Source organism: Hyla sarda, chromosome 9, assembly GCF_029499605.1.
Source record: "Hyla sarda isolate aHylSar1 chromosome 9, aHylSar1.hap1, whole genome shotgun sequence".
NCBI lineage: Eukaryota > Metazoa > Chordata > Amphibia > Anura > Hylidae > Hyla > Hyla sarda.
This window is the reverse complement of record NC_079197.1, coordinates 141,840,845-141,985,023: the sequence shown is the minus strand read 5'-3', so window position 1 is coordinate 141,985,023 and position 144,179 is coordinate 141,840,845. Positions and strand designations below refer to the sequence as shown.

Here is a 144,179-nt window from a genome sequence, read left to right as displayed (position 1 = left end):
ACATCTGGAGGGCCCCAGTTTGGAGACCATTGTATAATGGTCTCCAATCTGTGCTCTTCCAGCTGTTGCAAAACTACAACTCCCAGCATGCTCTGACTGTCCAGGCATGCTGGGAGTTTTAGTTCAGCAACATCTGGCCCTTCAGATGTTGCCGAACTATAACTCCCAGCATGCCCTTCAGCTGTCTGGGCATGCTGGGAGTTGTAGTTTTGCAACAACTGGAGACACACTGGTTGGGAAACATTGTCTGTTTCTAACTCAGTGTTTCCTAACCTGTGTGCCTCCAGCTGTTGCAAAACTATAACTCCCAGCATGCATGGTCTGCTAGTGCATGCTGGGAGTTGTGGTTTTGCAACAGCTGGTGCACCCCCCCTGTGAATGTACAGGGTACATTCACATGGGCGAGGGTTTTACAGTGGGTTTCTCACTGCAAGTTTGAGATGCAGCAAATTTTGCGCTGGGAAACTCGCTGTAATCCCCCGCCCATGTGACTGTACCCTAAAAATACTACACTACACTTACACAAAATAAAATAAAAAGTTAAAAACACTACATATACACATACACCTACACAGCCCCCCTCCGCCAACAAGAATGTCCGGTACACCACTATTTCCAAAGCAGAGCCTCCAGCTGTTGAAAAACAACAACTCCCAGTATTGCCGGACAGCCGTTGACTGTCCACGCATGCTGGGAGTTTTGCAACAGCTGGAGGCACCCTGTTTGGGAATCACTGGCGTAGAATACCCCTATGTCCACCCCTATGCAAATCCGTAATTTAGGCCTCAAATGCACATGGCGCTCTCACTTTGGAGCCCTGTCGTATTTCAGGGCAACAGTTTAGGGCCACATATGGGGTATCGCCGTACTCGGGAGAAATTGCGTTACAAGGTTTGGGGGGCTTTTTCCTCTTTAACCCTTCATGAAAAGGAAATGTTGGGGTCTACACCAGAATGTTAGTGTAAAAAAAAAATTTTTTTTACACTAACATGCTGATGTTGCCCTATACTTTACATTTTCACAAGAGGTAAAAGGGAAAAAAGCCCCCCAAAATTTGTAATGCAATTTCTCCCGAGTACAGAGATACCCCATATGTGGGCGCAAAGTGCTCTGGGTGCGCACAACAATGCCCAGAAGGGAGAATGCACCATGTACATTTGAGGTGATTTGCACAGGGGTGGCTGACTGTTACAGCGGTTTTGACAAACGCAAAAAAAACAAAACCCCACATGTGACCCCATTTCGGAAATGAAAATACGGAATGTAATGAGGGGTGCAGTGAGAATTTACCCCCCACAGGTGTCTGACGGATCTTTGGAACAGTGGTCCGTGAAAATGAAAACTTGTACAGCCCACTGTTCCAAAGATCTGTCAGACACCAGTGGGGGGCAAATGCTCACTGTACCCCTTGTTACGTTCCTCAAGGGGTCTAGTTTCCAAAATAGTATGCCATGTGTTTTTTTTTTTTTTGCTGTTCTGGCACCTTAGGGGCTTCCTAAATGCGACATGCCCCCCGAGCAAAATTTGCTCTCAAAAAGCCAAATATGACTCCTTCTCTTCTGAGCATTGTAGTTCGCCCATAGTGCACTTCAGGTCAACTTATGGGGTACCTCCATACTCAGAAGAGATGGGGTTACAAATTTTGGGGGGTATTTTCTGCTATTAACTCTTGCAAAAATGTGAAATTTGGAGGGAAGCACACATTTTAGTGAAATTTTTTTTTTTTTTTTTACATATGCAAAAGTCATGAAACACCTGTGGGGTATTAAGGCTCACTTTATTCCTTGTTACTTCCTCAAGGGGTCTAGTTTCCAAAATGGTATGCCATGTGAGGATTTTTTGCTGTTCTGGCACCATAGGGGCTTCTTAAATGCAACATGCCCCCCAAAAACCATTTCAGAAAAACGTACTCTACAAAATCCCCTTGTCGCTCTTTCCCTTCTGAGCCCTCTACTGCGCCCGTCAAACACTTTACATAGACATATGAGGTATGTGCTTACTCGAGAGAAATTGGGCTACAAATATAAGTATACATTTTCTCCTTTTACCCCTTGTAAACATTCAAAAATTGGGTCTACAAGAACATGCGAGTGTAAAAAATGAAGATTGTGAATTTTCTCCTTCACTTTGCTTCTATTCCTGTGAAACACCTAAAGGGTTAAAACACTTACTGAATGTCATTTTGAATACTTTGGCGGGTGCAGTTTTTATAATGGGGTCATTTATGGGGTATTTCTAATATGAAGACCCTTCAAATCCACTTCAAACCTGAACTGGTCCCTGAAAAATAGTGAGTTTGAAAATTTTGTGAAAAATTGGAAAATTGCTGCTGAACTTTGAAGCCCTCTGGTGTCTTCCAAAAGTAAAAACTCGTCACTTTTATGATGCAAACATAAAGTAGACATATTGTTTATGTGAATAAATTTTTTTTTATTTGTAATATACATTTTCCTAACAGAGCTTCAAAGTTAGAAAAATGCAAAATTTTCTAATTTTTCATAAAATTTTTGGATTTTTCACAAGGAAAGGATGCAAGTTACCACAAAAATTTACCACCATGTTAAAGTAGAATATGTCACGAAAAAACAATCTCGGAATCAGAATGATAACTAAAAGCATTCCAGAGTTATTAATGTTTAAAGTGACAGTGGTCAGATGTGCAAAAAACGCTCTGGTCCTTAAGGCCAAAATGGGCTTGGTCCTGAAGGGGTTAAATGGGTACTCCGCACCTAGACATGTTATCCCCTATCCCAAGGATAGGGGATAGCTTGTCTGATCGCGGGGGTCTGGACTCTAGTACACAGCAGTCACGACCCCTCCCATAGATATGAATGGAGGGGACATGGCGTGGCGTGACGTCTGGATCACGGAAGCCTCAAGCGATCATACATGATATCCCCTATTCTTTGGATTGGAGATAACATCTCTTGGGGCGCATACCCCTTTAATGCCTTTAATAGCCATTATATATGAAGCCATTGAATCAGGATTTATTACAAAAAAAACCTTGGTCACCTGTCCTGAGGGAGGAGTTGAGTCCCAGAATGAGAAACCAAGCTGCATGTTTACAATGTATTTTTACGTGCTGCCAGGATGTCCATTACAGAGCCAAGGGAGCATTCAGGAGTTTTCATAGTCCTGATTGCACACACACAAAAAAAAAGCGGGTGTTGCTGCGAGATCCTTTTCCGGTGGAATATTCCATTTGAATGTGTCAGCAGGAACATGTCTCTAAAGTCATAGTACCACCTAGTGCAGTCCTCCATTGACAAAAAGAATGTGCGCACCTTGGAGAGTACAAAGGACTACAGCACCACTTGACACCGTTGACAAAACCACCATTGACAGCTAAGTAGCACTAACGGTCCTCCTAGCACATACCCCCTACATCACCACAACTTGAATTAAAAAGCCTCACCCTGTGCCCATAAATCAAATACTGTGCTCAAGAATAAAAATACACATCATACTCTTCCCCTACACTGTGCCCCTAAATAGAAAATCTATCCTACAATGCAAACCCTGAATGAAAATTGTCCCACATTGTGCAGCCTGAAAAGCATGGCCAATCCCTGTGTTCTGAAAACAAATCTTCCCGGCAGTGTGCCGGTAGAATGAAAGTTGCCTAATGCTGAATACGTGGATAGACAACTTGCCACTCACTGTTCCCCTAATATATGGCAATAGGCTACACCATTTGTATCTGAATAGAAATATGCCCTGAAATGAGCCCTAAATTGAATTATGACTCACACTACGCCCCCTGAATAAAACATGCCCTGAAATGTGACCTGGAAATACAAATGTCCCTATACTGTAACCCTGAATCAAAATTGTATAACAATTACCCTACCATATGCCACCTAAATAAAAACGTGTACCTCTCACTGTTCCCCTGGATATAAACATGCCACATAATGTACTCTCCAAATTTAAACAGGACTTAAAATCCATCCCCTGTAAAGAATGTCTGCTATAAAGGGGCCAAGCCAACCATCTACCATGTGCCTAGGAAGATTTACATATGCTGAAAAAAACATTAGGGGTATATAAGGGGTAAGCTGGTGTTGTTAAATCATTTAGTTCCCCAGGCGCCGACATCTCCCACGGTAACTCATGCTGGGGTTTTCTCTGATATACCAATGCTCATTTCTTCTGCCTGCCTCCGAGACAAGGAGGTTGGAGCAGGACCTGTCTACTCAGCCACTTACTGGCCACAGCAGTGTAACATCTTGGCCAATGGGTGGCAGATCCTGCCCTGACCCTTTCGTCTTGGAAGCAGGAAAAACACAGGAACAGGAACAACAGGAGCTATAGAGGGAGACTTGTCGGAGCGTGGAATGGTAAGTATAATTTTTTTCATTTTTTTCACAAGCTACCATAAATTTACCAGAATTGCACCTTTACCGAAAAAGATGCATATTAAACAAAGACAAGTAATGAAGCTCGGTTACCAAAGGTACCAACCATATAAGCTTAATTAAAGGAAACAAAACTACAAGAAAAAAAATAAAAAATAAAAATAAAAAAACAACTGCAGAACATGTAACAAAGTGCAATCCAATATTTTTATTACATAAACTAATTAGAGATATTGACAATTATAATATGATGTGTAATATGTTGCACATGACCTATTCTATTTTTTTCATTGATTAAAGTTCTAGAACTTGTAGATTTCATTAAAGGGGTACTGTGGCACTAAGACATCTTATCCCCTATCCAAAGGTCTGATTACTAGTGATCACGGGGCCGGAGCATTGTGACATCACGGCTCCACCCCCGTGTGATGTCACGCTCCACCCCCTCAATGCAAGCCTATGGGAGGGGGCGTGGCAGCTTTCATGCCCCCCACCCATAGGCTTGCATTGAGGGGGCGGAGCGTGACGTCACATGGGGCGGTGCTGTGACGTCACAACGCTCCGGCCCCGTGATCACCAGTAATCAGACCCGGAGCGAACATGCTCCGGGGACTGATTGTAAAAGGGTGCTGCGTGAAAGATCACAGGGGTCCCCAGCGGTGGAACCCCCACGATCAGGCATCTTATCCCCTATCCTTTGGATAGGGGATAAGATGTCTTAGTGCCGGAGTACCCCTTTCATGTAGGAACTTTGTCCTTAACTCAGGAACGAGGGACAACATTCATCTGGTAGGATTGAGGTCTTGAAGCATTAGTGTTGGCCTCCGGTTCTATTCTCAGATTCTTTCTGTCTATGGTGGGCTCCAATGTAAACCTTTGCAGTATAGTGGTTAGAAAGAGGAAGAGCTCCATGCGGGCCAGGCCTTCTCCCATACACATACGTTTACCTGAGGAGACAGAATGAGCATACACAATAAGAATAAGTCAAGCCAGAGTGAAGAGCGACTGCAATGGGCCCCATGTAGTGTAGGCTATCCAAACATTTTTTGCTGGGTTACTAGAAGAGGAAGGCTCCATATTCAGTTCTCCCCATCTGTAAGCCAGAGTAAATAGCAAAAGCGTATTGGGCAATATGTAATGCTTCATTTCCCCCTGGATACAAATATTCCCCCTCAATGTGCCACTAGAAGGAAAATTGCCTAATGCTCTACCACGTAAATGAACAACTTGACCCTCACTGCTCTCCTGATAACAAACATGGGCCGTAATATATTCCTGAGTGGTTTTTATATAAGTCAAAGGGTGATCAGTTTATCTTGCTCATTTTCTGTATAATGTCATAGAGAAAACTGATATGTCAACCATTACCTTTATAAGGGCAACGGTCAAGTAGATATAGTACTTCCAAAATTGGCCTTGCAGCAGAGGTGAGTTTGTCACTTAGCCTGCTTTGTAATAATGCCTCAGTGTGCTACTGCTAGTTTCCTGTAAAGTTTACCTGTCGTTAGCAAAAACATTTTATATAATGTATATAATACCATGTGTATATTTTTGTCATTGCAGCTACGTGTGTCTCTATGAGGAGTCCAAAAACAGGAAGTGAGGGCAGGACAAGTATGGCTCTGTGCAGGCTCCTGGCTTGTCAATCATCCTCATGTGTGAGCTAATATGTCACAGAGCCTCACTGCACAGAGCCCTGCTTGTCCTCAGTGTACCAAGCCCTCATTGTCCTTAGTGTACAGATCCCTGCTTGTCCTCGGTATACAGAGCACTGCTTGTCCTCAGTGCACAGAGCCCTGCTTGTCCTCAGTGTACAGAGCCCTGCTTGTCCTCAGTATACAGAGCCCTGCTTGTCCTTAGTGTACAGACCCTGCTTGTCCTCAGTGTACAGAGCACTGCTTTCCTCAGTGTACAGAGCCCTGCTTGTCCTCAGTGTACAGACCCTGCTTGTCCTCAGTATACAGAGCACTGCTTGTCCTCAGTGTACAGACCCTGCTTGTCCTCAGTATACAGAGCACTGCTTGTCCTCAGTGCACAGAGCCCTGCTTGTCCTCAGTGTACAGAGCCCTACTTGTCCTCAGTGTACAGATCCCTGCTTGTCCTCAGTGCACAGAGTCCTGATTGTCCTCAGTGTACAGAGCCCTGCTTGTCCTCAGTGTATGGAGCCCTGCTTGTCCTCAGTGTACAGAGCCCTGCTTGTCCTGAGTGTACAGAGCCATGCTTGTCCTCAGTGCACAGAACCCTGCTTGTCCTCGGTGTACAGAGCCCTGCTTGTCCTTAGTGTACAGAGCCCTGCTTGTCCTCAGTGCACAGAGTCCTGATTGTCCTCAGTGTACAGAGCCATGCCTGTCCTCAGTGTATGGAGCCCTGCTTGTCCTCAGTGTACAGAGCCCTGCTTGTCCTCAGTGTACAGAGCCCCGCTTGTCCTCAGTGTACAGAACCCTGCTTGTCCTCAGTGTACAGAGCCCTGCTTGTCCTCAGTGTACAGAGTCCAGATTGTCCTCAGTGTACAGAGCCCTGCTTGTCCTCAGTGTATGGAGCCCTGCTTGTCCTCAGTGTACAGAGCCCTGCTTGTCCTCTTTGCACAGTACCTTTATGACACAGCAGCTTGTACATGGGTGCCAGAACACTACATTAAGGTGAATGTTACAATGCCTGAAAGTAGCTAAAGTGTCAGCCTATGTATCCCTACCTATTTTATTAAACGTGAGAAAAACTCGTCATTGTTTTTTATTGACTTTTTAATTCATATCAGAATAGTATAACCTTGAAATATATTAATTCCCCGTATCTGGATTTAGGGTATACACACACAAAGGGTATTCATTGCTGACTTGAGACTAGATCTAAAAGGTGCTTTAGGGTCTTGATACCACGATCACAATGTCGTGCGGCCATGATTGAATGGCATTATGTGCTGTATGAGTGCATGGGGTCACATTGCAACTCACAAGTGCTCCCATTCGCGACCTTGCAGTCATAAGTAATCCATGGCTAGCCTTATAATTTCTAATCAGCTCTTATCAAGTAATAATCTCTTACCTGCAGAGAATGGCATAAATGCATCACTTTTCTTAAAGGAACCTTTTTCATTAAGAAAGTGTCCAGGATCAAACTCATCTGGGTTCTTGAATTGTTTGGGGTCTTTCAGGACAGAAGTCAGGACTGGAAACACCATAGTTCCCTGAAAGGAAATATATGAAAGATCAGATTTAAAAAAACAGAAGCAATAAAAGTCAGATCTGGTTCGTACTAAATCGAGACAATGAGAAGATCAAAAACTGAAAATGTTAAATGTAATTCTAGATTTGTAAGTTTAAAACATGTAAATATGTCAGGAACCAAGGGGTCAAACTGTTCTGACAGCTCTCACTCTGTTTTGTTTTGTCTTGGGCTACGCCCAGCTGTCTGGACTGATTAGCTGACCTTGACGTGAGCACCTGGTCTGGGCCAATTTAAGCTGGCAGTCTACATCCAATCCCTGCCTGCTACAGAGCTAAGTTTGTACTCCTAGCTAGCTTTATACTGTATCTGTTATATCTGGCCTTTTGACCCTTTGGCTTCGCTCTCTGACTCCTCTCTGGTATTAGCGATTATGTACTTCGAAAACTCCCAGTTTTATAGTGGACATTGACTTATTGCGCCAGTGTGTTTGTTTTGCTTCTGTTATTCTCTCTGCTCCCTACTGTACCTCTTGACCTGTTTCTGTTTTTTTGTATTTTATTATTTTGACAGTGACTCCCATCACTTATCTAAGGAGGGACTGTCACCATGGTTACGGACCCATCGCCTAGGGTGGGTACGTAAGTAGGCAGGGATAGTGGAGTGGGCTAGAATAGTGTGCATTTCTTCCCTGCCCAGATGTGACGTTTTAGCAGGCCAATATACCTGCATTTGCCTTGTTCCTGCATTATGGAAGCAATGTCTGCTTTGGTGGAGCAAATGTAGGGCTTGACTCCATGATTTAGCTAAAAGACTTCTGCAATATGAGTCATCTCAGTTAGAGATGTTGCAAATTGTTCGCCAGCGAACAGTTCCCGGCGAACTTAGCATGTTTGTGTTCGCATCGCCGGGCGAACATATGTGAAGTTCGATCCGCCCCCATACTTTAACATTGCAGTAAACTTTGACCCTGTGAGTCAGAGTCAGCAGACACATTACAGCCAATCAGCAGCAGTCCCTTGCTTCAAGACCCTCCTACCTCCTGCATGGACGCCATTTTACCTTCATTCGGCATGCTGCAGGATTAGAAAGTGGAGGGACAGAGAAGCTGCTCCTGCTGTAATAGGGAAAGCGATAGCTAGGTTGCTGCTAGGTGGTGTATTCAGGGTCCACTTTACTCCTAAAGCACTAGTCTAACATCTGCTTTAAGGACAGCACCCAAAAAAGCCCTTTTTAGGGCTCAAATATCAGTCTGTGTGTCTTGCAACAGCTGGAGGCACCCTGGTTGGGAGGGAACCGCTGGTTAAAAGGGGTACTCCAGTGTAAAACTTAAGTTCCTTCAAGCAACTAACTACAGTATTAAAAGGGCTATAAGTTCAGTCCTTGTGTCTTGCAACTGCTGGAGGCACCTTGGTTGGGTCCTCTGCTTAAAAGGGGAACTCCGCTGGCAACCTTTTTTGCTCATTGTCACACTAGTAGTGCAAATCACATTTGGTGTGACAGTTGTTCAAATAGAAAAAAAATACCTTTTTTGGCTGTGAAATAAAACCAGTGCTGCCTAAAGGGGGGCTCTATGTGCTGCCTAATATGGGGGAATCTATGTGCTGCCTAAAGGGGGGATCTAAATATGTGCTGCCTAAAGGGGGCTCCATGTGCTGCCTAAAGGGAGGCTCTAACTATGTGCTGCCTAATATGGGGGAATCTATGTGCTGCCTAAAGGGGGGCTCTATGTGCTGCCTAAAGGGGGGCTCTAACTATGTGCTGCCTAACATGGGGGAATCTATGTGCTGCCTAAAGGGGGGATCTAACTATGTGATGCCTAAAGGGGGGATCTAACTATGTGCTGCCTAAAGGGGGCTCTATGTGCTGCCTAAAGGGAGGCTCTACCTATGTGCTGCCTAAAGGGGGGCTCTAACTATGTGCAGCCTAATATGGGGGAATCTATGTGCCCCCTAAAGGGGGGTCTAACTATGTTATGCCTAAAGGGGAGCTCTATGTGCTGCCTAAAGGGGGCTACAGCACGTTATTCCAAAGAATTTAGGAATAATAGGTGATTTATGCCCTTTATGGATTAAAATCAAACTCTGCATCAACAATGTAATTTTCCATGGGAGTTTTGCCATGGATCCCCCTCCAGCACGCCACAGTCCAGGTGTTTGTGCCTTTGAAACAACTTTTAAATCACTATCTATGGCCTGTGTTTTTACTATGGAGAAGACACTCATTTCATTGGATCCTGTGTCAAGCGTCCGCATCCATTCGGTAATCGGGGAGGACACTTGGGCACACAGAAATGTCATGTCCCTCAGAGAACTATGCCTTGGCAAAGTTCTTCTGGGGGCATTGTTTCATCTTCAGTGCAAACTGATGTTATACCTGAGACTGTCTTAGAACCAGTTTTGCAGCAGCATCTGACTGAATCAGTGCATTTTAACATCTTAAGCCTTAAGCAATAAATGTTTGGAGAATAATCATGTGGATTTGGATTCTGAAAAGAGTGAAGATGATTGTGAGGACACCAATGAGTGGGGTGACTTTGTGGATGAGGGCACTGATGAAGAAATTGATGATTTGTCTGAACCACTTTACTCTCAGGTTGTAAAGGGACCAGTGGCCCATCATAAAAGGGGGGGGGGGGGGGGTAATGTCAGGAACCATGAGGTAAAATGGTTCTCACAGCTCTCACTCTGTTTTGTTTTGCCTTGTGCTACTGTCTGGACTGATCAGCTGACCTTGATGTGAGTACCTGGTCTGGACCTATTTAAGCTGGCAGTCTACATCCAATCCCTGCCTGCTAAAGAGCTCAGTTTGTACTCCTAGCTAGCTTTATACTGTATCTGTAATATCTAGCATTTTGACCCTTTGGCTCCGCTCTCTGACCCTTCTCTGGTATTAGCGATTTTGTACTTTGACAACTCCTGGTTTTGACGGAGACAGTGGACATTGACTTATTGGCCCTCATTTATTAAAGTCCAACCGACACTTTTTCTCGGTTATTACGCCAATTTATATGACCAAATTTTAGTCGCATAACCTTCACTCTGAAATGAGCGTGTTTTATGCAAATATGGGCGTTTTACCGACAAAAAACTAAAAATACTCAGAGTACTTCCAAATTCACTCGAGAAAATGTGTGAGTTTGCCTCACAGAATAGCTGACAGCCAAGAGGCCGAGAGAAATTCCAAAAATGGAGTGATTTCTATCAAGGGACTGCTTACCATTGTGTTTTTTTTGTGTGAAAGTAACTTGTTTTATAACCTGAAAACATTTTGTACAGTTCAACACTTTTATGAATAAAAGATTGATAGTTACTGTTTATATATTCTTTTCTTTTTAACACATATGCAATATTAGGTTTAAATCAATTTAACACCCAAGCTGATAAACAAGGATAATTGTTGTAATGTTTTTTTATTTCTTTAGCTCAGAGTTTGTGCGACACAATTGACTAGTGCAACACAAAAAAACGTGCGACAGAAAAATAACCGACATGTGCGACAGAATAGTAAATAAACCTGAAAAAAAGTCGATTGATATTGAAATCACTCCAGAATAAACACTCCACTCTTAGTAAATCAGGGCCATTGTGTGAGTGTGTTAGTTTTGCTACTGTTAATCAGTCTGCTCCCTACTGTACCTTGACCTGTGTCTGTATTATTGTATTTTATTATTTTGACATTGACTCCCATAACTTTTCTAGGGAGGGACTGTCACCATGGTTACGGACCCATTGCCTAGGGCGGGTACGTAAGTAGGCAGGTATAGTGGAGTGGGCTAGAATAATGTGCACTCCTTCCCTGCCCAGAAGTGACAAATATATATAGAGCTATGAGGAAGAGAAAACAAACATTCAGTACCTTTGGAATGTGATATCCTCTGAAGGTTGTGTCCTTGCTGACAGCATGGGGTAGTCCTGAAGGGACAATATCAGCAAACCTCTGGATCTCATGAATTACAGCTTCTGTATAGGGCATTTTTGTCTTGTCTTCTATTGATGGACAGCGATCTTTACCTACTACATTATCAATCTCTTTGTGGATCTTCTCTGAAATTTAGAAAAAAACTGAACTATAGACAATCGTTCTGGTATAGAATTATAAATATATTCATAATATATTTCTAACTAAATGAATGACTGAAGAATGTTTGACAGTGTTGAAAAGAGTCTGCCCTTGCTTAAAAGAGGTGTGCAGGAGAGGTGTTGTGGTGTTTTCATATTTTAATCTTGGAATTTTTGTATTTATTAACAGAACTAGAAAGCAGTTACATTCAAGAATATAAAACTCAAATGAACTCAAATGTATGCACAACAGTATTAAAGGGGTATTCCACCCTCAGACAACTTATCCCCTATCCAAAGGCTAGGGGATAATGGCCCTCATTTACTAAGCCAAACCCAACATTTTAAATCGTGTTTTGCGGAATTAATTTAGGTGCACGCCTGTGTGACAATGTCTGCAACATTGTGCGCCTAAAAAAAAAACAACAATGTCAGAAACCACTCGGAGAGTTTAAGAAACCCTACTAAGGGTTGTGAACCGACATTTTCCCAAAATCCCTTGATTTTGTTGTCCAAAACCCGATGAAAAAGCGGAGAAGAGTAGATTGTGAAAACCGACTGCCAGAGGCTGGTGTAAAAATAGGTAAAATGGTCGTGACTTTCCAAAGCATGGTTATTATAGCTAATATGCAGAACTAAGGTAAAACCAAATTAAAAAGACTCATTCACTTAACTCGCCTTTCATCCAGACATATTTTCCTGAGTTAATACTTAATAGCATATATGGACAAAGTTGTGCAACCAAGTGTGAAGAGATTTTCACTAAATGTGTATTTTAAATGCTGTTGTCTTTGATGTTTGCATTGTTTCATGGTAGTACTTTCTAACATTATCTGTGGTTTATTAAATAGGTATTGCACAACTTTATTCGTAATATTGCCACCATAATCCACTTTCAGCCTTTTCTTCCACCTCATCTCTATAACGTCGCTATGGCTCACAGCCTCTGTGTAAAAAGGCATGCTCAAATGGTATTCCACAATTTTGTAAATGTTGTTGAAAATGTTGTCTCAGGAATTCGGCAAATGCTTTGGAAATGTCATGCTTTTGCATTGCTGGTTGTGGTGTCTCTTGCCTCAGATTCTCACATACCGGAAGAGAAACAGTTTTTTACCCTATTTTTTTTTTGTCCTTTCTGTTGAGGTTTAAAAAAACCTACATGTGCCAAAAAAAGGACATAATGCGACATCTTAGTAAATGACGCACAGAAAAAACAAAAGACAAAAAAAACCTGACCACCAAAAACCCTACACTCTTAGTAAATCAGGCCCAATATGTTTAATCGGAGGGGTCCCGTTATAATACTATTATGTTCATATTTGTCTGAAGTCTGGAACCCCTTTTGCACCCCTATAACCATGAAAGCAAGAGGTGCTATTTACATTTGCATATTCTTTAATAAAACAAATGATTACCTTGTATTTCTGGAAATTTCAGGAGTATAAGAAAACCGTATGTCAATGTCAAACTTGTAGTCTCTGTTCCAGCAAAGAATAAGTCTAATATTGCTCCCTCCAGGTTTTCTTCATGAAATTCTGTGTCCGGATTCTTTTTTTCCTGTAAAATTTGGATTGATTATTACTTAAGTAACAAAAAAATGCCCAGGCCCATATACACTGTAGACTTTGGGCCAGTGCACACTGAGAACTTCCACCCATTTATAATTGAGAATCCGCTTTGCAGTAACCTCCCATTTCTGTCAAGATGATTTGCCTCTGATTCTGCTTTTGAATTTCTGCTACAAAATTCCTGCCAAAAGAATGGACATTTTTTTTAGAGGAATTCTGCGTAGACTGCATTGCCATCAAAAAGGACGGCACATGTCTGCGTGGTGATAGCGCCAGAGGCGTCTGCTGCACTCTCTGCCAAGAATTTGTCTGTACAGAAATTCTCAGTGTAAACTGTCTCTTAATAGGAGTAAAAAGGAAGCAAATAAAACAAGCAACAAATAAAAGGACTACACTTTTCCTATACAGCTGCAAATCTAAGATGATCTACAGACCCACCTCTTCCATCTTGATCAGGAAGCAATCTATGTAGTCGCGAGGGCAATTCTCATCCAGGGTCACTTTGTGCTTCTTCACCATCTCTTTAATAAATTGTTTGAGGTTGTCAGTAATTTTAAAGATCCTTTGGTGTGGGCCGGGAAGGTAGGGCATTATTTTTGGGAAAATGTTAAGGAGCTATTCAAAAGAAAAAAAATATATATATATAATAATAATAATAATAATAATAATAATACAAAAAAAAAATTATATATATATATTTTATTAGTAATCAAATGTGTATATATTACATACCTTCATAGTTCAGACATTTTAAAGCATACAGTATATCAACCTTTACATAATCGGTAACAGGGACAACCAATGTATCATTTATAATACTGGTATCTTCTTACCATTCAAAGGCTATGTCTGCACCCCCTATAGCTAAGCCCCTGTCTGCCCAGTAGCTGTAGACAAAATGATAGGATATTTTCTATAAAGACTCCCTGCAAAGTTGCCTTATGTTAATGGGCTATCTTATAGCCATTCGGCTCCAATTTTGCGTGAAGGATGCAAACTTCTCTGATGCACATCAAGGTAATTGGGTCAATACTATTACTATATAACTTATACTGAAAGATGGCAAATATTGTCAAATCTATGTTAATTCCATGGCACCCATATACATTGTACACACTGTGTTTATTTACCTGCCCTGAACGGGAGTTGAACATCTGAAGAAGTTTTTGAATGTTTGACAAGAGAGTCAAGAAGTTTTGATCTTCATAGTCAAATCTTTCTCCAAACACAACGGAGCAAATAACATTGGAAACAGCACGTCGTAATATATATGCTGGGTTAATCGGAGCATCTGTTAAAAATGTAAAGAAGGGGCCAGGAATTATATAATATAACTGTATATACTGGTCAATATAATACAGACACTGGGAAAAGAACTAGGTGATGTGTACTACGAAGGACTGCAGAATGATGTATAGTCTAGTGTGTATGGCGAGCTTACTAATTCTGGTAATAAAGGGCAGGGAAGCAACGACTGCCACACCACCACTACACATCACAGGCAGTCTGACAGGTCAGGCACTTCCTGAGGGCCCAGGCCAGAGAGGGGGCCCGCCGCCCATGGGCATTGAAACTGGGGAGGAAACATCTTCCCCAGAAAATCATACATGGGGGATAGATAAAGGGGGAATCCTTCCCAATTGAGCCTGCAGTCACACTTTTTAAGGACTGCGGGCATAACTGAAGCCCTGATTTACTAAGAGTGTTGTGTAGGTTTCTTTGTGGGTTTTAATTCCCTACAATTATTTTTCCACGGTATTTACTAAGGTTTCCCTACATTTTTGCACTTTTCGCTAAATTTAGCTTTTTTTTTTACACATGCTCTGATCTGTAGGGTTTTCCTCAGCTCAAATCCACCACATTTTCTGTGGAAACCTTAGTAAATATGTTGTTTTTTTGTGAAAATGTCGGGAATATGCCCCTTTTCTGTGACCATGCCCCTTTTCCCGACAGACACGCCCCTTTTTCGGGTTATCTCAGTAAAAAATTTAGATTTGTACGGGTTTTTCCTTTCTGGCGGAGACAGAATTCTGGCGCAATGCACCAGAATCTGGTGCACAACCCGACAAAACATGTTGGGTTTACAATAGTAAATCAGGGCCATTGTATGGTGGTATAATTTGTTCTATGTATACTGGTATTATTGGTCACAGTGTACAGGATTTGGTCAGTACCAGTAAGAGGGTAATATGTATGGTGATAATATTTACTCCTGGTATACTGGGGTTATTGGTCATGGAAAATTAGGTAAGCTACATTAAATATATATATATACCTTTATTTATTTATTTATTTGTGTAGGGTTGGGCATTAGGAGGGATATAGGTGGAATATGGATGCGGTAGAGGTGTGGCCAGGGCAGAGTCTTGCTGGGAGCCCTGGTTCGGGAGTGTTGTCAGTCCACCCCCCGTCAACACACCAGATCTTTACTCAATTAAACATGATAATTTATTCCCCCATCTGTAGCAGGCATTAGTTTGGTTTATTCATAAATCCATTATCAAGCAATATCAATAAAAAAAAATTAAGAAAATGTGAACAAATCATACATGCAGCATGTGACTTTGTCAAAACAAATATCAATTGATATGTCAAAACAAATCTCTACATAAATAAATCAATCAATCTGGCCAAATATATCAAATCAATGTTGGCTGTATACTTTCATTTTAGAGGATCAACCCTTGATCTAATGTGGGTGAGGGCAGCCCGGTAGTCTCCCAATCACATATTTTGATGGAAACATGGAAGCAAGGATTGGACATGTTGGGTTTTAACAGGCCAAGCATGCACGTTTATGGGTAAATCTGGATAAATACTTGTTCATCAGCTAAAAGTTAAAAACAAATCGTTTTGAAACTCAACCGACTTTTGTCCTTCATCAATTTCTCTGTGAAACATTGGGCTTCTTCTTGGATTCGTTCTTCAATACTCCTCTTTCCCATTCCAAAATTTCTCAAAGTTGTCAGAGAAAATCTACGAAGAATTTTCCATCTTTCTCCACTGCTTGCAAGGACACCTGTAAATTCATGCATGGAAATGAAAATGGAGATGGAAAAAAAGAGAATTCAAAAATGAAGCTGGCTGTGCATTTAAAGAAAATGAGAGGCTTGCTCTGGACAGTTCCTGACATGGCCAGAGGTGTCAGAAGAGAGCACTGTGATCAGGCAGAAAAGAACTACACGACTTCCTCTAAAGAATACAGTAGCTAATAAGTGCTGGAAGGATTAATATTTTTAAATAGAAGTAATTTACAAATCTGTTTAACTTTTTGACACCAGATGATTTTAAAAAATTTCCACTGGAGTATCACTTTAAGGCCAAAATAGGCTGCATCCTTAAAGGGATCCTGCGGCCAAAGACATCTTATCCCCTATGCAAAGGATAGGGGATAAGATGTCTGATCAGGTCCCTCCCCCCCATCTCTGTGCAGCACCAGCATTCTATGTGGGGCTGCTGCTCCAGTCTCGGAAACCTGGAGACTGGAGACGTGATGTAACCCCACACCCCTTCCATTCATGTCTATGTGAGGGGGTGTGGCAGCCATCATGCCCCTCCCATAGACATGAATGGAAGGGGCGTGGCATGATGGCACAAGGGGGTGTGGCATGATGTCACATCTCCAGTCCCGGTAACACAGATCCTTTGGATAGGGGATAAGATGTCTTTTGGCTGGAATACCCCATTAGGGTAGGTTCACACGTACGCAGATTTGATGCACAGGATTTGATGCACAGGATTTTCTGCTGCAGATTTCAATGTAAACTAAATGACTGAGCGCAGCTTCTAATCTGCAGTTACAAATCCAGCGCATCAAATCTGCGCAGGATCCTGTATGTGTGAACGTACCATTAAGGGGTTAAGGATTTACCACTATATTTATTGATATACTGTGAATACCAGGAAAGCAGGTTCCAAATAACTGAGATTGCACAACATGAAAAACATTACGTAAGGACTAACTAAGAAAATCTAGAATGGCCATAAATCGTCTAAACTCGTGTTTGTGTTATATAAATTGTAAACATATTATGCTTTTCGCAGTATTATAGATAATGCCCCCATCTGTTAAATATGAGAGACATGGACACAAATGTATGACCTAGATACAGTTTTATAGAATAATAACGCAGAAACGGTATGAAATTACGTTAATGTTATCCGAGACATTTCCTTTATGAGCTTACCGAAATCCTTATTAAAAAACTCTCCTGCTCCTGTGTCTCCCCTATCACTAAACGCATCACTGCGGTCCACCAAGGCTTCCTTCACTGCATCGTACCCGATCAGTATTATCGTCCGAAGGTTTGCTATATAGAGGGTATAGACAGGTCCATATCTCTCACTTAGCTATAAATATACATAGAAAACATAAAAGTAAATTATATATATATATATATATATATATATATATATATATATACTATGTTCACATATTACAAACCTCAACAAGAGTTATATACATAAAAACAAGGATCCTGGCCATCAACAAAACATTACCCAGAACTCTTAGGAAAGGCTTTAAAGACATCATAAGATATAGATAAGATAAGATGCCTGCACATATCATTAAAATCACGGAATTCTCAATTATATAAAAGTGGGTTGGTTACTAGTGTTGCTCGCGAATATTCGCAATTCGAATTGTAATCTAACATTGTGAATATAGCACTATATATTCGCAATTACGAATATTCGCTTCTTTTTTTTTTTCTTTGTTCACAGTACACATCACAGTGATCACTGCATCCCTCTCTGCTCTTCGCATATGCGCATATTCGTGAATATTGAGCCCTCCCTTCTTTAATGGTATATCAGAGGCCATCGCATGTTGAAGGCAGCATCAACATACAATGCTTTTGTATGTCGAGGCCATCACATAAAAGGCTATCCGGCAGCGTAGACTGCTTCAGCTGCCGCCGAATAGCCATTTACGGTGCCCCGTGTGCTCCAATGATGGTCTCCTATCTGTCCTTGGGGCTCCGGAGTGGCCTCTTCAGGATCCCCTGCATCGCTGGTGCTCTCCATCGTCATCATCACGTCGCACACGCTGTCCCGTCATCCAATAGGAGCGGCGTGCGTAGTGACGTGAAGGCGGCGACGTGAGAGCAACAATCCCGGGGAAGCAGAGACATCCAGAGCGTCAGGGACACCACGGGGACGTGGCGACAACGATGGAGGGCGACATCCAGGGCAACAGTGACGAGCAGTGACGGTCCGAAGCGGCGGGGACAGGTGAGTACAACTTCCTATACTTTACATTGCACGGATCCCTCAACATACAATGGTTTCAACAAACGATGGTTTATTTGGAACGGATTACCATCGGATGTTGAGGGATCACTGTATGTGTGAACGGACCCCAAACACTTATTGATGGATTCCCCTTATTGATGGTTCTAGCAACGGGAGACATTGTGAACAGTTTATGGTCAAAGTACAATAGTGAAGAAGACAACAGCTATAATAAGCCTTCCTGATTCAGTTTCTGCGCCATCCTGGACCTTCTCTGGGTGCTACCAGCAACATCCCATGTCGTCCTGATGATTATTGCGGCTCTGCGTGGGACTATTTGACACTATAGGACATGGCCAGCTTAGCCAAATAGGAACTGAAAGATTTAAACAGGTATTTGCCTGCAACTATGGTTTCCTCCCGTCACTAATGTCCCTTCATACTACTAAGCATGGATCCTGATTCCTGACCATTTCCCTGTTGCCTGACCTCGTTTTGGACTTGACATACTCTCCTGGTTTTACCCTTGCCTTTTGTGGTTTCTGATATGTCTGTGAGTTGCTGACTTGGCCTTCCTGACATCCTGTGCACTTGCTGAGTATAGGGACCATCCCTCAGTTTGGAGGCTGCCGTTTAGGATAGATCATCACACTTGGTAGGGATAATGGTTTTGGGTGACTTCAAGTCTGCCCTCTTCCCTTCAAGAGCATTAGCAGATGTCATGGACCCATGATATGCTCCTCATTTAGCCAGTGTGGAGTATTTGTCTCCATAGTAAAGGATGCTATTAATAGCAGTCCATTTTTAGCCAATCGGGCACTCTCACAATATATCCTGTATCAGCAGTCAAGTCATGGGAAAAAAAGTGTGGGAACTCACCCAAGATTTCCACATTAGGGCTGGTCCTGCAGGATTCCTGCTAATGGGAACAGTGTTCCTGCTGTGGAAAAAGTGCAGGAACTCAGTTCCCATGCGTTCCTGCAGGACTTGAGGCCTGTCCTATATGCAGTATAGTGATGGACTCAGAGCAGATGCAGGGAATGTGAATTTCCCAAAGTTTACCTTATCTACTATTTGATCTACCACACTTTATGCAATAGATGAATAGTAAGATCTGTTATATAACCATTGTCCTAATAATAGTAATATTACCTATAAGTATACATACCTTAACTAAAGACTGCGGTAGTTCCGTGGTGCTGATCTGCAGTATATTCCCCAGGCCGGGTAGAGGTGTAGGTCCTGGGGGTAGCTTATTGTGTTTGACCCTTCCCCACCATTTCATGAGATATATTAGTAGAGTGACCCCGGTGGCCAGGAGAAGTGTTCCTGCAATGTTCAGAGCCATTCTTAAGTGATCCCAGCTCTGTCTGTACTATGTCCTTCTCTATTTATACATGACCAGGTACAGGGCAACAATCCAACATGAAATCGATAAGAACAGGCTGAAAGTGCTTTGGAGAGTAGCGTTACATATGTATTGCATAACATATTGCAAATACTAAAATAATGAGCAGTTAATGATTAAGGACATGACCCATATTGTCCTACAGGACATGGGGATATTTTTAATGTATACATCTCGCAGTCTTATAGGGGCTTATTGTTTTGCAGGTTGTGCATTGGAGTGAGCATTTCCAATTTAATCTTAGATGTTTTTTGTATATTCATAAGCTTTTTCATTTATTTTTCTGTAATATTACACATATATCTGCCCCATGTCCAACCACTTCTTGGGGTGCCTGTCAGCTTCCCTGACATTGAGGGGCAGTTCATCAGTGAGTGATGTGCCGGTTGGCCTTTCAGGAGGTGAGAGCACCCAACCAATCAGCTCAGCACTGGTGCTCACAACTCCTGGAGGTTTGGGCCATGCCTCGTGCAAAGCAATCCTTTCAAACTCTGCAAAGTTTGCTTCCTCTTGCGCTGCAGCCATCCTCAACAAAGCTCTTATCAGGACATCCATCTGGCAACACACCTCGATGCACGACACAATCCTCTGCCAAAATATCAGCCGCTTGCCAACAGAATTTTCCATTGCCATTAGAAACATCTTCCTACACAGTCTCAGAACTTCCTTTGCACCCTTCAGGTGGCCTGTCCACCTATCTCCTGAACCACTGGTTGTTCCTAGTAAGGTGTTTAACATGATGCCCGCATCCTCCACCAATTGTGAGGATTTCCCTCTGGGATTAGCTCAGGTATCATCCTTGGCCGCAGCCAAAAGGACACATTTTCACATCAATAACCAGGTCCACACCAACTTCTCTTCATGCAACTGACTCGGTCAGGTTTATTCACACAGGTTGCAGGACAAAATAAAACATAACACAAAATAAAACCTAGCCCGTCTAGCCACTAGCTACACAATACAGACCCTTCTTCCAACTGGTGGGATGATCCTTGCCAGGTAAAACATGCAACCTTTTGAGACCCAGTTCACACTTAGCTTTTCTTTGTACTCCTCAAACTGACTCTGTCTGTCTCTCTACTGGAGAAAGGGTACACCACCCGTGTTTCCACAACTTGTGGAACAGTAACATAAAGTACAGTTCACACTTGAACAAAGTCCCATTCACACACAGCTGCCTGCCATGTGTCCTCAGAGCCACAGCTCTTACTCACACCTCCTTATAACACACGTCCCCTCTCTGCTGGGCTTCATTAATCAGGCCCCAGGTGCAGGCTTCTCCCAGATCAGGTAGGAAAATACACATGTACAGTATCCTGCCCATATTTGATGCACAGGATTTGGCTGTGTTGAGTCATTTAGTTTACATTGCACTCTGCAGCATAAAATCTTTACGTGTGAATATACCCTATCAGTGCTGAGAATGACTGTGCAACATGCATTTTAGAACAAGTTGCTTGTGTTTTCTGGGTTTAATCAAACACATAGGGGGAGAATAATCAAAACCTGCCCAGAGCAAAAGTTGCCCAGTTGCCCATAGCAACCAATCAGCTTGCTTCTTTCATTTTTAAAGAGACCTCTGAAAAATGAAAGAAGGAATCCGATTGGTTGCTATGGGCAGCTGGGCAAATTTCCTCTTCACAGTTTTTGATAAATCTCCCCAAAGTATTTATACCAGTGTTTAGCATAAATATGCATTAAAAGCATTGAGAGTACACATGGAATACACATTTTAGGCCAAGCTGCATGTATTTTCTGGATTTAATCCAACAGATAGCATATCTTCTTGTGTTTAACATAAATATGCATTGAAAGCGTTGAGCGAAAGTTGGCTGGCAAATTCTCTGCGACTTGACTACTTGGTGAGTGCCAAAACACCCCAAAACTTAACAATGACCTTCAAATCTTTTTCTATTGACTGCGGCGCTGTTGCATCTGTAGACTCAAGAAAAAACATTCAGAGGAGGGGCACAGTGAGGTGGGGGTTCACCTGTCCAAGTGGAAATTCTTTTCTACCTTACCAGAAATAAAAAGCATGGCACTGTGCTGTCTTTACAAACAGAAAGTAAGTGCTGGCCAGGGTATGAGTATAATAAATAAGGGTGAATTTATTAAAATCTGTGCAGAGGAAAAGTTGGCCAGTTGCTGCCTATCCTCCTCATCCAGGTCTTCCTCCATAGACATGTTGGTTGCCGATATTTGCACAAACATAGTGGCTGCGCTGCGTCCAGGTGGGATGACACACGCTCCCTGAACGGCACGTGGGCTAAATCCTGTCATCAAACGTTTCTTGAGAAATTGTGGCAGTCTCTGTGATGTGCTGCCTCTGTGCAAGAAAGTTTGCATTTGGCCGCATGTCACCCTAAATTATCCCTAAAACCACTTTGAAACTACTTGAATACATTTCAAGGTAACTCTATTAGTGTTACACAGGGCTTTAGAGCTCTTAGGCAGTGTAAAACATGTTTTCAGGCTTGTTTCATTGCTGGTCCATGGAGAACTAAACATTTGCTGAAAATTTGAGAAGCCTGACGAATTGACGAATTCGAACTGACGAATCAGAGGACTTGGCTCGTGCATTACAGTTAACCTTTTAATTTCAATGAGCACAAGGTAACAGGGCCACTATTAGGGGGGTACAGCCGGTACCCTTGTAAGGGGCCCGGGTATCCAGGGGGCCCGGGGTCCTAGGGCTGCCACATGCTGGGACCGATGCTGGCATGGTCCTTGCATGTGCATAACCGGACCATTCACCTGTGGGCCCCATCGCATCCCCTGCAACCAGGCCGGCAGGTGAAGAGTGGTGGGGGGTTGCATGCGGATCCGGGACACCAGTTCCGAATCCCTGAGTGACCGCAACTGTCAACACTGAGTGCACCTTTAAGATGCACTCAGTGTTGAACGTGCGCTCAGCTGTGGCACCTGACGTGACAAGAAGGAGCCGGCGGCTCCGTTCTGTCACTCCAGCCCCTGGCTTCCTGTGCGGCAACGGCTCTGCAAAGGCTGTCTGCACAGGAAGCAAAAAGAGTAGTGGTGTGTTTTTGTTTTTTTGCTTTTTCCTTGGAGCTGTGTGACGGGACATTATTACACGTGTGGGCAATGTGAGGGAGCATTATTGCATAGGGTCATGTGAGGAGGCATTATTACACATGGGGGGGCATGGAAGGGGGCATTATTGCATGGGGGTCAAGTGAGGGGGCCTTATTATGCCTGGGGGGACCATGTGAAGGGGCATTTTTTATGCATGGGGGGTCATGTGAGGGGGCATTATTACGCATGGGGTCCATGTTAGGGGGCAATATTATGCTTGGGGGGCCACGTGAGGGGGCATTATTATACAGGGTGGGCCATTTATATGGATACACCTTAATAAAATGGGAATGGTTTGTGATATTAACTTCCTGTTTGTGGCACATTAGTATATGTGAGGGGGGGGGGGGACTTTTCAAGATGGGTGGTGACCATGGTGGCCATTTTGAAATGGGACATTTTGAATCCAACTTTTGTTTTTTCAATAGGCAGAGGGTCATGTGACACATCAAACTTATTGGGAATTTCACAAGAAAAACAATGATGTGCTTGGTTTTAACGTAACTTTATTCTTTCATGAGTTATTTACAAGTTTCTGACCACTTAAAAAGTGTTCAATGTGCTGCCCATTGTGTTGGATTGTCAATGCAAGCCTCTTCTCTATATACTGCTATATACTACTATATACACCGCAGGAGAAATGCCAGCACAGGCTTCCAGTATCCGTATACACTGCTATATACTACTATATACACCGCAGGAGAAATGCTAGCACAGGCTTCCAGTATCCGTATACACTGCTATATACTACTATATACACCGCAGGAGAAATGCTAGCACAGGCTTCCAGTATCCGTATACACTGCTATATACTACTATATACACCGCAGGAGAAATGCTAGCACAGGCTTCCAGTATCCGTATACACTGCTATATACTACTATATACACCGCAGGAGAAATGCTAGCACAGGCTTCCAGTATCCGTATACACTGCTATATTCTACTATATACACCGCAGGAGAAATGCTAGCACAGGCTTCCAGTATCTGTAGTTTCAGGTGCTGCAGAATGGGCAAAACAAAAATGTGAACAGGACCCTCAGTTTACGCAGAAGATTCTGTTCAGTGATGAGGAAACTTTTATGTGAATGGTGAAGTTAACAAACAAAACCACCGCTATTGGTCTGACACTAACCCACATTGGATAGATCCCTCCTGTCACGATGCCGGCTGGCAGGTAGTGGATCCTCTGTGCCAGAGAGGGATTGGCGTGGACCGTGCTAGAGGATCGGTTCTAAGTCACTACTGGTTTTCACCAGAGCCCGCCGCAAAGCGGGATGGTCTTGCTGCGGCGGTAGTGACCAGGTCGTATCCCCTAGCAACGGCTCAACCTCTCTGGCTGCTGAAGATAGGCGCGGTACAAGGGAGTAGACAGAAGCAAGGTCGGACGTAGCAGAAGGTCGGGGCAGGCAGCAAGGATCGTAGTCAGGGGCAACGGCAGAAGGTCTGGAATCACAGGCAAGGAACACACAAGGAACGCTTTCACTGGCACTAGGGCAACAAGATCCGGCGAGGGAGTGAAGGGGAAGTGAGGTGATATAGGGAAGTGCACAGGTGTAAACACTAATTGGAACCACTGCACCAATCAGCGGTGCAGTGGCCCTTTAAATCGCAAAGACCCGGCGCGCGCGCGCCCTAGGGAGCGGGGCCGCGCGCGCCGGGACAGAACTGACGGGGAGCGAGTAAGGTACGGGAGCCGGGGTGCGCATCGCGAGCGGGCGCTACCCGCATCGCGAATCGCATCCCGGCCGGAGGCAGTAACGCAGCGCCCCGGGTCCGTGGAACCGACCGGGGCGCTGCAGTGAGGGAAGTGTAGCGAGCGCTCCGGGGAGGAGCGGGGACCCGGAGCGCTCGGCGTAACAGTACCCCCCCCCTTGGGTCTCCCCCTCTTCTTGGGGCCTGAGAACCTGAGGATCAGACTTTTGTCCAGGATATTGTCCTCAGGTTCCCAGGACCTCTCTTCTGGACCACAACCCTCCCAATCCACTAAAAAAAAAGTTCTTCCCCTGACCTTTTTAGAGGCCAAAATCTCTTTGACAGAGAAGATGTCCGAGGAGCCGGAAACAGGAGTGGGAGGAACAGATTTAGGAGAAAAACGGTTGAGGATGAGAGGTTTAAGAAGAGAGACGTGAAAGGCATTAGGGATACGAAGAGAAGGAGGAAGAAGAAGTTTGTAAGAGACAGGATTAATTTGACACAAAACTTTAAAAGGACCAAGATAGCGTGGTCCCAACTTATAGCTCGGGACACGGAAACGGACATATTTAGCGGAGAGCCATACCTTGTCTCCAGGGGAAAAAATGGGAGGAGCTCTTCTTTTCTTATCTGCGAATCTCTTCATGCGAGAAGAAGCCTGTAAGAGAGAATTTTGGGTCTCTTTCCATATGGTGGAAAGATCACGAGAAATTTCATCCACAGCGGGCAGACCAGAGGGCAAGGGGGTAGGGAGGGGGGGAAGAGGGTGACGGCCGTACACCACGAAAAACGGAGATTTGGAGGAAGATTCAGAGATTCTGAAATTATACGAGAATTCGGCCCAAGGTAGAAGATCTGCCCAGTCATCCTGGCGGGAGGAAACAAAATGTCGTAAATAGTCACCCAAGATCTGGTTAATTCTCTCTACTTGTCCATTGGATTGAGGATGGTATGCAGAAGAAAAATTTAATTTAATCTTGAGTTGTTTACAGAGAGCCCTCCAGAATTTAGACACAAATTGGACGCCTCTATCCGAGACGATCTGTGTAGGCAACCCGTGAAGACGAAAAATGTGTACAAAAAATTGTTTAGCCAACTGAGGCGCTGAAGGAAGACCAGGAAGAGGGATGAAATGTGCCATTTTGGAGAATCGATCAACGACCACCCAAATAACAGTGTTGCCATGGGATGGGGGTAAGTCAGTAATAAAATCCATACCAATCAGAGACCAAGGTTGTTCGGGGACAGGTAGAGGATGAAGAAAACCAGCGGGCTTCTGGCGAGGAGTCTTATCCCGGGCACAGATAGTGCAGGCTCGCACAAAGTCCACCACATCAGTCTCTAGAGTCGGCCACCAATAGAAGCGAGAGATGAGTTGCACAGATTTCTTGATGCCCGCATGACCTGCGAGATGGGAGGAGTGACCCCATTTGAGGATCCCAAGGCGTTGGCGTGGAGAAACAAAGGTCTTTCCTGGAGGAGTTTGCCTGATGGAGGCTGGAGAAGTGGAAATCAGGCAGTCAGGAGGAATGATGTGTTGAGGAGAGAGTTCAATTTCAGAGGCATCTGAGGAACGAGAGAGAGCATCGGCCCTAATGTTTTTATCAGCAGGCCGAAAGTGAATTTCAAAATTAAATCGGGCAAAGAACAGAGACCACCTGGCCTGACGAGGATTCAGCCGTTGGGCAGACTGGAGGTAGGAGAGGTTCTTGTGATCGGTGTAAATAATAACTGGAAATCTTGATCCCTCCAGCAGATGCCTCCATTCCTCAAGTGCTAATTTAATGGCTAGAAGCTCTCGATCCCCGATGGAGTAGTTCCTCTCCGCCGGAGAGAAGGTCCTGGAAAAAAAACCACAAGTAACAGCATGCCCGGAAGAGTTTTTTTGTAGAAGGACAGCTCCAGCTCCCACTGAGGAGGCATCAACCTCCAATAGGAAGGGTTTAGATGGGTCAGGTCTGGAGAGCACGGGAGCCGAAGAAAAGGCAGACTTGAGTCGTTTAAAGGCGTCTTCCGCTTGAGGAGGCCAAGACTTGGGATCGGCATTTTTTTTTGTTAAAGCCACAATAGGAGCCACAATGGTAGAAAAATGTGGAATAAATTGCCTGTAATAATTGGCGAACCCCAAAAAACGTTGGATGGCACGGAGTCCGGAGGGGCGTGGCCAATCTAAGACGGCAGAGAGTTTATCTGGGTCCATTTGTAGTCCCTGGCCAGAGACCAAGTATCCTAGAAAAGGAAGAGATTGGCATTCAAACAGACATTTCTCTATTTTGGCATAGAGTTGATTATCACGAAGTCTCTGAAGAACCATACGGACATGCTGGCGGTGTTCTTCAAGATTGGCAGAAAAAATCAGGATATCGTCCAGATATACAACAACACAGGAGTATAGTAGATCACGAAAAATTTCATTAACAAAGTCTTGGAAGACGGCAGGGGCGTTGCATAGACCAAAGGGCATGACCAGATACTCAAAGTGTCCATCTCTGGTGTTAAATGCCGTTTTCCATTCATCCCCCTCTCTGATGCGGATGAGATTATAAGCACCTCTTAAGTCCAGTTTGGTAAAAATATGGGCACCTTGGAGACGATCAAAGAGTTCAGAGATGAGGGGTAGGGGGTAGCGGTTCTTAACCGTGATTTTATTAAGACCGCGGTAGTCAATGCAAGGACGTAGAGAGCCATCTTTTTTGGACACAAAGAAAAATCCGGCTCCGGCAGGAGAGGAGGATTTACGGATAAAGCCCTTTTTTAAATTTTCTTGGACGTATTCAGACATGGCAAGAGTCTCTGGGACGGACAGAGGATAGATTCTGCCCCGGGGTGGAGTAGTGCCCGGGAGGAGGTCAATGGGACAATCATAAGGCCTGTGAGGAGGTAGAGTCTCAGCTTGTTTTTTGCAAAAAACGTCCGCAAAGTCCATATAGGCCTTAGGGAGACCGGTTACATGAGGAAGCACAGGGACACGGCAAGGTTTACTGGGAACCGGTTTTAAGCAGTCCTTGGAACAAGAGGGCCCCCAACTCTTGATCTCCCCAGTGGACCAATCCAGGATTGGGGAATGGAGTTGAAGCCAGGGAAGTCCAAGAAGGATTTCAGAAGTGCAATTGGGGAGGACCAACAGTTCAATCCTCTCGTGATGAGATCCGATGCACATTAGAAGGGGCTCCGTGCGGAAACGTATAGTACAGTCCAATCTTTCATTGTTTACACAATTGATGTAGAGGGGTCTGGCGAGACTGGTCACCGGGATGTTGAACCTGTTGACGAGAGAGGCTAAGATGAAATTTCCTGCAGATCCAGAGTCCAGGAAGGCCACAGCAGAGAAGGAGAAGGCAGAGGCAGACATCCGCACAGGCACAGTAAGACGTGGAGAAGCAGAGTAGACATCAAGGACTGTCTCACCTTTGTGCGGAGTCAGCGGACGTCTTTCCAGGCGGGGAGGACGGATAGGACAATCCTTCAGGAAGTGTTCGGTACTAGCACAGTACAGGCAGAGATTCTCCATGCGGCGTCGTGTCCTCTCTTGGGGTGTCAGGCGAGACCGGTCGACCTGCATAGCCTCCACGGCGGGAGGCACAGGAACAGATTGCAGGGGACCAGAGGAGAGAGGAGCCGGGGAGAAGAAACGCCTCGTGCGAACAGAGTCCATATCCTGGCGGAGCTCCTGACGCCGTTCGGAAAAACGCATGTCAATGCGAGTGGCAAGATGGATGAGTTCATGTAGGTTAGCAGGGATTTCTCGTGCGGCCAGAACATCTTTAATGTTGCTGGATAGGCCTTTTTTAAAGGTCGCGCAGAGTGCCTCATTATTCCAGGATAATTCTGAAGCAAGGGTACGGAACTGTACGGCATACTCGCCAACGGAAGAATTACCCTGGACCAGGTTCAACAGGGCAGTCTCAGCAGAAGAGGCTCGGGCAGGTTCCTCAAAGACACTTCGAATTTCCGAGAAGAAGGAGTGTACAGAGGCAGTGACGGGGTCATTGCGGTCCCAGAGCGGTGTGGCCCAAGCCAGGGCTTTTCCAGACAGCAGGCTGACTACGAAAGCCACCTTAGACCTTTCAGTGGGGAACTGGTCCGACATCATCTCCAAGTGTAATGAACATTGGGAAAGAAAGCCACGGCAAAACTTAGAGTCCCCATCAAATTTATCCGGCAAGGATAGTCGTATTCCAGAAGCGGCCACTCGCTGCGGAGGAGGTACAGGAGCTGGCGGAGGAGATGATTGCTGGAGCTGTGGTAGTAACTGTTGTAGCATAACAGTCAGTTGAGACAGCTGTTGGCCTTGTTGCGCAATCTGTTGTGACTGCTGGGCGACCACCGTGGTGAGGTCAGCGACAACTGGCAGAGGAACTTCAGCGGGATCCATGGCCGGATCTACTGTCACGATGCCGGCTGGCAGGTAGTGGATCCTCTGTGCCAGAGAGGGATTGGCGTGGACCGTGCTAGAGGATCGGTTCTAAGTCACTACTGGTTTTCACCAGAGCCCGCCGCAAAGCGGGATGGTCTTGCTGCGGCGGTAGTGACCAGGTCGTATCCCCTAGCAACGGCTCAACCTCTCTGGCTGCTGAAGATAGGCGCGGTACAAGGGAGTAGACAGAAGCAAGGTCGGACGTAGCAGAAGGTCGGGGCAGGCAGCAAGGATCGTAGTCAGGGGCAACGGCAGAAGGTCTGGAATCACAGGCAAGGAACACACAAGGAACGCTTTCACTGGCACTAGGGCAACAAGATCCGGCGAGGGAGTGAAGGGGAAGTGAGGTGATATAGGGAAGTGCACAGGTGTAAACACTAATTGGAACCACTGCACCAATCAGCGGTGCAGTGGCCCTTTAAATCGCAAAGACCCGGCGCGCGCGCGCCCTAGGGAGCGGGGCCGCGCGCGCCGGGACAGAACTGACGGGGAGCGAGTAAGGTACGGGAGCCGGGGTGCGCATCGCGAGCGGGCGCTACCCGCATCGCGAATCGCATCCCGGCCGGAGGCAGTAACGCAGCGCCCCGGGTCCGTGGAACCGACCGGGGCGCTGCAGTGAGGGAAGTGTAGCGAGCGCTCCGGGGAGGAGCGGGGACCCGGAGCGCTCGGCGTAACACCTCCAAGACTGTTGGAACACAAAAATTGATGGTATGGTGTGGTATATGGGGTACAAAGATAGTGGGGCCATTCTTCATCAATGGAAAACTCAAGGCCACTGGATATGCGAAATAGCTACATGATGATGTGTTTCCATCTTTAAGCACTGAAGCTGCACGTTCCCTGAGTTTTTCCAGCAAGATGGTGACCACCACATTATGGGTGTCAGGTCTGAGCATTCCTAGATGAACAGCTTTCTGTATATGGGAACAATGTAGGGGGCATTATAATGTATGGGGGCAATGTGAGGGGGCATTATTATATATGGTGGCAATTTACAGGGACATTAGAATGTGAAGGGGCATAATAATGTATAAGGGCAATGTGAGGGGGTATTATATCGAGTGGGGACAATGTTGGGATCTAATACTATACAGGAGCACAGAGGGATCTAATACTATATGGGGCAGTGTAATACATATAGGGGGTTTGTATGGAGGTGAGGATTTTGCTGTAGCGAGGAGCCTAAAATGTTTGTCTGGCAGAATCGTTGGAGACAAGTTGTGGTCGGGAGAAATCTTCATTATGACCCAGAACAGTTGGAGAAGAAAGAGAAAAGTGAGCGACTCTGATCAGAGAAGACGCCTGTGAGAAGGTAACTGTAATCATTTATATGGTCTGCGGCCCCTGTGTACACCTCATTTCTACTCCCATATAGGGGTTATTGCTCTTTTGTGCAGTGGTTTTTATTCAATTACTATATAGCAGTTTTAGTTAGTGGTAATGGTAGTGGTCATGGTGTTGCGGAATTATAGGTCCCTTGTATAGTGGTGCTATTAGTAATACTGGTCTGTGTATATCAGATGCCCATGATTGTGTTTTTCTCTTGTCACTAGCGTTCCTTTGTACTACTCAGCTTTCCCTCCATCTTGACTATTGCCTTGCTACCTGACCTTTTCTTTCTGACTTCTGATTTGGACTTCCCATACTTTCCCAGTTTGACCCTTGCCTGTTTTGAGTTCGGATTCTGGTTCAGATTTTGTATTGTGTTGCTTTCCTTGATTTTGACTCTCTGACATGTCCCTTATCATCTGATTCGGTTCCTAATATGTCTAATAAGATTGTGTAGTGTGTTTTTGCTGTCAGTTTGGAATTGATGTAATGCAATACTGTATTAAAGGTCTTTTTTTTTTGGGGGGGGGGGGGAATTGTTACATAGTTAGTAAGGTTGAGCAAAGAGGTGGTGGGTTAAAAGGGAAGGGGTGGGATTTTATATTTCAGCATAAGCATCAATGTTATTTTGTTCCAGGAATGTATCTAACCCTGTTTTAAAGCTGTTAATTGTTCCTGCTGTGACCAGTTCCTGAGGTAGACTGTTGAAGGCGTGTCGCCCCTTGTGACTAAACCTTTTCTTCTCCAGACGGAGGGAGTGCCCCCTCGTCCTTTGAGGGGGTTTAACCTGGAAAAGTTTTTCTCCATATTTTTTGTATGGGCCATTAATATACTTATATACGTTTATCATATCCCCCCTTAAACGTCTCTTCTCAAGACTAAACAATTGTAACTCCTTTAATCGCTCCTCATAGCTAAGATGTTCCATGCCCCATATTAGTTTATTCGCGCGTCTCTGCACCCTTTCCAACTCCGCAGTGTCCCTTTTATGGACAGGTGACCAAAACTGAACAGCATATTCCAGGTGAGGCCGTACCAATGCTTTATAAAGGGGGAGTATTATGTCCCTGTCCCTTGAGTCCATGCCTCTTTTGATACATGACAATATCCTGCCGGCTTTGGAAGCAGCAGCCTGACATTGCATGCTATTCTGTAGTCTGTGATCTACAAGTACACCCAGATCCTTCTCTACCAGTGACTCTGACAGTTTAATCCCCCCTAAGACATACGATGCATGCAGGTTATTAGTACCCAGATGCATAACTTTACATTTATCCACATTGAACCTCATTTGCCAAGTGGATGCCCAGACACTTAGTCTATCCAAGTCATCTGTAACTTATGCACATCCTCTATAGACTGTACCGTGCTACAAAGCTTGGTGTCATCTGCAAAGATAGAAACAGAGCTGTTAATACCATCCTCTATACCAGGGTTTCTCAACTGGGGGTACGCCACTGGTTGTGCGGGGGTATGCAGTGCGCTGACAAATACTGGCCATGCATTGGCCAATAATTGTCAGCGCATTGTGGGGAATGGCCGCGGCAGCTCTCAGTAAAGTATTGCAGCTGCAGCTCCAGCCACGGCTACTTTACGGGAGCTGCATGCTTGCTGGGGAGATGTGTGACATCCCCTGACATTGCGCGGAGGTGCCGCAAAGCGCAGGAGGATGTCACCCTTCTGTGCAGCACCGAACAGGACTCCGGGAACTGGACTTTGGGAGCGGTACCCAAACAAGCCAGGTAATGTAAAAAAAAAAAAGTTAAAACTAAGAGTATGGGAGGGATGATAGATATATATATATATATATATATATATAAATATATATATATATATATATATATATATATATATATATATATTAGCCCAGGGGTATCGGAGGGGGATGAGTGGGGGGAGAGAAATAATGGCACAAAGGCATTAAGATGGAGGGGGAGAGAGGGATAATGGCAAAAGGGGATCAGAGGGTGGGGGGAATTATGGCACAGGGGATTAAGATGGAGGGGGGTAATGATTACCCCCCCCCCCCTCCTTCTTTATCCCCTTGTACCATTATTCCCCCCTCCTTCTGATCCCCTTTTGCCATTATCACTACCCCCCACTATTTTAATCCCCTTGTGCCATTATTCCCCCCTCCCTCTGACTCCCTTTTGCCATATTGGATAATAATGGCACAAGGGGATTAAGATGGAGGGGGGAATAATGGCAAAAGGGGATAAGAGGGACGGGGAAATAATAGCAAAAGGGGATAAGAGGGAGGGGAGAATAATGGCAAAGGGGATTAAGTATCACATTAGTATAAAGGTAAGCACATGCCTTTTGTCCACGGGTACCCCTCGCGGATAAGTTCCGCACAATTTTACGTGCGAGGGGTACCCGCGGACATACTTTCAGCCTTTGGGGGTACAGTCGCCAAAAAGGTTGTGAACCACTGCTCTATATCATTAATAAATAAATTAAACGAGAACGGGCCCAGAACTGAACCTTGGGGTACACCACTAATAACCGGGGACCAATCAGAGTACGAATCATTGACCACCACTCTCTGGGTACGATCCATGAGCCAGTGTTCAATCCAGTTACAAACTAAAGTTTCCAAGCCCAAGGACGTTAACTTACCTGTCAGACGTCTATGAGGGATAGTATCAAATGCTTTGGCAAAATCCAGAAACACTCTATCCACAGGCATTCCTCTATATACACAGCCCCCCCTCTATATACACAGCCCCCCTCTATATACACAGCCCCCCCTCTATATCCACAGCCTCCCTCTATATCCACAGCCATTCCTCTGTCAAGGCTTCTACTCACCTCTTCATAAAAGCAAATTAGATTGGTTTGACAACTTCTATCCTTAGTAAACCCATGCTGGCTATCACTTATAATGCAATTATCCCCTATGTATTCCTGTATGTCAGTGATTCCCAACCAGGGTGCCGCGGGATTTTGCCGTCAAAATTATTATTTATTTTTTATTTAAAATTTCCCGCCCCGGCCTGCCCTGCCTGTGACTCACGGCGCTGCAGGGGGGGAAGGGAAGTATGTATGCGCTTTGCTGTGCGTGCGCACACAGCATCCCCCAGCGTCCGTCTGCGGCCCCCTCCCCCCTGCGGCGTAGTGTAGTGACCTGTGCCCCAGAGTCCCCCTCCCCCCTGCGACGCAATGAATGAGTGCCCTGGTGGTGCTCTGCCGGATTCCTGTGCTGGTGTAATGACCCGTGCCCCAGCGTCCCCCTCCTCCCAGAGGTGAATGTGTGCCCTGTCGGAGCAGGGAGGAGCGTGGAAGCTGCGCCAGATTCCAGAAAAATGGCTTACTTAAGGTACTGTACTCTTTCCACCCCTCTGTTACCCTGTCCACCCCCCCTCCATTCACCCATGTGCACCCCCCCTGTCACCCATGTCGACCCCCCTGTCACTCATGTGCACCCCCCCTGTCACCCATATCCACCCCCCTGTCACCCATGATCACCCCCCCTCTCACCCATGTCATCCATGTCCACTCCTGTCCTCCTTGGCCACCCCTCTGTCACCCCTGTCCATTCCCCTGTAACACATGTTCACCCCCCCCCCTCGTCCACCCCTCTGACCACCCCCCATTCTACATCTGTCACCCATGTCCACCCCCCCTATTCACTCCTCCTCTACACCCCTCTGTCACCCATGTACACTCCTCTACACCCCTCTGTCACCCATATACACTCTTCTACACCCCTCTGTCACCCATATACACTCTTCTACACCCCTCTGCCACCCATGTACACTCCTGTCCACCCCTCCTTGTCCACCCTCCTGTCATCCATGTCCACCTCTCTGACCCCGTCTCCCATGTCCACCTTGGCCACCCCCCTATCCACCCCACTGTCATCCCTGTCACCCATGTTCACCCCCATTGTCCACCCCTCTTACCACATCCTTGTCACCCATGTTCATCACCCCTCTGTCCACCCCTGTTACCAACTTGTCACTCCTGTCCACCCCTGTCACCCCGATGCCCCCCTGTCACCCATGTACACTCTTCTACACCCCTCTGTCTCCCATGTACACTCTTCTACACCCCTCTGCCACCCATGTACACCCCTCTGTCTCCCACGTACACCCCTCTGTCTCCCATGTACATCCCTCTGTCTCCCATGTACACCCCTGTCACCCGTGTACACTCCTGTCTCCCATGTATACCCCTCTGTCTCCCATGTATACCCCTCTGTCTCCAATGTACACCCCTCTACATCCCTCTGTCTCCCATGTACACCCCTCTGCCACCCATGTACACCTCTCTGTCACCCATGTACACCCCTCTGTCTCCCATGTACACCCCTCTGTCTCCCATGTACACCTCTCTGTCTCCCATGTACACCCCTCTGTCTCCCATGTACACCCCTCTACACCCCTCTGTCTCCCATGTACACTCCTCTGTCTCCTATGTACACCCCTCTGTCTCCCACGTACACTCTTCTACACCTCTCTGTCTCCCATGTACACCCCTCTGTCTCCCATGTACACCCCTCTGTCTCCCATGTACACCCCTTTCACCCATGTACACTCCTCTACACCCCTCTGTCTCCCATGTACACCCCTCTGCCACCCATGTACACCTCTCTGTCACCCATGTACACCCCTCTGTCTCCCATGTACACCTCTCTGTCTCCCATGTACACCTCTCTGTTTCCCATGTACACCCTCTGCCACCCATGTACACCCCTCTGTCTCCCATGTACACCCCTATGTCTCCCATGTACACCTCTCTGTCTCCCATGTACACCCCTCTACACCTCTCTGTCTCCCATTTACACCCCTCTGTCTCCCAATGTACACCCCTGTCACCCATATACACTCTTCTACACCTCTCTGTCTCCCATGTACACTCCTGTACACCCATCTGCCACCCATGAACACCCCTCTGTCGACCATGTACAACTCTCTGTCACCCATGTACACCCCTCTGTCTCCCATGTACACCCCTCTGTCTCCCATGTACACCCGTGTCACCCGTGTACACTCCTGTTTCCATGTACACCCTCTGTCTACCATGTACACCTCTTTACACACCTCTGTCTCCCATGTACACCCATCTGTCTCCCATGTACACTCTTCTACACCTCTCTGTCTCCAATGTACACTCTTCTACACCCCTCTGTCACCCATGTACATCCCTCTACACCCCTCTGTCTCCCATGTACACTTCTCTATACCCCTCTGTCTCCCATGTACTCCCCTGTCACCCCTGTCACCCATGTACACTCTTCTACACCTCTCTGTCTCCCATGTACACTCATCTACACCCTTCTGTCACCCATGTACACTCCTGTCTCCCATGTACACCCCTCTGCCTTCCATGTACACCCCTCTGTCTCCCATGTACACCCCTCTACACCCCTCTGTCTCCCATGTACACTCCTCTACACCCCTCTGTCTCCCATGTATACTCCTCTACACCACTCTGTCTCCCAGGTACACCCCTGTCACCCATGTACACTCCTCTACACCCCTCTATCTCCCATGTACACTCTTCTACACCTCTCTGTCTCCCATGTACACCCCTCTGTCTCCCATGTACACTCCTCTACACCCTTCTGTCTCCCATGTAGACCCCTGTCACCCATGTACCCTCCTCTACACTCCTCTGTCTCCCATGTACACTCTTTACACCCCTCTGCCACCCATGTACACTTCTCTACACCCCACTGCCACCCATGTACACTTCTCTACACCCTTCTGCAACCCATGTACACTCGTCTACACCCATCTGTCACCCATGTACACTCCTCTACACTCCTCTGCCATGTACACCTCTGCCACGTCTCCCAAGTACACCCCTGTCACCCATGCACACTCCTCTACACCCCTCTGCCACCCATGTACACTTCTCTACACACCCCTGTCACCCATTTACACTTCTATACACCCCTCTGCCACCCATGTACACTCCTCTGCCACCCATGTTCACTCCTCTACACCCTTCTGTCATCCATGTACACTCCTCTAAACCCTTCTGTCACCCATGTACACCCCTCTGCCACCCATGTACACTCTTCTACACGCATGTACACCCCTCTGTCACCCACGTACACCCTTCTGTGACCCATGTACACCCCTCTACTCTCCTGCCACCCATTTACACTCCTGTCCACCCCTAACACCCCTTTGTCACCCACATACACCCCTCTATCACCCTCTTTGCCCCCTGTCACCCATGTACATTCTTCTACTCTTCTACACCCCTCTGTCACCCATGTACACTGTTCTACACCCCTCTGCCACCCATGTACACTCCTCTACAACCCTCTGTCACCCATGTACACTCCTCTACACCCCTATGTCTCCCATGTACACCCCTCTGTCTCCCATGTACACCCCTGTCACCCATGTACACTCCTCTACACGCCTCTGTCTCCCATGTACACTCCTCTACACCCTCTGCCACCCATGTACACTTCTCTACACCCCTCTGCAACCCATGTACACTTCTCTACACCCCTCTGCCACCCATGTAAACTCTTCTACACCTATCTGTCACCCATGTACACTCCTCTACACCCCCTGTCACCCAAGTACACTTCTCTACACCCCTCTGCCACCCATGTACACTCCTCTGCCATCCATGTTCAGTCCTCTACACCCCTCTGTCACCCATGTACACTCCTATACACCCCTCTGTCACCCATGTACACTCCTCTAAACCCCTCTGTCACCCATGTACACCACTCTCCCGCCCATGTACACTCTTCTACACCCATGTACATCCCTCTGTCACCCATGCACACCCTTCTGTCACCCCTGTACACCCCTCTACACTCCTGCCACCCATGTACACTCCTGTCCACCCCCAACACCCCTTTGTCACCCATTTACACCCCTTTATCACCCTCTTTGCCCCCTGTCACCCATGTACATTCTTCTCTTCTACACCCATCTGCCACCCATGTACACTCTTCTACACCCCTCTGCCACCCATGTACACTCTTCTACACCCCTCTGCCACCAATGTACACTCCTCTACACCCCTCTGTCACCCATGTACGCTCCTCTACACCCCTCTGTCACCCATGTACAGTCCTCTACACCCCTCTGTCACCCATCTACACTCTTCTACACCCCTCTGCCACCCATGTACAGTCATCTACACCCCTCTGTCACCCATGTATACTCCTCTACATCCCTCTGTCACCCATGTACAGTCCTCTACACCCCTCTGTCACCCATGTACACTCCTCTACACCCCTTTGCCACCCATGTACACTACTCTACACCCATCTGGCACCCATGTACAGTCCTCTACACCCCTCTGTCACCCATGTACACTTCTCTACACCCCTCTGCCAATCATGTAAACTCTTCTACACCTATCTGTCACCCATGTACACTCCTTTACACCCCCTATCACCCATGTACACTTCTCTACACCCCTCTGCCAGCGATGTACACTCCTCTGCCACCCATGTTCAGTCCTCTACACCTCTCTGTCACCCATGTACACTCCTCTAAACCCCTCTGTCACCCATGTACACCCCTCTGTCACCCATATAAACTCTTCTACACCCATGTACATCCCTCTGTCACCCATGTACACCCTTCTGTCACCCATGTACACCCCTCTACACTCCTGCCACCCATGTACACTCCTGTCACCCATGTACACTCCTGTCCACCCCCAACACCCCTTTGTCACCAATGTACACCCCTCTATCACCCTCTTTGCCCCCTGTCACCCATGTACTTTCTTCTACTCTTCTACACCCCTCTACCACCCATGTACACTCTTCTACACCTCTCTGTCACCCATGTACACTCCTCTACACCCCTCTGTCACCCATATACACTCTTCTACATCCCTCTGTCACCCATGTACACTCTTCTACACCCCTCTGTCACCCATGTACACTCCTCTATACCCCTCTGTCACCCATGTACACTCCTCAACACCCCTCTGCCACCCATGTACAGTCCTCTACACCCCTTTGTCACTCATGTACACTCCTCTACACCCCTCTGTCACCCATGCACATTCCTCTACACCCCTCTGTCACCCATTTACACTCTTCTACACCCCTCTGTCACCCATGTACAGTCCTCTACACCCCTCTGCCACCTATGTACACTCTTCTACACCCCTCTGTCACCCATGTACACTCCTACACCCCTCTGTCACCCATGAACACTCCTACACTCCTCTGTCACCCATGTAAAAAAAAGTGCGGAGCCTAATAGGTTTGTTTTGCAGGTTTAACAGTGAAGAATTGTGGCTGTAAGAAATTGTCATGATGACCCGGAGCAGATGGAGTCAACTCTTTTCCCTTTTTTTTTTTCTTTGCTTGTCAACTTCGGTCGGGGTGCCCCGCGATAATTTTTCGGAGGGGTGCCCTGAGCCGAAAAAGTTTGGAAACACTGGTCTACCCTATTATGAAAACTGATCCCCTCAAAGTATTCAAAATTAAATTCAGAAAGTTTAACCCTTTAGGCGTTTCACAGGAATAGCAGCAAAATGAGGAGGAAAATTCAAAATATTCCCTTTTTACACTAACATATTATTGAAGCCCCATTTATTTTTATTTTTACAAGGGATAAAAGAAGAAAAAGACCCCCAAAATTTGTAACCCATTTTCTCTTAAGTAAGGAAATACCTTATATGTGGATGTAAATCCCTCCTCGGGTGCAGTAGAGGGCTCAGAATGGAAGGAGCGACAATGGGCTTTGGAAAGCAAATTTTGCTGAAACTGTTTTTGGGGGCATGTCATATTTAGGAAGCCCCTATGGTGCCAGAACAGCAAAAAAAAAAAAACGTAGAGGTATAGTATGACAGAACAATTGCAGCAATTAATATATATATTTTTTTTTATTAAGTAAAAGAGATAAAGGTGAGCGATGACTTTTCCTCGTTGACTTTTAGGAGAGTCCTCGCTGTTTCTATCGGCATTGTGGAGGTTACAGATCTCTCGGGTCTGAAGCACGATCCTCATCGGCAGGAAGCAGTGAGGAGGAGGATGACGGAGGTTCTGATTCCATCTCTGCTTCTTTTTCGTCCCTCTCTATAAATAGGGCGGTGGCCATGAAGAAGGCCCCTCCAATGACTGCCATTATGGTGCAGCTCATGAGGGCATACTCCAGGCTGCGGTATTTCAGAAGAGGGGATTTGGCATATCCTCGTTCGTAGGTGTCAGATATCAGGCCGATGAGGTACGGGCTGCCGGCGTCACCTAGGAGGTGATAGAGTGTCATCTGCACAGCCAGGGCTGAAGATCTTCTCCATGGAGTTACTACTTTTAGTATAATGTCAGATATGAGGGTGAAATTTACTGACAGAAGCGTCTCTCCGATGAAGATGAAGATGTTGGTGGCAACTAGGCTGATGTTGCCGAAAGTCAATGCCAACAGAAGAAAAGGGGCGGAGATCATCATCGCACAGCCACACACAAGCGGGTCCGCCCGTGGGTTGGATTTACGATATCTTTTACTTATCTCCGACCCTGCTACAACTCCCAGAATGCCGGAGACGACTGTAACCACACCAAATATTAGGATGTCGTGATAGTCACACGGTTCAGCACGGCAAGGGTCCTTCTCTTGTAGGAGTGTTCGTGCGTGGGTCAGGTATGATGGACCCCATACACCTATGGCTCCCACTATGAAGGATACAGCTGAAGATCCCAGGGTGGTTAACATGAAGCTCCGATTTTTAAATAGTTTTTTCAGATCTGTTGCCCATTTAGCAAACTTCTGGGATTTGTTGTTCTTCTTCCCGTTTGTAGTCGCTCTTGGAGGCTCCTTTGTTACCAAAATCATGAAAGCCACAGCTATGAGGCCCAGGCCAGGGGTGACCCGAAACGCCCAATGCCAATCGCCCCTTGCTGCATCAGTCACTTTGGGCCCGATGATGTATCCTAGTCCGCAACCTACAGGTATAACAGAGTAAAACACATTCAGCATGCGGGTCCGCTGGTCACTTGTAAAAAGGTCTGCAATGATGGAGGGGGCGATGGTGCAGAAAGTCGCCTCTCCGGCTCCAACCAGCCCACTCGTCAGCAGGAAGAGCAGGAAATACCCGTCGGGGATAAACGACAGGGTAAGTGTCATGCTCAGCCAAATGACGACTCCTGCGCAAACAGTATATTTCTTATTACAGTGGTCGCCCAAATATCCCGCAATTGGTGCCACCAGCACGTAGCTTCCGATGAACAATGTATTCAATAAGCCGGACAGACTAGCATTGGTGTCATATGCTTTCTGTATATAAGGCAGCACCCCCGCCACGCTGGAGCGATTTGCATAGATGAGCAAATTAATAAAGGCGAGGATCACTACGGTGATGATGGAACGTGCGGTGGACATCACGCTTAGAGATGGCAGGTTCTGCCTCTCAGGGATATCGCCCTTTTCTACATCCATATCACTATGGTCCTCCATTGCTTCTTCCTCCTCCTTCAGCAATGGGTCTTGTGGAGAGGCCATGGTCACAGGTCAGAGCCTGAAAACACTAGAGAGAGAGAGAGATAAGTGAACACATTAGACAACATGTCATCATTCCTGTCATTACACAATAGATCCTTCATACAGAGCAGAAATGTCCAGCACAGAACCACAAGATAACACTAAGACCATCGCAGCCTCAGAAGAAGATGCTTCTCTATAAGTGTTTTCTATGGAGATGTCTTCCCTGAGGTTTCCAATGTCTGATAACCCTGAACCTGTACAGTCCTAGTAATATCTGATAACACTGAACCTGTCCGGTCCTAGTAATATCTGATAACCCTGAACCTTTACGGTCCTAGTAATATCTGATAACCCTGAACCTGTCCGGTCCTAGTAATATCTGATAACCCTAAACCTGTCAGGTCCTAGTAATATCTGATAACCCTGAACCTGTCCGGTCCAAGTAATATCTGATAACCCTGAACCTGTCCGGTCCTAGTAATATCTGATAACCCTGAACCTGTCCTGTCCTAGTAATATCTGATAACCCTGAACCTGTCCGGTCCTAGTAATATCTGATAACCCTGAACTTGTACGGTCCTAGTAATATCCGATAACCCTGAACCTTTCCGGTCCTAGTAATATCTGATAACCCTGAACCTGTCCGGTCCAAGTAATATCTGATAACCCTGAACCTGTCCGGTCCTTGTATTTTCTGACAACCCGGAACTCATCCGGTCCTAGTAATAGCGGATTTTAAGGGCTTGGCCATGGGAAGTTCATACTGTAGATACAATTGGGCTATCCTGCTATATACATTTACTAATAATGAACCTACCCCACCTCATTGGGATCTATCCGTTTCCTATATGACTTTCTGCCACTGGTTGATTTGAAAAATGTTTTCCCTTTCGGAGTACCCGGAGTATTTCTATTGTTAGTACACACAGAATACTATTATATAATATTATATTTCTGCCCTAATCTTTCTGTTATTCTTTTACTACACCACCAAATCTTTCTCATAGACTTATATCTTTTAGAACTTCATGAATTAGGACTCGTTTTCTTGGGGGCTTTTTTGGGCATAATTGCATTTTAGCAGTTTTGCAAGAAAAAGCTCTGGTCATGATACTATCTGTGCGTTTTATTATGTTTAATGCCTAAGCCAAGTATTGTCACAATGCTATGAGGAATATAACTTTTGTTAAAAAAAACAAACAAACAAACAAAAAAACTGACAAACAAACAAAATGCCCTGTGTATGTATGAATAGAAGAAGCTGAGACTTACCTTGTGGTTCTCTCTTCAGACAAGGAACGGTCAAAATCTCGTATTTTCTATCGCAATTAGAAACTCTCTAACAAACACTTTGCACCACAGGTTGTGAATGCAAAACACACTGAAGAGACTGAGGCCGGTGCGCAGCTCTTTGTTCAGCTTACGGTGACATCATCACAAGCATCTGTGACATCATAGGGTTCTAAACCATCTTCAGGTATGTGTATATATATTTTTATATTTATTTGGATATATATATATATATATATATATATATGCCTAGAAATGCATCAAGTACATAAAAACATGTTTTAAAAAAATATTACTCCAGGCCTGCCGTGTATATCGCTGTACTTCACAGTCTCTTCTCCGTTTATGTATTTTAATCTTTTGACCTTTTAATAAATACTTTTGCACCACACTTAGCCCTTTGGATTGTTTATTTATTGCATTTATTGTAGGTCTGGCATCTGTGACATTACAGGGTTTTACACCATCTTCAGGTATGTATATTTATATTTTTATATTTATTTGTGTGTGTGTATATATATATATATGCCTAGAGGCGCTGCCGCTAAGACGGGGACGTGGCGTCATTACCCCGTCCATTCATGTCTATGTGAGGGTGCGTGTTCTTGTTTGCTATGGGCGACCCCACCACTCTTCCTCTACACTGGTTTTTGAAAATCTCCCCCAAGGAGTCTTTTGAAAACCATTTATGGGGAGATTTATCCAAACTTGTCCAGAGGAAAAGTTGACCAGTTGTCCACAGCAACCAATCAGATCTCTTTCTGTTTCATTTTTGAAAAGGCCTCTGAAAAATGAAAGAAGCAATCTGATTGGTTGCTATGGGCAACTGGTCAACTTTCCTTTAGCACAGTTGAATGCCACACCTAAAGTGAAAGTAAACTACCCCCGGCTAGCTCATCTGGCAGTGAAATTGTGGCATCCCGCACAGCTTACAGGACAGCAGGAGGGTCCCTACCTACCTCCTGGTGTCCGATCACCGAATGACTGCTCAGTGCCTGAGATCCAGACATGAGCAGTCAAGCAGAATCATCGATCAATGATTTCCTATGAGAAACCATTGATCAATGTAAAAGATCAGTGTGTGCAGCGTTATAGCCCCTTTTGGGAGCTATAACACTACAAAAAAAAAAGTGGAAAAAAATGTGAATAAAGATCATTTAACCCCTTCCCTAATAAAAGTTTGAATCACCCCCCGTTTCCCATTTAAAAAAAAAACTGTGTAAATAAAAATAAACATATGTGGTATCGCCACATGCGCAAAGGTCTGAATTATAAAAATAAATTGTTAATTCAACCACACGGTCAATGGCGTACGCGCCCAAAAAATCCAAAGTCCAAAATAGCGTATTTTTGGTCACTTTTTATATCATGAAAAAATGAATAAAAAGCGATCAAAAAGTCAGATAAATACAAAAATGGTACCAATAAAAACTTCAGATCACAGAGCAAAAATGAGCCATCATACCGCCCCATACCCGTAAAAATAAAAAAGTATAGGGGTCAGAAGTTGACAATTTTAATAATTGTATACATTTTCCTGATTGTAGTCATGATTTTTTTCAGAAGTACGACAAAATCAAACCTATATAAGTATGGTATCATTTTAATTGTATGGACCTACAGAATAAAGAGAACATGTCATTTTTACCGAAAAATGCACTGCGTAGAAACGGAGGCCCCCAAAATTTTAAAAATTGCTTTTTTTTCTACAATTTTGTCTCACAATGATTGTTTTTTTCCATTTTGATGTAGATTTTTGGGTAAAATGACTAATGTCACTGCAAAGAAGAATTGGTGGCGCAAAAAATTAGCCATAATATGGATTTTTAGGTGCAAAATTGTAAGAGTTATGATTTTTAAAAGGTAAGGAGGAAAAAACTAAAAGGCAAAAACGGAAAAACCCCGGGTCCTTAAGGGGTTAATTACTATAAGGCATGCCAGTGTGCTTTATTTTAAATGTGGATGGAGAATGAACCAAACCTGTCCTGAGGATAATTTGCCCTGTTGTCCATAGCAAACAATCAGATAACTAATTTCTTTTTGTAGAGGCATCGTTAGAAAATAAATAAGTTATATGATTGTTTGCTCAGGGAAAACATGCAACTTTTATTCAGCACGGGTTTGCTCAAATATCACCCGTAGTCCTTAAAGTTGTATTCAGGCGCAAACATCCTATCCCTATCTAAAGGAAAGGGGATAAGATGTTAGATTGCGGGGGTCCTGCTGCTGGGGACCCCCAGGATCTATGGAGTGGCACCCCGTCATTCGGCGCACAGAGCTCCGTGTCCGATGACTGGTGATGCGGACACCACGTCCCCCTCCATTAACTTCTATTGGAGGAGGTGTGACGGCTAATGACATAGCCATCACGCCCACCTCCCATAGACATGCATGGAGGGGGCGTTGTGCGACATCACTAGGGGGCGTGACCGTGACGTCACGTCCCCATATCGAAAGCAGTGCCAGGCACAGAATGCCGGGGGCTGCACCGAGATCGCTGGGGTCCCTAGCGGCGGGACCCCTGCAATCATACATCTTATCCCCTATTCTTTGGATAGGGGAGAAGATGTATAAACCCGGAATACCCCTAAATTCAAGGTTCCCATTAGAGATGAGCGAACTTACAGTAAATTCGATTCGTCACGAACTTCTCGGCTCGGCAGTTGATGACTTATCCTGCATAAATTAGCTCAGCCTTCAGGTGCTCCGGTGGCTGGAGACTCTTTCCTAGGAATGTATCCACCTTTTCCAGCCACTGGAGCACCTGAAGGCTGAACTCATTTACGCAGGATAAGTCATCAACTGCCGAGCCGAGAAGTTCGTGACAAATCGAATTTACTGTAAGTTCGCTCATCTGTAGTTCCCATCATCAAGCACACTTTCCTGCCTTGAAGCAGATTCCTGAGTGGAAGGACAAGGTTGTTGTGACACATCTGCCACATTTTCCTATGTGAAAATAAATAGGCATGTGCGAGTAAAAATTAGGCACAGGTAACATTTTTATCAACGCACCACAGCAGGCATTGCTGGGTAATTCCGCAAAAGGAAACTTGAGTAACAAGAAACCTCTCCTTTAAATACAATTTACAAAAGACAACCAATGAGATGTAGCAAAATGTTCACATGTCCATGCTTAAAGGGGTACTCCGCTGCTCAGCATTTGGAACAAACTGTTCCGACCGCTGGAGCCGGCGCTGGGAGCTTGTGACATCATGAGGGGGCGGGGCTATGATGTCACAAGCTCCCGATGGCGGCTCCAGCGTTCGGAACAGTTTGTTCCAAATGCTGAGCAGCGGTGTACCCCTTTAAGATAAGGCTAAACGCTAATGTCACAACCTGATCTACAACTTTCGCAACATGGCTGAACATGGAAATTGAAGTAGTGAACATGAGGATGGGTGCAACCTCGTACCTTTATACGGAAATCATGTTTTTTAAACTAACAACATTTTCAACACAAGAACAGACCTAAATAACAGAAAGCAAAAAATACAGTTATTCACTTTTTTTTTTACATATAGGTGAATATTCATTAGCAGCTATGGTAATTAAATGTTTAACAGTTGCCCATAGCAAACAATCATATGGCTTCAATTATTTCGAAGAAGACTCTGTAAAAATTGAGAAAAAATAATGATTGTTTGCAATGGGCAACTGCTCCACTTTTCTGAGGACAAAGTTTTGAGGAATTATGAGGTTGTTACAACCCCAAAATAAATTAATTAAAAAAAAAGTGAGAACCACAAAAACCTACCTTGGGCAGCCTAAATAACACCAGCCTGTTACCGCTTAGGCCCAGGAGCGCCATTTTCAATCCTTGTGGCGGTGGGTACCAGGGTAATAATTGGGAATTAACGCTAACTGATTTTGGGGCTAACGCTAAGTATCGATGCAACAGAGCTGGATGTGGATCCTCTAACCTGTGTGGCTGATGACCCGGATAGTATTGGGGAGCGGAGTCTAAGGTGCCACTGGCCTTCACCACAGCTCGTCGCACGGCAGGATGGGCTTGCTGCGGCAGGCGGCACCCATGTCACTACCCCCGACACGGCTTGACCACACAGGTAGCTGGGAAGACGAAATACCAGAGGATAAGGCAGTAGCGTTGTCAACGTGGCAGAAGGTCAAGGTAGGCGGCAAAGGTGAAGAGTTAAATAACGTAGCGGGAAGGTCTGGATACACGGGTAAGGCAAACAAGCAATAAGGAACGCTTAATCTCAGGCTAGGGGCACTGAAGATCCGGCAGGGAAGTGTGGGAGGTGCAGGGACTCATAATGCGGTGTCAGGTGCAAACACTAATTATGGGTGCACTGGCCCTTTAACCCGTTGGGGACGAAGGGCGTATGCATACGCCCTTGCGTCCTGGTACTTAAGGACGAAGGGCGTATCCAAACGCCCGTGGGAATTTCGGCCCCCGCCGCGCGCCGGGCGGGGACCGGGCCGGGGTGACTGCTGATATCTATCAGCAGGCACCCCGTGCAAATGCCCAGGGGATCATTAGACCCCCCCATGTCGGCGATCGGCGCAAATCGCAAGTGAATTCACACTTGCGATTTGCGCCGATTCCGGGTCATTACGGGTCTATGGTGACCCGGTGACCCGGAATAGAAGGGGGATCGCGGGTGTCTAAGACACCCAGGATCCCCCTAAAGCGATAGGAGTGAGGTGGCAGGGTTGCCACCCCTCCTATCTCTGCTATTGGTGGTCTAGACGCGACCACCAATAGCAGATCAGGGGCGGAGGGGTTTACTTTCGTTTTCCCAGTCCTGCCCTCCCACAATAGGCGGGGCAGAATGGGGAAAACGAAGAGGAGCGGCGCCGGAGTCCACTTACCCCTCCGGAGGCAGCGGAGCAACGGGGATCGGCGGTCGGCGACGGAGATCTGCGGCGGCGTGCGGCAGAAGAGGACGGCTCCCGGATGCGACGGAAGCCGGTGAGTAGTTGCCTAGCAACATCTAGAGGGCTACAGTCTGAGACCACTATAGTGGTCTCTAGACTGTAGCCCTCCAGATGTTGCAAAACTACAACTCCCAGCATGCCCAGACAGCTGTTTGCTGTGTGGGCATGCTGGAATTTGTAGTTTTGCAACAGCTGGAGGTCTGCAGTTTAGAGACCACTGCACAGTGATCTCTATACTGCACTCTAGATCTTGCAAAACTACAAATCCTAGCATGCCCACACAGCTGTTTGCTGTCTGGGCATGCTGGGAGTTGTAGTTTTGCAACATCTGGAGGTCCACAGTTTGGAGATCACTGTTCTGTGGTCTCTAAATTGTATCACTCCAGATGTTGCAAAACTACAAATTCCAGCATGCCCACACAGAAAACAGCTGTCTCGGCATGCTGGGAGTTGTAGTTGCGTACCTCCAGCTGTTGCATAACTACATCTCCCAGCATGCCCTTCTGTGATCAGACATGCTGGGAATTGTAGTTTTGCAACAGCTGGAGGCACACTGGTTGGAAAATACTGAGTTAGGTAACAGAACCCAACTCAGTATTTTCCAACCAGTGTGCCTCCAGCTGTTTCAAAACTACAATTCCCAGCATGTACTGACAGACCGTGCATGCTGGGAGTTGTAGTTTTGCAACAGCTGGAGGCTCACTGGTTGGAAAATACTGAGTTAGGTAACAGAACCTAACTGAAGGTTTTCCAACCAGTGTGCCTCCGGCTGTTGCAAAACTACAACTCCCAGCATGTACTGACAGACCGTGCATGCTGGGAGTTGTAGTTTTGCAACAGCTGGAGGCTCACTGGTTTGAAAATACTGAGTTAGGTAACAGAACCTAACTGAAGGTTTTCCAACCAGTGTGCCTCCGGCTGTTGCAAAACTACAACTCCCAGCATGTACTGACAGACCGTGCATGCTGGGAGTTGTAGTTTTGAAACAGCTGGAGGTTTGCCCCTCCCCCCCCATGTGAACGTACAGGGTACATTCACACGGGCGGGTTTACAGCAAGTTTTCTGCTTCAAGTATGAGCTGCGGCAAATTTTTTGCCGCAGCGCAAATTCCTAGCGGGAAACTCACCGTAACCCGCCAGTGTGAATGTACCCTAAAAACACTTCACTACACTAACACCTAATAAAGAGTAAAACACTACATAAACACCCCCTTACACTGTCCCCCCCAATAAAAATGAAAAACTTATTGTACAGCCGTGTTTCCAAAACGGAGCCTCCAGCTGTTGCAAAACAACAACTCCCAGCATTTCCGGACAGCAGTGATTGTCCAGGCATGCTGGAAGTTTAGCAACAGCTGGAGGCAACCTGTTTGGGAATCACTGGTGTTGAATATCCCTATGTCCACCCCTATGCAATCCCTTATTTAGTCCTCAAATGCGCATGGTGCTCTCTCACTTTGGAGCCCTGTCGTATTTCAAGGAAACAGTTTAGGGCCACATATGGGGTATTTCCGTACTCGGGAGAAATTGCACTACAAATTTTGGGGGGCTTTTTCTCCTTTTACCCCTTATGAAAAGGAAAAGTTGGGGTCTACACCAGCCTGTTAGTGTAAAAAAAATATTTTTTTACACTAACATGCTGGTGTTGCCCTTTACTTTTTATTTTCACAAGAGGTAAAAGGAAAAAAAGACCCCCAAAATTTGTAACGCAATTTCTCCTGAGTACGGAAATACCCCATATGTGGGCGTAAAATGCTCTGGGGGCGCATAACAAGGCTCAGGAGTGAGAGCGCACCATGTACATTTGAGGCCGAAATTGGTGATTTGCACAGGGGTGGCTGATTTTACAGCGGTTCTGACATAAATGCAAAAAAATAAATACACACATGTGACCCCATTTTGAAAACTACACCCCTCACGGAATGTAATCAGGGGTACAGTTAGCATTTACGCCCCACAGGGGTCTGACAGATTTTTGGAACAGTGGTCCGTGAAAATGAAAAATTTAATTTTTTTGTTTGCACAGCCCACTGTTCCAAAGATCTGTCAAACGCCAGTGGGGGGTGTAGTTTCCAAAATTCCGTGAGGGGTGTAGTTTCCAAAATGGGGTCACATGTGGGGGGGTCCACTGTTCTGGCACCACGGGGGGCTTTGTAAATGCACATGGCCCCCGACTTCCATTCCAAACAAATTATCTCTCTAAAAGCTCAATAGCGCTCCTTCTCTTCTGAGCATTGTAGTTCGCTCGCAGTGCACTTGACGTCCAAACATGGGGTATTTCCATACTCAGAAGAAATGGGGTTACAAATTTTGGGGGGCATTTTCTCCTATTACCCTTTGTAAAAAAGTTAAATTTGGGGGAAAAACAGCATTTTAGTGGAAAAATTTTTTTTTTTCATTTACACATCCGACTTTAACAAAAAGTTGTCAAACACCTGTTAAGGCTCACCGTACCCCTTGTTACGTTCCTTGAGGGGTGTCGTTTCCATAATAGTGTGCGATGTGGGTTTTTTGCTGTCCTGGCACCATAGGGGCTTCCTAAATGGGACATGCCCCCCAAAAACCATTTCAGAAAAACTCAATCTCCTAAATCCCATTGTTGCTCCTTCGCTTCTGAGCCCTCTAGTGCACCCGCTGAACACTTGACATACACATATGAGGTATTTTCTTACTCGAGAGAAATAGGGTTACAAATTTTGAGAGGATTTTTTTCCTTTTACCCCTTGTAAAAATTCAAAAACTGGGTCTACAAGAACATGCCAGTGTAAAAAAATTAAGATTTTGAATTTTCTCCTTCACTTTGCTGCTATTCCTGTGAAACACCTAAAGGGTTAACACACTTACTGAATGTCATTTTGAATACTTTGAGGGGTGCAGTTTTTATAATGGGGTAATTTATTGGGTATTTCTAACCAGAAGACCCTTCAAATCCACTTCAAACCTGAACTGGTCCCTGAAAAATTCCGATTTTGAAAATTTTGCGAAAAATTGGGAAATTGTTGCTGAACTTTGAAGCCCTCTGATGTTTTCCAAAAGTAAAAACTCATCAATTTTATGATGCAAACATAAAGTAGACATATTGTATATGTGAATCAATATATAATTTATTTGGAATATCCATATTCCTTATAAGCAGATAGCTTCAAAGTTAGAAAAATGCTAAATTTTCTAATTTTTCATGAAATTTTTGCATTTTTCACCAAGAAAGGATGCAAGTATCGCCGAAAATTTACCACTAGCATAAAGTAGAATATGTCACGAAAAAACAATCTCGGAATCAAATTTATAAGTAAAAGCATTCCAGAGTTATTAATGCTTAAAGTGACAGTGGTCAGATTTGCAAAAAATGCTCCCGTCCTTAGGGTCATAATGGGCTCCGTCCCCAAGGGGTTAAAGGAAATCTGTCATCAGAATCACCTGCACTAAACCTGTTACCCAGGCTTGTAGTGCAGGTGATCCTGATTAAAACGCTCCTTACCTGGTTAAAAATGGTTCAGCGCTTCTCAAGATATCTATATTTTTAGTTTTCTGTTATTCCCTGGCTTGGGACTCAGTGGGAGGTTTTATCATCTGGGACTCGGCCACACGTCATCCTAGCTGGGCGGAGCTGCTGCCCGGCTCATGAACATTCATGAACTTATCCTCCTGGTCTAATTCTTCTTTCTCGGTCTAAGTTCATGAATATTCATGAGCCGGGCGGCAGCTCCGCCCAGCTAGGATGACGTGTGGCCGAGTCCCAGATGATAAAACCTCCCACTGAGTCCCAAGCCAGGGAATAACAGAAAACTAAAAATATAGATATCTTAAGAAGCGCTGAACCATTTTTAACCAGGTAAGGAGCGTTTTAATCAGGATCACCCGCACTACAAGCCTGTGTAACAGGTTTAGTGCGGGTGATTCTGATGACAGATTTCCTTTAAATTTCAGAGCTCCGGCGGCACGCTCTAGGAGACGGGGACACGCGCGCTGGAGCTGAGACACAGAAGCAGCATAACGGGGTGAGTGACGGGCTGGGATTCGCATGCAGGCACGTCCCGCGATGCAAATCCCAACCCCGCCAGCAGACCCTGGAAAACTGCGATCACGGCCAGAGCTTGTGGCCAGAGCACAGCGCGTGACAATCGGCTTAGTAATGGTTTCTGTCCACAAGATGGCTTCCACTACTAAGCCTGAAAATTCAATTATTAAAAAACACATTGAAAAAAAAATTTATTTAAAAAAAAAGACTCTCCCACTGACCTCGTTAACCCTTTTATTGACATTTAGAAAAACGCTGTTCATCGTTGCAATCCACCAAATCTGACATACTCCTCCGCATTCACGTATCTAAAATAATAATAAAAAAAAAAAAGGTTAGTACATTTTTGGCGCTCTTCCCTGGGGTGTTCCTAGACAGGGAGCCTCCAATTGTTGACGTCTGCCTAATGTATCCTGTATATACAGGCATCTATAGACAGATGTATAAACAGGATAGCGCAGAAAAACTTAACCCAGAACTCCTCAGCAGCAGCGTGGGTTAAATCTTTCCTTGCTGGGCTCCTTGCTGGGGGGGGGGGGCAAACCTCCAGCTGTTTCAAAATTACAACTCCCAGCATGTACTGACAGACCGTGCATGCTTGGAGTTGTACTTTTGCAACAGCTGGAGGCACACTGGTTGGAAAACCTTCAGTTAGGTTCTGTTACCTAACTCAGTATTTTCCGACCAGTGTGCCTCCAGCTGTTGCAAAACTACAACTCCCAGCATGTACTGATCGCCGAAGGGCATGCTGGGAGATGAAGTTATGCAATAGCTGGAGGTACACAACTACAACTCCCAGCATGCTGAGACAGCTGTTTGGGCATGCTGGGATTTGCAGTTTTGCAACATCTGGAGGGCTACAGTTTTAGAGAAAACTGCAAAGTGATGTCCAAACTGTGGTCCTCCAGCTGTTGCAAAACTACAAATCCCAGCATGCCCAGACAGCAAACAGCTGTTTGGGCATGCTAGGAGTTGTAGTTTTGCAAAATCTGGAGGGCTACAGTTAGAGATCACTGTTTAGTGGTCTCTAACTGTAGCCCTCCAGCTGTTGCAAAACTACATATTCCAGCATGCCCAAACAGCTGTCTGGGCATGCTGGGAGTTGTAGTTTTGCAACATTTGGAGGGCTACAGTTAGAGACCACTGTATAATGGTCTCAAACTTTACCCTCCAGATGTTGCTAGGCAACTCACCGGCTTCCGTAGGATCCAGCCGCACGACATCGCCGCCCTCAGATCTCCATCGCCCACTGCCTCCGACGCCCTCCCGGATGGGTAAGTGGATCTTCGGCGCCGGTCCCCGTCATTTCCCTGTTCTGCCCCGCCTATTGTGGGTAGGCAGGATGGGGAAAACGAAAGTTAACCCCCCCGCCCACTATCTGCTATTGGTGGGGGCGTCTAGACCACCAATAGCAGGGATAGAAGGGGTGGCACCCCTGCCACCTCACTCCTATCCCTTCAGGGGGATCGTAGGTGTCTTAGACAACCGCGATCCCCCTTATATTCCGGGTCACCGGGTCACCATAGACCCTTAATGACCCGGAATTGCGCAAATTGCAAGTGTGAATTCACTTGCGATTTGCTGCGATTGCCGATAATGACCCCCCTGAGCGTTTGCACGGGATGCCTGCTGAATGATTTCGGCACATGGCGGGGGCCGGAATTCTCCATGACGTACGCCTACATCATGGGTCCTTAAGTACCAGGGTGTCATGAAGTAGGCATACGTCAAGGGTCCTTAAGGGGTTAACTCCTTAAAGTGTACCTGTCATAGTGCAAAAAAATTAGTAATATGTTACTCAGTACCTAATCCTGATCATTTTATGTGTCTATGACCTATATATCCCTAAAAAATAGCATTTGTATGTTTCTCACTTCCTTTTGTTCTTGCCTTCTGGAGGGGGCGTGTCCATCTCTCTCCCTCACTGTGATGACTCATCTGCTCTGAGTCTGGGAGCAGCCTGGCAGTCTAGTTTTTATGCATACATTTTCTATCTGTTCCTAGTAAAGCTGGATGCTAATAAACATAGCTGTCACCATGTGTGTCATTCAGCTTTCACAGACTTCTGAATGTCTGATCAGCCTCTTTGTCATTCAGGAGTCAGAGAAAGCTTTGGCTGTTCAAGCATGCTGGGAGTTGTCATTTTGCAACAGTTGGAACCCCAGTGTTTGTAAAGCACTGTGTTAGAGCAGTGTTGCCTTTAGCTATTGGAAAACTACAACTCCCAGCATGCCCACACATCCTTTGTCTGTAGTTTTGCAAGAGCTGGAGGCACACAGCTGGAGAATACACAGCTCTAAAACAGAGTTTTACAAAGATTGAACCCCAGCTTTTGCAAAACTACAACTCCCATTATGGGAGTTGTAGTGTAGGAACAGCTAAAGGCTGTAATGGTGCAATGGTGATCTTCTATACTGGATACCAATACACTTTATGGCCGGTATCCAGTATGCTGCAAAATACTGGATACAAGTTTGTTTTTTTTCCTTCGAAATTTGGATTTGCGACGATGAACAGCGTTTTTTAAATGTCAACAAATAAAAGGGTCAACAAAGGCTGTGGGGGGAGTGTTTTTTTAAATAAATTTTTATTCAATGTGTTGTGTTTTTTATAATTGAATTTTCAGGCTTAGTAGTGGAAGGCATCTTGTAGACATAATCTATTACTAAGCCGGGCTTAGTGTTAGCCCCCAAAACGGCTAGCATTAACCCCCAATTATTACCCACCGCCACAGGGATTCCAGGAAGAGCTGGTATGAACAGGCCCGGAGCATCAAAAATGCCGCTCCTGGGCCTAGGCGGTAACAGGCTGGCATTATTTAGGCTGGGGAGGGCCAGAAGCAATGGTCCTCGCCCACCCTGGTAACATCAGGCTGTTGCTGCTTGGTTGGCATCTGGCAGATACTGAAAAAATTAGGGAACCGCACACTTTTTTTATTTATAAAAAAAAAAAACGCATAGGATTCCCCCTATTTTCAGTATCAACCAGATACCAACCAAGCAGCAACAGCCTGACATTACCAGGGTGGGCGAGGACCATTGTTACTGGCCCTCCCCAGCCTAAATAATGCCAGCCTGTTACCGCCTAGGCCCAGGAGCACCATTTTTGATGCTCCGGGCCTGTTGGTACCAGCTCTTCCTGGAACCCCTGTGGCAGTGGGTAATAATTGGGGGTTAGCGCTAGCTGATTTTGGGGCTAACGCTAAGCCCCGGCTTAGTAATGGATTCCGTCTATAAGACACCTTCCACTACTAAGCCTGAAAATTCAATTGTAAAAACCAGACACATTGCAGAAAAAAAAAATTATTTGAAAAAAACACTCCTCCACAGCCCTCGCTAACCATTTTTTTTACTCTTTATTTTCATTTTTCACATTACATTATATTTCATAAATTAAAGAAGGAAAGAAACTAAAATAAAAAATAAATAAAAAATAAAAATAAAAAAAAGCACAGAGAAGAAAAAAAAAAGAGAAAAAAAGAAATAAGAAACTGTTTACGTTATATGCGTCTGTAGGTCAACCACTTATCCCATGTTTGAAAGAACCTTAATGATTGGTTTTTAGAAACAGCAATAAACCGTTCCATATTGTAGTTGTATTCCATTATATTTAACAAATTCGATATTTCTGGTACCTCTCTGGATTTCCATCTAGCCGCTATTGTTGTTTTGGCTGCTGTCAGTAAGTGTATAGCTATAGTAATATCTGACATGGAAATCTCAGTGAGGCCTAAGTGGAGAAGTCCTACCTCCGGACCCCATGGAAAATGATTACCCCCTATCTGGATTAACAGGAGATTAACCTCATTCCAAAACTTATTGATAGGTGCACATTCCCACCATATATGAAACATAGTACCTACATGGTTATTACACCTCCAGCATCTATTACAGCGTGTGGGATTCATTTTTGATATTTTATAAGGAGTTAAGTACCATCGGTAGACAATCTTCCTAGCGGTTTCCAAGTGTAGGACATTGTGTGATAACTTAGAGCTTATACTAAAGGCATGTAGCCATGCTGCCTCCTCAAATACCCTACCTAGGTCCTCTTCCCATTTCCCACATCCAGCCGGGAGCTCATAAGCTGAGAAGAGTATTTTGTGTGCCTTAGTGATACCCCCTTTATCTGAATCCTTGTTAGAAAAAAATTTTGTACATAAAGTTTGTGTCTGTGAATATGGAATTTGTATTGAATTTATAAAATGTCTTAGTTGGAGATATCTATAGAATTCAAACTTGGGTAGGGAATTTTTTTTAGCTATTGCTTGAAATGGCAATATTCCTGTTTCCTCTGCAATATCTGAGTATATAGTGATCCCACATCTTTTCCAAGAGGCTAACCATTTTATTGATTAAAAAAAAACGCTGGTCATCATCGCAGTCCACTGAATCTGACGTAGTCCTCCGCATTCATGTATCTGAAATGAGAAGAAAAGAAAAACAAGAAATATGGGTTAGTAAAAATTTTTTGCGCTCTCCCCTGGGAAGTGCGCACATAATGCAGCGTGTTCCTAAACAGGGAGCCTCCAATTGTTGCTAAACTACAACTCCCATCATGGGAGCTGTAGTTAAGCAACAGCTGGAGTCTCCCTGTTTGGGAACACACTGCCAGAAAGGCTCTGTTTCCATTATGCAAAACGCATAATGTGAACAGAGATCTGTCCCTCTGCCTTTAATTTACCTTGTACCATATCTTCATTAAGCCAGTTCATTACTTGATATGTTACCAGCACTGGCCCGGCCTGCGTCTGCTCCGCCGTCTTCCTTGGTATATACAGAACTAAAGAACCCATTCATTAGCTCCACCTTCTCTTGATCGCCGGTGAAAACCTCCCCATTATCATTATTAAGGGGTCCTACATGCTCTGTCCTTGGTGTTTTTACATTTATACATCTAAAAAAAATATTTAGGATTTGTTTTGCTTTCTTTGGCCACCTGTCTCTCATTTTGAATCTTTGCTAATTTTATAACATTTTTACAGATTTTAGTAAGCTCTTTGTGCTGTGTAAATTAGGGATCAAACGATTATCGGTTTGGCCGATATTATCGGCCGATAATCACGATTTTGGACATTATCGGTATCGGCAATTACCTTGCCGATATGCCAATAATGCCCCACCCCCAGCCAGAGACGACCGTCACCACCGTTGCCCCATTGCCTCCCCCCATCCTCTGGCCACATGCCGCTGCCCCATCATCTCCCCCCCATCCTTTGCCCACATACCGCCGCCTCCCCCCCATCCTCTGCCCACATACCGCCGCCTCCCCCCCATCCTCTGCCCACATACCGCCGCCACTCCCCCTATCCTCTGCCCACATATTGCCAACGCCCCATCGCCTCCCCCAATCCCCGGTGTTATAATTACCTGTTCCCGGGGTCTGCGATCCTTCTGGCTCCTGCGCTGACCCCAGGAACAGGTAATTATAACACCAGGAATGAGGGGAGGCGATGGGGTGGCGGCGGTATGTGGGCAGAGGATGGGGGGGCAGCGGCTGTAAGTGGGCGGAGGATGGGGGGGGGGCGATGGGGCAATTGTGGTGGTTAGACTCAGGACCAAAGGACAGGCAGGGGGAGAGAAGCGGGTGGTGGTTTATTGATTTAAAGAGCCCCCTTTAAAGGGGTACTCCGGTGAAAAACTTTTTTTTTTAAAATCAATTGGTGCCAGAAAGTTAAACAGATTTGTAAATTACTCCCTTAGAACAAAAAAGGGAGCCCAAAGATTTATTTCACATGTAATAGACTCACACGGGGGAAGTCCAGAAAGCCTGAGATTTGCAGGTTTAGAAAAAGTTCTAGCCAGACCAGGCATATCGGCCGACAAAAATCTCCTGAGAAGGGAAACCCATTGGATTTTGTCGACCTATGCACTGGGGTTTTTAGGATTAAACGACAAAGTGGATGTATCTGTATGCTTCTAGTTAAATTCCTATAGGTCATCGAAGTATTAATAATCATGTGTTTTCGTTCCCCTCCCCCTGTTTGTATCATCAATTGGTGAAAGGAAGGTGATAGGTTAACATGATTACCCACCTGTATATAAGGTGAGCTGTTACGGTTCAGAGGTAGGCCAGTTGAAGCACTATGTAGTGCGAAACAACGTTGTCGTCTCTCTGTGGTACCCCCTCCCCGCTTTTGCCATCTTTCTTGTCTTCTTCCTGGGCAACCCAGATTGTGAGTATGTGCAATAAAGAACTTTGCTGAACCGAGGATTGGTGAGTTGCCAACTGCTTCATTCTTCTTCTACATGAATTGTTTGGATTTATCTATTCATCAGTCTGAGCACCACACACACCTCACTGCTATACCCGCTATTAAGCTACATAGTCCAGAGGATCAGAAGTAAGCTGTGCCAAATTGCTCTGTCTTTCTTGTGAGATTTGTAAATTACTTCTATTAAAAAATCTTAATCCTTCCTGTACTTATTAGCTGCTGAATACTACAGTGGAAATTCTTTTCCGTTTGAAACACAGAGCTGTCTGCTGACATAATGAGCACAGTGCTCTCTGCTGTCATCTCTGTCCATTTTAGGAACTGTCCGGAGTAAAAGGAAATCCCCATAGCAAACATATGCTGCTCTGGACCTAAAATGGACAGAGATGTCAGCAGAGAGCACTGTGCTCATGATGTCAGCAGACAGCTCTGTGTTTCAAAAAGAAAATATTTTTTGCTGTGGTATTCAGCAGCTAGTAAGTACAGGAAGGATTATGATTTTTTAATAGAAGTAATTTGCTAATCTGTTTAACTTTCTGGCACCAGTTGATTTAAAAAAAAAAAAAAAAAAAAAGAGGTTTTCACCGGAGTACCCCTTTAAAGTTATACGTTTTTGCACTCCCAGTCTGTCTTTGTTTTATACACTTATAAAGGCAAAAGTAACTATATTGTGGTCGCTATTACCAAGGTTTTCCGGCACAGTTACATTACCAATCAGCTCTGCGTTGTTGGAAATGATCAGATCCAACAAGGCATCACTTCTTGTTGGGGCTTCCACAAACTGGCCCATAAAATTATTCTGCAATAAATTTAGGAATTGTCTCCCCTTTGTAGTTTTAGCCATCCCCGGACCCCAATCTATATCTGGATAGTTAAAATCTCCCATTATTACCACTGTACTTGCCCGGGCAGCCCTCTCTTTTTGTGTATGCAGCCGACCTTCTATCTCCTCAGTGGTGTTAGGAGGTTTATAGATTACACCAAAAATAATCTTTTCAGTGTTTCCTTCCTTTTGTAATTCTACTCACAGGGATTCTACATCCTCAGAATTAGGGACGAGCGATTTGAATCTGCCGAATCCGAATTTGTTACGAACTTCAGGAAAAATTTGATTTGCAACTAATGCAAATATCGTCACGATTCGATCACGCAAATCAATTCATTAAACTCCATTTAGTGCGGTTCAGGCTCCAGGGCATCTAAAATGGCAGATCCACATGTGGGGACATGGGGTAAGGAATCCTGGGAAGGTGGAAACAAGGGTAAGGGGGATGACCCTGAATCCCATGCAGCATGCAGCCTATCAGCAGCCAGCCACCCCTGTGATGTCACAGCCCTATATAATCGGCAACCATCTTGCAGCCAGTCACTTCAGCCTTTTATGGCAGAGAGAGAGAGAGAGAGAGGGACAGAGAGCTGTGTGTTTGCACAGAAAAGCATTTTTACAGCGGGGATTCACCTCAAGCCCAAAACCAGCCTAGAAGCACTGATAGGGAAGGGAGTGATATTGAGAGCGAGAGTGCAATTTTGGGTGTATTACACAGCGACTGTGTGCTGCAGCACTGGTGTGTACTGCTGGTGTTGTACACAAATACTGTTTTAAGCGTACTGGAGCGCATTGTCCTCCCCTCATAAGTGCATACCACATACGTACATCTAAGTGGTGTACTATTTTGTTCTGTTGTTCTGGTTAAATTCTCAAGGGCCTAGATACAGTGAAAGGCCAGCCAAAAGTACAAACCTGCTGGTGTTATACACAAATACTGTTTTAAGTATAGTGGAGCGTATTGTACTCCCCTCATATACGCACTAAGGGGGGAGCTCATATGTGACACCTGCCGTTCGCCAGGATTACGGGATGAACAACGTCATTCCACACTTCATCTACTACAACACGTGTTGGAAACGATGGCTGGTCAGGGCACTGGAGATGTGGCGCCTACATCTCACGGCCACATGAGCCCTGCGGGGGCTGAAGTTGAGGGGGAGGGGCACAGTGGAGAACAGTTTAGGTTTTTGAGAAACGGGCAGTTTTTCTAGTCATCTGACAGAAGAGGAGGAGCAGGAGGAGCTAGAGGAAGGCGAGACAGAGGACCCAGACACACCGTGGCAGTATGCAGTGGAGATGGGGGAAGGGAGTCCCTCCGAGTCACTTGCACAAATGGCACGATGCATGCTCACTTGTTTGCGTAGTGACCGCCGAACTGTCACCATCCAGCAGTGGGATGACGTCTCGCTCTCCACCTTATTGGACCCTCGCTACCAAAATGGGGGCCGTTTTTACACCCACTGAGAGGGAGGACAAACTGACCTACTACAGAACATCATACGTGGTCAGTTGGCCGATGCCAAGGATCATCCATTCTCTCGCAGGTCTGACTCAGGGGGCCCTCTGTGCTCACCTTCCACTGCCATGGCTCCTGGGAAGGGGTGTGGTGGGGTGGTGTGGCAGCTAAATCAGCAGTAGCCTGAGTCTACAGTCACTGATGAGTAGCTTTCTTCACCCGCATAGTGAAGCAACTCATCAGCAGGTAGACATGGAGCAGGACCTGAACGAGCATACCTTGACATAGCCATGCTAACAAACATTGAAGATCCGCTGGACTTCTGGGCAGCCAAACTTGATTTGTGGCTGCAACTAGCAGAGTTTGCCCCTGAAAAGCTGTCCTGCAATGCCGGTAGTGTGCCATCAGAGCGGGTGTTTAGTGCGGCAGGGGCTCTAGGCGGGGTCATTCAGCTACTATAGGCTGCTGCTAATTCAAGGCTGTGTCATTCAGCCACTATATGTTCTCCTCATGCTGCCGCCATCTCCACGCTGTGTCATTGTGCCACTATATGGTCTCCGTATGCTTCTGCCACCTCCAGGCTGTGTCATTCAGCCACTATATAGTCTCCTCATGCTGCCGCAAATTCCAGGCTGTGTCATTCAGCCACTATATGCTGCCGCCAACTCCAGGCTGTGTCATTCAGCCGCTAAGTGGTCTCATGCTGCTGCCAACTCAAGGCTATGTCATTCAGCCACTATATGTTCTCCTCATGCTGCCGCTAACTCCAAGCTGTGTCAATCAGCCACTATGTGGTCTCTTCATGCTGCCGCTAACTCCAAGCTGTGTCAATCAGCCACTATGTGGTCTCTTCATGTTGCTGCCACCTCCACGCTGTGTTATTCAGCCACTATATGTTCTCCTCATGCTGCCGCTAAGTCCAAGCTGTGTCAATCAGCCATTATGTGGTCTCTTCATGTTGCTGCCAACTCCACGCTGTGTCATTCAGCCACTATATGGAGAATTGGACAAATCAAATTTTTTTAAAATTCGCTCACTTCTACTCAGAATCATCACACACTATGGCATCATTCACACTGACTTTCATATCACTTCTTATATACAGACATACACCACCACCTTTCCTGCTCACCCTATCCTTGGGAAACAATGTAAACCCCTGCAGATTGACAGCCCAGTCATGCGAGGAGTCCAGCCATGTCTCAGTGACCCCAACTATATCAATATGTTCCTCCAGTATCAAGGCCTCAAGCTATTTTTTTTCTTTTCTTTGGTTTCTTTAGGTGCTAGACCGTGTGATTCCTTGACTGCTGGTATAATACATTGCAGTACTTCTGTTTTGCAGTACTTCTGTTTTGCAGTATATTTATTAGTGTAAGCATACTGTATATTCTCATGCAGATATTTAGATTAGGTTTTCATAGGAAATGTATTTACTATAAAAACTACAAAATGGCAGCTGGTGACAGTGCCTCTTTGAGAAGACACCTAAGTACGAGGATTAGAGCAGGCACAACAATTGACTACAAAATTTATAGAGAAAGGGTATCCTAATAAAATTTTAGAAAAAGCGATGGACAAAATCAAAAATCAAGAAAGGGACACATATTTCACAAACTCACCCTTAGAGTCCACAGAAGATAACAAAGTTTGTATCATTCTTCCTTATAATAAGGACCATAAAAAAGTAGAAACATTTTTTAGAAAAAACTGGCATCTACTCCAGCAAGACAAAATAATAAGTACAATGATATCTCCCACCCCCCACCCCCAATCATTTACACCAAAGCCCCTAATCTTGGATTACAATCCAAAATAAAAAACATCAAAATGGAGACCACTCATGGCTAGCAATGAAAGGATTCTTTCGTTGTAACACATGTTCCAATTGTAAAATAACAAACTTCCAAAAAAAGACCACTGAAATGTTTTCTACATCAAACGAGTTTAAATGGGAAATTACTGATAACATTTCCTGTAATACGAAGGGGGTGATATATGTTATCCAATGTGGCTGCAAAAAACAATATGTGGGGAGAACCAAACGCCCTCTTAAAACTAGACTAGCAGAACATATGGCTAATATAAAGAAAGGTAGCATTAAACACCCACTTTCCCTGCATTTCCTACAGTACCATCAACAAGACCCATCCAGTATCCAATACATAGGCATCCAACGAATCAGCAAAGATTGGAGAGGTGGCAATTTTATCGCCAAAATGTCTAGGGCCAAAGCCAGAAAAATATACGAATTTTAATCCATGGAACCAAAAGGTTTGAATTCTGAATTGGAGTTGTTCGGTTTTTTATAAAAAAAAAAATGTTATATAATTTTTTTAATACTTTTTTAAACAATTCTAGAATTTTAAATCCAGATACCTGCAGGGCTCCGACTGTCGCCCCATCCAGTGCCCGGCTGCTTATCAGCACCTGGATGGTTTCACGATCTTAGCCCTCCGGGTCAATTCGTCCATCAAGCCCAGTGTACTTTTTTCTACCAGTCTTTTTACCATCAGTCTTAGCCCAAAAATAATCTTAATAAAAATTATTAAAAATTGTTTTTACACATGATCATATTTATATCATTTTTATAAAATTTTTACATTATCTAACCACCTTATACACACTTCCATTTTTATACATTATCCATCATCACCCCCTCCCTCCTTTTATTAATATAGAAATGTTATATTTCAGGAATTGGTTTATCATTCACCCACCAATTACCACTATATATATACATAAGTATACACTTCTATATACATCAAGTAATTACTATACACATACAAGGGTATATTCCTTTTTATGTATTTAAATAATATTTTTATATATGTCCACATTTATATCATATTAACATGTATTTTATAACAAATGTTGATTAATTTCCTATATTTGGTGATATCTATCACATTCACCACACATCTATATCCCAAAAGTTCACTTATTATTACATGATTTATCACATACACACACACACACATATATATATATATATATATATATATATATATATATATATATAAAACCAGTATTAATTAGTATTATATTTGTATATTGAACATATACTATTTATTTATTTATATATCGACACACCATCACCTCAGATATTACTTGCCGTATATTACTATTATCAGAAATATCTAATACATAAATACAGCATCTAGCAATCAATTATCAGATTGTCAATCTACACCGGCTAAGTGATTTCTATATATTTTATTCCTTTTTTTTATATATATATATCCGATTGTCTATATACATTTTATATATCCTATATAGTACTAAATATAACTATATATATTTACTTACTATGGGATCCACTCCGGATTTTCCAGAAGTCAGGAAAATTTCACCAATCAGGAGCAAGACACTTAGGACATTAAAAGATATAAAATCTGGCAACATTTCGGGGTATCCATTATAAATATATAGCCACTGAAGAAGGGGATACCCCGAAACACGTTTGGCATTATATCCAGTCCAATCAGCCAAATCCCATTTGCAACTGCTGGAACCCCCCTGTTTTGGGACCACTGCTCAACCTAGGTCTTCCCCAGGAAACTATAGACCGGTAAGTTTAACGTGCATTGTGGGTAAATTGTTTGAAGGACTTATAAGGGATTACATACAGGAATACATAGGGGATAATAGTATTATAAGTGATAGCCAGCATGGGTTTACTAAGGATAGAAGTTGTCAAACCAATCTAATTAGCTTTTATGAAGAGGTGAGTAGAAGCCTTGACAGAGGAATGGCTGTGGATATAGAGGGGGGCTGTGTATATAGAGGGGGGCTGTGTATATAGAGGAATGGCTGTGGATATAGTGTTTCTGGATTTTGCTAAAGCATTTGATACTGTCCCTCATAGACGTCTGACAGGTAAGTTAAGGTCTTTGGGTTTGGAAACTTTAGTTTGTAACTGGATTGAACACTGGCTCATGGATCGTACCCAGAGAGTGGTGGTCAATGATTCGTACTCTGATTGGTCCCCGGTTATTAGTGGTGTACCCCAAGGTTCAGTACTGGGCCCGCTGTTGTTTAATTTATTTATCAATGATATAGAGGATGGTATTAACAGCTCTGTTTCTATCTTTGCAGATGACACCAAGCTTTGTAGCACGGTACAGTCTATAGAGGATGTGCATAGGTTACAAGATGACTTGGATAGACTAAGTGTCTGGGCATCCACTTGGCAAATGAGGTTCAATGTGGATAAATGTAAAGTTATGCATCTGGGTACTAGTAACCTGCATGCGTCGTATGTCTTAGGGGGGATTAAACTGGCAGAGTCACTGGTAGAGAAGGATCTGGGTGTACTTGTAGATCACAGACTACAGAATAGCATGCAATGTCAGGCTGCTGCTTCCAAAGCCGGCAGGATATTGTCATGTATCAAAAGAGGCATGGACTCAAGGGACCGGGACATAATACTCACCCTTTATAAAGCATTGGTACGGCCTCACCTGGAATATGCTGTTCTGTTTTGGGCACCTGTCCATAAAAGGGAACCTGTGGAGCTGGAAAGGGTGCAGAGACACGCGACTAAACTAATATGGGGCATGGAACATCTTAGCTATGAGGAGCGATTAAAGGAGTTACAATTGTTTAGTCTTGAGAAGAGACGTTTAAGGGGGGATATGATAAACGTATATAAGTATATTAATGGCCCATACAAAAAATATGGAGAAAAACTGTTCCAGGTTAAACCCCCCCCAAAGGACGAGGGGGCACTCCCTCCGTCTGGAGAAGAAAAAGTTTAGTCTCAAGGGGCGACACGCCTTCTTTACCGTGAGGACTGTGAATTTATGGAACGGTCCACCTCAGGAACTGGTCACAGCAGGAACAATTAACAGCTTTAAAACAGGATTAGATACATTCCTGGAACAAAATAACATTAATGCTTATGAAGAAATATAAAATCCCATCCCTTCCCCAATATCGCGCCACACCCCTACCCCTTAATTCCCTGGTTGAACTTGATGGACATATGTGTTTTTTCGACCATACTAACTATGTAACTATGTAACTATGTAACCTAGGAGCGTGCATTTTCGCACGAGGTTGCGGCTCCACTATCATCCCAGCACATCCACTGCTCACCTGCACCCACCTTATCCATCGGCCAGACGCAGACCTGTGCCAGCCTCCGGACCATCTAAGTACAGCCTCCACCCCCCAGCGCAGAACATCGTCTCCACGGCATCTACCAACTCCCGGCAGTAAGACCCTGAGCCAGCGCAGGGAGATCCCAGGCTCTCCCATCAGGCCAGCTGCCGAGCTGTGCCAGCCTGAGAACGAGAAGGACCGTACTACACCGAGCGCACCAGGGAAGCGGTGAGTGGTGCTGTTTTTTCTAAAAGCCGAGGAATGTGCTCTCGAATCACCCAAAGTGCAAGAAAAAGTGCAAACGTGTTACACTAAAAAAAACGTGCACAAAGGATGCGGTCTATCGCAAGCGCTTCTCCGATAGGAGAGAGGCCCCCCAACAAACCTTACCCTTCGCCTCCGGACCAAAAGGTTCCTGCGAGGTTCCAGGTTCGATGTCCCTTTTCGCCGAAGCTACTAGGGGACCACAAATGCTCCCGGCATCCCCCTTGGCGTTAGCCAAGGTATCTGCCTGCAGAGCCGATAACGGTAGGTACCCTGCCAAAGCAGGAGTACCCGGGGTGTTTGCAGGGAGGTGCGGAACCTAATGGCCACACACACACCTCCCCTAGACCGCCAGGAGGGACACCCAGATGGGCTACCGCATCCTGACACATCCTGTGGACACACAACACGCAAAAAGTGACACAGTGAGACAAAAAGAAATAAATAAGTGAATGTGTGCAGTTATACTGCCCAGACATCCAGCCGGATCTATAAAAATTTCTCTGATCCTAGCCAGAAGGCCGGGAATCAAGAGGTGAGTGCCACAAGGTGAAGAGACTATGGTGCCCGTGCTTCAACTCAGTGAGCCAGTATTCCCAGTGAGTTTCGGCACCTCAGGGTCACCACTCCCCGAGGCACAAAAGTACCTCGGCTCTAGACCCTCTCAGCCTCGTGGCGAGACCCGGAGGGATCAGGTCCCATCGGGGCAGCCGTCGAGCTGATTCCTCAGAACCAGCCCCGGAAAGCCCTGGTACACCTGCACCCTCCATGCAGCACCCATCCCCACCAGCCCCATACCCCAAATTCGAATATGGCCTATGCCGCTCAACACTAGTCAGCAATAAATGTCAAGTAATATCACCATATCCTGACACTAGACCATTAATCACTATACATTCTATCCTGACATTCCACACAGAACACTAAATGTGTAACTAGAGGTCTGTATCTCCATATATTTTTCTAGTTTAGTATATGGCCTGTATACACCATTGCAGTCAGGATACAGTTATTCTTTAGAAAGAAATATATTTTGGTTTGGTAGTATTCAGTATTCAGCACTCTTCTGTACAGTCTCATCTCTGGACCTCCAGTATGAGCTTTCTTTTATATTGGATTGTGTCCCCAAGTTGTTGTATTTGTGGTTAAATATTTTAAAAGGTGCAGCAGTCTAACGTATACATTATACACTAACCGAACTCTTACAGTAGTGTTGTGCCCAGCATTAGCACAAACCAAACCACAATACGACATCTTTTCCAGCCAGTGAAATATTGATGACAGTAACGCACTGCACTAGGGTTGTCTCTCTCCTCCTTGCAGTGATGTAGCTCTGTTACAGAAGATATCATACAAGCCTCAGTAAAAAACACAGTACAATATGATGTTTTTATTATATAAAATAATTACATATGTGGAGAATATTACATTGTAAATTGATTCCGAAATTACCAATACAGAAACAAAAATAAGAAATTTTTATATTTTTGCTGGAAATAAGTCTTTCAGTCATTCTCCTTAAACTATTAGAGTAGTAGTTTTGTAAATTATAGATCTTCTTTGTTTCCTTTATGCAAGAACTTTGTCATCAACTCAGAAACGAGGGACAACATTCATCTTGTATGATTGAGGCATTGAACCATTGGTTTTGGGCTTTGGTCTTATACTCAGATTCTTTCTGTCTATGGTGGGCTCCAACGTAAACTTTTGTAGTATAGTGATTAGAAAGAGGAAGAGCTCCATGCGGGCCAGGCCTTCTCCCATACACATACGTTTACCTGAGGAGACAGAATTAGCGTATAAAATAAGTCAAATTAAACTTGGTGATGTTGTTTTTGACAGGATGCCAATGTATAGGTAGGATTTAGAACATAAATGCAATGGGAACCAACTACATACGAAAACTGTGGTTTATGTGATGTATGTAACTTATATTATTGTATTAATTATTACTAAACCTTGCATGCCATGTTTTCAAGTGTAAATATTTTTTTATTGTGAAGAATATACATAAATAAGAATGCAGGTTATATGCACGTCTCCACATTTTTCTGTTTTCTATTTTAGAAAACAAAAACACTAAACAAGAATAAGTATTATGAAATGGACGGTAAATATCTAGTCGGATTATGTCTTTCTAAACCCAGCTTAGATCAACCAACCATAGCAAAATAAGATGAACTCAAAATATTTTATTTCAGAAGATTAGATTAATAAAAGTGTCAACTTCAGCTATAGTTTACATTTTTTGCTAGTTAGCTATCATCAAGGAATCATATCTTACCTACAGAGAATGGCATCAATGCATCACTTTTCTTAATGGAATCTTTCTCTTTAAGAAAATGTCCAGGATCAAACTCATCTGGGTTCTTGAATTGTTTGGGGTCTTTCAGGACAGAGGTCAGGACTGGAAATACCATTGTTCCCTGAAAGTGAATGTATAAAATATGTAGAAAATCTGAAGAAATAATAGTCAGATCTGGTTGGTAGTTGGTAGGAATAGTTTACAAGTCATTGAGAAGATCAGCACATCTTCTTTGACATGGGATAGCTTTGGTAGTAGTGTCTCAGAGGTACCATAGTTAGCATGCAGAATAAATTAGAAAAGTGTTAGGATTGAAAGAGAGAATATTAAATGATGAACTTAAAAGCCAGGAATGTATGAAAAGCTAAGAGAGTCAAGAAGAGAAGACCGTCAAATCGAACCTTTGGAATATCATATCCTCTGAAGGTTGTGTCTTTGCTGGTGGCATGGGGCACTCCTAAAGGAACAATATCAGCAAACCTCTGGATCTCATGAATTACGGCTTCTGTATAGGGCATTTTAGTCTTATCGTCTATTGATGGACAGCGATCTTTACCTATGACATCGTCAATCTCTTTGTGGATCTTTTCTGAAGTTTATAAAAACAGAAAAAAATACATATTTTCCAGTCCCGTATTATATTATAATTACATCCATATTGCAGTCACAACCAAATTAATGGAATGGATCTCGGAACAAGCTTGTAATGCTTAGTAATGTTTTATTCAGTAATATATCACATATTAAATACACGCAAGATGCGTTTCGGCGTTGGCCTTTGTCAATTGTATACAGACACATGTGCAAAGCAAACTTAAATACATAACTTCCTTTACATCAGGGAAAACAGCTGGGGATAATGTATTTAGTGACATGTATTTAGATACACAGGTTACAAACAAAATAAATCACGGATATGATCTCACAAAGCACATGGACCTAGTGAAAAAACAAAAACAACAACAAGGAAGCACATGTCTAGCTATCAGAATATCATAAACTCCAGTGTATATATTCCAACCGAATCGCGCAATCTAAAGGAAATAAAAGAACAGGTTATATTTATACTGCAAAACAGATCTATATTTTCAATGCATATATAGAATAGAAAAAATCATAATAAAAAATTATGAAGAATTGTGTAAAAAATAATTTTACATTTTTTTTGAAAAATTATGACAAGAAGCTAGTCAGTTCATAATCTCTGTTGAGACCCCTACATTCAATCGTATTTAACCTGTGGATCCAGAAAGTCTCTCCTTTTTTTAAAATAATTTCTTGATATCACCTTCTCGGTAATTTCACATCCTCAATAACTTGAAACTTGAGCTGGGATATTGTGTGTCTCCTGTTCTTCAAATGATGTGGTATTGGAAAAACTAAATTTTCACATCTTATTGTAGACTTGTGTCTATTGATTCTGTCCCCCACACTCTGGGTTGTCTCTCCTATATATAATAGATGGCATGGGCATTTAATGCTATATATTACATTCCAACTCTTGCAGGTAAAAAAGCCTTTTATTGAGATCATCTCTCCAGTGGTATATGTTCTCACGTTTAATGATGTGACTACATTGGGCACAGTTTAAGCATGGATATGTTCCGTTTTTTCTGGATTTCAAGAACTGTTGTTTGGGGATTTTTTTTTAGAGGTACTAACATCAGCTCTAACTAATTTATCCCTCATTTATTACAAATGAGCAGTGGGTTTTTGAATTCTGGAATGAGGTAAATGCTTTTTGTAAGATTGGACCGTGATTTTTAATTATTTTATACATTTTATGTTGTAATGGATGATAAGTTCTTACAAAGGGGATCCTACTCTCACTTTGTCTCTGTGATCTGCTGGGTTCTCGGGCTTCAGTAAGAATACATTTGGGGTAACCCCTTTCAGTGAACTTATTATCTAATTAATTTAATCTAGTTGTTCTCATGGCAGGGTGATTGTGGGATGGCTCGTTTAACCTCTTAAGGACCCAGGGCGTATGGATACGCCCTCACACCCTGGGCCTTAAGGACCCAGGGCGTATCCATACGCCCTGGCGTTTTCCGGTCTCTGCCGCATGCCGGGCAGAGATCGGAACTGGATGCCTGCTGAAATCCTTCAGCAGGCATCCAGGGCAAACGCCGAGGGGGGCCATGTAGGCCCCCCATGTCGGCGATCGCCGCAAATCGCAAGGGAAATCGCCCTTGCGATCTGCAGCGATACCGGGCTGATCGGGTCTCTGGGACGCAACCGCCCGGTAATTTTGCATGATCCCGGCTGTCACAGACAGCCAGGACCATGCTAAAGAATAGGAGCGAGGTGGCAAGCCGGCCACCTCCTCCTATTCCCTGCGATCTGTCGGTTAGTTAACCGACCAATCGCAGGAGGGGGGGCGGTTACTTCCTCCCGTCCTGCCCGGTCCCTTGAAGACCGGAGAGGACGGGAGGAAGACCGGAGGACGCAGCGGGGGACGGGGGAGTGCTGGGGACCGGCCCCGGTACTTACCTCGTCCCTGAAGACCCGGATCCCGGCGAGGAAGATGGCGGCGGCGACAGGTGAGTAGATCTTCAGCCGCGGTCGGGCCCTTTACAGCAATGCACGTCGCCGTAAAGCGACATGCATTGCTGTAATGGGACCCTGTAAACTACAACTCCCAGCATGCCCAGAGAGCCCTTGGCATCTAGGCATGCTGGGAGTTGCAGTTTTGCAACATCTGGAGGTCCACAGTTTGGAGACCACAGTTCCATTCCAGATGTTGCAAAACTACACATCCTCAGCATGCCCTTACTGTCCAGGCATGCTGGGAGTTGTAGTTCTGTAACATCTGGCCCTTCAGATGTTGCAGAACTACAACTCCCAGCATGCCTGGACAGTTTTGGCATACTGGGAGTTGTAGCTTTGCAACATCTGGAAGGGCACAGATTGAGAACCACTGTATTAGTGGTCTGCAAACTGTAGTCCTCCAGATGTTGCAAAACTACAACTCCAAGCATGCTGGGAGTTGTAGTTCGGCAACATCTGGCGCTAAAGATGTTGCTGAACTACTACTCCCAGCATGCCTGAGAATGTTTGGGAGTTGTGGTTTTGCAACAGCTGGAGGCACACTGGTTGGGAAACATTGTCTGTTTCCTAACTCAGTGTTTCCCAACCCGTGTGCCTCCAGCTGTTGCAAAACTATAACTACCAGCATGCACTGATAGACTGTGCATGCTGGGAGTTGTAGTTTTGCAACAGCTGGAGGTCCCCCCCACCCCCCCCTGTGAATATACAGGGTACATTCACATGGGCAGGGGCTTACAGTGAGTATCAGGCTGCAAGTTTGCAATGCAGCAAATTTTGCGCGGCAGCTCAAACTCGCAGCATGAAACTCGCTGTAACCCCCCGCCCGTGTGACTGTACCCTAAAAACACTACACTACACTAACACAAAATAAAATAAAAAGTAAAAGCACTACATATACAGATACCCCTACACAGCCCCCCTCCCAATAAAAATGAAAAACGTCTGGTACGCCACTGTTTCCAAAATGGAGCCTCCAGCTGTTGCAAAACAACAACTCCCAGTATTGCTGGACAGCCGTTGACTGTCCAAGCATGCTGGGAGTTTTGCAACAGCTGGAGGCACCCTGTTTGGGAATCACTGGCGTAGAATACCCCTATGTCCACCCCTATGCAAATCCCTAATTTAGGCCTCAAATGCGCATGGCACTCTCACTTTGGAGCCCTGTCGTATTTCAAGGCAACAGTTTAGGGCCACATATGGGGTATCGCCGTACTCAGGAGAAATTGCCTAACAAATTTTGGGGGGCTTTTTCTCCTTTCACCCCTTATGAAAATGTGAAGTTGGGGTCTACACCAGCATGTTAGTGTAAAAAAATAAATTTTTTACACTAACATGCTGGTGTTGCCCTATACTTTTCATTTTGACAAGAGGTAAAAGGGAAAAAGGCCCCCCAAAATTTGTAATGCAATTTCTCCCGAGTATGAAGATACCCCATAAGTGGGCGCAAAGTGCTCTGGGGGCGCACAACAAGGCCCAGAAGGGACAGTGCACCATGTACATTTGAGGTGATTTGCACAGGGGTGGCTGATTGTTACAGCGGTTTTGACAAACGCAAAAAAAATAAAACCCCACATATGACCCCATTTCGGAAAGTACACCCCTCACAGAATGTAATGAGGGGTACAGTGACAATTTACACCCCACAGGTGTCTGACAGATCTTTGGAACAGTGGGCTGTGCAAATTAAAAATGTTGTACAGACCACTGTTCCAAAGATCTGACAGACACCAGTGGGGGTAAATGCTCACTGTACCCCTTGTTATGTTCCTCAAGGGGTCTAGTTTCCAAAGTGGCATGCCATGTGGGTTTTATTTTGCTGTCCTGGCACCATAGGGGCTTCCTAAATGCGACATGCCCCCCGAGCAAAATTTGCTCTCAAAAAGCCAAATATGACTCCTTCTCTTCTGAGCATTGTAGTTTGCTCGTATTGCACTTCAGGTCAACTTATGGGGTACCTCCATACTCATAAGAGATGGGGTTTCAAATTTTGGGGGGTATTTTTTGCTATTAACCCTTGCAAAAATGTGAAATTTTGGGGGAAACACCCATTTTAATGAAATTTTTATTTTTTATTTTTAACGTATGCAAAAGTCGTGAAACCCCTGTGGGGTATTAAGGCTCACTTTATTCCTTGTTACGTTCCTCAAGGGGTCTAGTTTCCAAAATGGTATGCCATGTGGGTATTTTTTGCTGTCCTGGCACCATAGGGGCTTCCTAAATAGGACATGCCCCCGAGCAAAATTTGCTCTCAAAAAGCCAAATATGACTCCTTCTCTTCTGAGCATTGTAGTTCGCCCGTAGTGCACTTCAGGTCAACTTATGGGGTAACTCCATACTCAGAAGAGATGGGGTTACAAATTTTGGGGGGTATTTTCTGCTATTAACCCTTGCAAAAATGTGAAATTTGGGGGGAAACACACATTTTAGTGAAATTTTATTTTATTTTTTTACATATGCAAAAGTCGTGAAACATATGTGGGGTATTAAGGCTCACTTAATTTCTTGTTACGTTCCTCAAGGGGTCTTGTTTCCAAAATGGTATGGCATGTGTTTTTTTTTTTTTTGCTGTTCTGGCACCATAGGGGCTTCCTAAATGCAACATGCCCCCCAAAAACCATTTCAGAAAAACGTACTCTCCAAAATCCCCTTGTCGCTCCTTCCCTTCTGAGCCCTCTACTGCGCCCGCCGAACACTTTACATAGACATATGAGGTATGTGCTTACTCGAGAGAAATTGGGCTACAAATATAAGTATACATTTTCTCCTTTTACCCCTCGTAAAAATTCAAAAATTGGGTCTAGAAGAACATGCGAGTGTAAAAAATTAAGATTTTGAATTTTCTCCTTCACTTTCCTGCTATTCCTGTGAAACACCTAAAGGGTTAAAAGGCTGACCGAATATCATTTTGTATACTTTGGGGGTGCAGTTTTTATAATGGGGTAATTTGTGGGGTATTTCTAAGATGAAGACTCTTCAAATCCACTTCAAACCTAAACTGGTCCCTGAAAAATAGTGAGTTTGGAAATTTTGTGAAAAATTGGAAAATTGCTGCTGAACTTTGAAGCCCTCTGGTGTCTTCCAAAAGTAAAAACTTGTAAATTTTATGATGCAAACATAAAGTAGATATATTGTATATGTGAAAAAAAAATTAAAATATTTTGAATATCCATTTTCCTTACAAACAGAGAGCTTCAAAGTTAGAAAAATGCAAAATTTTCAAATTTTTCATAAAATTTTCACATTTTTCACCAAGAAAGGATGCAAGTTACAAAATTTTTTTACCACTATGTTAAAGTAGAATATGTCACGAAAAATCAATCTCGGAATCAGAATGATAACTAAAAGCATTCCAGAGTTATTAATGTTTAAAGTGACAGTGGTCAGATGTTCAAAAAATGGCCGGGTCCTAAGGTGTAAAATGGCTTGGTCCTTAAGAGGTTAACTGCAGGTGGATGTGAGCTAGAAAATAATAAAATATTTTCTATTTGTCTCTTTTATGTTGGTAAGTCAGTATGTAATCCGCCATAGCCATTCTTCAAAACTGTTGTGTCTAGGAAATTGAAGCTCTCCTGACTTTCTGCCATTGTGAACTTGAGTTCCGGACGAATATTATTAAGGACCCCAAAAAATTTCACATGTGATGAATGTGGCCCATCCCATACACAAAAACGTCATCAATAAATCTTTTCCACACTACGGGGTGTTTGACAAATAGGTCATTAGTATAGACATAGGCATTTGCGTATGGGGGGTCACATTCGCTTCCATCGCCGATCCCCTCTTCTGTTTGAAAAACCGATCTTCAAATAAAAAATAATTCTCATGTAATACAATCTCCAATAATTCAAGAAAAAGATTTCTGGTCATAGGTGTGTAAACTCTGTCCCAGAAGCCATTTTACTGCCTCAATGCACTTTGTACGCTCAATGGAGGGGTGTAGACTTGTTACGTCTATAGCCAAGTTTCTTCCGTAATTTTGGTGATGCTGGATAATGTGGTAAGGAAACCTGAGGTATCTAAGAAGAATGCTCTGGTTTGTTTAGTAAGTGGTGTCCAAATTTTTTCCAGAAAGATAGATGGCAGAGGTAAAACCAAATCTGTGGAGGCCACAATTGGGCGGCCAGGAGGTTCTGTACTTTGGGTAGTACATAAAAAACTGGTGTAATGGGTGTGTTGTTGACCAGAAAATCTTTAATCTTATTGTCAACATGGCATAGTAATCATCCATAACATGTTGTATCTTTTTGGTAATATTAGGTAATGGATCAATAGTAAGGGGTCCATACGTGTCTGTATCAGAGAGTTGGCGTATGATTTTTTTTTTCTTCATTTATCTGTATCCATCACTTTGATGGAACCACCTTTATCAGCCGTTTTTTATGTTAGTGCTTTGTCTGACATCAGATCACATAATGCATCCCTTTCACTGTGAGACAAAGTATTAAATGGTACTCCGGCCCTCACGCCCCCTCCCATAGACTTGCATTGCGGGGGCGGGATGTGACATCCTACGGGAGTGGAGACGTGACGTCATGATACTCCAGCCCCGTAGTCGTGACCTGGCAGACTCGGAGGCTATATTGCTGCATGCAGCTCCCACAGGTAGGTGCTGCATGCCATATTGTGGGGTTCCCCAGTGGCAGGACCCCCACAATCAGACATCTTATGCCATCATGAGTTTTTTCCATCTTTGCACTTTGTGAATTTGGTGTTCTTCCTCATATTTTTAGGAAAATTCTCTTTAACTATCCAATAAGATGTATATGTTTAACTGCCGGAGGTGGAGCAGTGGATCTGCTTAACCTGTGTGGATAATGGCGTGGGCCATACCAGGGAGCAGAGTCTAAGGTGCCACTGGTATTCACTAGAGCCTGCCGCAAAGTGGGATGGACTTGCTGTGTCCAAAGCGGGATGGGCTTACATGTCGCTACCCCTGATACGACTCGTCCACACAGGCTGCCAAGGTGTAACATGGTGCAGGAAGGATGAGACAACTCGTAGTCAGGACAGGCAGGAGGTCAGGGTTGGCGGCACTGTAGCAAGGTAAGGTCACGTAGCAAGAGGTCAGAAGTCAGGCGGCACTGGAGCAAGGTCAGGATACGTAGCAAAGGTCAGATACACGGCAAGGCAAGACACAAATGAACGCTTTCTCTAAGGCAATGATGGCACAAAGATCCGGCAAGGAAATAGAGGAAGAGCTGAGACTTACTATCTCACTAATTTGCAAGAACCAATTAAGGGCGTACTGGCCCTTTAAATTTCTGAGAGCCGGCACGCACGCGCCCTAGGAAGCGGCCACGCGCGCCAGCACACAGAGGGAGCAGGAGTGTGGCAAGGTAAGTTACGGGTCTGCGGACGACCGCATACCGGCATGCAGACAGCGGCGCCGCTGGCACCGGTGGACAGAACAGGGGAGCACTCGCGGCCAGCATATCGGGCTGCAGCGTAACCGCTAACAATATGTTGGGTGTAGTGAGTTAATATTCACAGTGTCTTTTTGACACATCACTGTTTCTGTATACCTCTTGTGTATAATTGGGTAACCCCTAAGGATGCCGAATAACCCCAGAAGAAACGTCTCAGGAACCCTTATTTATACTTTAATATTCTAAGGTATTTTTATGGATACCTTTTGTCATGACCTTGTGATGGAGGAACATTGACATCTTGGTCATGATTTGACATTCATAATTATACCTCTCATTAATGCATCCACCTTAACTGTTTTGCAGTGACCCTGATCTGCATAACTTTGTTATCATCTAGTATCCCTAATATCAGGAATTGAGTATTTTGCATTTGATCCAGAAATAGCCTGAGCTCTTACAGGCATTTTATATCACTTATTCATTAAAAGTTACGTTTTATTATAGCCAATCCGCACACTATTGCACTATTTCCTTTTTCAGAAACACTGAGTTAATTAACAAACTCTGTGTTTTGCAACCAGTGTGCCTCCAGCTGTTGCATAGCTACAACTGCCTGCATGCCCTTTGTCTGTCAGTGCATGCTGAGAGTTGTAGTTTTGCAACAGCTGAACACACTGATTGTGAAACAGAGTTTGTTACTTAACTCAATGTTTCGCAACCAGTGTGCCTGCAGCTCCAGCCGCAGCTCAAACTCCCAGGGGGAAACTCACTGTGAACCCCTGCCCATGTGAATGTACCCTAAAAACACTACATTACACTACACAAAATAAAAATTAAAACACTACATATACACACTCCCCTACACAGTTACCCCCCCCCCCCCCCCACATAAAAATAAAAATGTCTTGCACGGCACTGTACCAGAGGCAAGTGTAATGCTTGCATCCCGGCCCACCCCTATGCAATCCCTAATTTAGGCCTCGAATGCACATGGTGCTCTCTCACTTCAGAGCCCTGTCATATTTCAAGGGAACAGTTTAGGGCCACATATGGGGTATTTTTGTACTGGGGAGAAATTATGTTACAGATTTCGGGGGGCCTTTTCTCCTTTTACCTCTTATGAAAAGGTAAAGTTGGGGTCTACACCAGCATGTTATTGTAAACAAATAAAACATTTTACACTAATATGCTGGTGTTGCCCCATACTTTTCATTTTCACAAGAGGTAAAAGGAAAAAAAGGCCCCCAAAATTTGTTCCTGTGAAACACCAAAAGGGTTAACACTTTCTGAATGTCATTTTGAATACTTGGAGGGGTGCAGTTTTTATAATGGGTTAATTTGTGGGGTATTTCTAATATGAAGGCCCTTCAAATCCACTTCAAAACTGAACTGGTGCCTGAAAAATTCCGATTTAGAAAATTTTGTGAAAAATTGGAAAATTGCTGCTGAACTTTGAAGCCCTCTGGTGTCTTCCAAAAGTAAAACCATGTTATCTTTATGATGCAAACATAAAGTAGACATATTGTATATGTGAATCAATATATAATTTATTTGGGATATTCATTTTCCTTATAAGCAGAGAGTTTCAAGGTTACATAATACAAAATTTTCTAATTTTTCATCAAATTTTGGAATTTGGAATAAAAAAAAATTTAATTATTAATTAGTGACAGAAAGTTAAACAGATTTGTAAATTACTTCTATTAAAAAATCTTAATCCTTCCAGTACCTAACAGCAACTGTTATGACCCACAGGAAGTTATTTTCTTTTTTAATTTCCTTTCTGCATGACCACAGTGCTCTCTGCTGACACCTCTGTCCATTTTATAGATAGAAAACCTATCCTTCTTTGGACAGTTCCTAAAATGGACAGAGGTGTCAGCAGAGAGCACTGTGGTCAGACAGGGAGGAAATTCAAAAAGCAAAGAACTTCCTGTGGATCATAACAGCAGCTGATAAGTACTGGAAGGATTAAGATTTTTAATAGAAGTAATTTACAAATCTGTTTAACCCCTTAACGACCATGGACGTGTATACACGTCCAATGGCCGTTACCTAGGTATGACGCGGGCTCCCGACTCAAGCCAGTGTCATACTGGCCGGCCCCCAGCTGATTCTTGTAGCTGGGGGCCGGCGTTAAGAGCCAACATGCGGCGATCGCCACTGCCGGCTATTAACACTTTAGATCGCCACTGTCAAAGCTGACAGCGGCGTCTAAAGGTGCCTGTATCCAGTCCCTGGTGGTCCTGGTGGTCCACTACTGATGTAGCCTGAGGGCTTACCTCTCCTCCTGTGTCGGCTCCGGCTCTCTGAATGATACAGCCTGGCAGGACCAGGCTTTATCAATCGATCGCAGAGCACACAGATGAACGGGATTGTATGTAATCCCATTCATCTGTATGAGGAATCAAATGTTTCCTCCTAAAAGTCCCCTAAGGGAACTAAAAGGGTAAAAGAAAAAAAGGTAAAAAAAAAAGTTTAACACACACACACATTAACCCCTTCCTTATTAAAAGTTTAAATCACCCCCCTTTTCCCAAATTCCATATAAATAATATATAAACTTAATAGAAATAAACATATGTGGTATCACCGCGTGCGTAAATGTCCGAACTATAAAAATATATAATTATTTAAACCTCACGGTCAATGGCGTACGCGCAAAAAAATTCCAAAGTCCAAAATAGCGCATCTTTGGTCACTTTTTATATCATGAAAAAGTAAATAAAAAGCGATCAAAAAGTCCGATCAATACAAACATGGTACCAATAAAAACTTCAGCTCACGTCGCAAAAAATTTGCCCTCATACTGCCCCATATGTGGAAAAATAAAAAAGTTATAGGGGTCAGAAAATGACAATTTTAAACGTATACATTTTCCTGCATGTAGTTATGATTTTTTCCAGAAGTACAACAAAATCAAACCTATATAAGTAGGATATCATTTTAACCGTATGGACCTACAGAATAAAGAGAAGGTTTCATTTTTACCGAAAAATGCACTGCGTAGAAACGGAAGCCCCCAAAAGTTACAAAATTGCACTTTTTCTTCAATTTTGTCGCACAATGATAATTTTTTCTGTTTTGCCGTATATTTTGGGGTAAAATGACTAATCTCACTGCAAAGTAGAATTGGTGGCGCAAAAAATAAGCCCTCATATGGATTTTTAGGTGAACAATTGAAAGGGTTATGATTTTTAAAAGGTGAGGAGGAAAAAATGAAAGTGCAAAAACGGAAAAACTCGTGGTCCTTAACCTGTTGGGGACGAAGGGCGTATGCATACGCCCTTGCGTCCTGGTACTTAAGGACGAAGGGCGTATCCACGCGCCGGGCGGGGACCGGGCCGGGGTGATCTATCAGCAGGCACCCCGTGCAAATGCCCAGGGGGGTCATTAGACCCCCCCATGTCGGCGATCGGCGCAAATCGCAAGTGAATTCACACTTGCGATTTGCGCCGATTCCGGGTCATTACGGGTCTATGGTGACCCGGAATAGAAGGGGGATCGCGGGTGTCTAAGACACCCACGATCCCCCTAAAGCGATAGGAGTGAGGTGGCATGGGTGCCACCCCTCCTATCTCTGCTATTGGTGGTCTAGACGCGACCACCAATAGCAGATCTGGGGCGGAGGGGTTTACTTTCGTTTTCCCCGTCCTGCCCACCCACAATAGGCGGGGCAGAACGGGGAAAACGAAGAGGAGCGGCGCCGGAGTCCACTTACCCCTCCGGAGGCAGCGGAGCGACGGGGATCGGCGGCGGCGACGGAGATCTGCGGCGGCGTGCGGCAGAAGAGGACGGCTCCCGGATGCGACGGAAGCCGGTGAGTAGTTGCATAGCAACATCTAGAGGGCTACAGTCTGAGACCACTATAGTGGTCTCTAGACTGTAGCCCTCCAGATGTTGCAAAACTACAACTCCCAGCATGCCCAGACAGCTGTTTGCTGTGTGGGCATGCTGGAATTTGTAGTTTTGCAACAGCTGGAGGTCTGCAGTTTAGAGACCACTGCACAGTGATCTCTATTCTGCCCTCTAGATCTTGCAAAACTACAACTCCTAGCATGCCCACACAGCTGTTTGCTGTCTGGGCATGCTGGGAGTTGTAGTTTTGCAACATCTGGAGGTCCACAGTTTGGAGATCACTGTTCAGTGGTCTCTAAATTGTAGCTCTCCAGATGTTGCAAAACTACAAATTCCAGCATGCCCACATAGCAAACAGCTGTCTCGGCATGCTGGGAGTTGTAGTTGTGTACCTCCAGCTGTTGCATAACTACATCTCCCAGCATGCCCTTCTGTGATCAGACATGCTGGGAATTGTAGTTTTGCAACAGCTGGAGGCACACTGGTTGGAAAATACTGAGTTAGGTAACAGAACCTAACTGAAGGTTTTCCAACCAGTGTGCCTCCAGCTGTTGCAAAACTACAACTCCCAGCATGTACTGACAGACCATGCATGCTGGGAGTTGTAGTTTTGCAACAGCTGGAGGCTCACTGGTTGGAAAATACTGAGTTAGGTAACAGAACCTAACTGAAGGTTTTCCAACCAGTGTGCCTCCAGCTGTTGCAAAACTACAACTCCCAGCATGTACTGACAGACCGTGCATGCTGGGAGCTGTAGTTTTGCAACAGCTGGAGGCTCACTGGTTGGAAAATACTGAGTTACGTAACAGAACCTAACTGAAGGTTTTCCAACCAGTGTGCCTCCAGCTGTTGCAAAACTACAACTCCCAGCATGTACTGACAGACCATGCATGCTGGGAGTTGTAGTTTTGCAACAGCTGGAGGCTCACTGGTTGGAAAATACTGAGTTAGGTAACAGAACCTAACTGAAGGTTTTCCAACCAGTGTGCCTCCAGCTGTTGCAAAACTACAACTCCCAGCATGTACTAACAGACCGTGCATGCTGGGAGTTGTAGTTTTGAAACAGCTGGAGGTTTGCCCCCCCCCCATGTGAACGTACAGGGTACATTCACACGGGCGGGTTTACAGCAAGTTTCCTGCTTCAAGTATGAGCTGCGGCAAATTTTTCGCCGCAGCGCAAATTCCTAGCGGGAAACTCACCGTAACCCGCCAGTGTGAATGTACCCTAAAAACACTACACTACACTACACTACCACCTAATAAAGAGTAAAACACTACATATACACCCCCTTACACTGTCCCCCCCAATAAAAATAAAAAACGTATTGTACAGCAGTGTTTCCAAAACGGAGCCTCCAGCTGTTGCAAAACAACAACTCCCAGCATTTCCGGACAGCCACTGATTGTCCAGGCATGCTGGGAGTTTAGCAACAGCTGGAGGCACCCTGTTTGGGAATCACTGGCGTAGAATACCCCTATGTCCACCCCTGTGCAATCCCTAATTTAGTCCTCAAATGCGCATGTGCTCTCTCACTTTGGAGCCCTGTCGTATTTCAAGGAAACAGTTTAGGGCCACATATGGGGTATTTCCGTACTCGGGAGAAATTGCACTACAAATTTTGGGGGGCTTTTTCTCCTTTTACCCCTTATGAAAAGGAAAAGTTGGGGTCTACACCAGCCTGTTAGTGTAAAAAAAAAAAAATTTTTACACTAACATGCTGGTGTTGCCCTTTACTTTTTATTTTCACAAGAGGTAAAGGAAAAAAAGACCCCCAAAATTTGTAACGCAATTTCTGCTGAGTACGGAAATACCCCATATGTGGGCGTAAAATGCTCTGCGGGCACATAACAAGGCTCAGGAGTGAGAACGCACCATGTACATTTGAGGCCGAAATTGGTGATTTGCACAGGGGTGGCTGATTTTACAGCGGTTCTGACATAAATGCAAAATAATAAATACCCACATGTGACCCCATTTTGGAAACTACACCCCTCACGGAATGTAATAAGGGGTACAGTGAGCATTTAGTCCCCACAGGGGTTTGACAGATTTTTGGAACAGTGGTCTGTGAAAATGAAAAATTTAATTTTTTTGTTTGCACAGCCCACTGTTCCAAAGATCTGTCAAATGCCAGTGGGGTGTAAATGCTCACTGCACCCCTTATTACATTCCATGAGGGGTGTAGTTCCCAAAATGGGGTCACATGTGGGGGGGTCCACTGTTCTGGCACCACGGGGGGCTTTGTAAATGCACATGGCCCCCGACTTCCATTGCAAACAAATTATCTCTCTAAAAGCTCAATGGTGCTCCTTCTCTTCTGAGCATTGTAGTTCGCTCGCAGTGCACTTAACGTCCACATATGGGGTATTTCCATACTCAGAAGAAATGGGGTTACAAATTTTGGGGGGCATTTTCTCCTATTACCCTTTGTAAAAAAGTAAAATTTGGGGAAAAACCAGCATTTTACTGGAAAAATATTTTTTTTTCATTTACACATCCGACTTTAACAAAAAGTTGTCAAACACCTGTGGGGTGTTAAGGCTCACTGTAACCCTTGTTACGTTCCTTGAGGGGTGTCGTTTCCATAATAGTGTGCAATGTGTTTTTTTTGCTGTCCTGGCACCATAGGGGCTTCCTAAATGGGACATGCCCCCCAAAAACCATTTCAGAAAAACTCACTCTCCTAAATCCCATTGTTGCTCCTTCGCTTCTGAGCCCTCTAGTGCACCCGCCGAACACTTGACATACACATATGAGGTATTTTCTTACTCGAGAGAAATTGGGTTACAAATTTTGAGAGAATTTTTTTTCCTTTTACCCCTTGTAAAAATTCAAAAACTGGGTCTACAAGAACATGCCAGTGTAAAAAATGAAGATTTTGAATTTTCTCCTTCACTTTGCTGCTATTCCTGTGAAACACCTAAAGGGTTAACACACTTACTGATTGTCATTTTGAATACTTTGAGGGGTGAAGTTTTTATAATGGGGTCATTTATCGGGTATTTCTAACCAGAAGACCCTTCAAATCCACTTCAAACCTGAACTGGTTCCTGAAAAATTCCGATTTTGAAAATTTTGTGAAAAATTGGAAAATTGCTGCTGAACTTTGAAGCCCCCTGATGTCTTCCAAAAGTAAAAACTCGTCAATTTTATGATGCAAACATAAAGTAGATATATTGTATATGTGAATAAATACATAATTAATTTGGAATATCCATATTCCTTATAAGTAGAGAGCTTCAAAATTAGAAAAATGCAAAATTTTTCACATTTTTCATGACATTTTCACATTTTTCACCTAGAAAGGATGCAAGTATCGCCGAAAATTTACCACTAACATAAAGTAGAATATGTCACGAAAAAACAATCTCGGAATCAAATTTATAAGTAAAAGCATTCCAGAGTTATTAATGCTTAAAGTGACAGTGGTCAGATTTTCAAAAAATGCTCCCGTCCTTAGGGTCATAATGGGCTCCGTCCCCAAGGGGTTAAGGGGTTAAAGGGGTACTCCGGTAAAACCCTTTTTTCTTTTAAATCAACTGGTGGCAGAAATTTAAACATATTTGTAAATTATTTCTATAAAAAAATCTTAATCCTTCCAGTACTTATTAGCTGCTGAATACTACAGAGGAAATTCCTTTCTTTCTGGAACACTGATGACATCATGAACACAGTGCTCTCTGCTGACATCTCTGTCCATTTTAGCAACCATGCATAGCAGATGTATGCTAAGGGCAGCATGGTGGCTCAGTGGTTAGCACTGCTGCCTTGCAGTGCTGGGGACTTGGGTTCAAATTCCACTAAGGACAACAATAAATAAAGCATTATTTTCATAACGTCAGCAGAGAGAACTGTGGTCGTGATGTCATCAGAGAGCATTCCAACAAGAAAATAATTTTACAATAAAAGTACAAGAAGGATTTAAAAAAATTTTAATAGAAGTAATTTACAAATATGTTTAACTTTCTGCCACCAGTTGATTTAAAAGAAAAAAGGGTTTCACCGGAGTACCCCTTTAACTTTCTGGCACTAGTTGATTTTAGAATTTTTTTTTCCAGTGGAGTACCCCTTTAAGGTGAAAATGGGTTTGGTCCTGAAGGGGTTAAACTAGTCATCTCTAATTTTAACATTCCACCTGGGCATGAACTGACTATATTGGTGACATTTGTTTTGTCAGCAATAAATGTTTGTTACGAAATAGGAGGAAGACTATAGCAAACTTTGCACCAATGGACTTTGCAATATAGAGAACTGTAACGAACCTTTGCACTATTTTTATACCATTTTTATACTATTTTTATACTTACATTTTTTATACCATTTTATACTATTTTTATACCTATCTTATCCCTAACCATTTTATCTCCTCCTGTATCATTTAGCCATATTTATTATATCCCGAACTAATAGTGGGGAACATCTATTATTTGGCTTGCTTTTATTGTTTTCCAATGTACCTATATCTACAATAATTATCTGGAGCCTGCGCAAGGGCCCTGCGCTAGACTACAGTTATTCTATGTAAGGGCTGATTCACATCACGTTTTCTTCCATACGGGAGCTTATGCAGGGGGGGAGCTAAAACCTCGCGCTTCCGTATGCCTTTCTATGTGCTCCCATATGTAATTCATTTCAATGAGCCGGCCGGAGTGAAATGTTCGGTCCGGTCGGCTCATTTTTGCGCTGTATGCGCTTTTACAACCGAACCTAAAACCGTGGTTGACCACAGTTTTAGGTCCGGGGAAAAAGCGCATACAGCACAAAAATGAGCCGACCGGACTGAAAGTTTCACTCCAGCCGGCTCATTGAAATTAATTACATATGGGAGCACATAAGAAAAGCATACCGGAGCGCGAGGTTTTAGCTCCCCCCTGCCGTATGCACTACCGTACGGGAGAAAACGTGATGTGAACCTAGCCTAATACATTTCATTTTATTTAATAAATACTCAATATTTCATTGTACTGGAACTATCTTCTTTCTTGTATACCTTTGAGGACTGGTCACATATAATGTGTATATATATTTAAATATATCATAATATTTTTGTACTCATCTCTAATTTTTACATTTCACTTGGGCATGAACATTTGTTATGTCAGCAAAATAATGTTTTTAAACGTATGTTACGAAATAGTCGTTCCAGAGACACATCGAAAACAAAAGAATCAAATCTATTAATTATAGCCCATCTAATAGATTTGATTCTTTTGTTTTAGATATATTTGATTATTTTGTGTCTCTGGAACAACTATTTCGTAACATACGTTTAAAAACATTTTTTGCTGACAAAACAAATGTTACAAATAAAGTCAGTTCATGCCCAAGTGGAATGTTGAAATTAGAGATGATTGGTTTAAAAACTAACCGCAATTTTATGCCTCCTAAAATTCAACATGCACTGGAGACATATGTGAGTTTTGTATAAAATGATGTTGATAATATGATTAAAAAAAATCCTATTGAAGATAAAAAACTGTTTAATAATTTGTCTCACAGTGAAAGGGATGCATTACGTGATCTGATGTCAGACAAAGCAATAACAATAAAACCGGCTGATGAAGGCGGTTCCATCGTGGTCATGGATACTGATAAATGTAAAAAAATAAATCATTCACCAACTCTCTGATATGGACACGTATGGACCCCTTACCATTGATCCATTACCTAATCTTACCAAAAAGATACAAAATGTTGTGGATGATTACTATTCCAGGGAGGTTATTGACAATAGAATTAAAGATTTTCTGGTCAACAACACACCCATTACACCCGTTTTTTATGTACTACCCAAAGTACATAAGAATCTACAGGACCTCCCCTGGCCAATTGTGGCCTCCACAGATTTGGTTTTATCTCCGCCATATATCTTTCTTGAAAAAATATTGGCACCACTTACTAAACAAACCAGAGCATTCTTATTAGATACCTCAGGTTTCCTTACCACATTATCCAGCATCACCAATATTACGGAAGAAACCTGGCTACAGACGTAACAAGTCTACACCCCTCCATTGAGCACAAAAAGTGCATTGAGGCAGTAAAATGGCTTCTGGGACAGCGTTTACACACCTATGACCAGAAATCCTTTTTTCTTGAATTATTGGAGATTGTATTACATGAGAATTATCTTTTATTTGAAGATCAGTTTTTCAAACAGAAGAGGGGATCGGTGATGGGAACGAATGTGACCCCCCAAAACACAAATGCCTATATAGCACATTTTGAAGATCAGATTGTCTATACTAATGAGCTATTTGTCAAACACGCCGTAGTGTGGAAAAGATTTATTGATGACGTTTTTGTGTATGGGATGGGCCACATTCATCACTTGTGAACTTTTTTGGGGTCCTTAATAATATTCGTCCAGAACTCAAGTTCACAATGGCAGAAAGTCAGGAGAGCTTCAATTTCCTAGACACGACAGTTTTGAAGAATGGCTATGGCGGATTACATACTGACTTACCAACAGAAAAGAGACAGATAGAAATAATCTTTTATTATTTTCTAGCTCACATCCACCTGCAGTTAAACGAGCCATCCCATAATCACAGCAAAGAAGAATACAGCCCATTTTAAGTGACCCTGCCATGAGAACAACTCGATTAAAAGAATTAGATAATAAGTTCACTGAAAGGGGTTACCCCAAATGTCACCCCCACCCCCCCCACCCCCCCGGTGTTTGGGCTCACCCCCCCCCCCCCCGGTGTTTCGGCTCACCCCCAGCCCCCTCCCTCAGGTGTTTCAGCTCACCGAAACTGGGAGTTGCAGTTTAGAAACAGCTGGAGGCACCCTGGCTGGGAAACAGTGCTCACCCTAACCTATGACTCTCTGAAACCACAACTCCTATCATGCCCTGACAGATATACAGGCTGTCAGGGCATGTTGGGAGTTGTAGTTTTATAGTGGCTGTAGAGTGACAGTTTTTTTAGGGATCATATAAAACTACAATCCCATCATGCCCTGACAGATATACAGGCTGTCAGGACATGATAGGAGTTGTAGTTTTGTAGCAGCTGGAGATTGACTGTTTGTGGATGTATCACCTGAAACTACAACTCCTATCATGTCCTGACAGATATACAGGCCGTCAGGACATGTTAGGAGTTATAGTTTTAGAGAGTTTACTGTACCCAACATGTCCTGACAGCCTGTATATCTCTCAGGACATGATGGGAGTTGTAGTTTCAGATACTGACAGGTTATAGAGAGCACTGTTTCCCAGCCAGGGTGCCTCCAGCTGCTTCAAAACTGCAACTTCCAGCATGCTGGGAGTTGTAGATTTGCAGCAGCTGGAGGCGCCCTGTCAGGGAAACAGTGCTCTCCATAACCTGTCACTCTCTGAAACTACAACTCCCATCATGTCCTGAGAGATGTACAGGCTGTCAGGACATGATAGGAGTTGCAGTTTTGTAGAAAGTGAAGATTGACTGACTGGTTGTGGACGTATCACCTGAAACTACAACTCCTAGTATGCTACGACACCCAAATAATGTGTGGAAATGCTGGGAGTAGTAGTTTTGCATACGCTTTAGGCACATTCAATGGGGGAGATTTATCAAAACCTGCCCAGAGGATAAGTTTCCCCTGTTGCCCATAGCAACCAACAATGCCTCTGCAAAATGAAAGAATGGATCTGATTGGTTGCTATGGACAACACAGGTTTTGATAACCCTCCCCCAATATCTGTAAAAATCTGTGTTATAGCTTTATTGCCTTTAGCTGTTGCAAAGCTACAGACAAATGATGTGCAGGCATGCTGGGAGTTATAGTTTTGCCAATCATGTACCTCCGGCTGTTGCAAAACTACTATTCACAGCGTGTCTGGACAGGCAAATGATTAGTGGGCATGCTGGGAGTTGTAGTTTTGCAACAGGTAGAAGAACATAGCTTGCTTCAACAGTGTTATAAATGAGAGTGTTAGCAATCATATACATCCAGTTGTCGCAAAATCACATCTCCCAGCATGCATGAACAGCTAAATGATGTGTGGGCATGCTGGAAGTTGTAGTTTTGCAAAAGCTGGAGGAACACAGCTGGAGGGAACACTGCTATAAAACAGTGAATCTCCAATAATCTGTGTGTGTGTGTCATAAAACAGAGAGGAAAGGGTTACAGATGAGACTTCTGTGCTTGGCTGACTGCAAGGCTCGCTCCCGAGAACAGTGACTCAGAGCGGAGAGAGGGAGGGGGAGGAGGGGGCGTGGTTATCACAGTGAGGAGAAGAGGGGGCGTGGTTATCATAGTGAGGAGAAGAGGGGGCGTGGTTATCACACTGAGGAGAAGAGGGGGTGTGGTTATCACACTGAGGAGAAGAGGGGGCGTGGTTATCACACTGTGGAGAAGAGGGGGCGTGGTTATCACACTGAGGAGAAGAGGGGGCGTGGTTATCACACTGAGGAGAAGAGGGGGCATGGTTATCACACTGAGGAGAAGAGGGGGCGTGGTTATCACACTGAGGAGAAGAGGGGGCGTGGTTATCACACTGAGGAGAAGAGGGGGCGTGGTTATCACACTGAGGAGAAGAGGGGGCGTGGTTATCACACTGAGGCGAAGAGGGGCGTGGTTATCACACTGAGGCGAAGAGGGGGCGTGGTTATCACACTGAGGAGAAGAGGGGGCGTGGTTATCACACTGAGGAGAAGAGGGGGCGTGGTTATCACACTGAGGAGAAGAGGGGGCATGGTTATCACACTGAGGAGAAGAGGGGCGTGGTTATCACACTGAGGAGAAGAGGGGGCGTGGTTGTCACACTGAGGAGAAGAGGGGGCGTGGTTATCACACTGAGGAGAAGAGGGGGCGTGGTTATCACACTGAGGAGAAGAGGGGGCGTGGTTATCACACTGAGGAGAAGAGGGGGCATGGTTATCACACTGAGGAGAAGAGGGGGCGTGGTTATCACACTGAGGAGAAGAGGGGGCGTGGTTATCACACTGAGGAGAAGAGGGGGCGTGGTTATCACACTGAGGAGAAGAGGGGGCGTGGTTATCACACTGAGGAGAAGAGGGACACTCCCCCCTGTTTTTCTGGACTTGTTTTATTGTGAGCAGCATATAAAAGGGAATTCTAAGATAAATAAAGGGCATATACTCATAAAAATGATATGTACATGATCAGGATGAAGTGCGGAGCAACATAGAACAGCTTTTCTTTTTTTGGAGATCTGGCAGGTTCGCTTTAAGCCTGAGAACCCAGCAGATCACAGAGACAAAGTGAGAGTAGGATCCCCTTTGTAAGAACTTATCATCCATTACATTAAATAAAATACATTTAAAATCACAGGCCAATCTTACAAAAAGTGTTCCCTCTCATTGCAGAATTTAAAAACCCACTGCTCATTTATAATAAAAGACCCCCCCCCCCCCCCAATTTGATAAATTAGTTAGAGCTGATGTTGGTACCACTAAAAAAAATCCCCAGTTATTGAAATCCAGAAAAAAACGGAACATATCCATGCTTAGACTGTGCCCAATGTAGTCCCATCATTAAAGGTGAGAACATATACCACTGGAGAGATGATCTCAATAAAAGGCTTTTTTACCTGCAAGAGTAGGAATGTAATATATAGCATTAAAGGGGTAATCCAGGAAAAAAAATGGCTCCAGAAAGTTAAACAGATTTGTAAATTACTTCTATTAAAAAAAATCTTAACCCTTTCAGTACTTATGAGCTGCTGAAGTTGAGTTGTTCTTTTCTGTCTAAGTGCTCTCTGATGAAACCTGTCCCGGGAAACTCCCAGTTTAGAAGCAAATCCCCATAGCAAACCACTTCTACTCTGTGCAGTTCCCGAGACAAGCAGAGATGTCAGCAGAGAGCACTGTTACCAGACAGAAAAGAAAAACTCAACTTCAGCAGCTGATAATTATTGAAAGGTTTAATATTTTTAATAGAAGTATTTACAAATTTGTCGTCTATTATATATAGGAGAGACAACCCGGAGTGTGGGGGACAGAATCAATAGACACAAGTCTACAATAAGATGTGAAAATGTAGTTTTTCCAATACCACATCATTTCAAGAACAGGAGACACACAAAATCCCAGCTCAGGTTTCAAGTTATTGAGGAGTAGTGTTGCTTGCAAATATTCGCGAATATAGCACTATATATCCGTAATTATGAATATTCTTATTTTTTTTTTCACAGTACACATCACAGTGATCACCCCTCTCTGCTTCCAGCTTGTGTGGTGTAAAGAGGCTCTAATACTACTGTGTGAGACTGGCGTGCAAATTTTCGCTTATGTAAATCTTGCATATGCTAATTTTTGCATATGCTAATTTTTGCTTATGCTAATTTTCACATATGCGAAAATAAACGCGAATATTACGAATATGCGCATTTAGCGAATATATGACTAATATTCGTCCATATATTCGTGAAATATCGCAAATTTGAATATAGCCTATGCCGCTTAACACTATTGAGGAGGTGACATTACCAAGAAGAGGGGGTGACATCAAAAAATAATTAAGAAAACGAGAGGCTTTCCGGATCCACAGGTTAAATACGATTGAACCTATGGGTCTCAACAGAGATTATGAACTGACTAGTTTCTTTTTACACAATTCTTCATAATTTTTTATTATGATTTTTTTATTCTATACATGCATTGAAAATATACATACGTCTTGAAGTATAAATATAACCTGTTCTTTTATTTCCTTTAGATTGCACGACTCGGTTGGAATATATACACTGCAGTTTACGATATTCTGATAGCTAGACATGTGCTTCTTTGTTGTTTTTGTTTTTTCACTAGGTCCATGTGCTTTGTGAGATCATATCCGTGATTTATTTTGTTTGTATCCTGTGTATGTAAATACATGTCACTCATTGTTATCCCAGCTGTTTCCCCTGATGTAAAGGAAGTTACGTATTTAAGTTTGCTTTGCACATGTGTCTGTATACAATTGACAAAGGCCAACGCCGAAACGCGTCTTGTGTGTATGTAATATGTGATATTACTGAATAAAACATTACTAAGCATTACAAGCTTGTACCGGGATCCATTCTTTCCATTTGAAGCTACGCTATCCACGGGCACAGCGCAACAGCTCGAGTGCCGCTCTCCTGGACAACACAACCAAATTAATGACTAGCATGACATGCAACCATACAACACATATCCATAATACTGTACCCATAAAAATCTATGAGCCCAAAAATGTTCCTTCCTATTCTCCTTTTTTCATAAAAATAGGTAAAGAAATCTGACCATATTCTATGATGCACAGGGGTGAGTGGCAGGGACTTGTGGTACAACACAGCGTTGTCACTGGTAGGTATGTCACTGGTAGGTATGTAAACCCCAAACACACAATCATAAGGTGGGATTCTCGAGGCCCTGTGCACTGTGTACTAGTGATGTAAGTTGGAATGCCCGTGATGTTTGTGGGTGCAGGTAACCAGACATAGGGAATGAGTAGACATTGTAACACAATCTTTCTGGTAGTAACTTCAGGTGGTGCACAGCAGTAACAGTTTGTTTCAAAACTAACAGGCTATAATGCTGCAAAGGTTACTAGTGCGTGCAGAGGAGAGGTTGCCGTTACAATGTATCGATGACTGAATGTATCGGGAATGTGCCAGTCTGTTGGGCCTATCCCAAGCTGATACCCTAACTGGTTCTTGACTATTGAAGCACAACTTCAATAGCTTACTAATTGAAGCAGAGTCTTCTCAGGGGTGTAGAATACTGTAGCACAGGATCCCACACCAACTTGACCCTACACAGATACATTCCTGCTGGCGCATCCAGATGTGTATCCGCAGACTTGTATTGTGCCTGCTCAACAAACTTGAGGCAAGCGACATCTCGTTTTCTCTGTATACGGTCAGCAGGGCCGGTCTGGGGCCAAAAACAGCCCTCTGCATATTAGACTATGCAGCCCATTTTCTTTTTTTGGGTGAAGGTCGCAGCAGTCAGACCCCCATTAAAATAAACTGCGCTGCATAGTCTAAAATCATCTCAGTTCAAATGACTCTCCAGCTGTTGCAAAGTTACAACTCCCATCATGACTGCAAAGCTTCAGACATGATGGAAGTTGTAGTTTTGTAATAGCTGGAGAGCCACATATTGGGGTAGCGTTTCCCCTGTCAGGCAGAATACACAATGGTATAATGACTCACAGGAGACGTCTTTGTTGTCTGCCTTTTTCTTTTCTTCTTCATTTGGTCAAGATGTCATGTCTTCTTCCAGCTACATCGTCCTCTGCAGAGTCTGATGCCCGAACATCATTGACTGCTCACTTGTCAGCAAATCCACATCCTGTTTATGATGACAATAATCATTATAATATTGCTATACATCATGACCCCTAAAAATAATACTACCAGATGCTGTTTCTTCTGATTGGCAGAATCTCACCCCTGTACTGTCCTCCCCAGACTCATCCTTCTCCTCATCCTCAGTGCTCCTCCACACTGTGGACCGTCAGCCAGCAGAATATCTGCTTGTAGCTGGCATCACTGAAGTCATTGGCAGTAAGACCACACAGATGTGCAACATCTCTATAGCTGGTAATGCAGTCCGGCAGAATTCTGCCATCAGAATGGACAACCACCCAAAAAACAAACATGTTATTCTTTGGGTGAATGGCCATTCCAACGGCAAAATTCTGTTGCGGAGATTCAACAATGTGCACAGGGCAAAAGAATCCCTTTGAAAACAATTGGACTCTGCTGCAAATTGATTTTTGCTGGCACAATGTCCTCAATGTGGATGGGCCTTAAAGGAGATGTCGGATGCAGACTATTCTTATTCCATTCTGCCCGGGCTACAAAAAAAGAGAAAACAAACTTTCACTTACCTTCCTACATTCCCCTGGAGCTCCACAACAGCTGATCGGTCGGCTGGGCTGTCTACTTCATACTTCCCTTAGCCCGGGATGTCACACAGTGCTTCAGCCTATCACTGGCCGAGGCGGGACATCGCTGCGTCAGTGATAGGCTGAAGCACCGTGTGACTTTCCGGTAGGAAACAGACAGTCCGGCCGACCGATGAGCTCCGACATCTCCTTTAAGTCCCCCCAGAGCCCTTAGTCTTCTTCCAGACCCATCTTTCCCCTACTCCTTCAGATCCCTTACATCCCTCCCCAGACTCCTCTGCCCCCCCACCCAGACCCCTCAGTCATCCTCCTTTACACTTTCATCACCCCAACCCCTCTGTTCCCTTCTCCCTTCCCCCTGAGCCTCAGTCATCCTCCTTCATACTTTCTTACCCCCAAACCCCTTCTCCTCCCCAGACACTTCTGCCCTCTTCTCTTCCCCAGACCCACCTGCCCCCTTGTCCTCCCCAGACCCATCTGCCTCCTTCTTGTCCCCAGACCCCTCGGCCCCTTCTCCTTCCCAGACCCCTCTGCGCCCTTCTCCCCAGACCCCTCTACTTTCTTACCCCCAGACCCCTTATCCTCCCCAGACCCTTCTGCCCCCTTCTCCTCCCCAGACCCCTCTGCCGCTTTTCTCCTCCCCGGACCCCTCTGCCCCTTCTCCTCCCCAGACCCCTCTGCCCCTTCTCCTCCCCAGACCCCTCTGCCCCCTTCTCCTCCCCGGACCCTTCTGTCCCCTTCTCCTCCCCGGACCTTTCTGTCCCCTTCTCCTCCCCAGACCCATCAGCCCCCTTCTCCGCTCCAGACCCCTCTGCCCCATTATTCTCCCCAGACCCCTCTGCAGCCTTCTCCCCCCACCAGACCCCTCTGCTCCCTTCTCCCCCTAGACACTCAGTCATCCTTCTTTATTCTTTCATACCCCCCAGACCCCTCTCTCCCCTCCCCCCATACATCCTCCTTTACACTTTCATAACACCCCACACCTCTGTTCCTTTCTACCCCCCCAAACCTCAGTCATCCCCCTTCATACTTTTTTACCCCCCCAGACCACTCTGCCCCCTCTCCCCCTCAGAACTCCCTTTCCCCTTTGCCCCCCCCAGAGGTCTGCCCCCCTCTTCCCCCCAAGACCTCTGCCCCCCTCTTCCCCCCTGACCTATGCCCCCCTCTTTCCCCCCCCCAGACCTCTCTGCCCCCCTCTTCCCCCCCCCAGACCTCTCTGCCCCCTCTCCCCCCCCCCCAGACCTCTCTGACTCTCCCCCCCCCTTCCCCCCCATACCTGAGTCATCCTTTGTCCAACTTTGTCCAGCTTATGTGCCCTCTGGGACCCCTCTGTCCCTTTCTCCCCCTCAGACCCTCAGTCATCCTTCCAACTATTGTATCCATACCAGCTACCCCCAAACAACCCCACCTACCCTCACTGCCACCCCAGTCCACCTCCTTTCAACTTTTCTGCCCCCATTCCAGACCCCTTCTGCCCTAAATACTCTTCTCTTTTCTTTAACTATTCATTACCTTATACAGGAGGGGTTCAGCATGCTGCAGCTCCAGTGATGCTCCTTCCTGCTCGGAGCGGCCGGGCAGGGACACTTCAGGGCGTGCCTGCATACGGACGTCTGCTGCTTTTAAAGCAGCAGTGTTCCTCCCCCGGCTAACTCAGGAGTTCTTGGAGCCGGAAGACTGGCCAGGAGCGAGGCCCCCTTCAGCGTGATCTTAGAAGGGGGCCGTGGTGGCCTGGGGTGCAGAGGGAGCAGCAGGGGCCGCATTTGTTTTATTGAAAAATCAGGTCTGGCGCCGGCAGCCGGCCGGCCCCGCGGACAGCCTGGCCCACCGAGCAAACGCCTGATGCGCCCGATGGGGGAGATTTATTAAGGGATTTAGAGCTCATATTTTTGCTTACAAAAGTCGCACAAAAAGTTGCATGTGCACCTAAGCAATTTTTTGTGCGACTTTTGGCTGTAAGCAAAAAATTACAAAAGAGCTTACCAAAGCAAATTTCAGTTTTCGCTTTGCAGTGGTCAAATACTTATCAAGTGCGAAAGTCACACAAAAAGTCGCAACCGCCTCCAAAACCAGCGTAAATGTAAGCCAGCCCGGACCTGTCTTATAAACTTGCTTTGAAGAGCGGAATTTCATATTTCCCGCCGGGAGCCGAGACCACGGCTCCGGAGGGAAATACGAAATCACAGATGCATAAAGGAGCCCGGGCTCCGTCTTATAAACTGAATTCCCCCCCCCCCTCCACCCCCACCTGCTCATCTATCACCTCCCATTTCCTCCCCCAGCCGCCCCGCTCTTCTTCCCCCTGCTGCCACCGCTCTTGTTGCCCCAGCACTGCTGCCGTTGTTCATCTTGCACCCGCACTACCTGTTGCAGGACTACAACTCCCAGCATGCCTTTACAGTGAGGACATGCTGGGAGTTGTAGTTGTGGGGGGTAATTGATGCAGGCCGGTGGCTATGGCAGCGGAGCAGTCCGGCACCCAGAAATATGAAAATACACTGTAATGTCATATTTCCTTGGCAGTGCCGTGATTGGCCGGTTGGTCTCGGGCCAATCACGGCATCGCCCAGGAAACATGAAATTACAGTGTAGTTTCATATTTCTTGGGACCCTCTGCTGCCCTGGCCACCGGCCTGCATCAACCACCTGCCACAACTACAACTCCCAGCATGTCTTCACTGTAAGGGCATGCTGGGAGTTGTAGGCTTGCAAGAGGTAGTGCTGGTGCGAGATGAACAGCGGCAGCGGCACTGGGGCAAGAAGAGCAGTGGCAGCGGGGTGAGATGAGCGGTGGCGGGGGGGGGAAATTAGCAGCAGCAGGGGGAGATGAGCGGTGGCCGCATGGTGAGATGTGTGACGGCGGGCTGTAGATGTGCGGCGGCGGGCTGTAGATGTGTGGCGGCGGGCTGTAGATGTGCGGCGGCGGGCTGTAGATGAGCGGCCGCAGGTTGAGATGAACGGCGGTGGCTGGGGGGGAGATGAGCGGCGGCTACAGGGTGAGATGAGCAACAGCGGCAGGGGGAGATGGACAGCAGCGGCGGGTTAAGATTACGGGGGAGGGGGAGATGAGATGAAGGGTCGGGGCAGCAGAGGGCTCCTAGAAATATGAAACTACACTGTAGTTTCATATTTCCCGGGAGGTGCCGTGATTGGCTGAGACAGCTAGCGGGCTGGTGGTAGATGCGGCTGGCATTTTAACACCAGGGTGCCTCCAGCTTTTTCTAAACTACAACTCCCATCATGGAAGTTGTAGTTTAGAAATGGGGTGCCTCCAGCTTTTTCTAAACTACAACTGCCATCATGGAAGTTGTAGTTTAAAAGTGGGGTGCCTCCAGCTTTTTCTAAACTACAACTCCTATCATGGGAGTTGTAGTTTAGGAACAACGAGACTCCAGATATTGCTAAACTGGAGGCTCACTGTTACTAAATTAAAATACCCATCATTCCCAGACAGCCAAAGGCTGTCTGGATATAATGGGGGTGTAGTTTAGCAACAGCTGGAGGCTCCCTGTTTCAGATCCATTTCAGATCCGTTTATGTAGACGACCACTTCGGATTCGGAGGACTACAATGATGACCCACGTTTTTTTTTATATTAATAAAATGGTTACCAAGAGCTTGTGGGGGAGTGTTTTTTGGAATAAAAGTTTTTTAAACGTGTAGTGTTTTATAGATGGAATCCATTACTAAGCCTGGGCTTAGAGTAAGCCTCAAAAACAGCTAGCGCTAACTCCCAGTTGTTACCCCAGGACCCACCGCCACAGGGGTGCGGGGAAGAGCCGCTACCAACAGGCCAGGAGCGTCAAAAATGGTGCTCCTGGGCCAAGGTGCTAACAGGCTGATGTTATTTAGGCTGGGGAGGGCCAGTAATAATTTCACACAGATTTTGCATTATTATTTTAGGCCTTTGATACATATTTGAGCATTTGACTATAATTGTGATTCATGTTATTGTCCTTCTTATTGGATTCCAGATCTAATGACCAGCATCATACAGAAAACTGATGACATTGGTGGACATTTTGGAAGCAATGGTATAACTTGTTCCAGGGCCTCAAAGCAACATTAGTAATGGTGACCCCCCCGACTACCATGTGCCATCTATGAGAGGTATTTTCTTATGTGTCAGGACTTTAGGAGTCCTCAAGCACCAGGGTCTAGGTGTAATATCTACCTCGGCACCCTCATAGCTATTACAATATAACAGAAGCATGATGCGTTATTTACAAATAAAAAATAAAAGAAGTGATTACCTTGTATTTCTGGATATTTCAGGAGTATTAGAAAAGCGTATCGCAATGTCACACTTGTAGTCTCTGTTCCAGCAAAGAATAAGTCTAGAATTGTTGCCGCTAGGTTTGTATCATGGAACTCTGTGTCTGGATTCTTTTTTTCCTGGAAATTGTTAAATATCGTCAAATACATAAACACTGACTGTTCGTTAAATAGGAGTCATAGCAAGGATAAGTAAGAAGCGCCAACAATAAAATCATTGCTTTCAATGCTTTGGTTTCAAAGACTACAGGGCCTGTTGGTTGAAGCCCATATTTTTGCTTTGTTCTGTTTTTTCAGCTGTTTATGGTCCAAGATACTGGGGAAGATTTATCAAAACCCGTCCAGAGGAAAAGTTACTGAGTTGCCAATAGCAACCAATCAGATCGCTTCTTTCAGTTTTGTAAAGGCCTCTGAGAAATGAAAGAAATGATCTGATTGGTTGCTATGGGCAACTCAGCAACTTCTTCTCTGCACAGGTTTTGATTAATCTCCCCCACTGAGTGTAAACATAGCCTTAAAAAGAAATCCAGTGGTACAAAATGTATTCCTTATCCAAAGGATAGGGGGCGCTGTGTCTCCACTTCTCTCATAGCGATGAATGGAGGGGGCATCACGTGGGGTCCTACAGCTGGGATCAGACATTTATCCCCTCTTCTGCAGATAGGGGATCCATTTTTTAGCACTGGATTTCTTCTTAAAGGGGTTATCCAGTGAATGTGCCCACACAATCAGCATGATTTCTATCAGAGAGATATGATGGAAACTTTTATAGACATAAAGGGAATCAACACGGTAAAGGAGGAGAGGATATATAAGAGCAGAAAAACTACCACAAGAGGACATAGTTTTATATTAGAGTGGCAAAGGTTTCTGCAGTAATATTAGGAAGTATTACTTTACTGAGAGAGTAGTGGATGCATGGAATAGCCTTCCTGCAGAAGTGGTCGCTACAAATACAGTGAAGGAGTTTAACCCCTTAAAGGGGTACTACGGCGCTTAGACATCTTATCCCCTATCCAAAGGATAGGGGATAAGATGCCTGATCGCGGGGGTCCCACCGCTGGGGACTCCCGTGATCTTGCACGCCGCACCCCGTCAGAATCAGTCCCCGGAGCGTGTTCGCTCCGGGTCTGATTACTGTCGATCACGGGGACGGAGCATAGTGACGTCACGCACCGCCCACTCAATGCAAGCCTATGGGAAGGGGTGTGAAAGCTTCCATAGGCTTGCATTGAGGGGGCAGAGCATGACGTCACACAAGGGCGGAGCTGTGACGTCACAATGCTCCGTCCCCATGATCGACATTAATCAGACCCGGAGCGAACACGGGGTGCAGCGTGCAAGATCACGGGGGTCCCCAGCGGCGGGACCCCCGCGATCAGGCATCTTATACCCTATCCTTTGGATAGGGGATAAGATGTCTAAGCGCTGGAGTACCCCTTTAACTCCTTGGGGATGGAGGGCGTGTGCATACACCCTCGCGTCCCGTCACTTAAGGACGGAGGGCGTATCCATACGCCCTCGGCATTTCTGATCACTGCCGCTCACCGGGCGGTGATCGGACCGGGATGACCGGCGTTGAGGAGCGGAGAGCAGCACTTTAAGCATGGGTAAGCCCAAAAAAGCACCTTATGCACTGACACTTTGTCATAGTTGGTAGCCATGGCACCTTAAAGGGGTTCTCCGGTGCTTACACATCTTATCCCCTATCCAAAGGATAGGGGATAAGATGCCTGATCGCGGGAGTCCCGCAGCTGGGGATGCCCGTGATCATGCACGCGGCACCCCGTTTGTAATCAGTCCCCGGAGCGTGTTCGCTCCGGGTCTGATTACGGGCGACTACAGGGCCGGCGGCGTGTGACGTCACGCCTCCGCCCCGTGTGAGGTCACGCTCCGCCCCTCAATTCAAGCCGACGGGAGGGGACGTGATAGCTATCACTCCCCCTCCCGTTCGCTCCGGGGACTGATTACAAACGGGGTCCCGCGTGCATGATCACGGGCATCCCCAGCTTCAGGACTCCCGCGATCAGGCATCTTATCCCCTATCCTTTGGATAGGGGATAAGATGTGTAAGCACCGGAGAACCCCTTTAACTTGTTGTATATTTATTTGCTGGGAAGGATTCTCCCCAGGTAGGAACATTATCCGGCTGGGGTTCCCAGTGTCTCTACAGGGGACAACATTACTTCAGGTGTAGGTGCATAGAATTTAACTCCTACAGAGTTGTTCCCACATTTAGTGTATAGTGTATGCTCTCTGCATTGCTGCTCGGCCTGTACTTTGAGGTCTTCTTTTATTCCAGTGTTCTTATGGTCCCATTCTATTGTATTTTTATGTGATTTAATAAAGTTATATATTTTTCCAAGCGGCATTATAGTCACTTTTTGGTTCTTTTTTCAAGATTTCATGACAGTTGCGCTTTCATATATGATAGGGACAATAACTATTCATAAGTACGCAGAATATTGGGCAGACTCGATGGGCCAAATGGCTCTTATCTGCCGACACATTCTATGCTTCTATGTAAAAAGTAGAGACTTGTGTAGATCTTGTTTCCAACCAGTTTAAATGATCTACCAACCCACCTCTTCCATCTTCATTAGAAAGCAATCGATGAAGTCACGAGGGCAGTTCTCATCCAAGGTGGCTTTGTGGGTGTCCACCTTTTCCTTAACAAATTGTTTAATGTTGCCTAGATAGCTATAAATCTTCTGGTGGGGTCCAGGAATGTACTTCATTATAGTTGGGAATATGTTGCTTAGCTAAATAAAGAAAAAAATAAATAAACAGAAAACAGAACATACATATTTGTTTGCTGGCGGATTATCAAAATTATATTCAGGATTTTAAATTTAAACATTTTCAAAAACCATATATCCACCCTTACTAAAAATGCAAATAAAAAGGAGGGAGCTGAATTTGAAAAAAAAAAAAACTATCCTCCATTTCTTGTGTCAACTGCTAATTTTTAGGTCTATATGATTCCACAAAATCCATAGAAATCTTGCGCATACAACAGTGTCCATGTGCAACTGGTTTCTCTGCACTTAAAGGGGTACTACCGTGGAAAAAAAAATTCAAATCAACTGGTGCCAGAAAGTTGAACAGATTTGTTAATAACTTCTATTTAAAAATCTTAATCCTTCTAGTACTTATCAGCTGCTGTATACTCCGCAGGAAGTTCTTTACTTTTTTAATTTCCTTTCTGACTGACCACAGTGCTCTTTTTGATTTGAAAAAATAATAATAACAATAATTCCACTGGAATACCCTTTGAAAACTGAATGTTCTTTTTTTGTTTTAAAGGGGTACTCCGGTGGAAATATTTTTTCTTTTTTCTTTTTTTTAAGATCAACAGGTGCCAGAAAGTTATACAGATTTGTAAATTGTATCTATTAAAAAATCTTAATCCTTCCAGTACTTCTTAGCTGCTGAATACTAGAGTGGAAATTATTTTCTTTTTGGAACACAGTGCTCTCTGCTGACATCTCTGTCCATTTTAGGAATTGTACAGAGCAGCATATGTTTACTATGGGGATTTTCTCCTACTCTGGACATTTCCTAAAATGGACAGAGATGTCAGCAGAGAGCTCTGTGTTCCAAAAAGAAAAGAATTTCCTCTGTGGCATTCAGCAGCTACTTTACACTTGGACAGAACAGAAATATTTTTAGTGATCCTTTTATACCTAGGCCGGGCATCCTCTACATTATGAGGAAAGGAGGTTTTACCATCATCATAGATGAGATTCTTTACTATTATAGCATTGAGACTATGGAACTCTCTGCCACATGATGTCTGACTCAATAAACAAGTTCAAAGTTTTTCTGGAAAAATATAATATTAGGAGTTATGGATGTTAGATTTTATAGCGTTATAGGGATAGAATGCATCCGCGCTATATTTGTGATTTTTAGCATACAGCATTGATGGATTCTAATTCTTCTCAAGAAGACTTGTGATCATTGAAAAGAGACTTTTTATCTTTACAGCGGATATTTATCTTTTGTATTTTTGTGCTATTTTTTATTAATATTTTAACATTTTATTGCCTTTCACCTGCCAGGGCCCTGCCAGGTGATTGGCTGTATACTATATTATTCTACATAATAAACACAATTTTATTTTCACTAAAACAATCGGATCCACATTCTATTCACTCATTTTCTTTTTTCATACCCCTAGTGCTTTAGAGGACTGGTTTTTATATATTTTATATATATATATTTTTTCCTATATTAGATTAGGCCCCTTGGGTGGGGGTACCACCTTTAACCTCAAGCACTATACTCTCTCTATATCATAAGTGAGCTACACATTATTATCTTTTTATTATAGCATTGAGACTATGGAACTCTCTGCCACATGATGTCTGACTCAATAAACAAGTTCAAAGTTTTTCTGGAAAAATATAATATTAGGAGTTATGGATGCTAGATTTTATAGCGTTATAGGGATAGAATGTTCATCCAGGGACCTATTCTGATGCCATATTCGAGTCGGAAGGAGGCATCAGCTTCAACTTTACAGACTTAATATTACTGTAATGTCTGTTTTTCTGTGGTTTGGTATTTTCTTCTTTGGGGCCTGTTCAGACATGCTGTTTATGTCTGAACAGTTACTACATTAACTTCTTTCTGGTAATGTGAGAGTTAATGCTTCTAGCGCTTCAGCACTGGGAGTGTACAGTCATGCCCGTAAATGTTGGCACCCCTGAAATTTTGAAGAATTTCTCACAGAAAAGGATTGCAGTAACACATGTTTTGCTATACACAGGTTTATTCCCTTTGTGTGTATTGGAACTAAACCAAAAAAGGGAGGAAAAAAAGCAAATTGGACATAATGTCACCAAACTCCAAAAATGGGCTGGACAAAATTATTAACACCCTTAGCTTAATATTTAGTTGCACACCCTTTGGAACAAATAACTGAAATCAGTCGCTTCCTATAACCATCAATAAGCTTCTTACACCTCTCAGCCGGAATGTTGGACCACTCTTCCTTTGCAAACTGCTCCAGGTCTCTTATTGGAAGGCGCCTTTTCCCAACAGCAATTTTAAGATTTCTCCACAGGTGTTCAATGGGATTTAGATCTGGACTCATTGCTGCCACTTCAGGACTCTCCACCACTTTGTTGACATCTATTTCTGGGTGCTTTTTGACGTATGAATGATGTGCTTTAACAAAAAGCTCTATCTTGGTCTCATCAGTCCAAAAGATGTTTTCCCAGAAGGGTTTTGTCTTACTCAAGTTCATTTAGGCAAAATTTATTCTTGCTTTTTTATGTCTGTGTGACAGCAGTGGGGTCCTCCTGGGTCTCCTGCCATAGTTTTTCATTTCATTTAAATGTCGAAAGACAGTTTGGGCTGACACTGATGCTCCATGAGCCTGCAGGACAACTTGAATATCTTTGGAACTTGTTTGGGGCTGCTTATCCACCATCCGGACTATCCTGTGTTGACTCTTTTCATCAATTTTTCTCTTCCATCCACGCCCAGGGAGATTAGCTACAGTGCCATGGGTTGCAAACTTCTTGATAATATTGCACGCTGTGGACAAAGGCAAATCTAGATCTCTGGAGATGGACTTGTAACCTAGAGATTGTTGATATTTTTCCACAATTTTGGTTCTCAAGTCCTCAGACAGTTCTCTTCTCCTCTTTCTGTTGTCCATACTTAGTGTGCCACACACAGACACACAATGCAAAGACTAAGTGAACTTCTCTCCTTTTTATCTGCTTTCAGGTGTGATTTTTATATTGCCCACACCTGATACTTGTCCCGGGTGAGTTTAAAGGAGCATCACATGCTTGAAACAATCTTATTTTTCCACAATTTTGAAAGGGAGCCAATAATTTTACATACACATGGAGGACTGGTCTTAGCACCTTCCCTTACGTTGCATGGAACCCAAATGAATGGACACCTGGTCCACACAGTCCCTGGAAACCAGTATATTCAACCTTTTCAGTGCTACCACGCCAAGCAACAACAACAAGTGATATCAAACGAAAAGAGAATAGCGGAGCACTCACCAGGTCAGTAAAAGGCTTCTTTATTGATCATATCGACCGATACATGCAGGGGAGGATGGAAAAGACGCGGGGGTACACAAGACGGCGACGGACCGTTTACGTGCCGAAGCACTTCATCAGGCCGATGCTTGATACAGAAAGGAGAGGGGAGTTTTTTTATACCAAGTGAGGAATGGGACAGGTGTGTTTTAACCCTGTGCATACCATAGGGAATGGGGAACACAAACTTTGTGCAACACTAGACATATCATTCTAGCCATGCGAGTCACTAATAACTGAATTGAGTGGAAGAGGCTCTGTTTGATATATTTCAATAGTCACCGCAGTGAGTACGTTAAATGAATATGTTATCCTTATATGTATGGAAAGAAAAGACACAATAATGCATTACTTTCAAATTTATCATTTAGGCAAAGTGGGCTGCGGCTTCAGTACGAAGAATCCACAGAGCTTCTTTCCTCAATAATTCTTGTTCCTTTGTATAACCTTATTCTGAATACTCTACGCATTCAATTGCAAAAAATTGTAAGGCTTCAGGATTATTTTTATGGGCTTCTGCCATATGGGAGACCAAACGGGGAGCCCCTATTCCAGTCTTCAGGGATCTCAAATGCTCCCTAACTCTATGGAACAGGGGTCGTATGGTCTTCCCTTTGTAGAAAAAGCCACATGTACACAGGAGACAGTAAACTACAAAAGAAGTTCTGCAAGTAAAAAATTGTGTGATCTTAATATCAACACCTCCCAAAATTGCTGATTTCGGTTTGCCATTAAATCTGCAAAAAGAACACGTGCCACATGTGAAATTCCCTATGGGGCGACTATCACTCAACCAGTTATGTGATTTTTTTTTTCTTCTTATTCTTTATTTTACATTTATTTATATAATCAGCTATAGTGATGTTTTTTCTATATATGATTATAGGCTCAAATCAGGATCCTGTTGTAACATATACCAAAGTATATTGATAGATTTCCTTATGCAGTCATTCATAGGGGTGTTCCTGAATGCAAAGGCAAATCTCTCAATACTTTTTAGTTTTTTCTTCCTTAATACATTCTGTCTAGGAATCTCATTTACTTTTAACTGAGCTTCTTTCACTACTGATGAAGGAGCCTTTGTTCAAGATCTGCAGCTTGTGCAGAATAATTCTCAGGGTCATTGTTTATTCTTTTCAAACGGATAAACTGTCCTACTGGAACCGCATTCTTTGTGTGCATGGGATGGGAGGAGGCATAATGGAGCAGAACATTTTTTGAGATTGGTTTCCTAAAACCAGAGGTAATGATATTGTTCTTTTTTATGTCTATCCTGACATGTCTATCCTGACATCCAAAAATACGAGTGACTGTCCACCAAAAACATGAGTGAAAACCATGTTCATGGTGTTGACGTCGTTGAGATGGGTAACGAAATTCACAAACTCCTCCTCCGTCCCATCCCATACAACAAAGACGTCATCAACAAAGCGAAGAAAAGCCCTTATGTGTTTACTAAAAGGGTTAGACGGGGAAAAATGTATTTACGTTCAAACAAAGCTAGATAAATATTGGCAAATGCGCATGAAATGGGCGTGCCTATAGCTGTTCCATGGCGCTGCCTATACCAATGATTGTTATATTGGAAACAGTTATTCTGTAATATGAAAGCAATGGATTCAGAAACAAAATTCACAAACTGTTCTGAGGTTAAAGCGCTATTATATCCTGAACCTAGGAATAATATTTCAGCAAAAGAAAAGGAAGCCCTGAAGTGGCTTTCTGAAAGGGATGACCTAGTGGTCTCCAAATCAGATAAGGGTGGCTCAATAGTCGTATGGCACAAAGATGACTATGAAAATGAAACTATGAAACAACTAGGCAACATAACAGTATATGAGAAATTAAAAGAGAATCCTATTAAAAGAATAATTAATAATTTAAGATCCCTCCTACGTAGATCTGTAGAAAATAGAATCATTGAAGAAAAAACAGCCGAACAATTGCTACCTCACAATCCATCCAATCCAAAATGGTATATCTTACCAAAAATCCACAAACCACAGAGACCTCCTCCTGGCCGCCCATTTATGGCCAGAATAGGATCACCTACTTCATTCCTTTCCGGCTATATTGATTGGTTATTGTCACCACTATTAATCCACATTCCATCATTCCTCAAAGATACAGGAGATTTGATACTTTTCTTAGAACAGTTCCAATGGCAGCATACTCTTGCCTCCATAGACGTTGAGAGCCTGTACACCCGCATCCCTCAGCATGTGGGTGTACAGGCTGTCAGAGAGTTCTTGGAGAGCTCCGAAAAATCGGTAGAATTGTGAATTTAGTTTCTGAGTCCATTGCTTTCATATTACAGAATAACTGTTTCCAATATAACAATCATTGGTAGAGGCAGCGCCATGGAACAGCTATAGGCACGCCCATTTCATGCGCATTTGCCAATATTTATCTAGCTTTGTTTGAAAGTAAATAAATATTTTCCCCATCTAACCCTTTTAGTAAACACATAAGGGCTTTTCTTCGCTTTGTTGATGACATCTTTGTTGTATGGGATGGGACGGAGGAGGAGTTTGTGAATTTCGTTACTCATCTCATGTTTTTGGTGGACAGTCACTCAAATTTTTGGATGTCAGGATAGACACAAAAAAGAACAATATCATTACCTCTGGTTTTAGGAAACCAATCTCAAAAAATGTTCTGCTCCATTATGCCTCCTCCCATCCCATGCACACAAAGAATGCGGTTCCAGTAGGACAGTTTATCCGTTTGAAAAGAATAAACAATGACCCTGAGAATTATTCTGCACAAGCTGCAGATCTTGAACAAAGGCTCCTTCATCAGTAGTGAAAGAAGCTCAGTTAAAAGTAAATGAGATTCCTAGACAGAAAGTATTGAGGAAGAAAAACAAAAAAGTATTGAGAGATTTGCCTTTGCATTCAGGAACACCCCTATGAATGACTGCATAGGGAAATCTATCAATATACATTGGTATATGTTACAACAGGATCCTGATTTGAGCCTATAATCATATATAGAAAAAACATCACTATAGCTGATTATATAAATAAATGTAAAATAAAGAATAAGAAGAAAAAAAATCACATAACTGGTTGAGTGATAGTCGCCCATAGGGAATTTCACATGTGGCACATGTTCTTTTTGCAGATTTAATGGCAAACCGAAATCAGCAATTTTGGGAGGTGTTGATATTAAGATCACACAATTTTTTACTTGCAGAACTTCTTTTGTAGTTTACTGTCTCCTGTGTACATGTGGCTTTTTCTACATAGGGAAGACTATACGACCCCTGTTCCATAGAGTTAGGGAGCATATGAGATCCCTGAAGACTGGAATAGGGGCTCCTCGTTTGGTCTCCCATATCGCAGAAGCCCATAAATATAATCCTGAAGCCTTACAATTTTTTGCAATTGAATGCGTAGAGTATTCAGAACAAGGTTATACAAAGGAACAAGAATTATTGAGGAAAGAAGCTCTGTGGATTCTTCGTACTGAAGCCACAGCCCACTTGGCCTGAATGATAAATTTGAAACTAATGCATTATTGTAAGTGTTTTTTCTTTCCATACATATAATGATAACATATTCATTTAACGTACTCACTGCGGTCACTATTGAAATATATCACACAGAGCCTCTTCCACTCAATTCAGTTATTAGTGACTCGCATGGCTAGAAGAATATGTCTAGTGTTGCACAAAGTTTGTGTTCCCCATTCACTATGGTATGAACAGGGTTAATATACACCTGTCCCATTCCTCACTTGGTATAAAACACTCCCCTCTCCTTTTTGTATCAAGCATCGGCCTGACGAAGTGCTTCGGCACATAAACGGTCCGTCGCCATCTTGTGTACTCCCGCTTCTTTTCCATCCTCCCCTGTATGTATCCCGACTGGCCTATATGATCAATAAAGAAGCCTTTTACTGGCCTGGTGAGTGCTCTGCGACCCTTTTTTCGCTTGGTGCCAATAATTTTGTCCAGCCCATTTTTGGACTTTGGTATGACATTATGTCCAATTTACTTTTTTTTCCCTCCTTTTTTTGGTTTAGTTCCAATACACACAAAGGGAATAAACGTGTGTATAGCAAAACATGTGTTACTGCAATCCTTTTCTGTGAGAAATACTTTATTTTCTAGAAAAATTTCAGGAGTGCCAACATTTACAGCCATGACTGTATATAAGGGCTCTTCAGGTGCTGCTCTGGGCTGGTATTTTCACCTGTTACTCTGACCATGTGTCTTTATGCACCTTTGTCTGTCTTAAGACATGCCTGAGTTTGACCATGGTTATCTGTCCTGTTTATGTTATTGATATCTGGATTTTAGCCTGTTTTGTTTAGTAACTTGTTGGGTTTTAGTATTCTTGCATTGCATATATTTAGTGTTCCTTGTTTAGACCTGTGTTCAGATTGTGTTGTTTTTCCTGAATTGTGTGACTCTTAGTCCGTGTTTACATTATGCCTTTGTATCAGTCCTGTTTGACGTTACTGGATCCTGGATCTCCTAGGATAGAATCCTGTTCTGAGATTTGTGCTAATCCATCTATCTAGTAGTATGTTTCAGTATGTGCCTGTATTTCATGTATTTTTATTTGTTTCCTTCTTGGCTGGTATCTGTTCCACACTGTTGAGTGTGTCGCTAACAAGAAGTCCATTTGGAGTTATTATTGCTGTCCACTCCTTTTTTGGAGTGGGGTGTCTTTTGGTCATGTGTGAATTGTGCTCTTGTTATCCTAACCTGTTTAGTGTTCTGCATTTAGTTAACCTGTTCATCCCCTGCATCTCCTGGTTTTGTCTGTGATATACTTAGCCTCATATCTAGTCTTGTTCATATTATCATATTTGCCCTTAATCTTGATCCTAGTTCCTGAACTATATGTTAGTATGCTACATCCTGTTTTCCCCAACATGTACCATTCCGTTTGTTTTGTTTGACTTGATGCCCATTCACTTTAGTGCAGTATAGGGACCGTCCTTGTGCAGGGCCGGTTTTGCCTATAGACAAAGTAGGCGGCCGCCTACAGCGGCCTCTCTTTGGGGGCGCAGCTCTGACCTCCGCAAAAAAAACTTCACCAGAGATCAGAGAGCACTCACCCCCTTGTGCTTCTTATCTTGGAGGAGTGCGGCATGAAGCGCTGCACTCCTCCAAGCGTACAAATCAACAGCATACAAATCAACATCAACTTTAAACTTCCGCGCGACCCCCCCCCAATGGCCGCTGTCAGGGGGTACGGCCAGTACCCCAGTAAGGGGCCCGGGATCCCAGCTGCACCCCCCAGCAGCGGCGCAGCACAGTAGGACATGGACTGATGGCTGGACACTCCAGCCTGCGAAGGGGCACCATCTTACTATAAAACATTCAGCCTGTGGCTGTCAGTGCAGGAGCCCGGGCCCAATGACTCTCTGGGAGGTGAGTGATGCTCCTCCCCTTCCTCCCAGGCTCTCCTACCAGGCTGCAACAAAATTGGAGCAGGAGCACATGCTTTGCTTCCTGCTCCTCCGCGGCGCGCACTCCTACACCTGCCCGCGCAGAGGCCACCATCTATAAGATAAATTTCTTGGGGGTAAGAGGGAAGGGGGCAAAGTGCTGTTTAGGAGTCAGTGGGCAGTAAATGGGCAATTTCTCAATGTTTCCTCAGCAGGGTGCCTCCAGCTGTGCCAAAACTACAACTACCAGCAAGCCTCTGCCTGTCCAGGCATGCTTGGAGATGTAGTTTTGCAACAGCTGGAGGCCCCCTGCTGAGGAAACATTGAGAAATTGCCCATTTACTACCCACTGACTCCTAAACAGCACTTTGTCCCCTTCCCTCTATCTATCTATATCTATCTTTCTCCTATATATGTCAGCGTTTCCCAACCAGCTGTTGCAAAACTTTAACTCCCAATATGCTTTTGGCTGTCCAGGCATGCTGAAAGTTATAGTTTTGCAACAGCTGGAGGCACCCTATTTGGGAAATACTAATCTATACATCTGTATATTATCTATCAATCTCATATCTATGTATCTATCTCATATACATCTATCTATCTCATATATATCTATCTATATATCTCATATCTATCTAGCTCATATCTATCTATCCATCTATTAACTATCTCATATCTATCTATCTCATATCTATCTATCTCATATCTATCTATCTCATATCTATCTATCTCATATCTATCTATCTATCTATCTCATATATATCTATCTATCTCATATATATCTATCTATCTCATATCTATCTATCTATATATCTCATATCTATCTAGCTCATATCTATCTATCCATCTATTAACTATCTCATATCTATCTATCTCATATCTATCTATCTCATATCTATCTATCTCATATCTATCTATCTCATATCTATCTATCTATCTATCTCATATCTATCTATCTCATATCTATCTATCTCATATCTATCTATCTCATATCTATCTGTCTATCTATCTATCTATCTATCTCATATCTATCTCATATCTATCTATCTATCTCATATCTATCTATCTATCTATCTATCTATCTATCTCATATCTATCTATCTATCTATCTATCTATCTCTCCTATCTCTCTCTCTCTCATATCAATTTCTCTCATATCTATCTGTCTGTCTGTCTATCTATCTATCTCATATCTATCTATCTATTTCATATCTATCTTATCTCTCTCATATCTATCTATCTATCTATTTCATATCTATCTTATCTCTCTCATATATATCTATCTATCTCATATCTATCTATCTATCTCATATCTGTCTATGTCATATCTGTCTATGTCATATCTATCTATCTATCATCTATGTCATATCTCTCTCTCTCTCTCTCTCTCTCTCTCTCTATCTATCTATCTCATATCTATCTATCTATCTATCTCATATCTATCTATCTATCTATCTCATATCTATCGATCTTTCTCTCATATGTATCTATCTTAAATCTATCGATATATCTTCTATCTATCTTTTATCTCAGTGATAGATAGATAGATATTTCCTGTGTTTTAAAATATTTTTTTTTAATAGACAAACGCCCGCCTGCAATGACTGCTCTGAAGAGCAGGAAGAACAGGCGGTCCGGTGTTTTGAAACGTGCCGAGGAAGAGCGGAGCGCCACGCCACTTACCCTACCCATGGGCCCATCGGCGGTTACACCACCTCACCCGTGTCATGCAGGACACCAGGTATCTCAATGACACTGCACTGAACCTGGTGTCACCACTTCCTCACTATATATAGCAAAACTAGAACTCCAAGCATGCCTAGACAGCCAAAGGCTTTCTGGGCATGCTGGGAGTTGTAGTTTTTTTCTAAATCGAGAGGCATTCTGGTTGGGGAACACTGCCTCAGACGTTACAGAAGGAGTAAAGATGGAGGTGAGGAGGTATGCCCAGGTGCATAAAGTATCATGTACCTATAACTTCTTATCGCCATCTTTACTCCTTGTCCTGTAACTTCTGAGGCAATTTTTCCCAACCTGGATGCCAGATGTAGCAAAACTACTACTCCCAGCATGCCCAAAGGCCCAATAGATGTCTGGGTATGCTGAGAGTTGTAGTTTTACACATACTACCTCCCAGTAGTAATGAGATTACATTAGGAGGTTTGTTACAATGTGTCACCCCAGTAGTAAGGAGATTACATGAGGAGGAGGTTTGTTACAGTGTGTCACCCCAGTAGTAAGGAGATTACATGAGGAGGAGGTTTGTTACAGTGTGTCACCCCAGTAGTAAGGAGATTACATGAGGAGGAGGTTTGTTACAATGTGTCACCCCAGTAGTAAGGTAATTACATGAGGAGGAGGTTTATTACAGCGTGTCACCCCAGTAGTAAAGAGATTACATGAGGAGGAGGTTTGTTACAGTGTGTCACCCCAGTAGTAAGGAGATTACATGAGGAAGAGGTTTGTTACAGTGTGTCACCCCAGTAGTAAGGAGATTACATGAGGAGGAGGTTTGTTACAGTGTGTCACCCCAGTAGTAAGGAGATTACTTGAGGAGGAGGATTGTTACAGTGTGTCACCCCAGTAGTAAGGAGGTTTGTTACAGCGTGTCACCCCAGTAGTAAGGAGATTACATGAGGAGGAGGTTTGTTACAGTGTGTCACCCCAGTAGTAAGGAGATTACATGAGGAGGAGGTTTGTTACAGTGTGTCACCCCAGTAGTAAGTAGATTACACGGGGAGGAGATTTGTTACAGTGTGTCACCCCAGTAGTAAGGAGATTACATGAGGAGGAGGTTTGTTACAGTGTGTCACCCCAGTAGTAAGGATATTACATGAGGAGGAGGTTTGTTACAGTGTGTCACCCCAGTAGTAAGGAGATTACATGAGGAGGAGGTTTGTTAAAGTGTGTCACCCCAGTAGTAAGTAGATTACATGGGGAGGAGGTTTGTTACAGCGTGTCACCCCAGTAGTAAGGAGATTACATGAGGAGGAGGTTTGTTACAGCGTGTCACCCCAGTAGAAGAAGATTACATGAGGAGGAGGAGGTTTGTTACAGTGTGTCACCCCAGTAGTAAGGAGATTACATGAGGAGGAGGTTTGTTATACAGTGTGTCACCCCAGTAGTAGGGAGATGACATGAGGAGGAGGTTTGTTACAGTGTGTCACCCCAGTAGTAAGGAGATTACATGAGGAGGAGGTGTGTTACAGTGTGTCACCCCAGTAGTAAGGTAATTACATGAGGAGGAGGCTTGTTACAGTGTGTCAACCCAGTAGTAAGGAGATTGTATGAGGAGGAGGTTTGTTAGAGTGTGTCACCCCAGTAGTAAGGTAATTACATGAGGAGGAGGTTTGTTACAGTGTGTCACCCCAGTAGTAAGGAGATTACATGAGGTGGAGGTTTGTTACAGTGTGTCACCCCAGTATTAAGGAGGTTACATGAGAAGGTTTGTTACAGTGTGTCACCCCAGTAGTAAAGAGATTACATGAGGAGGAGGTTTGTTACAGTGTGTCAACCCAGTAGTAAGGAGATTACATGAGGAGGAGGTGTGTTACAGTGTGTCAACCCAATAGTAAGGAGATTACATGAGGAGGAGGTTTGTTACAGTGTGTCACCCCAGTAGTAAGGTAATTACATGAGGAGGAGGTTTGTTACAGTGTGTCACCCCAGTAGTAAGGAGATTACATGAGGAGGAGGTTTGTTACAGTGTGTCACCCCACTAGTAAGGTAATTACATGAGGAGGAGGTTTGTTACAGTGTGTCACCCCAGTAATAAGGTGATTACATGAGGAGGTTTGTTACAGTGTGTCACCCTAGTAGTAAGGAGACTACATGAGGAGGTTTGTTACAGTGTGTCAACCCAGTAGTAAGGAGATTACATATGGAGGTTTGTTACAGTGTGTCACCGCAGTTGTAAGATGGGGCGTGTCAAAGGGCGGAGCCAGTGGGCGGGGTCAAGGGGGCGGCAAAATTTACTTTCGCCTAGAGTGGCAAAAATCCTTGCACCAGCGCTGTCCTTGTGGCTGTTGATCCGTCATTTAAGGCGGATGGGCAATAAGAAGGGACAGCAATTGTAGGGACAGGTAGGGCTCACTGACTTCCTGCCGCCCCCTTTCACAACAATGCCCCAGGTAGTTTACCTTTAGGCTAGGTTCAGACTACGGAATCTCCAGGCAGAAAATTCACTGCAGTCTCCAATAGACTGCAATGTGTTCCGTGAGTATTTCCACCTGGAGAATGAGCAACACCATTCTTCAGGCGGAAATTTCCAAGCGGATTTTCCGTTCACAAATTCCACTTCACAAATTCCGAAAGAAACCCATTCACTATACTATACATTTTAGCAAGCGGAATTTCTGCCTACAATTTAAAAGCGGAATTGCAAGCGGAAATTCTGTAGTCTGAACCTAGCCTTAACCATCTAGACTACAGTTGCCAGATATAATAAAACCCTTTAATAATTGTAAACACTAGGTTGAGAAAAGCTAGGGCTGGCACTGTGGCAGCTATGAAAGGGGGTATGGTAGAGACAGGAAAATAATAGTGGTCGGCATAAATTCGCTGGATGGCAGAGATGAGGCAGCGCTCCTTTCGCGGTCTTTCCCGCTTTCTCAAGCCTGCTGGACGTCATCCTCGAGCGTCGTTATACCTGGCGCTCTCTGTGACATCACTCCACCTGTCGTCTGGGAAGTCTTAACGTGCACCAAATAACTAAACATAATTAACAGTCTATAAACACAATGATACTTTAAGAAGTTTAGGAGTCAGTTAGGAAGGCGTTCAGTTCATTTCTTTCGTTCAATCCAAGTCCACCTAGCGCATCAGTACGGACTATCCAGTATGCAATATGTGCAGTGACCACAGGGAAATGTTCCTGTGATCCGATTGGTAGTTAGACAATCCAATTTTCTTGGGGTCCTTTGCGGGCTGAAGGTACTTCTTACTAGTTCATTTTTCAAACTTCTACATCTAAAAGCAATAATGGATTTATTGAGACATTCTGGGACAATTTTTGTATCATCAGCTATAATGTCCCAATATTTATACATAGTTCTTCTTGTTGATTCAGCCATTGGGCTGTACTTAAAAGGAAAAAATATATCGCTTCTTTTCTTTTTCCTTCCTGTGCTTGTATTCTCCTGTCAAGAATCCATGTCTATCCATGTCTAAAGGAGCGCTGCCTCTTCTCTGCCGTCCAGCAGCTTTATGCCGACCACTACTCCCTGACGTTACACTGGGATGAACTAATCGTCAAAGACGCAACAAGGTTTCCAGACATATACTGGTGAGTGCAATCTTCTCTCTTTACATTTTTCATTGCCTTTAATAATTATAAATCAATGTGAGTTACTTTGCACACACCTTGTAGACATTTAGTAATATTTACCTGCCCTGAGGTGGAGTTAAACAGCTCGGCAATGTCATTAATATATAACAAGAGATTCTTGAATTTCTGGTCTTCATAGTCAAATCTTTCACCAAACACAACAGAGCAAATGACATTGGAAACAGCAAGTCGCAATATATGTATAGGGTCAATTGGAGAATCTGTTAGTAAATAAAAAGAGGTTAGTCACTGCTTAAAGAGTACCTGTCATCACAAAAACGTTTCATATCTTGTTAATTAATGTATTAGAAACAATTTTCTAATACCATGTCCTTAAAAAAATGTATCTTTATATATTTAAAAAGTGGATGGGGAGATGCACATTATAAATGTATAGTTTAACTGGGCCGAGGTGCTGAGATACACTTTACCTTTAGTGACAAAAGAAACTAGTAATAAAATTGAAAAATTCAGACCTCTAGGCACAGTTAGTATTTTGTGCTAGTGTGTGTGTGGGAAAAAATGGAGAATGAGAGAATCAATCCTTGTCAAAAGTTAGAAAGGCGCTGGAGTCCCCTGCTCAGTGGACCACTATCCAATGAGTAACTGCCACAGCACGAGGAAGCGGCCTCAGCGAGTGATCTGCATATTCCCGCTCCCGTGATCCCACATCCCCGCTGCTGTCAACTCATCCATCCAGGGCCGGACGCAGCTTCAAACCACCTACTACCACAGACCTACGTGCCAGGATATCCACAACAACGACGGAACAAACACATAAGAAGACTGCAGGTATTTCTACCAGGCCAGATGCACTGTGAGCACCAGCACCTGTGCCAATCTGCACAACACTGTATTTCCTCGTATTCATTCCTTACACAATAGACTGTTACAAACCACAATTGTATTTACAGCACTGCTACTATTTTTACTCTATTTTTACTCTTTTTTTATAATACATAATTTTACAAGTGATTCTAACTTTTTCCTTGTCAAAGACTTGTCATTTTAAATCCATTTTTTATGTTGCATTATGCGATACTGCTTTTAACCTACATATATATCGTAGCCAATTATCGCTCTCTTGGGTTGCTGCTCTCATGGATGCCAGACTAGCAGGATGGATCTGCGCAACTTTCAAAGACACGCTAGGCCAGAAAACCTACCAGCCTCAGCCTAAACTAAACCGTGAATTCTAACCTAATCCCCGCTAAAGCTAGCGTTACTACTGGACCGAAACTAATTCCCCTAAATCCAGTGGAACAGCGCATATCAGTCTAAGGACTCTAAAATGCTTAAGGTCACAACCTTTGTCAATCTCCGAGAGACTTTGCATGTATAGAGACTGTTCCTGTTATGAAGCTTGCATAAAATCTTCAGTAAAGTTCCGACTGTTTACAGCAAACTCTCCAGTTGTGGACATTCAATTATTCTATACCTCCCTATCGCTCTTGGGAAGGGTGGCAGTAGGACAAGCATTACAGAGGAGCCCGCACCCTGGCATCACGAATAGGAAGGGTTAACCAGACACTCTTTAGTCACCACACAGCTACACCCCATATACCCTACTCCCCCAGGCTATCACAATATAATATAGTCATTGGGAACATTATAATAACAATTACTACACCAGAGGGCAGTAGATGTATAATCAGATGCTTATGGCTTGGCGAGATCAATAAATCTGACCATACAGATCAGATTAATGCTGGTTTTATTAATTATTGGGGACCATTGATCTAGGATGTATAGGGACAGAGGGGCAGTTAAAAATTCTCCCAATTACTGTATGTGGAAAGAAGAATCTGGCATCTTTAATGTTCCCCCAGAAATACATATTCCCAGGAAATTCTTTATAGATACCGTAGTTGTTGGTCAACATCACCTATTTAAATTATACGGCCGGTCTTAAAGAATTAGAAATATTTTTATTTCCTCAACCCACCTTTGCCCTTCATAAAATTCTCAGCGAGACATCGGGCTTCTTCTTGGACTCTTTCTTCGATGCTCCTTTTTCCCATTCCAAAATTTCTCAAAGTTGTCAGGGAGAATCGACGAAGGATTTTCCACCTTTCTCCATTGCTTGCAATGACCCCTGTAAATTCACACATGTAGTTAAGGTGGTTGACCAGCATAAGAAAAGTATGGATGTTTTCATCCCAAACAGCTCCACACCGGTCCACAGGTTGTGTGATACTGCAGCCTATTCACTTCAATGAGGCTGAAATGCAATACCAGACACAATTCTACACTGGTGGGACTTGTTTCTGGGAGAAAGTGGCTAAATTATTCTAATTCTAGATAACCGTATCCCTCTAATCCATTATTGTCTTCAAATTAAAGAAAATGTAGTTAGCTATACTTAACCCCTCAAGGACACAGTCCATTTTGGCCTTAAAGGGGTACTCCGCCCCTAGACATCTTATAGGGGATAAGATGTCTGATGGCGGGGAGGTGGCGCTCGCTGGGACACCCTGCGGTTTCTGGCGAGGCACTCCAGTATAACTCTGGACAGAGCGAACGCTGCTCCATACTGGATGAGGGGGCAGTCACTGCCCCTTTACTCGTCTCTATGGGAGGGGGCATGCGGCCCCGAACAGGTAACGCATCTTACTGCGTTCCCCCGTCAGGCATTCTGGAACAATGGACACCGATGCATGTTGTCATCAGGTGTGGCATCAGTTGCATTGGCGCTGAGATTTAGGCTGAGTTCACGTATGCTGGATGCCGGACATATGTGAACCCAGCCTTAACCCCTACCCGCCCCAGGATGTATGCATATGTCCAAGATGCAAGCTTGTAAGCGCAACTAAACGTATGCATACGTCCTAGCGATATCCTGCTCAGCACAATGCGCTGTAGGAGATTTCTGTCAGTCATAGCCGGGGTCCCGCTGCAGCTGCCGAGACCGGGATTGAGCCTAGGGGGTTGACAGGGGGAATCTAGGGGGTTGACAGTGAAGGGGGCTCCCCTCATCCACCAACGGTGATCCTGCGATGCGATTGGTTGTCATGGCAGCAGGAGTCCAGCTGATAGCTTCCTGTCTGCCTAGTATGGCAGCCTGTGAGGTCCAGTCATAGGCTGGATCGCACAGGCTGTTAGTCAGTGTTGTACTGACTGTTATACTGTGCTGCAGTACAGATGTACTGCAACATAGTATAACCTGTAAAAAGTGAAAAGTAAAAAAATTAAAGGTTTTTAAATAAATTAATAAAGTGTAAAAAAAATAATAAAATAAATGTTCCATTCCCAATAAAACCCTATGGGGGAGTGAAGGGTACAAGAGTCTTGATAGAATAATACAGATCTGTAATCTTGTATGATGTGTATCATAATTCTGTAATCTTGTATGATGTGTATCATAATTCTGTAATCTTGTATGATGTATCTTAATTCTGCCGTTTGTAACCGCAAGGCCCGTACCGTACTTCTCGTTTTCTCAACTGCTGATTCCTAACTGTTGTGCACGTACATCCTGTTCTTGTGTTCTGCTGACTTGTAACTATTAAGCAACATGGTATATATATATGAACGTTGGCAAATAGTAAAACAGAGCGTACTTAGACGGCATCTTGTGTGCATGTATTTTTTCCACACCTGATAAGACGCTCTCCTGGCCAGTACAAGCCTTAAGCCAAATTGGACCTAGTACCAGGGGTACAGAAAAGACAGAGAACCAGTACCAGGGGTACTGAGTAGATTATAGAGAACCTTTCAGCTGGGGGCTCAGTCCGGGGTCGAGAGGGTCATCCTCCGGACCGGTAAGAACCATATCCTTGTGTGGTATTGTCGATCCGGGGGGCACTGGCCACGTCTTGATTCCAGTAAGTAAAAGAGTTACTTTCATATCGTGTCTGGGACACAGTATTACAGTATTTGACTTCTGTTCAGGGAACAGGGGAAATGAGGAACTAAGAGTAATTTGATCCAGGGTGGTTGTCATGTTTCAATTTGGCTTAACGCTTACAAAAACTTCTTGTATTTCTGTTTAGTTCTGTTTAGTGTTTTACTTGTAACTTCCCTTTTTTTTCCCCTTACGCTTAAGAAGACACGTGAGTATACTAACATTGCTTTAATGTCTAGAGTAAGGTGCATATAACTGTTATAATATTAATACTGATAATAATAATAAGTAATAATCTGCTGGTTCTCAAAACATCTGTAAGACGCCCCACCCTCCCGGCTAGAGGAAACTTGTTGACCCGGGATGTGGTGAAAGCAAGTGACAGTTTGTTCAGAGATACCGTGCATGCTCAGTGATTGGTGCAATTTAATCAGAGAATCCCTAATCTGTTGAGAGGAATTGTCGGAACCCTCAGAGTTCAGTACAGCCAAATCCAGAGATTGAGGCTTTGCACCAATTACGGAACATGGGTTCCAAATCATCTAAGTCCTATCCTCCTCCCCTTCCCTGTGAAACATGTAAGGCTTATGTGGCCCGAGTTAGCCCTACAGGATGGGATTTAGTGAATCCGTGGGTAGATGATATAGTTGGTTGGTCAGAATTCATGAAGGACTCCAGCCCATTCCCAAGGGAGGGGGCCAATGATACATACCCCCTGACCTCCACTCTAACAACTACATTTGTAATCTCGAGAAGGGTAGAGAGCGTATATGGAGAGAATTAGAAGAGGAACTTAACCAAGTTTTCAAACAAAAATCATCACTGCCCATTGCTGTGGCATGCAAACAAAAAAAACTAGGTGAAACTGTTACTGGATTTTTGGAAAAGGTTCACAGCATGTTGGCGTTATGATGCAGGGCTGTGTAAATTGTTTAATAGGATTAGAGATTGTTGTCAGAAATAGAGACTCAAAGTTTTGGTGGAAAAGCAGGTGATTTGTGAAGGAGAAAGCATGTGAAGCAGTGTGAGGAATGTAGGATGAGCAGAGCTGAACCTGCTGGAATAAATGAAGTGAAGATGACTGTTCAATGCTATGGAATGGAGTGATGTGGTAAATCGCTTGGAAAGCCCTGTGTATGTGGTCATATGATGGCGTTTATAGGATGGTTCTTATGATATAAAGTATGTTATATATGTGTGAGGTGTATAGAATCAGGAGTGTATAGAAAATGACCAGTGAATGTTTTCCCTGTGAAGCTGTTGTGTTGTAATGAAAATGGTGTTAAAAGAAAAATATATTCACGTGGTATTAAATTGAACTATTTGATGATATTTCATTAATTTCTTGCCTTTACAGTAACACAGGGTTGATGAAAAAAAATGAAATGTATCAGGAAATGCGATTAATTGTCTGATTATATTACAGGAGTAATAAGAGAAGAAATTTGGCCAAGAAGATAAAATAAATAAAAAAAGTGATCACTATTTAATTGATAAATATTACTTTAGGCATTTAAAATCAAGCTAATGGTTTACTGGATTATAAACAATGTGCATTGGAGATAATTATTTTTCAAATTTTTGAGAAAGCTGTGTACACTTTTATTTTTATATCTTTGGTGAGAATGTGGGCCCTGTGTGTTGTACGTTAAGTATTTGTAAATGTCGGTATTGTTACATGTTATGTTTCTTGTATGTCTCTTGATGTTAAGTAACACTGTCAGTAATACATGTGATAATAGACGTTTCATGGTGACTGACCAGAATTAGGGAAAGACAAGAAGTCAGACTCAAAGGGGTGGTGACTGGTGACATAGAGGTTTGGGAGGAGTAAGGCGGGGTTTACAGGGAGCATGACAGCTTCTTCTTCTTCTTCGGATCTGGTGTAATTTTGTTTTTCAGGGGATATATATGTATGTGCATATATATATATATGCGTATATATATGTCTACTGTTTGAAATTGAGTATGTTCATAGCACCTGTATACACAATGCCCCGAGGGTGACCATTTAACCTTCCCTTCCTTTCGCATCATACCTGAATGCCCTGTAAACCTCCTGAGAAGAGACCTCATATGTAAACTCAAATTACATATCACTGCATCCCCGTCCAGGTTACATGTCACGTCTGACCTCGCACCCATAGTCACACCTGCAGGGTACTAACATTATCCTGTTATGTCCCCGACCCAAGTCCCACCTGAGGTAGACCCCATTGTCTGATCACATGGAGACCATGATGTGGGACACATTGACAGTACATCATACAAGGCAAGACTCAAACCAGACATTCTCCCGGTCTACCATAAACAGCACCCCTTGTCACAGGAAACAAATCAAAAGGTATCCGCCCTATAATCAAACATTTCCTACAAACTTGAGTTTTAGAACATACTGTCTCCAAACCCAATGGTACTGTCTGTTTTGTACAAGACCTGAGAGCCATCAACAGACTAATTGTGCCTATTGCCCCTATAGTTCCTGATGTCACTCAACTGTTGTCATCAATCCCAGCACAGGCAACTCATTTTTCTGTCCTCGATCTGAAGAATGCTTTCTTCTCGATCCCAGTGGACGAAGAGACCAGACTCCTTTTTGCTTTTTCCTTTGAGGGACTACAGTTAACCTGGTGTGCAATGCCCCAGGGGTATGCTGATTCACCAGTTGTGTTCAGCATTGTCCTCCAAGCCTTTTTACAATCATGGCACACCCCCCAGGGTTCTGTTCTCCTCCAAAATGTTGATGATTTGTTAATGTGTAGTTTCTCTGAGGAGGCCTGCCTTGAGGATGGTGTTGTGAACAGGTTGAATATCTGGGTTTTGTTCTGCCAAAAGGGAAAAGGGAGTTGAGCAAGTCTAGAGTTCAGTCTGTAGCGGGCCTGGTCACCCCGCACGCCCAGAAGGAAATGCTATCTTTCTTGGGTATGATAAACTACTGCAGACAGTGGATTCCCGATTGCTCATAGAGATGCTACCCTATCAGGCAAACCCGATCTAATCAAATGGTCCTCATAAATGTACAAAGCTTTTAATGACAAGTCCAGGGCTAGGCCTCCCAGATTACAATTTGCCTTTCCACATGTATGCATGAGACAATTGTAAAACCATGGCGGGTGTGCTGATACAGTTTCATGGAGGTAAACTATGTCCTTGTGCCCTTTTTCTCAAAGGTGATGCCCGTCTCTGTACAGGGAATGCCGGCATATCTGCGAGCTCTTGCTGCCTGTGCTATGATTGTTGAACAAGCTACCACCCTTACTTTAGGACATGACACTACCTTGCACACTTCTCATGATGTTATCTCTCTCCTTAAAGGCCTACATACACAAACACATGTAAACACAATGGCTCTCTGGATATGAGGCAATTCTCCTCAGTAATCCATACTTAAAAATGGTGTATGCCTCCCCTACATCTGGCCCTGCGCAATAGTTGGCCTGAAAATTCATGATGATGTGATGTCGGACATCCCTACCATCACAATTAGTCATCATTCACTGCAGGACACACATGTGGGACTGATCACATTTCAAAGGGCAATGCTCTAGCAGACCAAACCACCAAACTGGCTGCTACACAACAACCTGTCTCACTGATGTTACCAGTTCTTACACCTCCTTCACTCGAAAAAATAAATAAAAAAAACTCTTCTCTCTCCAGTCCTCTGTTCCCGAACAAGAGGAATATGATTGGTGTTATCCGGTATTGCAGAAAAATCCTGTAACAGGATTGATCTGCAAAGAGGGGACACCATGCATACCCCAACACAGTGCCACAGTTTTATTGCTCATTTCCACGGAGTAGGCCAAAGGGAGCACCTTTGAGAAGTGGAAACCAGTCCTTCCCATCATACTCTCAGAAATTAGAATGACCCTCCATAAGACTTTAAAACTCTCCCCTTTTTGAGATTCTCATGGGTAGGCCTTTCCCGACTCCATGGGCCCAACAACCACTTATAACAGAAGAAGGGGACCTCAACCAGATAAGGGAACAATATGTCACAGACCTCATCCAAACCCTTGATAAAGTAGAACAAAATGTTGTCTGTAATTCTCCTTCTCTCCCACAGGAACCAACACACCAGTTCCAGGAAGGCGACACTGTCCTGGTTAAGACTCTGTCGAAAGGAAAGAAGCCCGGAGACTTCACCTTTGGACCCCCAACCACAGTTGTTGCCGTGAAGAGGACGGCGGTTCTCACGGAAGACAGCCCTTCTTGGATCCACGCCTCTCGGATCAAACTCGTCCAACATCACCCAAAGGAGGTAATAACGGGGGCAGACAGCCCTGACCTTGAAAGCCTACCGAAAGATGTACCCGCTGATGCCCTGGCCTTGTTCTGGCAGATGGTTGAAGAAACTAAGTCTCCTGATGTTTGCATTAATGACTTTATTGACTTTGATTCACCCCACGGTGACTCTACAGAATGAATAAGAGAGACACCCAAACGATAAGTTCCTGAAACACCATATAATGTTAGCACAAAACCTCACTGCAAAGGATTGTTGGATATGCACCCATGCCCCTGTGTCTGCCCAAAGCATGCCCTACTTTGCTATCCCTGTGCCCTCATATGAATTATTTCAGGGAGACTGTTTTGACATGCTTGCTGACAACGAGACACCATATGCAAAGAACTGAAACACCTCAGTGGGTATTCCTATAGTAGGATGGGTGGGGCAGCCATGGTGGCAGGGAAACTTAAGCAGCCCAGGCCTAGGACCACAACAAGTGTTGGCTTTCAAGGGGGGTTCCTGGGTAACTCGAGTGGTCACACATATACTAGACCTAGGAGCAATCCCCACAGAAGGAATGAAAGTTAGTTTTAACAGGACATCCGCAAGTACTGATCTTCTTAAGCCCAGCCAGATAGAAAGGTACTTACATGACCCAAAATGGCCAAATAACACCCTCTTTACTCAGGCTACTCAAGACGTAGACTGCTATAATATAACAGGACACCAACCATGCAATGACACGTCAGAATACCAACTTACTGAACCAACATGGAATAACCCAGATGTGGGCTACTGCGGTAGATTAGGGCAGATACCTTCCTGGTGTTACTTAACAAATGCCTCTAGACTCATTGACATAGTTAATAAACTTATCAATCAACATTCCTCTTTCTGGGAGCTCCCACGAGACATCTATTGGGTATGTGGTAGGGAAGCCTACAAGTGGTTGCCGGTAGGGGTCAAAGGCACATGCACCCTAGCTAGACTTACCCCCTCCACCTTTGTCATATCCAACGACGACATTGACATGAGAGCAGCTCCTAAACATATGTTATACCGAAGAGCAGCAGATAACAAAGAAAGGGAAAACGGTAGGCCACATGTTGTACAAATGGGAATAACCAACAAGCTTTTTAGCACCATTTTTATATATCCAATGGTGATGCAAATATGGGATAAGTTAGTCGAAGCCACTAACTACCTCGACGACCAAATATATGACATTTTAGAAATTACTAATACCTCTGTGTCCGTGCAAAATCAACTGATGATAGTGACTAACCAACACGCAATAGTCTTGGACTATCTCACAGCAGCTCAAGGAGGGATGTGTCAAATCATAGGTCCTACTTGTTGCCATTACATAGACACTTCAGGAACAATTCAGATGCACCACCAGCTTGAGAACATACAAAAATTGAGGGACAAATATGCCAAAGACAATGAAATCAACAGGGATAAGTGGTGGGGGGATACCTTTTCAATATTGAATCCCGCTACCTGGCTCAAGGGCGTAGGAGGATGGATAGGGGGCGTTCTGCAGCTCATAATACACATTACTGTCATTGCCCTTATAGTATATGTATCAATAAAACTTATTTTCTTATGTATGAAACGCTGCAAGCCAAGACCTGCTGCAGATCCTAAAATCCTCCTCTCCACCTCATCAGACACCCAAGTCCCTCTACTTCACCGTCACTCAGCAGAAGGCTATACTGCCTACATAAAGACTTTTCAAAAGAAAATAGAATACAAGAAAAACCAAGTTGTCTAAAGTGACAACTGGTTTTAAGAGGGGATTGAAGGGTACAAGAGTCTTGATAGAATAATACAGATCTGTAATCTTGTATGATGTGTATCATAATTCTGTAATCTTGTATGATGTGTATCATAATTCTGTAATCTTGTATGATGTATCTTAATTCTGCCGTTTGTAACCGCAAGGCTCGTACCGTACTTCTCGTTTTCTCAACTGCTGATTCCTAACTGTTGTGCACGTACATCCTGTTCTTGTGTTCTGCTGACTTGTAACTATTAAGCAACATGGTATATATATATGAACGTTGGCAAATAGTAAAACAGAGCGTACTTAGACTGCATCTTGTGTGCATGTATTTTTTCCACACCTGATAAGACGCTCTCCTGGCCAGTACAAGCCTTAAGCCAAATTGGACCTAGTACCAGGGGTACAGAAAAGACAGAGAACCAGTACCAGGGGTACTGAGTAGATTATAGAGAACCTTTCAGGGAGATTTATCAAAACCTGTGCAGAGGAAAAGTTGGCCAGTTGCCCATAGCAACCAATCAGCTCGCTTCTTTCATTTTTAACAAGGCCTCTGCAAAATGAAAGAAGTGATCTGATTGGTTGCTATGGTCAACTGGGCAACTTTTCCTCTGCACAGGTTTTGATAAATCTCCCTGTATATTATCACACACACAAAAACAAAAAAAAAAAATAACGCCCAAACCTATACATAATAGGTATTGCCACATCCGTAAAAAAAAAAAAATTTTAGTCCAAACCGTGGGAAAAAAAGATAGACAAATCCCCCCCCCCCCCAAAAAAAATGGCACCAATAAAAAGTACAGCTCGTACCGCAAAAAATAAGCCTCACTCAATGGCATTGGACAAAATATTATTCTGTTTAGAATAGGAAAAAGCACAAAGAAAAGCTATATAAATTGGGTATCGCCATAATCGTACCGACCCACAGAAGAAAAATAATATAATTTTTACCAGACAGTGAATGCCATAAAAAATAGTAAGACCTCTGACAAGTTAAGTAAAAGCATGTCAGAAGAAGTATTACCACTTAAAGAGACACATGCCAGATTTGAAAAATTGGGCCATGTCATTAAGCTAAAAACAGGCAGCCTCCTTAAGGGGTTAATTAGTCAAACAACCCCTATAACCTTTACTTATTTACTTTTTTTTGCTTACAGAGCTGTATGTGGAATAATTTCTGTGCCATAATCTGTATTTTTTATTTGTACCATTTGGACATTGATCTGACTTTTTGATCTCCGTCTATTTTTTTTGGGGTGTATGAGGTGATGTTTATACCATTTGGTTTGTGAATACTAGTACTAGGTTACTTGTGCATCCAAACAAAGGTGGAAAACCTATTCTGATGTATGCTGCTATTGGATTAGTGGTTCCTGTATATACCACTGATGATAATGACAAGAATGTTATATAAAGCTAACAGCGCAAGGTGGGGGAAAGTGAGAGCACAAACAATGTGGTATGTAGAGGTTAAAGTACTTAAGTTTAGAAGCGGTTTAAAGGGGTACTCTCCTGGAAAAAAAAATATTATTTTTAATCACCAGGTACTTATAAGCTGCTGTATACTACAGAGGAAGTTCTTTACTTTTTGATTTTCCTTCCTGTCTGACCACAGTGCTCTCTGCTGACACCTCTGTCCAAGTCAGGAACTGTCCAGAACAGGAGAGGTTTGCTATGGGGATTTGCCCCTGCTCTGGACAGTTCCTGACATGGACAGAGGTGTCAGCAGAGAGCACTGTGGTCAGACAGGAAGGAAAATCAAAAAGAAAAAAACTTCCTCTGTAGTATACAGTAGCTAATAAGTACTGGAAGGATTAAAATTTTTAAATGGTAGTAATTTACAAATCTGTTTAACTTTCTGGCACCACTTGATTTAAAAAAAAAAAAATGTTTCCCAGTGGAGTACCCTTTAAGGGTTATTCCGCCTATAGACGCCTTATCCCCCATCCAAAGTACAGTGGTCCCTCAACATATGATGGTAATCCGTTCCAAATGGACCATCGTTTGTTGAAACCATCGTATGCTGAGGGATCCGTGCAATGTAAAGTATAGGAAGTTATACTTACGTGTCCCCGCCGCTCCGAACCGTCACTGCTGCCCTGGATGTCGCCCTCCATCACTGTCACTGCATCCCTGGGGTGTCCCCATCGCTCCGGACCGTCTATGCTGCCTGGGATCATCGCTCTTCATCGCCGTCATCACGACACTGTGCATGCCGCTCCTATTGAATGACGGGACGGTGTGCGCAGCGACGTGATGACGATGAAGGAGAGGGACGGAGATGCAGAGGATCCCGAAGAGGACGGTCCGGAGCCCCGAGGACAGGTAAGTGATCATCACCGGACCACACGGGGCACCTTAAACGGCTATCTGGCAGCAGATTGGGCAGTCTGCGCTGCCAGATGGCCGTTTATGTGATGGCCCCGATATTCAAAAGCATCGTATGTTGAAATAATCGTATGTTGGGGGGGGGCCTGTATATGGGATAAGAAATCTGATCACATGGGTCCCACCACTGCAGCACCAGGCATTCTGTGCTGCTCCAGTCTCGGAAGCGCTGGGTTTTCGTGACTGGAGTCGTGATGTCACACCCCATCCCCTCTGTAGACATGAATGGAGTGGGCGTGGAGTGACATCTTGAAGGGGCGTGGTCACTAGCTGTCTACATTTGGGCCATTAAAGGAAAACTCCAAGGAAAACAAACTTAGTCTCTATCCACAAGATAGGGGATAAGTAGCTGATCTCAGGGGGTCCAACCGCTGGGACCCCCCTCGATCTCCAGAATGGGACCTGGCTTTCAGTGAGGAGCGTGTGCTGCAGACGGCACGCCCTCCATTCATTTCAATGGGACCACCAAAATATTTGAATACAGCACTGTGGATAGGGGATAAGTTCATTTTCGCTTGATTTCTCCTTTAAAGTTATCAGTCCTGCTGTGGTGCGCCCCTGAATAAATCTGCATCACCTGTCTGATGGCCATATGCATGAACGCAGTGTGAACTCAGCCTTACATGGATATTTGTATTACATAACATTTTAAAGATATACTGTAATGTACCTCCCCATTTTTCATATATGACATATTTTCCCAGATATGTATGACCTGTATACAGCATTATAGAATCATTTACATTAAAATCTATTAGAAAATGATTAGTTATTGTTATTTTACGTTTTCTTTATCAGCTTACCAAAATCCTTATGAAAAAACTCTCCTGCTCCTAAATCTGCCCTATCACTAAATGCGTCACTGCGGTCCACCAAGGCTTCCTTCACTGCGTCGTACCCGATCAGTATTATCGTCCGAACGTTCGCGGTGTAGATGGTATAGACAGGTCCATACTTCTCACTCAGCTAGAGATAAAGAAAACATAAAAAATATTGCATAACAGGTCTGAGCTGGAGATAAAGAAAACATAAAAAATATTGCATAACAGGTCTGAGCTGGAGACATAAACTTCTATAACCCTGTTCATTCAGATCAATAAAGCCAAACTCAGAAGACTTTCCAGATCACATAAAATGGGAAATTTCTGCACAGACCTAAAAGACGCCATCAGGAATTCAGGAGTTAATAAGGCGGGTGGGGTAGAGGGGCCCCATTTACGGAAAACAAACATTGTCATCAGATATTTTACATATGATAATAGACTGGTAAAGCAGCGGATGAGAATATATACAGTGCTCCCTCAAGTTACAATATTAATCGGTTCCAGGACGACCATTGTATGTTGAAACTATTGTATGTTGAGACCAGAACTCTATGGAAACCTGGTAATTGGTTCTGAAGCCACCAAAATGTCATCCAAAAATAGGAAAAAGTGAGGATTAAAGATAAATAAGTAGATAACTAATATAGATAAAGCAAATCCTTCCATATAAAAGTAATAAAGATCTGCTGGGATCTGTAATCACTGTTTATGTCAGTGTTTCCCAACCAGGGTGCTTCCAGCTGTAGCAAAACTACAACTCCCAGCATGCCCGGACAGCCTTTGGCTATCTGAGCATGCTGGGAGTTGTAGTTTTGCAACAGCTGTAGGCACCGTGGTTGGAAAACGCTGGTCTATGTAGGGGACAGGAGCTTCTTCAGGGTCCTGTACAGTACACAGTGTCCAAAAAAGTAACATGGAGTCGCCTTCACCTGGTGTCCAAAGGAGCAGCTAACCCTGGCACTGGTAAAGAGTACAGAACATGTAATACCTTCCTGTACTGTAGGGGGCGCTACCAGAAACCAGTCAGTGCATACGCTTCAGTAATACAGGTAAAGAGTACAGAACATGTAATACCTCCCTGTACTGTAGGGGGCGCAACCAGACACCAGTCAGTGCATGCACTTCAGTAATATAGGTAAAGAGTACAGAACATGTAATACCTCCCTGTACTGTAGAGGGCACTACCAGACATCAGTCAGTGCATACACTTCAGTAATACAGGTAAAGTGTACAGAACATGTAATACCTCCCTGTACTGTAGGGGGCGCTACCAGACATCAGGAAGTGCATACACTTCAGTAATACAGGTAAAGAGTAGTACAGAACATGTAATACCTCCCTGTACTGTAGGGGGCACTACCAGACACCAGGAAGTGCATACACTTCAGTAATACAGGTGAAGTGTACAGAACATGTAATACCTCCCTGTACTGTAGGAGGCGCTACCAGACCCCAGTCAGTGCATACACTTCAGTAATACAGGTAAAGAATACAGAACATGTAATACCTCCCTGTACTGTAGGGGGCGCTACCAGACACCAGTCAGTGCATACACTTCAGTAATACAGGTGAAGTGTACAGAACATGTAATACCTCCCTGTACTGTAGGAGACGCTACCAGACACCAGTCAGTGCATGCACTACAGTAATACAGGTAAAGTGTACAGAACATGTAGTACCTTCCTGTACTGTAGGGGGCGCTACCAGAAACCAGTCAGTGCATACGCTTCAGTAATACAGGTAAAGAGTACAGAACATGTAATACCTCCCTGTACTGTAGGGGGCGCAACCAGACACCAGTCAGTGCATGCACTTCAGTAATACAGGTAAAGAGTACAGAACATGTAATACCTCCCTGTACTGTAGAGGGCACTACCAGACATCAGTCAGTGCATACACTTCAGTAATACAGGTAAAGTGTACAGAACATGTAATACCTCCCTGTACTGTAGGGGGCGCTACCAGACATCAGGAAGTGCATACACTTCAGTAATACAGGTAAAGAGTAGTACAGAACATGTAATACCTCCCTGTACTGTAGGGGGCACTACCAGACACCAGGAAGTGCATACACTTCAGTAATACAGGTGAAGTGTACAGAACATGTAATACCTCCCTGTACTGTAGGAGGCGCTACCAGACCCCAGTCAGTGCATACACTTCAGTAATACAGGTAAAGAATACAGAACATGTAATACCTCCCTGTACTGTAGGGGGCGCTACCAGACACCAGTCAGTGCATACACTTCAGTAATACAGGTGAAGTGTACAGAACATGTAATACCTCCCTGTACTGTAGGAGACGCTACCAGACACCAGTCAGTGCATGCACTACAGTAATACAGGTAAAGTGTACAGAACATGTAGTACCTTCCTGTACTGTAGGGGGCGCTACCAGACACTAGTCAGTGCATGCACTTCAGTAATACAGGTAAAGTGTACAGAACATGTAGTGCCTTCCTGTACTGTAGGGGGCACTACCAGACACTAGTCAGTGCATGTACTTCAGTAATACATGTAAAGTGTACAGAACATGTAGTACCTTCCTGTACTGTAGGGGGCACTACCAGACACCAGTCAGTGCATACACTTCAGTAATACAGGTAAAGTGTACAGAACATGTAATACCTCCCTGTACTGTAGGGGGCGCTACCAGAAACCAGTTAGTGCATACACTTCAGTAATACAGGTAAAGTGTACAGACCATGTAGTACCTTCCTGTACTGTAGGGCGGCGCTACCACATAGCCAGTCAGTGCATACACTTCAGTAATACAGGGGTTTTACCAGTGAATGCCCATTCTGATTGGTCAGTTCTTCCAGACATTGACATGTTTCACAGATCTGGACTGTCCTTGGCATTGTATGTTGAAACTACTGTATGTTGAGGCCATTGTAAGTTGAGGGATCACTGTATTCTGTAAGACTTCCTTCTTCTATTCCTGGATCACCCACACATATGATGTCTACAGTAGGTCTATAGTAGGAATTGTTATATAACCAGTGACCTAAGGATATTATTATAAATTAGTATACATACCTTAACTAAAGATTGAGGTAGTTCTGAGGTGCTGATCTGCAGGATGTTCCCCAGGCCCGGTAGAGGTGTAGGTCCTGGGGGAAGGTTCTTTAGCTTCACTCTGCTCCACCATTTTATGAGATAAATGAGGAGAGTGACCCCAGTAACCAGGAGAAGGGTTCCTGCAATGTTCAGAGCCATCCTGTACCCCAGAAATATCAGCTCCGTCTGTACTATGTCCTTCTGTGTTTCTAAATGACTATTATGTACAAGGGAACATTCCAACCTCTGACCAAGAACAGGAGGGGTGTGTTCACAGCGCTGAGTCACGGCTGGATTCTGTATTATGAACATTGTAAATGCTGATATAAATAGGAGTTAATATTGTGCTGAAAACAGTTCTAATAACACTAATTGCTTTGCACATAAGTCCAATTCATTTGACCATTACCTTAGAATAGAACCCCCAAGTTCTGCCTTGTGAGTGGTACATCCTTTAGACAGACTCCTAAAATCCATGGTGGCTTCTTCACTTGCAAATTTCACCGATAACTCAGTAAAATTCTGACTTTGATGGGGTACACCTTATTAAACCCTTCACGACGAGCGACGTACATGTACGGTGTGCGAAGTGTCACTTGGCGTGCTGCGACATACATGTACGTTGCGGGGTTTCGGGAGCGCCGCGTCACCGGTAGCGGTGATCGGGCCAGGATGACTGCTGTTATCTAATAGCAGGCATCCCGGCACATAGCCGAGGGGGGTCCTGAGACCCCCCCATGACCGCGATGGGTCAATTCAGACCTGCGATCTGCGCGATTCCGGGTCATACAGGTCACTGGTGACCCGGAAAATAAGAGGGATCGGGGGTGTCCAAGACACCCTCGATCCCCCTGAAGGTATAGGAGTTTGGTGGCAGGGATGCCACCCCTCCTATCCCTTCTATTGGTCGGCCGAGCGACCGACCGATAGCAGACTGGGGGAGTGGGGGGGTTAAAGTTCGGTTCCCCCGCTTTGCCCACCTATCGGTGTCCGGGCAAAACAGGGGAACTGTCCATGGAAAGTAGGCGCCAAAGGTCCCTTACCTGGATACCGGATCCGGGAGCGCGATCCTCCATGCGGGGATCCCCCACATGCGGTGGCAGCGGCAGCAATTCATCCGGGTCCTGCCATGTGAGTTGTTGCCTAGCAACATCCGGAGGGCCACAGTTTACAGTGGTCTCTAAACCGTGGCCCTCCAGATGTTGCAAAACTACAACTCCCAGCATGCCCAGACAGCTGTTTGCTGTGTGGGCATGCTGGGACTTGTAGTTTTGCAATATTTAGAGGGGTTCAGGTTGTAGATCACTATGCAGTGGTCTCAAAATGTAGCCCTCCACATGTTGCAAAACTTCAACTCTCAGCATGCCCAGAGAGCAGTTTGCTGTCGGGCATGCTGCGAGTTGTAGTTTTGCAACATCTGGAGGGCCACAGTTTTGAGAACACTGGACAGTGATTTACAACCTGAACCCCTCTAAATCTTGCAAAACTACAACTCCCAGCATTCAGGAACAGCATAAGGCTGTCTTGGCATGCTGGGAGTTGTACTTGCGTGCCTCCAGCCGTTGCATAACTACCTCTTTCAGAATGCCCTTCCGCAATCAGTACATGCTGGGAGTTGTAGTTTTGCAACAGCTGGAGGCACACTGGTTGGAAAATACTGAGTTAGGTCATAGAACCTAACTCAAGGTTTTCCAACCAGTGTGCCTCCAGCTGTTGCAAAACTACAACTCCCAGCATGCATGGTCTGTCAGTGCATGCTGGGAGTTGTAGTTTTGACCCCCCTCCCATGTGAATGTACAGGCTACATTCACACTGGCGGCAGAATACAGTGAGTTCCCCGCTTCAAGTTTGAGCTGCGGCAAATTTTCCGCCGCAGCTCAAACTCCTAGCTGGAGACTCAGTGTATTCGGCCTCCAGTGTGAATGTAACCTAAAAACACTACACTTCACTAACATAAAATAAAGAGTAAAACACTACATATACACACGTACACGTAAAAATGAAAAACGTATTGTACGGCAGTGTTTCTAAGATGGAGCCTCCAGCTGTTGCAAAACAAAAACTCCCAGCATTTCTGGACAGCAATTGACTTTCCAAGCATGCTGGGAGTTCTACAACAGCTGGAGGCACCCTGTTTGGGAATCACTGGCATAGAATACCCCTATGTCCACCCCTATGCAAGTCCCTAATTCAGGTCTCAAATGCGCATGGCGCTCTCACTTTGGAGCCCTGTGGTATTTCAAGGCAACAGTTTAGGATCACATATGGGGTAACGCCGTACTCGGGAGAAATTGCCTAACAAATTTTGGGGGGCCTTTTCTCCTTTTACCCCTTATGAAAAGGAACAGTTGGGGTCTACACCAGCATGTTAGTGTAAAAAAATAAACATTTTTAAACTAACATGCTGGTGTTGCCCTATACTTTTCATTTTCACAAGCAGTAAAAGGGAAAAACTCCCTACAAAATTTGTAATGCATTTTCTCCTGAGTACGGAGATACCCCATATGTGGGCGCAAAGTGCTCTGGGGGCGCACAACAAGGCCCAGAAGGGAGAGTGCGCCATGTACATTTGAGGTGATTTGCACAGGGGTGGCAGATTGTTACAGCGGTTCTGACAAACGCAAAAAAAAAAAACACACCCACATGTGACCCCATTTTGGAAACTACACCCCTCACGTAATGTAATGAGGGGTACAGTGAGAATTTACACCCCACAGGTGTCTGACGGATCTTTGGAACAGTGGTCCGTGAAAATAAAAAATTTTGCTCATCCCACTTTTCCAAAGATCTGTCAGACACCAGTGGAGGGTAAATGCTCACTGTTACATTCTGTGAGGCGTCTAGTTTCCAAAATAATATGCCATGTGTTTATTTTTTTGCTGTCCTGGCACCATAGGGGCTTCCTAAATGCGACAAATGCTCAAAAAGCCAAATATGACTCCTTCTCTTCTGAGCATTGTAGTTCGTCCGCAGTGCACTTCAGGTCCACTTATGGGGTACCTCCATACTCAGAAGAGACGGGGTTACAAATTTTGGGGGGTCTTTTCTGCTATTAACCCTTTAAAATGTGAAATTTGGGGGAAAACCAACATTTTAGTGAACATTTTTTTTTCTTTTTACATATGCAAAAGTTGTGAAACACCTGTGTGGTATTAAGGCTCACTTTATTCCTTGTTATGTTCCTCAAGGGGTCTAGTTTCCTAAATGGTATGCCATGTGTTTTTGTTTTTGCTGTTCTGGCACCATGGGGGCTTCCTAAATGCGACATGCCCCCTAAAAACCATTTTAGAAAAACGTACGCTCCTTCGCTTCTGAGCCCTCTACTGCGCCTGCCGAACACTTTACATAGACATATGAGGTATGTGCTTACTCGAGAGAAATTGGGTTACACATACAAGTATACATTTTCTCCTTTTACCCCTTGTAAAAATTTAAAAATTGGGTCTACAAGAACATGCGAGTGTAAAAAATGAAGATTTTGAATTTTCTCCTTCACTTTGCTGCTTTTCCTGTGAAACACCTAAAGGGTTAAAACACTTACTGAATGTCATTTTGAATACTTTGGGGGTTGCAGTTTTTATAATGGGGTCATTTATGGGGTATTTCTAAAAAGAAGACCCTTCAAATCCACTTCAAACCTGAACTGGTCCCTGAAAAATAGTGAGTTTGAAAATGTTGTGAAAAATGTCCACATAAAGTAAAGTAGACATATTGTATATATGAATCAAAAAATAAAAAAAATTATTTTGAATATCCATTTTCCTTACAAGCAGAGAGCTTCAAAGTTAGAAAAATGCAAACATTTTAATTTTTTCATCAAATTTGGGGATTTTGGGAAGAAAGGATGCAAGTTACCACAAAATTTTACCACTTTGTTAAAGTAGAATATGTCACGTAAAAACAATCTCGGAATCAGAATGATAACTAAAAGCATTCCAGAGTTATTAATGTTTAAAGTGACAGTGGTCAGATGTGCAAAAAAGGGCTTCGTCCTAGAGGTGAAAATGGGCTGCGTCCTTAAGGGGTTGAAGGTACTCCCGTGGAAAACTTTTATTTTTAAATCAACTGGTGCCAGAAAGTAAAACAGATTTGTAAATCACTTCTATTAAAAAATCTTAATCCTTCCAGTACTTTTTACGCCTCTTACATTGCCCCCATTGTATATAATGCCCCTCATATTTCCCTTCATTGTACATTATGCCCCTCATTTTGCCCCCATTGTATTTCATGACCCTCACATTTCCCTTCATTGTACTTTATGCCCCTCATTTTGCCCCCATAGTATATTATCCCCTCATATTGCCCCCATTATATATTATCCCCACTCATTTTGTCCCCATTGTATATTATGCTGTTCATAATGCTCCACCTTTCTATATTACCCCCTGATATTGCTACCCTTTCTATATTACCCCCTCATATTGCTCCCCAGGGGTGTAGCTTAAAACCACAGGGCTTTGATGCAAAAAAAATCCCCTGGGTAGTTTGGTGGGTAGTTTGGTAGTTCGCTAGCCAGTTAGGTAGGTAAGACGGAAGACAGCCAGGTAGGTATGCAATTAGGTTGCTAGGTAGTTAGGTAGAGAAATAGCCAGGTAGCCAAATAGGTAGGTTGCTAGGTTGGAAGGTAGTTTAGTAGAAAGATAGTAATACCGTGTTTCTCAACAAAGGTTGTCTCCAGCTGTTGCAAAACTACAACTTCCAGCATGCCCGGACAGCCAAACGCTGTCCGGGCATGCAGGGAGTTGTAGTTTTGATACAGCTGGAGACACCCTGCTTGGGAAACATTGCTCTTTGTTTTTTTTTTTAAATATATGTTTTATTCCACATTTTCAACAACTACAGTAGTACAAACATGGCATGAATGGTTAACCCCTTAAGGACTGAGCCCTTTTTCACCTTAAGGACTCAGCCGTTTTTTGCAATTCTGACCACTGTCACTTTAAACATTAATAACTCTGGAATGCTTTTACTTATCATTCTGATTCCGAGATAGTTTTTTTGTGACATATTCTACTTTAACTAAGTGGTAAAATTTTATGGTAACTTGCATCCTTTCTTGGTGAAAAATCCCAAAGTTTGATGAAAAAATTGAAAATGTAGCATTTTTCTAACTTTGAAGCTCTCTGCTTGTAAGGAAAATGGATATTCAAAATATTTTTTCTTTTGGTTCACATATACAATATGTCTACTTTATGTTTGCATCATAAAATTTATGAATTTTTACTTTTGGAAGACACCAGAAGGCTTCAAAGTTCAGCAGCAATTTTCCAATTTTTCACAAAATTTTCACACTCGATATTTTTCAGGGACCAGTTCAGTTTTGAAGAGGATTTGAAGGGTCTTCATCTTAGAAATACACCACAAATGACCCCATTATAAAAACTGCACCCCCCAAAGTATTCAAAATGACATTCAGTCAGTGTTTTAACCCTTTAGGTGTTTCACAGGAATAGCAGCAAAGTGAAGGAGAAAATTCAAAATCTTCATTTTTTACACTCGCATGTTCTTGTAGACCCAGTTTTTGCATGTGGTAAAAGGAGAAAATTTTTACTTGTATTTGTAGCCCAATTTTTCTCAAGTATGCACATACCTCATATGTCTATGTAAAGTGTTCGGCGGGCGCAGTAGAGGGCTCAGAAGGGAAGGAGCGACAAGGGGATTTTGGAGAGAATATTTTTCTGAAATGGTTTTTAGGGGGCATGTCACCTTTAGGAAGCCCCTAGGGTGTCAAAACAGCAAAAAAAACAAAACACATGGCATACTATTTTGGAAACTAGACCCCTTGAGGAACGTAACAAGGAATTAAGTGAGCCTTAATACCCCACAGGTGTTTCATAACTTTTGCAAATGTAAAAAAAAAAAAAAATACCTAAAATGCTTGGTTTCCCAAAAATGTTACATTTTTACAAAGGGTCAAAGCACAAAATACCCCCCAAAATTTCCCAATTTCCCAAAATAAAGCCCAATTTCTCCCAATTCAGAAAACACCCCATATGGGGGTGAAAATTGCTCTGCTGGTGCACTACAGGTCTCAGAAGAGGAGTAGTCACATTTGGCTTTTTGGAAGCAAATTTTGCTCTGGGGGCATGCCGCATTTAGGAAGCCCCTATAGTGCCAGGACAGCAAAAAAAAAACACATGGCATACCATTTTGGAAACTAGACCCCTTGGGGAACGTAACAAGTTGTAAAGTGAACCTTAATATCCCACAGGGGTTTCACGACTTTTGCATATGTTAAAAAACAAAAAAAAATGTACCTAAAATGCTTGGTTTCCCAAAAATTTCACATTTTTACAAAAGGTTAAAGCAAAAATACCCCCCGAAATTTGAAGCCCAATTTCTCCCGATTCAGAAAACACCCCATATGGGGGTGAAAAATTCGCTGCTGGCGCACTACAGGTCTCAGAAGAGGAATAGCCACATTTGGCTTTTTGGAAGCAAATTTTGCTCTGGGGACATGCCCCATTTAGGAAGCCCCTATGGTGCCAGGACAGCAAAAAAAAAAAAAAAAACACATGGCATCACATTTTGGAAACTAGACCCCTCGGGGAACGTAACAGTGTTACAGTGAGTACTTACACCTCACAGGTTTTTTGAACAGTATGCCGTAAAAGTGAAAAATTTGATTTTTTTGCACTATATTGATAGTGTTACCCCAAATGTTTCATTTTCACATTGGGTAATAGGGCAAAAGGCCCCCAAAATTTGTAGAACAACTTCGTCTGAGAAAAAAAAATACCCCATATGTGGATGTAAATTGCTCTGTGGACGCACTACAATGCTCAGAATAGAAGGAGTGAAATTTTGTTGAAATTGAAGTCGGGGGTCATGTACATTTATAAATCCCCCAACAGAAAAAAAACACATGTGACACAATTTTAGAAACTACACCCCTCAATGAACGAAACAAGGGGTACAGTGGGAAATAACACCTCACAGGTTTTTTGAAAAATGGGCCATAAATTGAAAAATAAGATGTTTTTACACTAAAATGCTGGGGTTACCCAATTTTTAACATTTTCACAAGGGGTAATATGAGATATTGGGTTACAATTTTTGAGGGCTTTTCCCCCTGACTATAAAAATACATCTACATATGGGGTAACGTGCTGGACGGGCGCACAACAAGGCTCTGAAGTCATAGAGGTCACTTTGTATTTGTGACCTATGGCATATCAGTAGCTGACGGTTACATACATTCCGAGGAAAATACAAAAATGAAACACCCAAATGTGACACCATTACAGAAAGTACCCACCCTGAGGAATGGGTATAGGGATAAAGAGGACATTTCTAACGCACAGGTGTTTCCTAAATTTATTTTCCAGGAATGGATGAAGGGTAGCTTTTTGAAAATTGCAATTTTCAACCTATGCTCTGCTTCATCTTTCTGGGAACAACTAACATGTGACTCCGAATTGTCGCCTGGAAATACAACAGAGCTCAGCGAGAAATCTTCGCATTTGAGGAGGATGTTTGTTACGGACCTAACAGTTACATACATTGAGAGGAAAGTAGAAGAAAGGAACACCCACATGTGAGAATACTACAAACAGTACACCCCCTATTGAAGGTGTATAGGGTGAAGTGGAGATTTGGAACAGACGGGTGTTCCCTTCATTTATTTTCCAGGAATGGATGAAGAGTACTATGGGGAGAAGAAAATTGCAATTTTAGTACTGATATGCCAATTATCTTCCCAGAATAATGACCCAGAGTACAGCCAAAAGTAAAAAGGATGCCCGCCCCAAACCCTATACTCTGAATCATCATTCTGGGAAGGGGATGTGTGGGGCCGTCCCTATTCTGTTACCTCAAATGCGCAACCCGCTCAGGTGGAGAGAGAGCGTTGCGCATTTGAGGCAACTGCAAACCTCCAATGCTGTTGACTCTGTGTCCCATGGGGTATTGGGAAAAAGTTTTTTTTTTTTTTTTTTGGGGGGGGGGGGGGATGGGGGGTAGGGTATTTTGGTATAAAATTTGGAAGTCAATGTACCCTGGACTGGTACATTGGAGCCGAATTCTGGGGAATGAAAATTAGGGCAAAGGATGGAAAATTTAGCACTCCATGGAAGTGTGATACTCCCTGAAGCAGCCTATGCAGAGGCCCGGATTATCTGGGCAAGTGTCACACTGAATGGTGGTGTCCCTCCGTCTCCTAATCTTGTGACACACTCTGCATTTCTTCTGGGTTCGTCCCGACCTTCTAGTGTTGGGGATCACACCAGGAAAGTGTTGGTCCGGGACGATCCGGGGACCTAAAGTTCCAGAGGTGCTCTGACCCGCTCCTTGGCGGTCACCATAGATGAGGGCCTTTAGAACTACCTCTTGGAACTCCAGGTATGTCCCTGTGTTGCCAGCGTACTTGTACAGTATAAAAGAGTTGTACATGGCAACCTGTACCATGTAGACTGTAACCTTTTTATACCATACACGTGTTTTCCGCATGGCATTATATGGCTTGAGCACTTGATCAGAAAGATCAACTCCCCCCATATACTGATTGTAGTCCAGAATACAATCGGGCTTAAGGACCGGTCCCGCGGTACCTCGCACAGGGACAGGGGTGCTGCCATTCCCATGAATTGTGGTGAGCATAAGGACATCCCTCTTGTCCTTATACTGGACCAACAACAGGTTCTCATGGGAAAAGGCACGGGACTGACCCTGGGGGATAGGAGCATGTAAGGGATGGGGCGGAAGGCCTCTTTGATTCTTCCGGACTGTCCCACAAGCGACCGTGGATCTGGCGGCGAGGGATGTGAAGAGAGGGATACTAGTATAAAAGTTATCCACGTAAAGGTGGTAACCATTATCTAGCAATGGGTGCAAAAGGCCCCAAACGATTTTCCCGCTAACACCTAGAGTGGGGGTACATTCTGGGGGTTTAAAACGGGAATCTTGTCCCTCATACACTATAAACTTGCAAGTGTACCCGGAGGTACTCTCGCAAAGTTTATACATCTTCACGCCATAACGGGCTCGCTTGGTCGGGATGTATTGCCGGAAGCTGAGTCTCCCCTTGAAGCTGATGAGCGACTCATCAATAGAGACCTCCCGCCCCGGGACATAGGCCTCCCAAAATCTGGCCCCGAAGTGATTGATGACCGACCTGATTTTATACAGGCGATCATATACAGGATCAGTTCGGGGGGGACATGCCACATTATCAGCATAATGCAAACATCTCCGAATGGCCTAGAACCGGGGACGTGTCATGGCCATACTGTAGAGGGGTGTCTGGTAAAAGACGTCCCCACTCCAATATTGCCTGACACTGGGTTTTTTAACTATACCCATATGCAGCGCGAGGCCCCAAAAGGTCCTCTTTTCAGTTGCATCGACTGGAGTCCAGCTGCCGGGTCTAGCTAAAAATGAGCCTGGGTTAGCGGCGACGAACTGTTGGGCGTACAGATTCGTCTGTGTAACCATCAAATTAACAAAGTCGACACTGAAAAAATGACGAAAAAGTCCATTTCAGTGAACCCGACAATGTTAATTTTGATTCCTGAGTCGCCAACAAACTCAGGAATCACGGGCTTGTGGTCCGCTGGCTGAGTCCAGACAAGTTCTCCGGCATGATGTACCAGTGAACTTGGCTGGGGCGCTTCACTAGTATGAGCGCCAGGGGGACTCATACTAGCATGGGGCACAGGGTCAAGGGCAGAGGAGGTTTGCGGCGCTGCCTTGGTGGCTCATCATCTGAACTAGGTGATGAGGAGGACGATGAAATAAGGAAGGTGGGGTCTTCATCGTCCTCTGAACCGCTCTCGGTGTCGGAGGCAATTATGTCATATGCCTCCTCCACCGAAAACACTCTGCGGGCCATTTCCCTACTCTAATGTGGATACGGGTGTGTGTGTGTGTGTGGAAAAACTTTATTGGTGTATGTGCTGCGTGTGGTGTGGTGCGATACTACCTCCCTAACCCGCCCTAGCCTAACCTAACTAAACTAAACTAACCCGCCCTGACAGAAAGAAAAAATATATAAAAAAGGGGACTTTTAAAAAAAAAAAGGGGACTTCTAACGCAAAAAAAGCCCTGCGCCAAAAAAAGTGTTTATCTAATCAGTGGTGTGCGCACTGATTAGCGCTTGTGGTGGCAGGGGGCACAGAAGTCAGTGGGGGGTCTGGCCACTCAGCCCAGAACAGTGGCTGGTGGCTTATACACAGACCCCCACACAATAAAAACGGAAAATAAAATAAAAAAACGCTTAACCCCGAAAAAATGCACCCGCCTGAACCCCCAAAAAACGCTGATCAGTGATAAATCACTGACAGCGGTGGGACAGGCTGCACACACAGGTACGGTCCGTCCACACAGTACACGCCTGCTACTGGTGCCACGGAACATCTATGGGTGCAAAAAAAGAATGCGGTAACTGAAAAAAATGCCTTTAACACAAAAAAACGCTAATCAGTGATAAATCACTGACAGCGGTGAGGCACGCCGCACACACAGGTACGGTCCAGCCACACAGTACACGCCTGCTACTGGTGGCACGAACCGCCTATGGGTGCAAAAACACGATAGAAAACCCGAAAAAAAGCGCCGGCACCACAAAAAAAAAAACACTGATCAGTACTAAGGGACGGGTGGGCTTTAACAAACGGTGGCGGACTGCTCCTTTATAACTAAGAGGGTCCGCACACACGCTTAGAAAAAAAAAAAAAGATCTGCGCCAAAAAAAAACCCTGGCGGCAGACCGCAGCGACCCAGCAGGGCTGGGGTCACGCAGCTAAAGGTGCTACGGACCCACGGACACCCACTGAGGTACGCTGAAAAAAAAAGACTTTCCCTACCTAATCTAAAGCTATCCCTGGGGATTTCTGTGCCAAGGGGCCACAGAAAGGGGGCAAGGGGCACTTTTTTTTAACTGAGGGGATGGTGGGCAGTACGGGGCTCCGTCCTGCACACCAGATCTCTCTGAAATGGCGGGCAGAACGGAGCAACATGCTCCTAGCCCACCAAATCCCCTCCCATTACATTGTGATTGGGGTGGCCACTTTGGCCACCCAATCACAACTGTACTGAGGGGGGTGGCCACAATGACAGCCCCCAGTACAGCATGGATGGTGATTGGTGGTGTATACTACACCACTAGTCACCATCTATATCCGGGTCACAGGGTCACACGTGACCCTGATGACCCGGAACCGCTGCAGGACGCCGTTAAGCAGTTACCGGCGTCCTGCAGCGATCACCGGTATAGGAGGTCCTCTGGACATCCTCCAGCACACTGCCGGGATGTCTGCTGATAGAAATCAGCAGACATCCGGCTCCAATCCCCGCCCGGCGAGCGGCGGGGAACGGAATCGCAGCGCATCGCTCGTCTGAATTGGCGAGCGATTCGCTGCATTCGCCGACATGGGGGGTCATCATGACCCCCCTGGGCGATATGCCGGGATGCCTGCTGAACGATTTCAGCAGGCATCTGGCTCCGGCGCCCCTCCGGCTAGCGGCGGGGGGCCGGGATTTGACAGGATGTACTCAAACGTCCTGAGTCCTTAAGGACTCGGAAAAGGGGCCGTTTGAGTACGTCCTGCGTCCTTAAGGGGTTAATCAAACCACAGTAACAATATGCTTGCACACCATCACACCTAGATCTCCACTCTAGAGCCAGGACAGTAAAGACATTAACTTTTCATGGAACTTAGGCAAACATACGGGCAGCAATAAGTCAAGTCGTTAGAGGGTTTAAGCTTATAAGAAAGACACTCTAAGGCATTACAGCTGGTCCATGAAAGAGACAGGGAGTTGAGGGAGGATATGTCATATCTAAAGAGCATATTAGCAGGTGTCAGAGGCGAAAGAGAAAATGGGGAAGTAGGTTTGAAACGAGAGGAGGGTAGGCTGGGAGGGAAGGAGGGAGGGAGGGAGAAAAGGGGGGGGGGGACCAACAGGCTTGGGGCAGGAGGGCAATGAGGGTAAGGGCAAGGGGGAGAGGAAAGAGAAAAGACAAAGATAGGAAAAGGAAAGAAAAGAAAAAGAGTGAAAGAAGAAAGAGAGAGAGTGTACTGAAATCACATCTAGGCGAAACTGGTGAGAGAAACCAGGAATGTAAGAGGCATGGGTGTAAGGCCATGTCGAAAAGGTGGGCGGGGTGGGAGATTTCCAGTGCCTAGGTATCACCGTTCTGGCCGACATTAGTAAGAAATTTGCGAGTTTCAGAGCTACTTTGGGGTGACCTATCGGGAGTATGGATAGCAGTATAACATGCAGGCTTTTCTGGATAGAAAAAGAGGGTGAGGGTGAGTGAGGGTGCGTATGGTATCGAGTACAGAAGACCAATACCTGTCTAGCGACGGGCAGGTCAACCATATGTAAGACATTGCCGCCCCCCCCCCCCCCCGCTTGTCCACATCTCCAACAAACATTTGGGATAGTAGGGTAAATGCGGGACAGCAGGGCGGGGACCCTATACCACCGAGTAAGTATTTTGAAGTTGGTCTCTTGTGCTCTGCAAGAAATGGACGATTTGTGGCAGTGATTTAAGGCCCTGTCCCAGTCCACGTCTGTAATCTGGGTCCCGATTTCCTTTTCCCACGCTGCTCGGAAAGGATCGGGCGTGGAAGAATTCAAGTCTAAGAGCAGAGAGTACACTGTACTAACTGCGTGGGCGATGGGCTCAGCTGCAGCGCATACGTTTTCGAAGGCAGATAGGGGTCGATGGAGATCAAGGATTAGAGTGGTATTACTGTCTATTAGAGTGGTAAAAGTGCCTTAGTTGGTTATATTGGAAGGGGTGTAGTATGGAATGTGGAGTGTCGCCCAGGATGTCTGGGAGAGTTTTCAGCCCTGAGTCTGTCAGTAGAGAACCTAGTGTAGTGCCCTCCGATCTATTGAAGGATCGGAAAGTATTAGAGGAGAAGGCTGGGGGAAAGGACGCATTACCAAATAAGGGGACTAGAGGGCCAGTGGGTTTCAGGAAGGGTAGGCCTCTCAAGTACATTAAGTAAGTCTTCGCTACCGAGTCCAGAACTGGGGGGAGGGGAGGCAAGGAACGGATCGCCACGGAGGGCTTCAGTGACCATATCAAATTCTTAGGGATTAGGCCTCCAGAGCACCCCTCAATTTTGACCCATTGCTTATTTAGTTCCCCATGGAAGCTATCTAGAACACGTACAAGCACCGCCGACAGATACTATGACATGCAGTCCAGCATAGCCAGACCACCCTTCGCCTTATGTCTGTGCAGGAACCTCTTTGCTATGTGGGGTTTCTTGCGAATCCAGATGAAACCAGACTGGAGCGCAGAGATCTCTTTAAAAGGATCTCGGGATGTGAGTTGGGAAGCTAGCGAACAAGTATAGAAGTCTTAGGAGCACGTTCATCTTAAAGATGTTTATCTGTCCCAGCCACGAAAAATCCCTGCGCTCCCATCTGGCCAGGTCCGAACGCAGTGTGTGCAGCAACAGGGGGAAGTTGGCTCTAAAGGTGTCTGATAGGTTGGAAGGAACCCGAACTCCCAGGTATTTCAGCGACACAGGTTGCCATTTGAACGGGTATGAGGATTGCAAGGTTTGCACTAATTGTGGAGGGAGGGTGATATTAAGGGCCTCGCTCTTAGAGGGGTTTAACTTGTAATTACTATAGTTGGAAAAAGAAGTTAAGGTTGACATTAGATTGGGTAAAGTGGTAAGTTGTGAGGAGATATATAAGAGGACATCGCCTGCGAATGCAGAGCATTTGTAATGGTCACAAGCCAGCTGCAGCCCCTTGATATCAGAAATAGAGCTGATCGCGTTTAACAGATGCTCCATACATAAAACATATAAGAGGGGCGAAAGGGGGCACCCCTGTCTCGTGCCATTACTAATCTAAAATGGTTCGGATAGTCTACCATTAATGCGAATTTGAGCCAGTGGGGATCTATAAAGGGCCAAAATGTGTTGCCTCATGCCAGCTCCAAGGCCCAGCTGGGACAGTGTGGCAGACATGAATTCCCAATCCATCCGGTCACACACCTTCTCAGCATCAAGAGAGAGCAGGAGCAACGGTTGCTGGGAGCAGGGAGCATGGTGTATAGTGGAGAAGGCGCGGAGAGTATTGTCTCTCACTTCTCTGCCTTGTATGAAGCCGACTTGATCCGGATGGATTAGGGAAGACATGTGGCCAGCCAACCTGTTGGCCAATAGTATGGCAAAGAGCTTGGCATCTGTATTAATCAGGGATATGGGTCTGTAGCTGGGGCAAAGCAAGGGGTCCTTACCTTCTTTGGGTATTACTGTTATATAAGCCCCCAAGAAGGAAGGAGGAATGTGGGTGTCATCAGAAATGTCGTTAAAGGCCGGCAAGATTGGAGAAGAGAGTTCCATCCGTAGGACCTTGTAGAACTTTTGTATGCTATTAGACTCTACATCATTGGGAGTGCACCCCCACTTGGTATCCACTGAGAGCAGTTGGTGTCATATAGTCGAGTGGGTGTTTGTATCGGCAGCAGTGCCGGACTCTTCTGTTTCTATATGTGACTTGGTCAGTACAAATGTAACACTCACGGTTAGAAGACAGGGACACTGGAGGTAGTGGATCCGCTGGACCTGTGTGGCAGATAACGCGGGCTGTATCACGGAGCAGAGTCTAAGGTGCCGCTGGTTTTCACCAGTCTTGCTGTGGCAGGCGGCACCCAGGTCGCTACCCCTGGCACAATTCGACCACACAGGCGGCTGAGGGAATTCGAGGCTCAGGAGGGATACAGCAACTCGTAGTCAGGATAGCAGAAGGTCAGGGCCGGCAGTACAGGTGCGTAGTCAGGAACGTAGCAGGAGGTCAGTAGGCAGGCGGCACACGAGCAAGGTCAGGTCACAGAACAAGGGGTCAGAAACACGTCAAGACAAGACTCAGTAACGCTTTCTCAATGGCACAAGATCCGGCAGGAATGTGTAGGAATTGCAGGAATTTATAAGTGAGGCACAGGTGTTAGACTTGATTATGGGCATACTGGCCCTTAAATCTTATAGCTCTGGCGTGCGTGCCCTAGGAGACGGGGGAGGAGTCAGCAGAGGACAGAGGTGAGTGACAGGCTTGGACTCGCATGCGGGCGTGTCCTGCGATTGAAATCCCAGCCCCACCGGCTGCAGGTGAGAGCGGGGCAATGCGCTCACGGCCAGCCCATGCGGCCAGAGTGCAAACCGTAATAACAAAATTAGCATGCTAGAGAGAAATCAAGAAATAGGCAAGGGTCAGGTCAGAATACAGGGAGCAGGCTCAGGGAAACAGAAATGC

The 144,179-nt window shown here is 44.3% G+C and overlaps 3 protein-coding genes across 5 annotated transcripts; all 3 read right to left on the bottom strand.

Annotated features, from left to right (window-relative positions):
- Positions 1-4,944: 4,944 nt before the first annotated feature.
- Positions 4,945-20,283, bottom strand: LOC130290759 (cytochrome P450 2A13-like). Its single transcript, XM_056538819.1, has 9 exons — positions 19,556-20,283; positions 17,340-17,502; positions 16,022-16,171; positions 14,283-14,443; positions 13,591-13,767; positions 13,000-13,141; positions 11,382-11,569; positions 7,404-7,545; positions 4,945-5,308 (listed from the first exon to the last, which is right to left on the bottom strand). Exons 1-9 carry the CDS (start codon positions 19,733-19,735, stop codon positions 5,124-5,126), a joined length of 1,488 nt encoding a protein of 495 aa, XP_056394794.1. The 5' UTR covers positions 19,736-20,283; the 3' UTR covers positions 4,945-5,123.
- Positions 20,284-39,155: 18,872 nt separating this feature from the next.
- Positions 39,156-42,127, bottom strand: LOC130290750 (protein spinster homolog 1-like). 3 transcript variants are annotated; one of them, XM_056538796.1, is made up of 2 exons: positions 42,024-42,116; positions 39,156-40,710 (listed from the first exon to the last, which is right to left on the bottom strand). In XM_056538796.1, exon 2 carries the CDS (start codon positions 40,704-40,706, stop codon positions 39,246-39,248), a length of 1,461 nt encoding a protein of 486 aa, XP_056394771.1. In that variant the 5' UTR covers positions 40,707-40,710; positions 42,024-42,116; the 3' UTR covers positions 39,156-39,245. The 3 variants fall into 3 exon arrangements, with proteins under 3 accessions (XP_056394771.1, XP_056394770.1, XP_056394769.1); XM_056538795.1 differs by having other exon boundaries at positions 39,157-40,718; positions 42,024-42,127; XM_056538794.1 differs by having other exon boundaries at positions 39,158-40,794; positions 42,024-42,127.
- Positions 42,128-66,196: 24,069 nt separating this feature from the next.
- LOC130290754 (cytochrome P450 2G1-like) lies at positions 66,197-129,203 on the bottom strand. Its single transcript, XM_056538808.1, has 9 exons — positions 128,934-129,203; positions 125,874-126,036; positions 114,761-114,910; positions 112,876-113,036; positions 98,598-98,774; positions 95,991-96,132; positions 67,533-67,720; positions 67,111-67,252; positions 66,197-66,604 (listed from the first exon to the last, which is right to left on the bottom strand). Exons 1-9 carry the CDS (start codon positions 129,111-129,113, stop codon positions 66,420-66,422), a joined length of 1,488 nt encoding a protein of 495 aa, XP_056394783.1. The 5' UTR covers positions 129,114-129,203; the 3' UTR covers positions 66,197-66,419.
- Positions 129,204-144,179: the final 14,976 nt, after the last annotated feature.

What these genes read in the sequence shown, in the direction of transcription:
- LOC130290759 (XM_056538819.1), bottom strand. Translation starts at nt 19,735, where the DNA reads ATGGCTCTGAACATTGCAGGAACACTTCTCCTGGCCACCGGGGTCACT. An exon ending in TACCGCAGTCTTTAGTTAAG is followed by an intron (nt 17,503 to 19,555) that starts GTATGTATACTT and finishes GTATATTTATAG; the next exon opens with CTAAGTGAGAGATATGGACC. An exon ending in ATTTATGCCATTCTCTGCAG is followed by an intron (nt 5,309 to 7,403) that starts GTAAGAGATTAT and finishes CTGTCTCCTCAG; the next exon opens with GTAAACGTATGTGTATGGGA.
- LOC130290750 (XM_056538794.1), bottom strand. Translation starts at nt 40,769, where the DNA reads ATGGCCTCTCCACAAGACCCATTGCTGAAGGAGGAGGAAGAAGCAATG.
- LOC130290754 (XM_056538808.1), bottom strand. Translation starts at nt 129,113, where the DNA reads ATGGCTCTGAACATTGCAGGAACCCTTCTCCTGGTTACTGGGGTCACT. An exon ending in TTCTAATGAAGATGGAAGAG is followed by an intron (nt 96,133 to 98,597) that starts GTGGGTTGGTAG and finishes AACAATTTCCAG; the next exon opens with GAAAAAAAGAATCCAGACAC. An exon ending in ATTGATGCCATTCTCTGTAG is followed by an intron (nt 66,605 to 67,110) that starts GTAAGATATGAT and finishes CTGTCTCCTCAG; the next exon opens with GTAAACGTATGTGTATGGGA.